The following is a 144,179-nucleotide window of genomic DNA, read 5'->3' as shown; positions in this document are numbered from 1 at the left end:
TCACACTGATGGATAAATTGAGGAATTTAATAAGCAAGCTTGATTGAGAGAGCGCTGACATTGAGGGGTTTGCTTTTGAAATGTGTCAGATTAAGTTTGGCACTCTGGCTCCAGGCAGACACAAAAGGCCTGCAGCTCAGTACAGGTCCTGCAACTGAAATGTGCTGCTCACAGGATATCTTTCTCCACTGTCCCTGTCCCCAACGGCCTGAAACCAGTGATCCTCTGCTCACAAACACACTTGACCGTCCTTGGCAACGTACCAACTGTTTGAGCTACACAAAAGGAAACTGAATAGCTCCATCGTCAACATTTCAAGCTAGCTGTGGAGTGAGTTTACAGCACGTTCTTAACGCTGTTGCACTCACCCCTTCTAAAGTCGCTACACAGCGAGCTACCCTGGCTGTTGAGCTGAGCCCAACTGCCGATACGGATCCAACGGCACCAGGGAAACCGACATCAGTGTGCGGCTAACAGTATAGCTTCCTTTTTTGTTGTTTCTTGTAGGGTTCTCTTGGATTTTATTCAGAAGTGTAAGGTTTTGATGCCAGATATCATACAGGCACAATAATAGGCTAACCATTAGCCACAAAGGACAACTGCACTGAGACAGCGACAAGCCAGGGAAAGCAGTAAGAAAAACTATTTCTTAAGTAAATAACTAATCTCCTTCCTCAACAGGGAACAGGGTCCACATGGGAAGGGCAACTGGCTACATCTGAGGCCATCTGTGTTAAAACAAGAGCAAGAAAAAAAAATTGAGACAGACACCACAAGAAGCAGCTGGGCCTGATGCGTGGTCGATGGCTCTTCTTCTTCTCTGGTATAATGGTGAACCCGCAAATGTTATGTGCATGCCGCCATCTACTGTACGGGTAGTGAACTGGAGAAAAATTAAAAGTCCATTGCAGAAAAGAGAAACAGCATTACACAAACAAAATACATTTGACTACACGGTCTCAGAGACTTGTGAGGGTGGAAATTCGTAGAAAGGATTACTTGCAAGGCTTCGGCTGTGAAATCACGGGTACCAAAAAAGCATTCAGCTGCACTCTGCACTCACAATGATGCCAATGTTCTCCAATGTATTCTCTGCTTGTGCTGTAGAGTTTATAACCTTTGCAATAAGTATATAAAGTCCACTTTTTCACATGCAATAAATCAGGATCCTTTCACTGCTTGCCATTGTTAATTCAATTCAAATCAAATGTATTTATATAGCCCTTCTTACATCAGCTGATATCTCAAAGTGCTGTACAAAAACCCACCCTAAAAACCCAAAACAGCAAGCAATGCAGGTGTAGAAGCACGGTGGCTAGGAAAGAATTCCACACTCATCTCTCCTTCAACTCTTCTCATCACCTTTGGATAGGAGACAGGGTGAAGGAGACAGAATTAGCAATAAGGGCTGTAGAGCCTAAGGGCACTCCAGGAATTTGGGCCAGTGTGCGAATGAGACATTTTTCCATTTCTTTCTAGAATCATTATATAGCACGACTATATTCTTCTTTTAGCTCCTTTGTTAGCAGTAAGCTACTGTTTGTAGCTCATGCCCAGTTCTTTAGGCAAATGTTTGTATGGAAAGTATTTTCGAATAGTCAGTTCCACACATAAATGCAGTTAATTAGGCTACCTGTTTCCTGCCTACAACAGTGAAATGTTGTTTTGGTGCACAGAATCATTGTAAACACTCACGAGTTAGAGAATATGTTTGTTTAATTCTATTAATACTTTCCTTTGTTCATACTTCCCACGATGTGTCAAAGTTCCGTTTGTCATGTCTTGTCTGTGTCATTTGAGTTATGAGGTAATTATGTGGTTATTATGAGGAAGCCAGTTACATTGGCTATTAGTTATGTGTTATTCTACCCTGCCTTTCTAAGGTCTTCGAAAGCCAAGTTAACAAACAGATTACCGACTATTTCGAATCCCACTGTACCTTCTCCGCTATGCAATCTGGTTTCAGAGCTGGTCATGGGTGCACCTCAGGCACACTCAAGGTCCTTAACGATATCATAACCGCCATCGATAAGAGACATGCAGCTCTATTGTGCAGCTCTATTCATCGACCTGGCCAAGGATTTCGACTCTGTCAATAACATTCTTATCGGCAGACTCAACAGCCTTGGTTTCTCAAATGATTTCCTGGCCTGGTTCACCAACTACTTCTCTGATAGAGTTCAGTGTGTCAAATCGGAGAGCCTGTTATCCTGACCTCTGGCAGTCTCTATGGGGGTGCCACAGGGTTAAATTCTCGGGTCGACTCTCTTCTCTGTATACATCAATGATGTCGCTCTTACTGCTGGTGATTCTTTGATCCACCTCTACGCAGACGACACCATTCTGCATACCTCTGGCCCTTCTTTGGACACTGTGTTAACTAACCTCCAGACAAGCTTCAATGCCATACAATTCTCCTTCCGTGGCCTCCAACTGCTCTTAAATGCAAGTAAAACTAAATGCATGCTCCTCAACCGATCGCTGCCCACACCTGCCTGCCCGTCCAGCATACCTACTCTGGACGGTTCTGACTACGAATATGTGGACAACTACAAATACCTAGGTGCCTGGTTAGACTGTAAACTCTCCATCCAGACTCATATTAAACATCTCCAATCCAAAAATAAATCTGGAATCGGCTTCCTATTTCGCAAACAAAGCATCCTTCACTCATGCTGCCAAACATACCCTCGTAAAACTTACCATCCTACCAATCCTCGACTTCGGCGATGTCATTTAAAATAGTGATGTCATTAAATCACTATTTTACACTCTACTCTACTCAACAAATTGGATGCAGTCTATCACAGTGCCATCCATTTTGCCACCAAAGCCCCATATACTACCCACCACTGCAACCTGCACGCTCTCGTTGGCTGGCCCTCGCCTCATACTCATCACCAAACCCACTGGCTCCAGGTCATCTACATGTCTCTGCTAGGTAAAGCCCCACCTTATCTCAGCTCACTGGTCACCATAGCAGCACCCACCCGTAGCACTCGCTCAAGCAGGTAAATCTCATTGGTCACCCCCAAAGCCATTTCTTCCTTTGGCCGCCTCTCCTTCCAGTTCTCTGCTGCCAATGACTGGAACAAACTACAAAAATCACTAAAGCTGGAGACTCTTACCTCCGTCACTAGCTTTAAACACCAGCTGTCAGAGCAGCTCACAGATCACTGCACCTGTACATAGCCCATATGTAAATAGCCCATCCAATCTACCTCATCCCCATACTGTATTTATTTATTTATCTTGCTCCTTTGCACCCAGTATCTCTTCTTGCACATTCATCGTCTGCACATTCTACCATTCCAGTGTTTAATTGCTATATTGTAATAATACCATGGCCTATTTATTACCTTATACCTCTCTTATACTACCTCATTTGCACATGCTGTATATTGACTTTTCTACTGTATTATTGATTGTCTGTTTGTTTATTCCATGTGTAACTCTGTGTTGTTGTATGTGTCGAACTGCTTTGCTTTATCTTGGCCAGGTCGCAGTTGCAAATGAGAATGTTGTCACGTAGAGTAGGCCAGAAGGCTAAACTGGAAAACCTAACCTCTATCAAAATAAAAAGATGGCGGAGCCGCAAAAGTTCTGTGCAAGGGTGTTTATTTACATAGTGATTCCAGAACAAAAACAACACTACTGCCATCAATCATTTACCTTTATGGGACAGCTAAAAACAATGCTGCCCCATCCACAGCACAATCCAAAATGTCTCTCCATGAACTGAGAGAGGCTCCTTTTATAGGACTAGCCCCTCCCCTTAGAATAATTAACACTAATTAATTAAGCAATTACCTATTCAAACCTACATTTTCCATTCACTAAACATACTAAAGTATATACATTGCAACACGTTTTTTATGAAACAATATCCCAATATAACATTTACAAAATTACATCACTACTGACAAAGTGTCTTTCAATATGCCCATTTACATTAATGAGCCATTCGGGGCAGGCACTACAAAGTCAGCCCATTCCCTTAGCTCAGGTCCTTAATCAGCATACCCGGAAGCTACATAGATGGAGAGAGAGAGGAACAGAACAAACAAACAAACAAACGCGCTCATCCATAGCATCGACAAGTGTAATAAATATTGCTTATATTAAATATGACCACTTGTCTGTTTATTTCTCTATCCCATAACTGGTTACTGAAGTAAGTGTGAAATGTATGTACTAAGATAGAGAAGTGAACCTGTGTGTCGACCCACATTGTTATCTGATAACGGAGCAGGGAGGAGTGATGAATGTGTGCGTGCGTTAAAGTACCAAATGCTGCCCGCGGACATCTACGTCACACTTGTTCTCAACTCATCTACCTGGTTAAATAAAGGTTAAATAAATTGGAAATAAAAATTGGACATGTGTCTGTTCAATGGAGGGGTTTAGAGGATATAAATGCCTGTTTTGGGTTTCTGCGTAGATTTGGTTCGACGATAGAGTAGGTTGCTGGAGCCAGATACACCCCTAACATCTTAAAATGTTGTAATTAGCAAAGTCAATGCCCTTATCCATGATCGAATCATTTAACACGGTCTCTGATAACACGAGGATGTCTGTGTGCGTGTCATGCGTCCAGATATCGATCAAGTCCATCTTTGACATCATACTTCGCATATTTTAATTGCAACGAACCCAGAACTTTGCGAGACTTAAAAACAGCAGCGGTATCCACATTTACCCTAACCAGGTCATTAAAACTTGATCATTAAGTGAGTCCGGAGATTTCATTAGGAATAGAAATAAGGTTAATAAAGCCTGCCCTGATGGACCTGCTGCTTAAACCCTATTGAAATTAAAACCTCTACGGGATCGGTGTCCCTAAACCGGGACAGTTGTTGCTCAATATGCGATAACGTTACTAGAATGACGCTGTTAACAATAGACAATTTTCCAGGTCATAGACATGAAAGCTTAAATTCTTGTTCATCTAACTGCAGTGTCCAATTTACAGTAGCTACTACAGCAACAACAAAAAATACCATTGCTATTGTTTGAGGATAGTGCACAACAACAAAACACTTTTATCACGTCAACTGGTTTGATACATTCGCCTCTGAAGGTACATAATGTACTTACATTCAGTAATCTTGCTCTGATTTATCATCCTGAGGGTCCCAGAGATAAAACATAGCAAAGTTTTGTTTGATAAAATCATTTTTTTAATTAAAATGTAGGAACTGGGGTCTACAGTTTGACCCCACTGCTGTCTTTGGCTCCACCCCCACCCCCTCGCGGCCATCTAGATGTCTGAAGGTTAGTGTATTTTCTGTAGGGAAGCTAATGATCCATCATGTATGATATTCCTGGGTGTGTGTAAACTTTAAAATGTTTATTACCATAGCCTTTTTGTATGTTCTCTATAGCTATGTACTTGCAAATGTATAAATTGACTAATTTGGCACATTTGAGCAAACTCCTGGCAGACTTGATACAACATATTGTGTAGTGATGTAATTCTTCACTGGATCAGTCTGAAACTTTGCACACACACGGCTGTCATCTTGTAAAATACACCTAGAATCCTATCTCAATGTAGAGCCCTTCTCTTGCAAATCGAAGATGGGGAAAAACATAAGAAAACATTTATATTTTGTATTTATCTTTTACCAGATCTAATGTGTTATATTCTACATTACTTTCACATTTCCACAAACTTCAAAGTGTTTCCTTTCAAATGGTATCAAGAATATGCATATCCTTGCTTCAGGTCCTGAGCAACAGGCAGTTAGATTTGGGTATGTCATTTTAGGAGGAAATTGAAAACAAGGGCCCGATCCTAATCATGTTGTTAATGTAGATTTCCTTGACTGGAGTGGAGTATTTAACATCAGAAACAGTTTGATGTGTGATGATGGTTGGGATAACCTGGGTAGAATGTGGGTTATATTACAGTCAGTCTCTTGGAGCAGCCTTAAAATGGCCTTGCAATGTATAACCCCGAGACAGTTTGGGTGAATTCCATCTTCTTTGTAGAATATTTTCTCTTTCCAAAAAGTGTAAAAGTTATCAAGAAAGACAACATTGACAGCGTTACAAGAACTCTTTAGCCAGACCTGAAGTGATAGCAACCTACTGAATCTACCCTATCCACGTCTTATCGTGGGTATGAGACCGTTTATAATGGGACGCTTGTTTAGGTATCTCCATTTTTGCAATTAGTTCCATGGAGTCACTTTTGAGCAGTTCAGAGCTGGCCAACTTAGTGTCATTAAATCCTACATGTACTATAACAGTATCCATCTGTGTATTTTTGGCTTATGCTTCAGGAAGTAGCGTAGTGAAATACTTAACTTTTGCACCCGGATAGCATAGGGTTCGAATCCCTGGCAAGGAGATGTTCCTTACCATTGAGCTTCCAATGATGAGCGCCGGTCAGAACCCCCTGCTACCGTATCTCCGATCAGCGACAGGAGCCACAGAAATTGGCTGGGGAGAAGGCCTCGTAGATCCCAATTGTCGGGTGGAGACGCTAGCCGCCCTACACCCTGAACACGACAGCGCATAGTGCAGCGGTGGTCGTCAGTGTAGAAGCTACAGCGTCTGCGTACCCGGTGTCCGTACACCCTGAGGAACACAGCGGGGACAGTAGCTCCAAACGAATTGAGCGTTTAATATCATGATGCTGCGAGAGAAAAAACTGAATGCTGGGGTGCAGGTCTCTTATTTGACACAGGTGAAGTTTCCAGAAAAGTCCTTCACTGGGATGACTGTGAACGTGTCACATTATTAAAAACATTTAATGGCCTTATGCTTACTTGCAGGTTCCTTTTCGTCAATACAACAACTATAAGAAATAATCAAATATAAGAATATGAACATAAAGTAAATGGCTCAGTAGAATAGAATCACATTTTAATATAAGTACAGTATATTACAGGAAGGCACAATTTATTTACACGTGTTTTGGGGAAGGGGATTGAGGGTGTGTGTGTGTGTGTGTGTGTGTGTGTGAGAGAGAGAGATGCATGTGTTCTAAGATACGGAGAGTCAGTGTAGGTGGTCAGTCCAGTTCAAGTGTTCAGTAGTCTGTTTAGCTTGAAGATAGAAACTGTCTCTGAGACCTCATGCCCTGATACTGTCTGCCGGATGGTAAGAGAGTGAACAGCTCGTGTGTGGGGTCCTTGATGATGCTGCGGTCCTTCCTCAGGCACCGTTTTGAGTAGATGTCCTGGATGGATGGATGGATGGATGGGAGCACGGTCCCAGTGATGTACTGGGTCGTTTTCACTAGTTGGAGAGCCTTGCGGTAGTGGACAGAGTAATACTGTAACGGTTTTCTTTATGAGAAGGAGAGTCGGACCAAAATGCAGCGTGTCGATTGCGATTCATGTTTAATGAAAAAACGTAAAACACGAATCAGTACAAAAACAATAAACGTAACGAAAACCTAAACAGCCTATCTGGTGAAAACACATAGACAGGAACAATCACCCACAAACACACAGTGAACCCCAGGCTACCTAAATATGGTTCCCAATCAGAGACAATGACGAACACCTGCCTCTGACTGAGAACCATATCAGGCTGAACATAGAAATAGACAAACAAGACATGAAACATAGAATGCCCACTCAGATCACACCCTGACCAATCAAAACATAGAAAATACAAAGTAAACTATGGTCAGGGCGTGACAGTACCCCCCCCCCCAAGGTGCGGACTCCGGCCGCAAAACCTGAACCTATAGGGGAGGGTCTGGGTGGGCATCTGTCCGCGGTGGCGGCTCTGGCGCTGGACGTGGACCCCACTCCATAACAGTTTTAATCCCCCTCCTAAACGTCCCTAAATAGGTTACCCACCACAATGATAACATGGGACAGAGGGACAGCTCGGGACAGAGGTAACTCGGGACAGATGGGTAGCTCAGCACTGAGAGGAAGCTCAGCACTGAGAAGAAGCTCAGCACTGAGAAGAAGCTCAGCACTGAGAGGAAGCCCAGGCAGGTAGTAGAAACTACCAGAACCTGGCTGGCTGGCGGTTTCAGCAGATCCTGGTCGACTAGCAGATCTGGAAGAATCTGGTCGACTGGCGGATCTGGGAGAATCTGGTCGACTGGCAGATCTGGGAGAATCTGGTCGACTGGCAGATCTGGGAGAATCTGGTCGACTGGCAGATCTGGGAGAGTCTGGTCGACTGGCAGATCTGGAAGAGTCTGGACGACTGGCAGATCTGGAAGAGTCTGGACGACTGGCAGATCTGGAAGAGTCTGGACGACTGGCAGATCTGGAAGAGTCTGGACGACTGGCAGATCTGGAAGAGTCTGGACGACTGGCAGATCTGGAAGAGTCTGGACGACTGGCAGATCTGGAAGAGTCTGGACGACTGGCAGATCTGGAAGAGTCTGGACGACTGGCAGATCTGGAAGAGTCTGATCGACTGGCAGATCTGGAAGCGTCTGGTCGACTGGCAGATCTGGAAGAGTCTGGTCGACTGGCAGATCTGGAAGAGTCTGGTCGACTGGCAGATCTGGAAGAGTCTGGTCGACTGGCAGATCTGGAAGAGTCTGGACGACTGGCAGATCTGGAAGAGTCTGGACGACTGGCAGATCTGGAAACTCTGGCTGCTCCATGCTGACTGACAGCTCTGGCTGCTCCATGCTGGCAGACTGCTCTGGCTGCTCCATGATGACTGGCTGCTCCATGCTGACTGGCAGCTCTGGCTGCTCCATGCTGACTGACTGCTCCATGCTGACTGGCAGCTCTGGCTGCTCCATGCTGACTGGCTGCTCTGGCTGCTCCATGCTGACTGGCTGCTCCATGCTGACTGGCTGCTCCATGCTGACTGGCGGCCCTGGCTGCTCCATGCTGACTGGCGGCCCTGGCTGCTCCATGCTGACTGGCGGCCCTGGCTGCTCCATGCTGACTGGCGGCCCTGGCTGCTCCATACTAACTGGCAGCTCTGGCGGCTCCTTGCAGACTGGCAGCTCTGGAGGCTCCTTGCAGACTGGCAGCTTTGGCGGCATCCTGCAGACAGGCAGCTCTGGCGGCTCCTTGCAGACTGGCAGCTCCATGCAGACTGGCAGCTCTATGCAGACTGGCAGCTCCTTGCAGACTGGCAGCTCCTTGCAGACTGGCAGCTCCTTGCTAACTGGCAGCTCTATGCTAACTGGCAGCTCTATGCTAACTGGCAGCTCTATGCTAACTGGCAGCTCTATGCTAACTGGCAGTTCTGAACAGGCGGGAGACTCCGACAGCGCTGGAGAGGAGGGCTCCGACAGCGCTGGACAGGCGAGGCGCACTGTAGGCCTGATGCGTGGTGCTGGCACTGGTGGTACTGGGCCGAGGACACGCACAGGAGGCCTGGTGCGGGGAGCTGCTACCGGAGGGCTGGGGTGTGGAGGTGGTACTGGAAAAACCGGACCGTGCAGGTGCACTGGAGCTCTTGAGCACCGAGCCTGCCCAACCTTACCTGGTTGAATGCTCACGGTCGCCCTGCCAGTGCGGCGAGGTGGAATAGCCCGCACTGGACTATGCAGGCGAACCGGAGACACCGAGCGCAAGGCTGGTGCCATGTAAGCCGGCCCAAGGAGACGCACTGGGGACCAGCTGCGTAGAGCCGGCTTCATGGCATTAGGCTCGACGCTCAATCTAGCCCGGCCGACACGCGGAGCTGGAATATACCGCACCGGGCTATGCACCCGCACTGGAGACACCGTGCGCACCACTGCATAACACGGTGCCTGTCCGGTCTCTCTAGCCCCCCGGTAAGGACAGGGAGTCTGCCCAGGTCTCCTACCTGGCGTAGCCATACTCCCTGTTAGCCCCCCCCCAAGAAATGTTTGGGGCTGCCTCTCGGGCTTCCTTGCCAGCCGTGTTCCCTCATATCGCCGGCTCCTCTCTCCGGCTGCCTCTGCTCTCCTAAGTGCCTCCACCTGTTCCCATGGGAGGCGATCTCTTCCAGCCAGTATCTCCTCCCAAGTGTAACAGCCCTTGCCATCCAAAACGTCCTCCCATGTCCATTCCTCTTTACGCTGCTGCTGCTGCCTGTTGACACGCTGCTTGGTCCGTTGGTGGTGGGTGATTCTGTAACGGTTTTCTTTATGAGAAGGAGAGTTGGACCAAAATGCAGCGTGTCGATTGCGATTCATGTTTAATGAAAAAACGTAAAACACGAATCAGTACAAAAACAATAAACGTAACGAAAACCTAAACAGCCTATCTGGTGAAAACACATAGACAGGAACAATCACCCACAAACACACAGTGAACCCCAGGCTACCTAAATATGGTTCCCAATCAGAGACAATGACGAACACCTGCCTCTGACTGAGAACCATATCAGGCTGAACATAGAAATAGACAAACAAGACATGAAACATAGAATGCCCACTCAGATCACACCCTGACCAATCAAAACATAGAAAATACAAAGTAAACTATGGTCAGGGCGTGACAAATACCGGTACCAGGCTGTGATGCAAACGGTCAGGACGCTCTCAATGGTGCAGCGGTAGTATTTGGAGAGGACCCGGGTGGCATGCCAAATTTCTTCAGCTGCCTTAGGAAGTAGAGACACTGTTGCGCCCTCTTTACAAGAGTGATGACGTTGTTAGACCATGTCAATCCCTCTGTGATGTGGATACTGATTAACTTAAAACTGCTGACTATCTCTACTGTAGTTCCATTGATCAAATCCAATTTTATGTGTCACATGCGCCGAATACAACAGGTGTAGTAGACCTTACAGTGAAATACTAATTTACAAGCCCTTAACCAACAGTGCAGTTTCAAGAAAATACCTTAAAAAAAAGTAAGAGATAAGAATAACAAATAATTAAAGAGTGGCAGTAAATAACAATAGCGGGACTATATACAGGGGTACAGAGTCAATGTGCAGGGACACTGATGTTGAGGTAATTGAGGTAACCGCACTGGGCGTGCGGTAGCAGAGAGAACAGTCTACGACTAGGGTGGCTGGAGTCTTTGACAATTTCTAGGACCTTCCTCTGACACTGCCTGGTATAGATGAAAGGAAGCTTGGCCCTGGTGATGTACTGGGCCGTATGCATTACCCTCTGTAGTGCCTTACGGTTGGAGACTGAACAGTTGCCATACCAGGCAGTGATGCAACCGGTCAGGATGCTCTTGATGGTGCAGCTGTAAAACCTTTTAAGGATCTGAGGACCCATGCCAAATCTTTTCAGTCTCCTGAGGGGGAATAGGTTATGTCGGGCCCTCTTCACAACTGTCTTGGTGTGCTTGTACCATGATAGTATGTTGGTGATGTGGATTCCAAGGAACTTGAAGCTCTCATCCTATTCCTGTAGTCCACAATCATCTCCTTTGTCTTCATCGCGTTGAGGGAGAGGTTGTTGTCCTTGCACCACACGATCAGGTCTCTGACCTCCTCCCTATAGGCTGTCTCATCATTGTTGGTGATCAGGCCTACTACTGTTGTGTCATCAGCAAACTTAATGATGGTGTTGGAGTTGTGCCTGGCCTTGCAGTCATGAATGAACAGGGAGTACAGGAGGGGACTGAGCACGCACCCCTGAGGGGCCCCCCTGTTGAGGATCAGCATGGCGGATGTGTGGTTACCTACCCTTACCACCTGGGGGTGGCCCGTTAGGAAGTCCAGGATCCATTTGCAGGGGGAGGTGCTTAGTCCCAGAGTCCTTAGCTTAGTGATGAGCTTTGAGGGCACTATGGTGTTGAACACTGAGGTGTAGTCAATGAATAGCATTCTCACATAGGTGTTATTTTTGTCCAGGTGTGAAAAGGCAGTGTGGAGTACAATAAAGATTGCATCATCTGTGGATCTGTTGGGGCCGGTATTCAAAGTGAGTGTGTCTAGGGTTTCTGGGATAATGGTGTTGATGTGAGCCATGGCCAGCCTTTCAAGGCATTTCATGGCTACAGACGTGAGTGCCACAGGTCGGTAGTCATTTAGGCAGGTTACTTTAGTGTTCTTGGGCACAGGGACTATGGTGGTCTGCTTGAAACATGTTGGTATTACAGACTCAGACAGGGAGAGGATGAAAATGTCAGTGAAGACACTTGCCAGTTGGTCAGCGCATGCTCGGAGTACACGTCCTGAGAATCTATCTGGCCTTGCGGCTTTGTGAATGTTGACCTGTTTAAAGTTCTTACTCACATTGGCTACGGAGAGCATGATCATGCAGTCATCCAGAACAGCTGATGCTGTTTCAGTGTTACTTGCCTCGAAGCAAGCATAGAAGTTATTTAGCTTGTCTGGTAGTTTCACAGTTGTGCTTCCCTTTCTACACTGTAATCGTTTTCAAGCCCTGCCACATCCGACGAGCATCGGAGCCGGTGTGGTACGATTAGATCTTAGTCCTGTACTGACGCTTTGCCTGTTTGATGGTTCATCGGCGGGAATAGCGGGACTTCTTATAAGCTCCCGGGTTAGAGTCTCGCTCCTTGAAAGCGGCAGCTCTACCTTTTAGCTCAGTGCCGTAATCCATGGCTTTATGTTCCCTCCTCTGCTTCCTGAAGTCAATAATCGACTCCTTTGTTGACATTACCAAGGGAAATCGATCCCTCTGAAGAAATTCAGATTAAGTTTTCACTTTGAATATGCTTTAGACATAATCAATAATGGTTAGTGTACACATTTAACATTCTGTTTTCCACAGAAATATTATGTTAAAACTGAAATACATTGACAGGTTGTTAAATCAAATTAATTCAACATAATAATCAGAACCATGAAAATGTGACAGAAATAGAAATTGAATAGAAATGATGTAGAATTTTAAATTTGATTCGACATACTGTATGTTATTTGACATTGTTTCAATGTAGATATAATAAAATGGTATGTTTGAACCAACGTCATAGTTTCAACGTCATGCCATCAACCTAAATAAAGAGATTGAAGTAAAATGTGAAGCCACAGTCCAATGATTTCTGCTCTAACAGTGACTCCTACTGGATATGAGGGGTAATGCACTTCATTGAGAATAAGTCTACCATCCAGAGTCGTATAGCTACAGTATGTACTCTGTTCAGTTCAGCTGAGCTATTATGTCAACCCATTTAGACATTGATCAGCTTCCATACCTATTTGAGTAGACTACCTAAATAACATTGAATAGTAGAAAGTAACTCCTCTAACTTTTCTTAAATCAAATAACATTTTATTGAATGCAACGGGTGTAGACTTTACAGTGAAATGCTTACTTACAAGCCCATTCCCCATTCCAAGAGTAAGAAAATTTGACAAACATTTACTAAATAAAAAAGGAAATAGTAACACAATAAAAACAATAATGTGGCTTTATACAAGGAGTACCTGTACCAAGTCAATGTGCAGGGGTACGAGGTTGTTGGGGTAATTGAGGTCATGCAGTATGTACATGTGAGTAGGGTTAAAAGGGACTAGGCGATCAGGATATACAGTATAATAAACAGAGTAGCAGCAGTGCATGTGAAGTGTGAAAGTGTGCGTTAGAGTGCCAGTGTAGTATATGTGAGTAGAGTCTAGATAACAATTATGTAATTTGATCTTTATTTAACTAGGCAAACCAGATAAGAACAAATTCTTATTTACAATGACGGCCTAAGAAGAGTGGGTTAACTGCCTTGTTCATGGGCAGAACAACATATTTTTACCTTGTCAGGTCAGTGATTCAATCTAGCAACCTTTCGGTTACTGGCACAAAGCTCTTGTAAAGCGGTGCGTAACTGGTGGCAGGGAAGCCAGACGCAGGAGAGCAGAACTAGGTAGTAGCCAGAGCAGTTTAATCCAAAACCCAACGGCATAAAAATACATCAGAATATGGGGTACAAAAAACCCGACGTGCATCATTAAACATGTGCACAAGCACTTACAACTCCACACAAAGACATGGGGGGAACAGAGGGTTAAATACACAACAAATAATGAGGGAAATGGAAACCAGGTGTGTAGGAAAACAGGACAAAACAAATGGAAAATGAAAAGTGGATCGACGATGGCTAGAAGACTGGTGACGCCGACCGCCGCCCGAACAAGGAGTAGAACCGACTTCAGTGGAAGTCGTGACAGTACACCCTCCGACACCCGCCTCGGGGACAACCCGGAGGGCAAGGTGCAGGGTGATCCGGATGGAGACGGTGGAACTCCCGCAGCATTGAAGGGTCCAACACGTCCTCCAATGGAACCCAGCATCTCTCCTCCCCTCTCTCTCTCCTCCACGAGGTACTGAAGGCCCCTCGCTCGACGTCTCAAATCCAGTATGGATCGAACGGAGTACGATGTCCAGAGGGGGCGGAGGAACCTCCCGCACCTCAGACACCTGGAGCGGGTCAGCCACCACCGGCCTGAGGAGAGACACATGGAACGAGAGGTTAATACCGTAATCGGGGTGAAGCTGTAACCTGTAACTCACCTCATTCAGTCTCCTCAGGATTTAAATGGCTCCACAAACCGCGGACCCAGCTTCCGGCAGGGCAGGCAGAGGGGCAGGTTTCGGGTCGAGAGCCAGACCCGGTCTCCCGGTGCGAACACCAGGGCCTCACTGCGGTGACAGTCTGCGCTGGTTTTCTGGCACAGCACGGCGCACTAAAGGTTAATATGAGTGGCATCCCATGTCTCATGCCGAAACCAGTCGTCCACCGCAGAGCCTCTGACTCTGATGCCAAGGAGCCAGAACCGGCTGATACCCCAGTACGTACTGAAAGGGGGAGAGGTTAGTGGAGGAGTGGCAGAGCGAGATCTGGGCCATCTCTGCCCAGGGCATGAACAACGCTCACTCCCCCGGCCGGTCCTGGCAGTAAGACCTCAGAAACCTACCCACATCCTGGTTAACTCTCTTCACCTGCCCGTTACTCTCGGGGTGAAAACCCGAGGTAAGGCTGATCGAGACCCCCAGACGTTCCATGAACGCCCTCCAGACCCTCAAAGTGAACTGGGTCAGACACTATGTCCTCAGGCACCCCGTAGTGCCGGAAGACGTGTGTAAACAAGGCTTCCACAGTCTGTAGGGCCGTAGGGAGACCGGGCAGAGGGAGGAGACGGCAGGACTTAGAAAAACAGTCCACAACGACCAGGATTGTGGTGTTCCCTTGTGAGGGAGGAAGATCAGTAAGGAAATCCACCGACAGGTGCGACCACGGCCATTGTGGAACGGGTAAGGATGTCCGCGTCCAGCTCCCACACTACCGGCGCCACCAGGCAGGAGGCCGGGAGTATGGGAGTGGGATCCATGGGCCACTCCTCTGTGTCATACAGCCGGGAGAGTGCGTCTGCCTTGGCGTTCTGGGAACCTGGTCTGTAAGAGAGGGTGAAAACAAAACGGGTGAAAAACATGGCCCACCTTGCCTGGCGAGAGTTCAGTCTCCTCGCCGCCCAGATGTACTCCAGATTGCGGTGGTCAGTCCAGATGAGAAAGGGGTGTTTCGCCCCCTCAAGCCAATATCTCCACGCCTTCAGAGCCTTGACGACAGCCAACAGCTCCCTTGTCCTCACGTCATACTTTCGCTCCGCATGCGTGCTGCTTCTTTGAGAAGAAGCAGTAAACATGTGCACAAGCACTTACAACAAACAATTCCACAGAAAGACATCGGGGGAACAGAGGGTTAAATACACAACAAATAATGAGGGAAATGGAAACCAGGTGTGTAGAAAAACAATACAAAACGATTGCTAGAAGACCGGCGACGCCGACCGCCGCCCGAACAAGGAGAGGAAACGACTTTGGTGGAAGTCGTGACAGCTCTAACCACTAGGCTACCTGCCACTCCAATTAAGGTCAATAAATAAATAATAAACGTGGTCAATGTAAATTGTCAGGGTAGCCATTTGATGAAATTTTCATCAGTCTTATGGCTTGGGGGTAAAAGCTGTTCAGGTGCTTTTTGGTTCCAGACTTGGTGCTCCGGTACCACGTGCCGTGCCGTAGCAGAGAGAACAGTCTATGGCTTGGGTGGCTGAAGTCTTTGACAATTGTTTGGGCCTTCCTCTGACACCTCCTGGTATAGAGATCATGGATGGCAGGTGGCTCGGCCCCACTGTTGTACTGGGCCGTACGCACTACTCTCTGTAGTGCATTGCAGTCAGGATGCCGAGCAAATGGCATACCAAGCAGTGATGCAGCCATTCAAGATGCTCTCAATGGTGCAGCAGTAGGAGCTGAGAATCTGAGGGCCCAACACCGAGGGCCCAACGCTGTTTGAAATGAAATGAAAACAGTACTTGTTGATTACTTTTTTTCAAATCCAATGTATTTTTCACATGGATTCCATGTCACAATATGTAGAAAAATGACATTGAAACAACGTTGATTCAACCAGTGGGTTGTACATCTTCTGACATAGTTATGGTGTTTGTATTGCTTGCTGCATCAACAGGGCAATTCAGGAAAAGCCGTGGGCGTCCACTAATGACGAATGTTTGGTCAGTGTGTTCAGATGCAAAGGTCTTCTCAATTACCTGACCACATATTTATGTATCCATGGAAATGTGTCTTTGTTATGGTGGGTACACCGTGCAACAACACACTTCACTGTTGAACAGAGTCCCAATATAACAGGCTTACTGCTAACCAATCAATGTGTTCAGCTACAAGCAAGCTCCGTTGACAGTCCCTTTGTCAGAACGCTTGATGAGAACATGAAAAGGACATAAGAAGGCCCTTATGACCGTATGTTTACTAGTTAAATGAGGATAATTTGGCCCACAAAGGGGACACATTATGTAACTAGAGATGGGGTTAAACTTGCTTCCCTTTAGCTGTCAAAAGAGGACATAGACTCCTATCTGTCCTATCATGCTCCCATTGATTGCATTTCACAGATAAAGTAGCAAACCATTACACCAAAGACAGTACAGTATGAAGATACGCTAAAACTGCTTCTCCAATAGAAATCCCAGATCACACTTGTATGGGATGTCATGGCGATGTTGGCATGCATAGAAACACATCATCGGGTTTAACGGTTTTCTCTCGCCGAACTGCGCATGCGCAGGCCATCAAATCAAAGTCACTCCTTCGATATAAAGTTGTTTTGATTCAAAAAATTAAAACAGTGTCACGACTTCTGCCGAAGTCGTTGCCTCTCCTTGTTCGGGCGGTGCTCGGCGTTCTACGTCACCGGTCTTCTAGCCATCATTGATCCTTTTTTCATTTTCCATTGGTTTTGTCTTGTCTTCCCACACACCTGTTTTCAATCCCATTCATTACCTGTTGTGTATTTAACCCTCTGTTTCCCCTCATGTCTTTGTCAGAGATTGTTTTATTGTCAGTGTAGTGTGATTGTTGTATAGGTGCGCGTCGGGGTCGTCGTACCCATGTTTGTGTGTTTATGTACATTTAGTGTTATGGAGCATACTCCGTGGACTTTATTAAAAGACTCAATTTTATACTCCATTTGACTCTCCTGCGCCTGACTTCCCTGCCACCTATTACACCTACGCCTTGACAAACAGGTCAGTTTGTCACGCTTTGCTTTGCCCAGTGTCGTTCACAGGGGAAATGAGAGCAAAGCTAACAACACTCACTGACATCTCTGGCCATTCGGGTAGTAGTCTGACACAGGGTGTAGTCTGACAAGACCCTGTGGCTTCCCCAACTAGGCTACTTACTTCTCTTCTTCCTTCACGTCCTCCCTTGCTTTACGTAATGGATAGAATCTCTATTCAATTGGATGGATTTACTTATTTTCTTTTACCCCTTTTGTTTCTCTAGTCCTCAAAATAATGTCATGGCTATTCACAGGCGACTATTATTTCCTCTCTTAATGTTTAAAAAAGCAGAAAACTCTCAGAGTGTAACAGAGACCCAGTCACATCAAATGCCATCTGAGTGGACATCACATTATCCACACTCATTTAGCCATTCATCATCAAACAGGAAGTGATTAACTGAAAGGAAACAATGGATGTAAGCCCTCAGCTCCTGTACCCAGGGTCCTGGGACACGCTACTCACACTAATCTCTGTACAGCTGAATATGTGCTTCCCATAATGTCCTTGGATATGACTAGGCAATAAGAATAATGACTGGCAGTGAGGATATGATAAGGATAAGCTGCTTACTGAATCAAAAACTGATTTTAAAGTACCAAGCATAAAGATTCAATCAAAGATCAAGCATGAGCTTGAAGATGGCTTAGAAGATTGATTGTGTTATCTGGTCACAATAATGAGTGTCGTAATGATAACTGCCTCCTTTTCTCTGATTGTCATGTGCGTCTTCTTTTCAGCTTGATACAAGTGTCTCTTGCAATTGCAGCCACGACAGATCATTCTACTCTCTGCACGCTCGCTGGTATGGGGCTTGTTGACTGGGGTAACTGCAGTTAAAACATAATCAAAAATGTACCACAACAGGAGTACATGAAAATTACAACGCACAATATACTAATAATATTACAGATGTACCTGATATTAAAAAAACACGTTTCCCTTTGTTCATTTCAGAGACAAATAATCCTGTTTAAAAAAAATGCTATACAGTATCCGCCTCACTCTCAAAGAAATAAGTAGTACTACTAGATTTGACAAATTTTGAATATTGAAATGTACAAATGATCCATTTTGTGATATCAATATAATTATTTTGTATTTGTATTGTAATATGAGATCTGTATGTAAAACATGACATTTCAGTCATTTAGAAGATGATCTTATCCATTGCAACTTACACTGAGTGCATTCATCTTAAGATACACTACATGACCATAAGTATGTGGACACCTGCTTGTTGAACGTCTCATTCCAAAATCGTGGGCATTAATATGATGTTGATCCCCCCCTTTGCTGCAATAACAGCCTCCACTCTAGTAGAAATTTGATTATGATGATACACAGAATATCTCACTGACATACTGTAAATACGTGATCTGTGAGTCTTTCTCGAGTAAGTCTGTAAGAACTCTGCACACCTGGATTGTACAATATTTGCACATTATTCTTTTAAAAATTCTCAGAGCTCAGACTAGTTGGTTGTTGATTATTGCTATTTCAAGTCTTGCCATAGATTTTAGGTCAAAACTGTAACTAGGCCACTCAGGAACATTCAATGTCATCTAGGTAAGCAACCAGTGTATATTTGTCCTTGTGATTTAGGTTATTGTCATGCTGAAAGGTGAATTTGTCTCCCAGTGTCTCTAGGAAAGCAGACTGAACCAGGTTTTCCTCTAGGATTTTGCCTGTGCTTACCTCTGTTCCTTTTCTTTTTTATCCTAAATAACTCCCTAGTCCTTGCTGATCACAAGCATACCCCTAACATGATGCAGCCACAACCATGCTTGAGAATATGAAGAGTGGGGTGTGAATACTTTCTGAAGGCACTGTATATCGTCTGCAAATATCAGTGTCTAATCATGTAATCCATTAACTGATTGGGCTTTCTGGACTTGTCTCTGAAATATTGTGAGTTATCCTTTGAAGGCAGGGTGCCAGGCTGTGGAGTTTTTACAACTTTTGTCCGTTTTACATCAACTTCCACAATGATTACTTGGTATTCTTCAATGGGTTTCAGCTGACATACAAACATCTTGAGAAATGTTTGTTTTAAGCCCAGTGTTTGACACATTTCTATGATGAAAAGTTCTGCAATCCAGGTTTTTCTTTCAATAAATGGCAGACATGCAGGAGACCTTCTCGATCACCAATGTTTGCCTCAGGACACCAACACAAGAGGGCGCCATATAACAAGTTCAGAATCCATTCCATGTATTGGTCTACTTTCTGTGGTAATGGAGGGTTTTCCTCAGTCAGTAATGAGTTATTGTTTAAATTGGGTGGAGGCATTGTCTCTGCAGCTAAAGGAATGCCAGCCGCACCCACAGCATGAGCAGACAACATTATGATTTATTATTTTCAAATTAATGTTTTCATGCCTGATGGATATGGCACTCAATTACAGTGCACGTTCACTCTTTCATTGCTTAGACTGTAATAAGCAATGCAAGGGAAGACCTTGGGAACATATTTCTGTTGTCCGCTGTTCATTCTGTATGTTGCACCTCTAAGGAGTGTAAATGTAGGTCACTTCAAGGAATTTGACATTATCCTGTCAGTTGTGTCAATTTTGGAGTGTTACCCACATTCCAACGTTTACATGGAATCTCCAAGTGAATTCAACAGTCTCTTGTCTTTAGTTGCTATGGCAAATAATCAGGTGAACTTGGCTCAGAGAAGGTTGGAAAACTTTGAGCCAACATTCCAGGATTTTCCTGGAGTTGTTGTAGATTATTCTAAATATTCTGATTTTCCAGCCTCTGGCTGCTCTTTTGTAATTATGTTGCAACAACATCTGCCTCATCAGTATTTTCTCACATACATACTCACATACTGCTCTTTGTAAGGGACATATCTACGTTTATGGGAAGGGGGTTGTGTGTGTTTTTTTATGGGGCACAAGGGAGGGTAGTACATTTTTTCCCTGGTTTACATTCACCATTTTGCAGGTTTTACTATGTAATGTCTTCCATCGTAGCCAAATATACTCATCTGCTTGCATGCACCTCCCCCTGTCAAGGTGTTTTGGTACTCCCCATATGCACTAAGCCTTTCCACATGTTTACTATACTGTCTATCCTCTATACACCAATCATAGTGACAATAGTGGTAGGTGAATAGTTTGTCCAGATCTGCAATAGGCTAACTAGCAATCAGACCAAAGGTAAAATCATTCAAAGCTGCACCAATTTTTTATATAAATCCACAAGAACACAGAGGAATAGCTGATAGGCAGCGAAGAGGCCAGCTGCGTCGTTTGCGCATGAAAGAACAGTGAAGACATGAGACACGCAGATCATAAAGCTCCCCTATTGATCTTGTTCCGGGACAATACATAGACTAGCCTACAACACCACAATGTAATGAATAATTGTATTTTAGTTTTCAAGTGAGTACAAAACTCTACTCTAGGCTGTAAACTGCAGTGAAAATGTCATTTGAATAATGGCACAAAAGCCCTGTTTCACTCCATTTGGATCAGTTGTATGGGTCTACTCTTAACAGTTTATAAGATCTAGAAAGGTACACCCGCTAAGCATTTACCAACGGTGACGTCTTTTGGACGCCATTTTTGGTGCTGCCCGGACCGGACATCTTTTTTTTGGTGCAGTCCGGACCGGCCTTGATTTCCACACCAAAAGACATAGATGTCTATGTTTGGTTCAGATTTGGTCCGGTCAGACAGACCTTGATTTCAGCATCCACAGACATCAAGTCCGGGCAGGCCTATATTTGGCCCAAACATAGACGTCTAAAGTTGGCAACGATTTGGTCCGATCTGGACCAAATCTAAACCAATCATAGACAAGTTTGGACAGCACAGCACAGTACAGTACAGAAGAGCACAGAAAAGTTAAGTATAGTGTACCCTACTTTACTCTAATCTACTCTACTAAACTAAACTGTACTGTACTTCTACTTTATGGAATTAAACTCTACAGCACTGTACTCTACTAAATTAAACTATACTGTACTGTACTTTACTGAATAAACTCTAATGTACTGTACTGTACCACACTGTACTGAAAAAGCTGTACTCCACCGTACCATACCGTACTGTAGTCAGGAGTGGGTAGGTTACTTTCTAAATGTAATCCAATACAATTACTAGTTACTTGTCCAAAATTGTAATCAGTAATGTAACTCTCCGATTACATTCAGTTACTTTTAGATTACTTTCCCCTTAAGAGGAATTAGAAGAAGACAAAAATATATGTTTTCAACTGAACAACATCTATTGCAGGATAAATCAATGTTAAAGTTTACATAGCTGGCCATATATGGATGTTAAATTTTCCTTTATGGGTTGGTTATGTAGGCTTCTTTTAATGCATCGCTTTCTACTACATATAATAATACAATTAAATTATATTGTTACATTAAAAGCCAAGTATATCAGAATTCCACTCATTCCAATAAATGTTACACCCCTTGATCTTCAAGAATAGGACTTGGAAATATGGAAGTATAGATTATCCAAATTGTTTTACCTGAGCATGACCCCAAAACGAAATACTTATTAGCCGGGCTACTCCGTTGTTTATGATTTTGTTGTCATGGAGGACTGATTGGGATCATTGATTCAAGTTTAAAAATAAATGCTGTGCTCATGGAATGGCATGCTTTGAGCACTACTGAAAATAGCTATTTACATGTGAACAATGAATGCCATATGCTGCATTTGCTATTGGCCTATTGTTTAACTTTTTGTTGGTGACCCTTTATATCTTGACAATATGCAGCTGTTTAAAGGGCAAACCCACAGGTGCAACAATAACAAAATGGTCTCTGTTTTGGTAAAATGCTGAGGGATGGGCATGGAGAAACGTAACCACTCTCAGATTAATAGGCAGAGCAATGGATACAATGACTGACCATCCATGATATCAAAATGGTTGTTTTAACCATGTTATGAGTCTATACAGTGTTTGTTTACATTTACAATGTTTACAAACATTGGATAAATACATGCTTATATTTTGGGTTCTCATGGAGAGTGACAGTTGAACTAAGCTCATGAGGCATTTAAAAGTTATATTCTTCAAGAATCAATGGATATATATATATATATATATATATATATATATATATATATTAATATATAGTATATATAATTTATAAGTCCAAAAATGGATGTAGCAACTACAGATTGTGTCTTTAAGTGTATCAAAAATGTGCGAGTTTGAGCATGTGTCCATTAGACCTGTGGATTTTTTTGTGTTAATCTGCATGAATTAGATTAAAAGCCCCATTTATATTCCATCGGCTGGGATCCCCGCTATGTAGCTGTTGAAAGAGTGCATTTTTCAGTGGCTGTCCACTGGTTTAAAAAACAATGATTGACAGGCAGTTTAAACTTCTTGAATTGAACCATTATTGGGTTCAAATACACATTTAGATGTGTGAACAGCCTACGAAAACCTATTCCCGCTCTTTTCCATCAAACCCATTTGGTGTGTCATCATAGTGGTCTCTGATATGTGGTCAGACTTGCTCAGGTGGATCAAATTTACATCTGTCTTGTTTCAATGCTGATTTGAATGTCAATGAGAAAACAGAGAAGTGTCAAAGATTTTTTTCCGCAAACATCCTTTCTGAATTTAAAAGTAATCCTCAAAATAATTATCTGGTTCTTCAAAAGTATCTGTAATCTGATTACAATATTTTTGCTGGTGACGTAACGGATTACAGTTACCGTTTTTTTGTAACCCATTACATGTAATCCGTTACTCCCCAACCCTGACTGTACTCTATACTGTGCTCTACCTTACTAAACTAAAATATGTATCTTTGCATATTGGGCGGGAGTAGGACAGTCTGGTTGTATTTTTACTTCTGATACTGAGATGCGCTGTCAATTGTGTACCATCATTCTCTCAAATCGTTTTATAATAATGTGCCCCCCATATTCCTATGTTACCAGCAGGCCCAGTCATTCAGGATGCGCAATCTGCGTCCTCTCTGACCGGAGCGGCTATTTCTCGCGCACCTAGAGCCATAACGCCTCAATATAGTCCAACTATTTTTCCTTTAACCTTTAAAATGTACAATTCTAGCATCCAAACTGTGCACCTGTCATTTGAGAAAAGGAAAGAGACATTAAGATCAAGATCACTTTATTGGTCGATTGCATGCAAGGTCCAACGGAAATGTGTACTTTCTGTTTGTTGAGATTGATACACTCTAGGCCTATTTGATTGTGGTGTTGAAAACTCAAACCATGATGTTGAAGTGCCCGAAGTCGGTAATCGGTATGGAGTTATGTATTGCTTATTGATTGTGTGTGGTGCATTGGCACAGAAACCTGTTAAAATAATAATTAGAAATATAGCATCAAAATGTTGAAAATCTGATTCACCCCTAGCTGATAATTATTTGCAGTCATCTCTGATTGTATTGTAATGAGACAGACAGGAAGAGTCTTGTTCATGGTGGTCGGCGAACCTTCACCCTTCTGGCCCATAGCCTTGCGTAGCATCGACAGTGCCACAAAAGCTAGTTTACGTGGAAAAGTCGATATCCACACCAGTGTCGCTACAGTCAGGGGCGTCATGTACTCATTGTTTTAGAGGGGGCACAATGTACATGAGGATGCATTTTTAAAACACCTGGAACTGCTTTTTCTTGCAATCTGGGGCCATAATCATTATGGCTAAACTGAAATTGAGAAAACAGTGTAGAATTTTAGCAACCAGGAAATTATAGAATGATTTCCACTAGATAACACAGCCACGAAGTCAGAACAGCTTTCCGATTTTGACTACAGATGCTGCTCTGGCAGGAGAAATCAATAGGCGATTATCACAACCAATCACAACACTGGCGGGTAAGTAATACTGTTTAACACTATCATAATGCCAAATATATTATGGACATTTTCTGAAATTACAATGCAAAAATGTAAATAGGCACCTTTAATTCAATGGGCTCCCATGTGGTGCAGGGGTCTAAGGCACAGTGCAAGAGGGAGGCATCACTACAGTCCCTGGCTGAATCACATCTGGCAGTGATTGGGAGTCCCATAGGACGGTACACAATTGTTTGGCTGGGGTAGGCTGTCATTGTAAATAAGAATGTGTTCTTAATTGACTTGCCTATTTAAATTTAACAAAGGGGGGAGGGGGAGCAATTTTTATTTTTTTTACAGTAGAAAGGGAGTTTCATGTGTAAATATGTTTTAAGGTGGGGAGGTGTTTTTTTAAATTTTTATGACACCTGGAGTTGGACCTTATAGATAACCTGTTCCCATCTCAGTTACACTATGCTGAGTGGTTTCCCAGAGTCTTCTCCCTTTGTCCTCCCCTCTCACCCGCCCATTCCTTACTTATGTTTCTCCCTTTCTCAGTCCCCCTCTTTTCTTCGTGAGAAGCAGTCACCTTGTGATGTGTGCTCACTCCGCCTCTTCCCAGCGGATGCTCGCTCTCTGTCAATTTATTTTCTGAGATGAAGAGTTGAGGAAGGGGGAAAAGAAAATAAGAGGGTCTGCGGGGGTAGCGCAGTTAAAACATCCATGGGTGGTTGTGTGGGCAGTCACCATGATTCTTCAGGCAGTCTAAACGAAAACTCTGACGGAACTGGAGGTAGGAAATAAGTTACATAACGTCGGGGTGGTATTTGGTCTGTAGTCGGTGCTTTTTGGTACATGCCAATTTCATGCGTCTTGCCTCCGGGTGTCTTCCTTTATTACAGCCGCCTAGAACATCGTGGCGGCCACGACTTTTCAGCTCGATAGCCCATCTGGCCCCGTGCTAATAGCTTCATAGCTAGGCAACATTTTATGATCTTGAAGATGCCTACTGTTCGGTGTTTAATGACTGCCTTTGTCTGCTTTGAATGAAGGCGTTTGATGTTGTAGTTAGCCAGCCGGTTAGCATGCTAGCTAGCTATCTTGCTACATAATACGTCAAATGTGGGTCACCGTTTGGCTCAAGAATGTATAAAATCATAATGGTCAACACAAACAACAATAGTGCTTTGTTGTGTTCTCAGATGCATTTTTTTTGCAATCCTGTAGCCCAATTCTGTTTCATTTTCATGTGTCTTTTCTTGGGGGTCGACATTCTAAAGTGGGGGAGCGTACAATTTTTATTCTCAACTAACTGCAGGACTCAAGAGGATGGGGGTTGCACCAAAAACACCGGTGGTGGTGGGTCTAGATTTCGAGAGAACGCCACCGCTTGGCCCGTTCACGTCTCCATTAACTGTACTTTATCTCTGTATTCAACATTAACCAATATCTGCATATCTCAATGACGCATAGTTAATGTTTTTTTTGTTGCCACCGTGTTCATTCGTGTAGCACACTGTATCCAAGGCTTTGTGAATGAGAGGCTGGTATTAATCTGCTGGTTGGTCTCCTATGACCCTCGGGTCCCTACTTCACGTTGTTGTTTCCTCACCAGTCGGGATTTCCGGTGTCTAATGCTGCATATGTTGTTATTGTTATGATTGTAACGTGGTTTGATTGAGCTTGTGGTTGCGGGGATGAGGCTTGTACCGGCACACAAAGAAGAAGTGTAAATGTTGTCTCCTTGCATAGATAACCGGTATCTTCTTCATGTTTGCATGGCACACCGAGGCAATGCACTTGTCCCTGAGGTGGGCCTCCCGATGCAACAGTGTCTTGGTATCACTGTGTTATCACATGTTATTAGGCCCACACTGTTATATTGCTATAACCAGGAAGCAAAGTTTTAGCCTGGGTACCTGTTAGTTTAGCTAACATTTCACTCCTTGCCATGAGGAGTTGGCAAGAGCGCAGAAACAGACTGGCATGCACCCAGGCTAGTGATGTTTGTGTTGTAACCAAATGTACACTGCTGAACGTTTGTGGAGCTAATGTAACTTGCAACTGTCAAGATTCTACATAATAATGTAGAGCGAGATGAGGAGAGCAAGATAGGGATTCATCCAGGAAAAGGCTTAACCCAGGGGGGTTGTTCTATATGAATTCAATCCCATTCTGACTGCACCCCTTTTGATTTGACAGAACCTTCCAAACATGTTTGTCCATGGTAGAAGTGGTCAGAAAGTGACTTTTTGGACCTGAACGCCAAAAAAAAAAAAAAAAAAAAGGTGCTCAAAGTTGACCTATTTTCCATATCCCACCCTACCATGAGACATCTGTCTTAGTCACTGAAAAATATAAACAGTTGAGTTTTATATAAATTGAAAGTTTACAGACAGGGTTGTCAAAATATTCTATGATTTTTTTAAACCAAGTTTTTAAATAAATGTATTTTTTATTTTATTTAAAGGGCCAATCCAAAGTTCAAACAACAACAAAGCCATCACTCCACCCCTAGTTTTGGTAAATAGCTGAGGGAGGGACTTGAGAAATAAAACCACTCTCAAATTCATAGACAGGGCAATGGATGTAAGGACTGACCATCCATGAGATCAAAATGATTTAGTTTTAACCATGTATCAGAACGAGCTCTCTTTTAGTGGTACATTCTAATGCCTTGATTCCATCCGAAATACACAGCTAAATTATTGAATACTACTTTAACGACTATCTCCCAGATTGGTAAAAAATGAGTTGCAGTATTGAGTAGGAAGATGTGACTTTTATAATTTAAAATGACTGAATTCAATGTGGTGTTTTGGATATCTTCCAGGCCTATTTGATAATATCATCTTTTAACATTAAATCTGTCTTCTCTTGAGATTAAAGCCATATTTAGAGTTTTACTGCAAGATATGAATTGTCACAATGATGTTTGTTCATCAAATGATGTATTTTATTGACGCTGTGGACACTTAGGGTAAGGCAACCAATTTGTAATTTGGGTGAACTATCCCTTTTAACACTTTGGCCTTTCAATCAATCACTGTGGGTGGGATTGTCAGTGAGGGGGCATGATGTTTGAGTCAAAGTGGCAGGTCTGAAACCCTACCAAATCAATCACTTAATCAAGCTAGAAAAACTAGTCCAATCTATGCTTTGAATTTAATTTATTGTGGCAAAAACCTAAGAAAAAAGGTTGTGTTCTGTCAAGTACACATGGATTCCCTGTTGAGAACAATATAGAATTGCAGGAAAATGGTTTTAAAATTGCTAAAACAAGTCACTTTAGCAATCGCTAGCAAGTCTCGACGTGGGCTTAGAATCCTAGGACAATACAAACAAGATATTTGGTTTACTTGTCCCTATGCGATACAGTAACGGAGAAGGGTGACATCTTACGAGTTCCAACTTTGCTATATATTTACTTTTGTGTTTATCTTTACTTTTTTTGTACAGTTCATACTATTATCACACTTGACCGCCAAGCACTTCTCGACATCAGATCGACAGTTAGTTACTAACCTCAATTTCTACTTCCACTACAACTCGGCCTCAGCTGTTCCACTGTTCGTACCGGACCCTATTCCTTTGTTCCATGGGCTACCAAAACGCTACAGGCGTAGACAAGGTGGAGTCCTGGTGAAATTGAGGCGAAGAGAGAATCAAATGGCATTCCCCTCAGTTATATTGGCAAATGTCCAGTCACTCGAGAATAAGATGGGAGACTCTCGACCGAAGCTTGTCCATCAGCAAGACTTGAAAAGTTGCAATATTATGTCTTACTCAGACGTGGCTGGTTGATAACGCTATGCACGTGGTACTCAATGGATTCTTCATGCAGCGACAGAATCGAACGGCGGCTTCAGGGAAGTTAAAAGGAGGTAGTGTTTTTTTTTTTTTTTTTTTTCCCTCATAAATAACAACTGGTGTTCTGCTTCAATTGTGAAGGAAATCTTGAGCTTTTGCTCACCTGATATAGAATACCTCATGGTAAGCTGCAGACCTTTTTTATCTACCAAGAGAGTTCTCATCTGTAATTATCACTGTTGTCTACATCCCTCCACAAGCCAACACCACTCTGGCACTCAACAAACTGTATGGAGCCATAAACAAACTGTATGGAGCCATAAACAAACTGTATGGAGCCATAAACAAACTGTATGGAGCCATAAACAAACTGTATGGAGCCATAAACAAACTGTATGGAGCCATAAACAAACAAGAAACTGCTCACCCGGAGGCAATGTTTTGGTGGGCGGAGACTTTAACACGGGGAAACTTAAAACCGCCCTACTTCGCTTCTACCAACAAGTCTCCTGCGCCACTAGGGGCGCTAAATACCACTTTTATTCTACCGACAGAAGCGCATACAAGGTCTCTCTCCTTGTTCTCTCTTTGGAACATTTGACCATGACTCCATTTTCCTGCTTCCTGTTTACAAACAAAAGCTCAAACAGGAAGTACCAGTGATATGCTCAATACGGAAGTGGTCGGATGAAGCAGACGCGTGGCTTCAAGACTGTTTTGCTAGTACAGACTGGGATATGTTCCGGGATTCATCCGATTGCATTGAGGAGTTTACCACAATACTCGCAGGCTTCATCAAAAAGTGCATAGACAACGTCATCCCCGCAGTGACTATAAGAACGTATCCAATCCAAAAACCATGGATTACAGGCAATATCCACATGGGGCTAAAGGCTAGAGCTACCGCTTACAAGGAATGGGACAAGGACGTATTCAAGACCTCTGACCTCCGAGACATCAAACGTGCAAAAGGACAATACAGGAGGAAGGTCAAATCCTATTACACCGGCTCCAACGTTCGTTGTATGTGGCTGGGCTTGCATTCGATAACTGATTACAAAGGGAAACCCAGCCACAAGTTCTGCGTCACTGGGCAACTCCTATATTCCTTTTATGCTCGCTTCGAGGAATATAATAGTCTGCCTTGCGTGGAATGCCCCTGTTTTTCCCGGATGACTATGAGCTCTCTCTCTGTGGCCGATTTGTGAGCAAACCGTTTACACAGGTTAACACACAAGGCTGAGACTGAATACCACAGGGCTGAGACTGAATACCACAGGGCTGAGACTGAATACCAAGGCCCTTTCTCAAAGCATGCGCAGTCCAGCTGTCAGGCGTCTTCATAGACATTTTCAATCTCTCCTGGTCTCAGTCTGTAATCCCAACGTTTCAAGCTGACCACCCTGTTCCCAAGAGGTCTAACTTAACCTGCTAAAATGACTATCGCCCTGTTGCACTCACATATGTAATGATGAAGTGCTTTGAAAGGCTGGTCAGGACACACATCAACACTATCATCCCAGACACCCTGGACCCACTCCAATTAGCATACCGTCCCACCAGATCCACAGATGACGCAATCTCAATTGCACTTCACACCACCCTCTCCCACCTGGACAAGAGAGGAAATAACAATGTGAGAATACTGTTCATAGACTACAGCTCAGCGTTCAACACCATACTCCCCTCAAGCTCATCACCAAGCTAGGGACCCTGGGACTGAACTAACAGGCTCCGAGACAGCTTTTACCCTCAACCCATAAGACTACTAAATAGCCAGACTACTAAATAGTCTATTAATGGTACCCAAACTATCTTGCACTGACCCTACACACACTCTCACTAGACCATATACATATACTGTACACACACTACATTGACACTGCCACACAACCCACACACATTCACTACATACGCAAGCACACACAATCACACACACACGCATACCAACACAAACACACATGCATACACCATTATTTTTTTTTAACCAGGCAAGTCAGTGAAGAACAAATTCTTATTTACAATGACGGCCTACCAAAAGGCAGAAGACCTCCTACGGGGGCTGGGATTTCAAAAATGATAAAAAGACAACACACATCACGACAAGAGACAACACAACACTACATAAAGAGAGACCTAAGACAACAACACACCAAGGCTGCATCACATGTCAACGCGGTAGTAGCACAAAACATTGTACAAACATTATTGGGCACAGACAACAGCACAAAGGGCAAGAAGGTATAGACAACAATGCATCACACAAAGCAGCCACAACTGTCAGTAAGAGTGTCCATGATTGTGTCTTTTGAATGAAGAGAGTGAGATAAAACTGTCCAGTTTGAGTGTTTGTTGCAGCTCGTTCCAGTCGCTAGCTGCAGCGAAATGAAAAGACGAGCGACCCAGGGATGTGTGTGCTTTGGGGACCTTTAACAGAATGTGACTGGCAGAACGGGTGTCTCTGTAATCTAGCATGGGTAGGATGGTCATTTGGGAGAGGCGAAGGTGGAGTCATGCAACCTCCGAAACATGACCAGCTAACTGCGCTCCTTAAAACCTGCCAGCTTAACCCGGAAGCCACCCGCACCAATGTGTCGGAGGAAACACCGTTCAACTGGCGCCCTGGTCAGCCTGCAGGCACCTGGCCCACCACAAGGAGCACACCTGTATATGGAGAGTTTCTCCCATTCTCTGCAGATCTTCTCAAGCTCTGTCAAGGTGGATGGGGAGCACCGCTATTTTCAGGTCTCTCCAGAGATGTTTGATTGGGCTCAAGTCCAGACTCTGGCTGGGCCACTCAATGACATTCAGAATCTTGTTCCGAAGCCACTCCTGTGTTGTCTTGGCTGTGTGCTTAGGGTCGTTGTCCTGTTGGAAGGTGAACCTTCACCCCAGTCTGAGGTCCTGAGCACTCTGTAGCAGGTTTTCATCAAGGATCTCTCTGTACTTTGCTCCGTTCATTTTTCTCTCTCCCAGTCGATGCCTCTGAAAAACATCCCCACTGGCTCATTATCCACCCTCCATCCCAGAAGCCCGGAAGGGATGACAGAGCCAAGCCAATGGGTTCGTTCGTAGCTGCTGAACTCCGCAGCACACACACTGCTGAATGTATATATGTTTTTCTCTTGCTTTGTTTTCTCTTTTCCATATTATCCGTCTATCTCTGATAAGCTACCCAGGAAAGGGCTTGAAATAGCCCATATGTAGCCTTAGAAATAAGGTTCATGAAATCAATAACTTTCTAACATCAGATACATTAATATATTAGCCATTTCTGAGACTTGGTTAGATAATTCATTTGATGCTACAGCAGTAGAAATATAACATCTATATAAGAGACATAAATGCTTATGGGGGAGGTGTTGCTGTATATATTCAGAGCCACATCCCTGTAATGCTTAGATAAGATCATGTGTTATTAAAGTGTTGTGGTTGCAGGTTCACTTGGCACATCTAAAGCCTTTTCTTTTGGAGTGTTGCTATAGGCCACCAAGTGATAACAGTCAGTATCTAAGTAATGTGTGAAATGCTTGATAGTATGTGATGTAAACCAAGGGGTCTACTTTCTTGGGGGCCTGAATATTGACTGGTGTTCATCAAGCTGTCTGCTCAAGAGGAAGCTTCTCACTGTAACCAGTGCTTGTAATCTGGTTCAGTTTATTAATAAAACTACCAGGGTGTTTACAAACACTACAGGAACAAGATCATCCACATGTATCGATCACATTTGTAGAACTTTGTTCTAAAGCTGTACCCGTACCCATTAGATGCAGTTATCACAATGTAGTGACTATATCCAGGAAAGCCAAAAATAATACAAAATATTTTTGCCGTGACTTTTATGTGGATGATGTTAAAAATATTTGTTGCTCTGATGTGATTAATCAGGAGAATCCAGATGCTGCACTTGAGGAATTTTTGAAATTATTCTTCCAATTATTGAGAAACATGCACCTGTTAGGAAACTGACTGTTAGAACTGGGTTGATGAGAAATTGAAAAACTGTTTGGTTGAAAGAGATGGGGCAAAAGGAGTGGCTGAGTCTGGCTGGCACTCTGACTGGCTGACTTACTGCAAATTGAGAAATGATGTGACTAAACTGTATTATGAATCCAATATGAGTGATAGAAAAACAACTTTGGAGTACTTTAAATGATTTGAAAATTCAAATTGAACTCCATCGTTCATCGAATCAGATGGCTTATTCATCACCAAACCATTTGTTGTTGCCAATTATTGTAATGATTGCGTCATTGGCAAAGTGGGCAAACATTGAGCTTTCGTATTCATGCATAAAAAAGAAAAGCATTGCAAGTTTTAAAGTTAGTGTGGGAGAAGTGGAAAAAGCGTCAATCAATAATGACAAACCTCCTGGCATTGACAACTTAGATGGAAAGCTACTGAGGATGGTAGGAATGGCTATAGTCTTATTCCTCAGGCCTGGAGGGAAGCCAAAGTAATTCCGCTACCCAATGGTGGTAAAGAGGCCTTTATTGGTTCTAACATCAGACCTATGAGCTTGATGCCAGCTCTTGAAAAAGTTGTTTGTCCAAATACAATGCTATTTCTCTGTAAACAAATTAACAGACTTTCAGCATGCTTCTAGAGAAGGGCATTCAACATGTACTGCACTGACACAAATGACTGATGATTGGTTGAAATGCATTTTTAAAAAGAAGATTGTGGGAGCTGTATTGTTAGATTTCAGTGCAGCCTTTGATATTATTGACTGTAACCTGTTGTTGAAAAAACATGTGTAATGGCTTTTCAACTTCTGCCATATCTTGGATTCAGAGCTATCCATCTAATAGAACTGAGGGTTTTCTTTAATGGATGCTTCTCTAATATCAAACATGTAAAGTGTGGTGTACTGCAGGGTAGCTCTCTAGGCCTTCCTTCCTCTCTTTTTTTCTATTTTTACCAATGACCTGCCGCTGGCATTAAACAAAGCATGTGTGTCTATGTATGCTGATGATTCAAGCATATACCCATCAGCAACCACAGCTAATGAAGTCACTGAAACCCGTAACAAAGAGTTGCAGTCTGCTTTGGAATGGGTGGCCAGTAATATACTGCGCCTGACCATCTCTAAAACTAAGAGCATTGTATTTGGTACAATCATTCCTTAAGTTCTAGGCCTCCGCTGAATCTGGTAATGAATGTTGTGGCTGTTGAACAAGTTGAGGAGACTAAATGACTTGGCGTTACCTTTTAGATTGTAAACTGTCATGGTCAAAACATATAGATTCAACGGTTGTAAAGATGTGGAGAGGTCTGTCCGTAATAAAGAGATGCTCTGCCTTTTTGACACCACACACCAAAAAGCAAGTCCTGCAGGCTCTAGGTTTGTCTTATCTTGATTAATGTCCAGTCATGTGGTCGAGTGCTGCAAGGAAAGACCTAGTTAAACTGCAGCTGGCCCAGAACAGAGCGGCACGTCTTGCTCTTCATTGTAATCAGAGGGCTGACTATAAATACTATGCATGCCAATCTCTCTTCTTTAAGAGTTGAGGAGAGACTGAATGCATCACTTCTTTTCATAAGAAACATTGTTGAAAATCCCAAATTGTTTGCATAGTCAACTTACACACAGCTCTGACACACACACACACTTACCCCACCAGACATGCCACCAGATGTCTTTTCACAGTCCCCAAATCTAGAACAAATTCAAGGAAGCATACAGTATTAGATATTAATGCATGGAACTCCGTTCCATCTCATATTGGTCAAGTAAACCGCAAACTTGGTTTAAAAAAACATAAAGCAACACCTCGTGGCACAACGCCTCACGGTAGACTGTGTGCCTTTTTGGAAGAAAAAAATGTAGTTCTGTCCTTGAGCTGTTGTTTAGTAATGTTTTGTGTGGACCCCAGGAAGAGTAGCTGCTGCTTTTCCAACAGCTAATGGGGATTCTAATAAAATACCAAAATACCGCATAATGTTGCCACCACCGTGCTTCACCGTAGGGATGGTGCCAGGTGTCCTCCAGACGTGATGCTTGGCATTCAGGCCAAAGAGCTCATTCTGGTTTCATCAGACCAGAGAATCTTGTTTCTCATGGTCTGCGAGTCCTTTAGGTGCCTTTTGGCAAACTCCAAGTGGGCTGTCATGTGCCTTTTACTGAGGTGAGTGTCGTCTGTGACGATCATTAAATGTGTAGACTGTTATTTATATCATATCAGTTCTTTAGGTCTTATTCTACCAACTATTTATGTCCTGTCATAAAACTGTGGAGAGAGAGCCTCCCCCCATGATCCTCCCTGCCAGGGCACGTCATGACATGAGGCTTCCGTCTGGCCACTCTACCATAAAGGCCTGATTGGTGGAGTGCTGCAGAGATGGGTGACCCTTCCAGAAGGACAACCATCTCCACAGAGGAACTCTGGAGCTAGGTCAGTGGGACCATCGGGTTCCAGGTCACCTCCCCGACCAAGGCCCTTCTCCCCTGATTCCTCAGTTTGGCTAGGCGGCCAGCTCTAGGAAGAAAGAGTCTTGGTGGTTCCAAACTTCTTCCATTTAAGAATGATGGAAGCCACAGTGTTCTTGGACCTTCAATGCTGTAAACATTTGTTGGTACCCTTCCACAGATCTGTGCCTCGACACAATCCTGTCTCTGAGCTCTACGGACAATTCCTTTTACCTCATGGCTTGGTTTTTGCTCTGACTTGCACTGTTAACAGTGGCACCTTTTTATAGACAAGTGTGTGTGCCTTTCCAAATCATATCTAATCAATTGAATTTACCACAGGTGTAAACCAAGTTGTAGAACCATCTCAAAGATGATCAATCAAAACAGGATGCACCTCTGCTCAATTTAGAGTGTCATAGCAAAGGGTCTTGAATACTTGTGTAAATAAGGCATTCATTATTATTTTTTTTTATCAATGTACAAAAATGTCTAAACCTGGTTTCGCTTTGTCATTAGGGGGTATTGTGTGTAGCTTGATGATTGACAAAAATACTTTTATGTAAGAAAATTTTGAAAAAGTTAAGGGGTCTGAACACTTTCCGAATGCGCTTGGGCGGTATACCATATGGGCTTGTACAGTAAACAGGGATGTTTGACGGTACCGTCGGTCTGGTTTTTCAATACCGTTAGAACCGTTTGTAATCTATTACATTTTTATTTATGTGCGCTGTTTGCTAAATCACATCACAACAATATGAGTAAGGGTCATTACACTTCTCTTGACATGAGGGGGGGGGGGGGGGGGGGGGTCATACAGCTGACTAACTTTTTGGGTGATAAAAGGAGTGAACTCTTCTACCTTTGTAGTTAGATAAGAGAGATGGGGAATAAAAGGTGGGAAAATGGCTCAAAAAATGCCACTGCCCCAATTTTGGATACTTTTTGGCTTTAGACCCAACGAGAAAGGGGAACCCAAGGATTTAACGGAGGTGATTTTCCTCAAGGCAATAACAGCAAAAGAATACATCAAATAAGCGCTCCCACCTCAGGGACCACCCTCTGACCTATGCACAGTTAGGGACCACCCTCTGACCTATGCACAGTTAGGGACCACCCTCTGACCTATGCACAGTTAGGGACCACCCTCTGACCTATGCACAGTTAGGGACCACCCTCTGACCTATGCACAGTTAGGGACCACCCTCTGACCTATGCACAGTTAGGGACCACCCTCTGACCTATGCACAGTTAGGGACCACCCTCTGACCTATGCACAGTTAGGGACCACCCTCTGACCTATGCACAGTTAGGGACCACCCTCTGACCTATGCACAGTTAGGGACCACCCTCTGACCTATGCACAGTTAGGGACCACGAGTACATTTTCACCCCAAATTATCATTTACAAAATGCGTCCGGATTAAATTCTCGGTTCATTTTATAAAAACAAGGTGGTGGGTGATGCGCTAATAGCCTGCCTACAGTTGACCCTTGACGGTTTGGTTGCTTAAGTATGGGGCAAAATTTACTGGGATGGCTTAGATTGTTGACAACATGTTAACTACGTCATCTCCAATGTTTATAGAAAACAACATAAGCTTGCACAATGAGCACTTGTCTCTCAAATACGTCATTACAGTTCTTGGTTAGCTAAGTAGCAGTTTTTGTTTTGTTTGCAGCTGATGAAACTGAGAAGTATTTCTGTCTGTAAGAACTCCCCTTTGTGGGGAAAAAAATATTATGATTGGCTGGGTCTGGCTCCCCAGTGGGTGGACCTATGGCTTTCCATGCCCACCCATGCCTACACCCCTGCCCAGTCATGTGAAATCCATAGATTACGGCCTAATTTCCTTATATGAACCGTAACTCAGTAAAATCAATTAAATTGTTGCATGTTTTATTTTGTTTAGTATAGATTGTGATTATCCTCACCCACACAGGAGCTGGGATTTAATTAGATCTTATTCCAGATGCTTCTCAATTGGAATTTTGGTCAAAATTCAATTCGCATGTTCTAATCCTGCAAAAACATGTCTAATTCAGTGGGTCATGGCACAGTAACTGCACAGCATATTCTTTAGTACTTTGTGTGTTTCAGTAATGAGACATCCATTGCATATGTTCAGAAGCTGTTCTGTTGTTCAGGGTTTAGATGTCTGTGGTAGTGTCGGCATTTCTACTATTGAGCTGGCCATCTTGCGTCCTCTAGGAGAGTGTTCATTCTGTCCATGCTAGGGGGCACAGATGTTGGCCGGGTCTATTTTTAAGTGGAACACAATGTATTTTGTCTAAACCACATGCTTTTATCTCCATGACACACACTGGTGTCTAACAGTAATTGCTCTTTACTCCTGCCAGGCCCAATGTGAATGGTGATTTACCCCATCTCTCTGATCTCTACAGGTCCCTAGGCCCTAGTACCTCCTTCACTACACCACCGCCAATCAGTCAGTCTTACATCCCGTGGCCTCAGATACTCTTTACAGGCATGTTACGTCAGGGCCCTCTTAAGGTCACAGACTGTTCCCATATGGGCCCCTGCTGTGTATTAGAGGTGTTGTCCAACCTGTGTTTATTGAGTCCAGCCCATGTCCCATGCAGCTGTATCTCTGTCCATACTGTTGAGATGGTTCTGTTGTGATCGGTACTCTATGTTCCAGCTTGGTGATCCGGGGAGGAGGGCTATGCCTGTTCTGCCCAGGGTGACTAACAGCTAGGGTTGCACATTTTGGGGAATATTCAGAGGTGGAAACTTTCCGTGGGAATTAACGGGAACACATGGGAATTAATGTAAATATATGCAAATTAATAATAATACCATTTAAATGTAGATGATTTTTGAATTGGATATATTTACCATATCATATGGAGACGATCATAAACCTTTTACCTTATCATAAGTAGACATAATTGCAAATGATTAAATCCTTCCAATAGAAATTTTTAAAACGAATTAAATGAGTTGACTCTTCACATGGGATGATTTCACTGAACAACAAAAAGAGAATATTGAATGATCCCCAATGATCCATCGCATCTCCCCCAAAAAATGTTTTCAACATACATCTGTGAAATGATAGTCTAGAAACTAACATGCTGACCAGACCGGACACGTCGCGTGCGCGAGCGTCGCAAATTAAATTTAGAAATCTATGTTATTCAATTATTGCACCCACACTGCTCGCGAGCGCCAACGAGCGTCTGTGACACCAAGGGCTAAAATAGAACTCATTCCTATTTCTGACGCAGATCGCGCTGGAAGTCCTGACTCTCCCATCTCCTCATTGGTTTATAGAAGCAGGTGCCATCTCCTCATTGGAAGCAGGTACCCACGTGGGTGACTGAAAGACAAACTGTTTTGCCAGTAGTTGTGGTAATACAATGAAAGTTTAGATGCAATCACCATATAAGTTAAACGATGAAAAAGCCTGGAAAGAGGAGAGATGACTAGAAACCGTACTTAAGTATAAACACCATAGGACCATGCAGCTGTTATACCGCTCAGGAAGGAGACACGTTCTGCCTCCTAGAGATGAACGTACTTTGGTGAGGAAAGCGCAAATCAATCCCAGAACATCAGCAAAAGACCTTTTGAAGATGCTGGAGGAAACGGGTGCAAAGTATCTATATCCACAGTAAAACAAGTCCTACATTGACATAACCTGAAAGGTCGCTCAGCAAGGAAGAAGCCACTGCTCCAAAACCGCCACATAAAAGCCAGACTACGGTTTGCAACTGCACATGGGGACAAAGATCGTACTTTTTGGATGAAACAAAAATATAACTGTTTGGCATAATGACCATCGTTATGTTTGGAAGAAAAAGGGGTAGGCTTGCAAGCCGAAGAACACCATCCCAACCGTGAAGCACGGGGGTGGCAGCATCATGTTGCGGCGGTGCTTTGCTGCACTTCACAAAATAGAGGGAGGGAAATTATGTGGATATATTGGAGCAACATCTCAAGACATCAGTCAAGAAGTTAAAGCTTGGTCACAAATGGGTCTTCCAAATGGACAATGACCCCAAGCATACTTCCAAGGTTGTGGCAAAATGGCTTAAGGACAACAAAGTCAAGGTATTGGAGTGATCATCACAATGCCGTGACCTCAATCCTATAGAAAATGTGTGGGCAGAATGGAAAAAGTGTGTGCGAGCAAGGAGGACTACAAACCTGACTCCGTTACATCAGCTCTGTCAGGAGGAATGGGCCAAAATTGTGAAACGGAGTTAAAATGTATTTGGCTAAGGTGTATGTAAACTTCTTACTTCAACTGTAGTCCTTGGCTTGGACAGTGTAGTAGTGTGGGCTCAATAGCATCTCATTAGTGTTCAAGATCTTGAGAATCAGCTGTACATGTGATGGAAGAATGCACATGGGCATGCAGAGGGTAGCAATTCCATTGACTTGGGGATAGTTTAACCAAAATATGCTACAAGACCTGAAATTGCCTTGTGTATCCCACAAAAAAAGGGTTCACTGTTATAAGCGACCTTTTTTTGATGTATTCATGCAAAATTCCACAAATTCCCGGCTTAACTACCCATGGAATTTACCAGAAAGTTTCACTACCCTTTGCAACCCTACTAACAGCACTTGTAAATGCAACGGTGGCTCTGATAAATTAGATTAATGTGCCCGCCCATCTTATTTCAGTTCCAGTACATTAGTCACTGAACAGGAAATACGCCTGTGATGCTAATCAGAGCATGGATTTTGTGTCTGCAGCTGGAGTGTAAACCTGGCCTCTCTTTCGAATGAGGAATCACTTATCTACTGTTTTCATCTTAAAGCCCCGGTAGGCAGGGAACACAGCAGGCAGGCGCTCTCACACAACAAAGGAACTAATATTGAATGTGGAACTGGAGCAAAAGGTAGTGGTCGTAGGAGTCATGGTTGTAGTAGTTATTGTAGTGGTGGTGGTATTAGTTGTTATGATCGTGGTGAAAGTATTACTAGTATCAATAGTAGTAGTAGCTGTGGTGGTGGTAGTAGGGTCATTCCATGAAATGAGTCCCTTTTGCACCCATTTAATATATATAGTTTTGTTTTTTTCTCCCCAATTTTAATCTTGTCTCATCGTTGCATCTCCCCAACGGGCTCGGGAGAGGCGAAGGTGGAGTCATGTGTCCTCTGAAACATGACCCGCCTAGTCGCGCTCCTTATTAAAACCAGCCAACTTAACCCGGAAGCCAGCCGCACCAATGTGTCGGAGGAAACAATGTGTCAGCCGCAGCCACCCAGCCCGCCACAAGGAGTCGCTAGAGCGCGATGAGCCAAGTAAAGGGCTAAAGTGACCTAATAATTTAAGTGAACTAAGAAAATATATATACATATAAGAAATGTCACTTTTTCAGGACCATGTCTTTCAAAGTTAATTCGTAAAAATCCAACTTCACAGATCTTCATTGTAAACGGTTTAGACACTGTTTCCCATAAACAATTAATGAACATGCACTTGTGGAACGGTTATTAAGACCCTAACAGTTTACAGACGGTAGGCAATTAAGGTATCAGGTATGAACATTTAGGACACTAAAGAGGCCTTTCTACTGACTGAAAAACACCAACAGAAAGATGCCCATGGTCCCTGCTCATCTGTGTGAACATGCCTTGGGCATGCTGCAAGGAGGCATGAGGACTGCAGATGTGGCCAGGGCAATAATTTGCAATGTCCGTACTGTGAGGTGCCTAAGACAGCGCTACAGGGAGACATGACGGACAGCTGATCGTCAGCTGATCGTACCCTTCCTGCAGGCTCATCCTGACATGACCCTCCAGCATGACAATGCCACCAGCCATACTGTTCATTCTGTGCGTGATTTCCTGCAAGACATGAATGTCAGTGTTATACCATGGCCAGCGAAGAGCCTGGATCTCAATCCCATTGAGCACGTCTGGGACCTGTTGGATCAGAGGGTGAGTGCTAGGGCCATTCCCTCCCCAAGAATGTCCGGGAACTTACAGGTGCCTTGGTGGAAGAGTGGGGTAACATCTCGCAGCAAGAACTGGCAAATCTGGTGAAGTCCATGAGGTGGAGATGCACTGCAGTACTTAATGCAGCTAGTGGCCACCTCAGATACTGACTGTTACTTTTGATTTTGACCTTTGTTCAGGGACACATTATTCCATGTCTATTAGTCAAATGTCTGTGGAAATTGTTCAGTGTATGTCTCAGTTGTTGAATCTTGTTATGTTCATGCCAATATTTACACATGTTAAGTTTTCTGAAGTTTGGGTAATGTGAACGAGCACAAAACACCACATCTGTAAATTTTAGTCCCGTCCAAATCTGCCATGTCAGTCATGTTTACATGGCAAGGAGATTAACAAGTCCAGACAGAATAACCTACTGTTTCTTTTGGCTTTACTCCAAGGTCTTCTGATAATACTTGTCCCGTGTGATTCGACATCTGTGTTTTTTGAGAAAAATCTCTGTTTGACAGGTGTTACTCGTGGTTTTATTAAGAAACAATACCTGATTCGATAAATTGAATGAAGTGCTGCGCATAGCATACAGTGCATTCGAAAGGTATTTGGACCCCTTGACTTTTTCCACATTTTGTTATATTACTGCCTTGTTCTAAAATGGATTGTTTTTATTTCCCCCTCATCAATCTACACACAACACCTCATAATGACAAAGCAAAAACAAGTTTTTAGAAATGTTTGCACATTTTATAAAAAAAAATATACTGAAATATCACATTTACATAAGTATTCAGACCCTTCACTCAGTACTTTGTTGAAGCACCTTTGGCAGCGATTACAGCCTTGCGTCTCTGGGTATGACGCTACAGGCTTGGCACACCTGTATAAGGGGAGTTTCTTCCATTATTCTCTGCAGATCCTCTCAAGCTCTGTCAGGTTGGATGGGGAGCGTCGCTGTACAGCTATTTTCAGGTCAGGGCTCTGGCTGGGCCACTCAAGGACGTTCAGAGACTTGTCCCAAAGCCACTCCTGCATTTTCTTGGCTGTATGCTTAGGGTCATTGTCCTGTTGGAAGGTGAACCTTCTCCCCAGTCTGAGGTCATGAGTGCTCTGGAGCAAGTTTTCATCAAGGATCTCTCTGTACTCAGTTCAACGGACAAAATTTGGAGATAGTGAAAGGTTCTGAATACTTCCCCGAATGCCTACATGCATTAACTTTCACAATGAATGATTTTGTTTATGTTTTGTGCGAATTAATTGAACAAAAGGCATCACCAAAAAATAGGCCAAAGGCATCACCAAAAAATATTTAATGCAACCTTTGCTGTTAGTAGATCGCAAAGCAGTTTACAACTGAGGAAATTACATACACTTCCTCATCTATAGTCTAAAAACCCATATAAAGTGCAAGTGAGCGGGTCGAGCATAACTGAGCGGGTCGAGCATAACACGTCAACCCTGTTACCCATAGATAGACAAAACGGGCTCAAAGTACTTTAACCACGTCAATTTTTCAATGTCAATAACCAGGTTTCCATCCAACCTTGAAGTACATGTCGGTTAAAAAATGTCATAACAGGCCTGTTGGAAACACAATTTTTCCAAATGTCAACAAAACTAAATACGCTATTCAATGTGGGATCTTTTTTTGTCTGTAAAATTAATTATGCGAGATGTCGGTGGAAATGCTTTTATGTGCAAATATTGACATAATAACCATCATATCGAAGTATACTTGGAGTCACGCTGTGTGTGTGGTCCTCCAACTACTACTTGTCGGGAAAGCATGCAGTTTAGGACTATTAGGCTACACATGAAATAAGTGATGATGAACTTCACAGGGTGGTGAATGTGCAAGGTGATGAGCTTGGTTTCCAATAAATATTGAGTGTCTTATTCTGGTGAAATGATGATTGATTCTTTGCTGCCATTTGACCAATAAAAATAATCTCGCTCTTTTGTCCATAATAATAATCTTATCATGTAATAGTGCTGTTAGCTACAGTCACGTGCCAATACCAGAGTGGGAGGACTCGCTATGTAACCCAAAATGTATTGTGAATGTAGAGTTGAAAATGCAATGAAAGTATAACTTTTTATTTTGTTAGGTACATAGAATTGAACCTCAAGGTATTTTTATGTGCACTACGTTATCACGCAGTACACCATATACAGCTCATTCGGAAAGTATTCAGACCCCTCAACTTTTCCCACATTTTGTTAGGTTACAGCCTTATTCTAAAATTGATAAAATAGTTTTTTTTTCGTCGTCAATCTATTTTTGCAAATGTATTTATTAAAAACAAACTGAAATCGCATATGATCCAGACCCTTTACTTAGTACTTGGCAGACCTGTATTTGGAGAGTTTCTCCCATTCTTCTCTGCAGATCTACTCAAGCTCTCTCAGGTTGGAAGGGGAGCGTCGCTGCACAGCTATTTTCAGGTCTCTCCAGAAATGTTTGTCCGGGGTCTGTCAGGATCATTCAAGGACATTTGTCACAAAGCCACTTCTGCATTGTCTGTGTTCAGGATCATTGTCCTGTTGGAGGGTGAATCTTCACCCCGGTCTGAGGTTTTCATCGAGGATCTCTCAGCACTTTGCTCTGGTTATCTTTCCCTTAATCCTGACTATTCTCCCAGTCCCTGCCATTGAAAAACGTCCCCACAGCATGACGCTGCCACCACCATGCTTCACAGTAGGGATTCTTCACACCAGGTTTCTTCCAGATGTGATGGTTGGCAAAATCCAAAAAGAGTTAAATCTTGTTTCTCATGGTCTGAGAGTGTTTAGGTGCCTTTTTGGCAAACTCCAAGTGGGATTTCACGTGCCTTTTTATTGATCAGTGGCTTCCGACTGGCCAATCTACCATAAAGGCCTGATTTGGTGGAGTAGAGATGGTTGTCCTTCTGGAAGTTTCTTCCATCTCTACAGAGGAACTCTAGAGCTCTGTCAGACCATCGGGTTCCTATTAGCACAGCAAAATGTGTGTGTGCAGTGCACACACACACACACTGTGCGTGCAGACGACTGTCTCCCAGCTCTAACCTCAGAGGCTGTGTGTTTTGAGACCCTAAACCTATGGAGGCTGCTCTCTGATAATACCATAAGCTAAGTCCCCGTTAAACAACTCACATCAGCCTGCCTCTGTCTGTGGCTGGGTGCCCATGGCAACGGTTATGGAACACATGTCTGCTGTGCTGTGAGGGAGACTATGTGAGACGATGTGCTGTTGGTACATGTGGCTGGAAGCAGCAGCAGCACCCAAGGAGAGCAGGTCTCTGTGTCAGGGCAGGGCTCTAGCTATTGTTCGTCAGTCCCAGAGCCGAGGTGTTGAATAATAGCAGACAGATGGTTTCCCCAGTATACCTTCCTCTCCCGACCTTCCCTCTATTTTCCACAGGCTCTGGGGCGGGTCGGGCGCAGCAGCCCGCTGATGTAAGGCTGCCTAAGATCTTGGCTTGGATGGCAACCCTGTCTGTCCGTGGAACAGGCCTAAAACCAGCCGTTTTTAAGATGAAGTTCAATTTATTTGTCAGTTGTACACAAGGTCCAACCAAAATGTTACTTCTGCTTTATCCCAACCCCTCTAAAAGACACACATACAGGTAGGAGAGGTTGGAGCAGGGGGCTGCCACAACCCTCCGGTTGCCAGCTCACTTCCCGTCATATTTTTCCGGTCAGACCCAAGATTGAACTGGCAACCCTCCGGTTTCTGGCTGGTCTCTATAACCGGTAGGCTACCTGCCACCTTATTCACCCCCAGGGCTCTCACGGGTTCCATGTTTGACGAGGGCTCAGGCTCAGCCAGTGTGTGGGTCTGCTGATAGCACAGTGCTTAAGGGTGATCATGACTGTTGGGATGGAGCTCTGTGTTTACAGTGTGCCTCCATGCATGAACATGTTGCAGGGGCTGAGCTGTGGGCTCTGACTGTTGACACACTGGCAGGTGAGCGCGCGTGTGTGACCACGTGTGTGTGTGTGTGCGTCTCCCAGCTCTAACTTCAGACAAACTGGCAGAGCAGACTGAGGGGGGGGGGATGGAATTATTTAAGTTCAGTCAGTCTCCAAAACAGGAGGTGGGGAGGGAGTGTCTCTGTCTGTCTCTACCCTCTTTGTTCTCTCTCACACAGCTTTACATGAATGCAAACAGCCAGGCAGGAGTTGTGCAACACAGTAGCCCACTCACTTTATGTGCACCAGATGCCTACTTCAGCAACATGATTGTAAAGTTATTATGGATATAAATAGTCGTTTTTATAAACCATTTAAATCGTGCTTTAGCTGACCTTAGTGGAATTTAAGCAAAATTGTAGAACAGGCAAAGTTGTAAATAGGCTGCAATTGCTATACTGAATGTTTCCAGAATGTTAATGATGTCCAATTGTTACAATTTTCTTGTTACTACCATTTGTCTTTCTTGATTTCTCTCGCTCTCTTTTTCTCTTTTTTTTTTTTCTTTCTCTCCCTTTCTCAAATTCGTGTTAAAATTCATATTGCTTTATTGCCAAAGCAGTATAGTGGTACAGCATTTCAGTTCCTTTCAGTAGTAGTAATAATAGTACATATATAATCATGTATACAGGTACAACACTACTGCTGTTGTACTGTGTAGTCTTCTATTGACACATTCAATGAAGTAAAAAATAAGATTTAAAAAAAAGAATGGCTAACAAATAAATAAACTGTACATGGATGATGGTTACACTATGTATTACTTGTAAGTTATATAAAATGTAAATACTTCAGTGAATTAATGGTCAAGGGATGTCCCTCAGGCTATGGCAATCATATACAGTCGGTCAAAAAACTATTTAGTCAGCCACCAATTGTGCAAGTTCTCCCACTTAAAAAGATGAGGCCTGTAATTTCCATCATAGGTACACTTCAACTATGACAGACAAAATGAGAAAAAAAATCCAGAAAATCACATTGTAGGATTTTTTAATGAATTTATTTGCAAATTATGGTGGAAAATAAGTATTTGGTCACCTACAAACAAGCAAGATTTCTGGCTCTCACAGACCTGTAACTTCTTCTTTAAGAGGCTCCTCTGTCCTCCAGTCGTTACCTGTATTAATGGCACCTGTTTGAACTTGTTATCAGTATAAAAGACACCTGTCCACAACCTCAAACAGTCACACTCCAAACTCCACTATGGCCAAGACCAAAGAGCTGTCAAAGGACACCAGAAACAAAATTGTAGACCTGCACCAGGCTGGGAAGACTGAATCTGCAATAGGTAAGCAGCTTGGTTTGAAGAAATCAACTGTGGGAGCAATTATTAGGAAATGGAAGACATACAAGACCACTGATAATCTCCCTCGATCTGGGGCTCCACGCAAGATTTCACAAGAATGGTGAGCAAAAATCCCAGAACCACACGGGGGGACCTAGTGAATGACCTGCAGAGAGCTGGGACCAAAGTAACAAAGCCTACCATCAGTAACACACTACGCCACCAGGGACTCAAATCCTGCAGTGCCAGACGTGTCCCCCTGCTTAAGCCAGTACATGTCCAGGCCCGTCTGAAGTGTGCTAGAGAGCATTTGGATGAGCCAGAAGAAGATTGGGAGAATGTCATATGGTCAGATGAGTTTTGGTAAAAACTCAACTCGTCGTGTTTGGAGGACAAAGAATGCTCAGTTGCATCCAAAGAACACCATACCTACTGTGAAGCATGGTGGTGGAAACATCATGCTTTGGGGCTGTTTTTCTGCAAAGGGACGACTGATCCGTGTAAAGGAAAGAATGAATGGGGCCATGTATCATGAGATGTTGAGTGAAAACCTCCTTCCATCAGCAAGGGCATTGAAGATGAAACGTGGCTGGGTCTTTCAGCATGACAATGATCCCAAACACACCGCCCGGGCAACGAAGGAGTGGCTTCGTAAGAAGCATTTCAAGGTCCTGGAGTGGCCTAGCCAGTCTCCAGATCTCAACCCCATAGAAAATCTTTGGAGGGAGTTGAAAGTCCGTGTTGCCCAGCAAATACTTATTTTCCACCACAATTTGCAAATTCATTAAAATTCCTACAATGTGATTTTCTGGATTTTTTTTTCTCTCATTTTGTCTGTCATAGTTGAAGTGTACCTATGAAGAGAAAAAAACAGGCCTCATCTTTTTAAGTGGGAGAACTTGCACAATTGGTGGCTGACTAATTACTTTTTTGCCCCACTGTATTTCAGTGAAATATGGAACCGTTCGGTATTTTTTCTAACGGGTGGCAACCCTAAGTCTAAATATTCTTGTTACATTGCACAACCTTCAATGTTATGTCATACTTACGTAAAATTCTGGCGAATTAGTTCGCAATGAGCCAGCCAGCCCAAACTTTTTTTTCTTTCTTTTTTTTTGTTGCATATACCCTGACTCTGCATGCAATGAGCGCAAGAGAAGTGACACAATTTCACCTGGTTAATATTGCCTGCTAAGCTGGATTAGTAGTTATAACTATTGATTATGATTGTTTTTTATAAGATAAGTTTAATGCTAGCTAGCAATTTAGCTTGGCTTCTACTGCATTCGCGTAACAGGTAGGCTACTCGTGGAGTGCAATGGTTAGAGCGTTGGACTAGTTAACTGTACGGTTGCAAGATTGGAACCCCTGAGCTGACAAGGTGAAAATCTGTCGTTCTGCCCCTGAACAAGGCAGTTAACCCACCGTTCCTAGGCCGTCATTGAAAATAAGAATGTGTTCTTAACTGACTTGCCTAGTTAAATAAAGGTATACAAATAAATAATAATAATAATAATCTGATATCGGCGCCCAAAAATACAGATTTCCGATTGTTATGAAAACTTGAAATCTGTCCTAATTAATCGGCCATTCCAATTAATAGGTCGACCTCTAGTATGTTTAGCAGCATGAGTGAAGGAGGCTTTGTTGCGAAATAGGAAGCCGATTCGAGATTTAATTTTGGATTGGAGATGCTTAATGTGAGTCTGGAAGGAGAGTTTACAGTCTAACCAGACACCTAGGTATTTGTAGTTGTCCACATATTCTGTGGGCAGGGATCGGTCGAAGAGCATGCATTTAGTTTTACTAGCATTTAAGAGCAGTTGGAGGCCAGGGAAGGAGTGTTGTATGGTATTGAAGCTCGTCTGGAGGTTTGATAACACAGTGTCCAAAGAAGGGCCATAAGTATACAGAATGGTGTTGTCTGCGTAGAGGTGGTTCAGATTATCACCAGCAGCAAGAGCAACATCATTGATGTATACAGAGAAGAGAGTCGGCCCGAGAATTTAACCATGTGGCTCCCCCCATAGACTGCCAGAGGTCCTGACAACAGGCCCTCCGATTTGACACCCTGAACTCTATCTGAGAAGTAGTTGGTGAACCAAGCGAGGCAGTCATTTGAGAAACCAAGGCCATTGAGTCTGCCGATTTTTAAGAATGTGGTGATTGACAGAGTCGAAATCCTTGGCCAGGTCGATGAAGACGGCTGCGCAGTACTGTCTTTTATCGATGGTGGTTATGACATCATTTAGGACCTTGAGCGTGGCTGACGTGCACCCATGACCAGCTCGGAAACCAGACTGCAAAGCGGAGAAGGTACGGTGGGATTCGAGTTGCTGCGGAGGGTGCAGAGCTGTTGGCCGGGGTAGGGGTTTTTGAAGGCCAAATAGCAATTGAGTTTATTCTGTGTTTTTGTGTAATTTTCCCAATTTGTCAAATAGGTTTTTATGTAACAATGTGATTTGATTTCCCTGTGTATGAAAAATAGGTTTGTTTAGTGTTTTTTCAGGGTTCAGGTCTTGGGTTTCTAGTGCTTTGAATTGTAAGGATGTTTTGGGGCTTCATTTCAAATGGTGCCAAAATGTTAGTCCTTTTCTTTATATTTACAATTCTAAAGGGAATCTTCCAAATTCCGCTCTGCATGCATTATCTGGTATTTTCTTTTTGATATTTAAGATTATTCTGCAGATGTCTGTATGTAGATTTTCTTTGGGTTTTTTCTCCCAATGCTTATAATCGTAATTAGCGGTTGAACCCCAAACCTCGCTTCCATTATAGTGCAAAAGTTAAAATTACACTTGAATATTTTGCACCAAATTTGGATAGGATTATTGAGAATTGTTTTTTTTATGGAGTACAATGCTTTGCGGGCTGTTTCTTTTAGTGCATTCACTGCCAGACCAAATCCACCAGAGGCACAGATTTTTAGTCCAAGGTAGTTGGGCATGTTCAACCATGGTATTTCGTTATTTGAAGGAGTGTCTGCTGCTCTGAATCCTGGCCTTTTACTGGAAAATCACGACTTTGGTTTCCTGAAAGTTGATATGTTGATTGCCCAGTTGATGCTGTATTCCCAAAGAGTGTTAAGTTGTTCCTGTAGACATTGTCCTACTGTCACCAATAGAGTGAGGTCATCTGCGTAGAGGGTGAGTCCAGGGGCTACAGATCGTTCCAACAAGACTGCTAGTTCATTGATGTAGACGTTGAACAAGGTCGGACTTAAACTGCACTCTTGTTTCACCCTTTGCCCTTGTGCAACAAAAACAATGTTATTTTATTGTTCAATACTACATGTGTTTGTTTAATACTATATGTGTTTGAGTAAATACATTTTGATGTTGTATACTTTTCCCTATTTGGAGGGTTTTGTAGTATAATCCAGAATGCCATATGGAATCAAAAGCATTCTTAAAATCAACAAAACATGCTAATTATTTTCCTCTTCTCTTCTGATAAACATGCTTTGTGTGTGTGTGTGTGTGTGTGTGTGTGTGTGTGTGTGTGTGTGTGTGGTCTGTTCTGTGTTTGGGTAGAAAGACTATTTTTTTTGCTGAGAGCATTGTGGTGTAAGGAAGGTCTGTATTTGGTTATTGAGAATACAGCAGAACAGTTTCCCCATGTTACTAGTGACACATAGCATCCTATAGTTATTAGGGTCTAGTTTGTTACCTTTTTTTTTTATATACATGTGGGTTACGAGCCCCTGGTTCCAAATATCAGGGAAGCAGCCACTCTCCAAAACCATGTTGAATAGTTTTAATAAGGCATCCTGCAGCTCAGTAGTACTGTGTTGAAGCATTCCATTCCTGATGTTGTCAGGACCACATGCCTTTCCAGCCTTTGTATTTTCTTTGACAGTTTAGCCTGTGTAATTTGGTGTTCAATTTGGGTTCTTGATTTTTTTTAAATTGTGTGTTCAAAGGAGCTGAGATTTCCTCTCATATTTTTGGGGTCGTCTGATGGTATTATTCCATAGAGACTTTCAAAAATAAATCTTCCAAATGTTGCCATTTTGAATGGCTAGGTCATTCCTCTGTTTTCAATTTAGACCATTTAATTCAGAACTGGTTTCCATCAATGGGGTCTTCAATCTCTTTCAGAGTTCTCAAAATACTCCGAACGTCTCTATCCTGTGGTTGGTGACGTATTCTATTTGATCAAGGTCTTTTTTTTTCCTTTATGAGATTACAGTGCCTTGCGAAAGTATTCGGCCCCCTTGAACTTTGCGACCTTTTGCCACATTTCAGGCTTCAAACATAAAGATATAAAACTGTATTTTTTTGTGAAGAATCAACAACAAGTGGGACACAATCATGAAGTGGAACGACATTTATTGGATATTTCAAACTTTTTTAACAAATCAAAAACTGAAAAATTGGGCGTGCAAAATTATTCAGCCCCTTTACTTTCAGTGCAGCAAACTCTCTCCAGAAGTTCAGTGAGGATCTCTGAATGATCCAATGTTGACCTAAATGACTAATGATGATAAATACAATCCACCTGTGTGTAATCAAGTCTCCGTATAAATGCACCTGCACTGTGATAGTCTCAGAGGTCCGTTAAAAGCGCAGAGAGCATCATGAAGAACAAGGAACACACCAGGCAGGTCCGAGATACTGTTGTGAAGAAGTTTAAAGCCGGATTTGGATACAAAAAGATTTCCCAAGCTTTAAACATCCCAAGGAGCACTGTGCAAGCGATAATATTGAAATGGAAGGAGTATCAGACCACTGCAAATCTACCAAGACCTGCCCGTCCCTCTAAACGTTCAGCTCATACAAGGAGAAGACTGATCAGAGATGCAGCCAAGAGGCCCATGATCACTCTGGATGAACTGCAGAGATCTACAGCTGAGGTGGGAGACTCTGTCCATAGGACAACAATCAGTCGTATATTGCACAAATCTGGCCTTTATGGAAGAGTGGCAAGAAGAAAGCCATTTCTTAAAGATATCCATAAAAAGTGTTGTTTAAAGTTTGCCACAAGCCACCTGGGAGACACACCAAACATGTGGAAGAAGGTGCTCTGGTCAGATGAAACCAAAATTGAACTTTTTGGCAACAATGCAAAACGTTATGTTTGGTGTAAAAGCAACACAGCTGAACACACCATCCCCACTGTCAAACATGGTGGTGGCAGCATCATGGTTTGGGCCTGCTTTTCTTCAGCAGGGACAGGGAAGATGGTTAAAATTGATGGGAAGATGGATGGAGCCAAATACAGGACCATTCTGGAAGAAAACCTGATGGAGTCTGCAAAAGACCTGAGACTGGGACGGAGATTTGTCTTCCAACAAGACAATGATCCAAAACATAAAGCAAAATCTACAATGGAATGGTTCAAAAATAAACATATCCAGGTGTTAGAATGGCCAAGTCAAAGTCCAGACCTGAATCCAATCGGGAATCTGTGGAAAGAACTGAAAACTGCTGTTCACAAATGCTCTCCATCCAACCTCACTGAGCTCGAGCTGTTTTGCAAGGAGGAATGAGAAAAAATGTCAGTCTCTCGATGTGCAAAACTAATAGAGACATACCCCAAGCGACTTACAGCTGTAATCGCAGCAAAAGGTGGCGCTACAAAGTATTAACTTAAGGGGGCTGAATAATTTTGCACGCCCAATTTTTCAGTTTTTGATTTGTTAAAGTTTGAAATATCCAATAAATGTCGTTCCACTTCATGATTGTGTCCCACTTGTTGTTGATTCTTCACAAAAAAATACAGTTTTATATCTTTATGTTTGAAGCCTGAAATGTGGCAAAGGTCGCAAAGTTCAAGGGGGCCGAATACTTTCGCAAGGCACTGTACATTCAGCATCAAATAATTTTTCTTTTTTGAGGTTTCCAATTAGAACAGTTAAAAAAAAAATTGGGCATAAATGTGGTTTTGTGGCTGCTTTATTATAATCTAATTACATTTATTTACAGCCAAAGTTATGTTGGAGGTTTAGGCTGAATATAGTTGAATGGAAATCATTGATACAGGTTGTAATTTCTAGGCAGCGCAATGCTGTGTTTTAAGTGTGTTGAACTGTCAGGGGCCCATATGTATGTTTTATTTACATGAATCAGTGTACCCCTCTGTTAGTGTGGTCTTTGGGTGGAGAAGTATTTTCAAAACAATAGTGTCGGTGGTCTGACAGTGGATGCCCTAACAGAGGAGGGGTCCAAGTCTGATATTGCTTAGTCAACAACACTGGTCTGAAGAGCTGAGCAGTAGCTGAACCTTCCCAAACAATCCCCTCTAATCATGCCATTAATAAAATACAGGACTAAGGCTCGACATACTGTAGATGCACCAACTCCTTTCCATTTTCGGTCACTACCTGGTCTGGGCTATTTCTATTACTAGGGATGGGTATGTGGAGGGATGTCCAAATATATGTCTATAACCCTCAGGGTCTACACATTCAAGTTCAGAACCGGTTTTAGTATTCAAATATCTACACAAAAGCACATTTCGCTCAGCTTGAAAGGGGTTGTTCTCTCTTTGGACATGATCAGAGAAGCATACACTGCACCTATATAGAAATCATTGTCACTAAGGAATGTGCATTTTGAGTTTTAACCAATTTTTTTTTTCCTTTTTTAATTTGGCTCAGTGAAAGGACCTGTTAATACCATATGATCATTCCTCCCGAGACCCTGTTCGGTTTTATATTTTACTGGTGGAAGTAGAATGTCCCTATAGCCTGAAGGACATTGAGTATCTATACTGAACAAAAATATAAACTCAACATGCAACAATTTCAAAGGTTTCACGGTGTTACAGTTTATATTTGGTCAATTGAGAAATTCATTAGACCCTAATCTATGGATTTCACAGATTCCAAAAAAAAGGTAGGGGCGTGGTTCAGAAAACCAGTGAGTAACTGGTGAGCCCACCATTTTGCTCATGCAGCGCGACACATCTCATTCGCTTAGAGTTCATCAGGCTGTTGATTGTGGCCAGTGGAATGTTGTCCCACTCCTCGTCAATGGCTGTGCGAAGATGCTGGATATTGGCTAAAACTAGAACACGCTGTCGCACACTTCGATCCAGAGCATCGCAAACATGCTCAATGGGTGACATGCAGTCCGGGTGAGTATGCAGGCCATGGATGATCTGGGACATTTTAAGCTTCCAGGAATACTGTACAGATCATTGTGACATGGGGCTGTGTATTATCATGCTGAAACATGAGGTGTTTTTTAATTATTTATTTTTTTAACCTTTATTAACTAAGCAAGTCCAGTTAAGAACAAATTCTTATTTACATTGACGGCATTTGGAGAACAGTGGGTTAACTGCCTTGTTCAGGGGCAGAACGACAGATACCGTGTCAGCTCGGGGATTTGATCCAGCAAACTTTCGGTTTACTGGCCCAACGCTCTAACCACTAGGCTACCTGCTGCCCCAATGGCGGTGGATGAATGGCACGACAGTGGGCCTCATGATGGCCTCATGGTATCTCAGTGCGTTCAAATTGCTATCGATATAATGCAGTTGTGTTCTGTAGTTTATGCCTGCCCATACCATAACCCCAGCACCACCATGGGGCACTCTGACGTGACGCCATACACGTGGTCTGCGATTGTGAGGCCGGTTGGACGTACAGCCAAATTCTCTAAAATGACATTGGAGGCGGCTTATGGTAGAGAGTAACATTAAATTCACTGGTAACAGCGCTGGTAGACTTTATTGCAGTCAGCATGCCAATTGCACGCCCCCTCAACTTGAGATCTGTGGCATTGTGTTGTGACAAAACTGCACATTTTAGAGTGGCCTTTAATTGACCCCGGCACAAGGTGCACCTGTGTAATGATCATGCTGTTAAATCAACTTCTTGATATACCACAACTGTCAGGTGGATGGAGAAATACTAACGGGGATGTGAACAAATTTGTGCAAAAACATTTGAGAGAAATAAGCTTTTTGTGCAAATGGAACGTTTCTGGGATCTTTTATTTTATCTCATGAAAAATGGGACCAACACTTTACATGTTGCGTTTAAATTTTTGTTCAGTGTATGACACCATGTTTCTAGAAGTGTTATTATGTCTTAACCTTTGGTGTTAAGAAACTGGAATTGTGGTCGTAGGTCTTAAGGTCAAGAAGTACAAGCCCAGGATATTCCAATAGTTAATGATCTCATTTCATATCAGTGTATGTATAGCCATATATCACATGGTTAGAATTAAAGTACAGATGAAGTTGGAAGTTTACATACACTTAGTCATTAGAGTCATTAAAACTTGTTTTTCAACCACTCCACAAATGTTTTGTTAACAAACTATAGTTTTGGCAAACGGAAAGGACATCTACTTTGTGCATGACACAATACATTTTCCCAACAATTGTGTACAGACATATCCTTTTATAATTCATTGTATCACAACTCCATTGGGTCAGAAGTTTACATACACCAAGTTGACTGAGAATTAAACAGCTTGGAAAATTCCAGAAAATGATGTCATTGCTTTAGAAGCTTCTGATAGGCTAATTGACATCATTGGAGTCAATTGGAGATGTACCTGTGGAGGTATTTTGCCTCTTTGCTTGACATCATGGGAAAATCAAAAGAAATCAGCCAAGACCTCAGGAAACAATTATAGACAAGTCTGGTTCATCCTTGGGAGCAATTTTCAAACGCCTGAAGGTACCAAGTTCATCTGTATAAACAATAGTACGCAAGTCTAAACACCATGGGTCCACACAGCTGTCATACCACTCAGGAAGGAGACGCGTTCTTTCTCTTAGAGATGAACGTACTTTGATGCGAAAAGTGCAAATCAATCCCAGAACAGCAAAAGGACCTTGTGAAGATGCTGGAGGAAACGGGTACAAGTATCTATATCCACAGTAAAACGAGTCCTATATCAACATAACCTGAAAGGCCGCTCAGCAAGGAAGAGGAAGAGGCCAAAATGTACCTAACTTATTGTGGGATGCTTGTGGAAGGCTACCCGAAACATTTGACCCAAGTTAAACCATTTAAGACAAACTGAATTGGTCCACTCACACAGACAGCATCGTGAAGAAGGCGCAGCAGCGCCTCTTCAACCTCAGGAGGCTGAAGAAATTCGGCTTGTCACCAAAAGCACTCACAAACTTCTACAGATGCACAATCGAGAGCATCCTGGCGGGCTGTATCACCGCCTGGTATGGCAACTGCACCGCCCTCAACCGTAAGGCTCTCCAGAGGGTAGTGAGGTCTGCACAACGCATCACCGGGGGCAAACTACCTGCCCTCCAGGACACCTACACCACCCGATGTCACAGGAAGGCCATAAAGATCATCAAGGACATCAACCACCCGAGCCACTGCCTGTTCACCCCGCTATCATCCAGAAGGCGAGGTCAGTACAGGTGCATCAAAGCTGGGACCGAGAGACTGAAAAACAGCTTCTATCTCAAGGCCATCAGACTGTTAAACAGCCACCACTAACACTGAGTGGCTGCTGCCAACACACTGACACTGACTCAACTCCAGCCACTTTAATAATGGGAATTGATGGGAAATGATGTAAATATATCACTAGCCACTTTAAACAATGCTACCTTATATAATGTTACTTACCCTACATTATTCATCTCATATGCATACGTATATACTGTACTCTATATCATTGACTGTATCCTTATGTAATACATCTATCACTAGCCACTTTAAACTATGCCACTATGCCTACTCATCTCATTTGTACATACTGTACTCGATACCATCTACTGTATCTTGCCTATGCTGCTCTGTACCATCACTCATTCATATATCCTTATGTACATATTCTTTATCCCCTTACACTGTGTACAAGACAGTAGTTTTGGAATTGTTAGTTAGATTACTTGTTATTACTGCATTGTTGGAACTAGAAGCACAAGCATTTCGCTACACTCGCATTAACATCTGCTAACCATGTGTATGTGACAAATAAAATTTGATTTGATTTAAAGGCAATACACTCAATTAGTATTTGATAGCATGTAAACTTCTGACCCACTGGGAATGGGATGAAAGAAGGGTTTAAATAAATCATTTAACATTCTTAAAATAAAGTGGTGATCCTAAATGACCTAAGACAGGGAATTTTTACTAGGATTAAATGTCAGAAATTGTGAAACTGAGTTTAAATGTATTTGGCTAAGGTGTATGTAAACTTCCGACTTCAACTGTACATAAATGAATACACAAACAAATTTAGAACTCTCTTTCTTTCTCAGTGGCTCTTGGGCGTAACCAGGCCTTGAAGAGAGAGAAGCCCAAATGGAAGAGTGACTATCCAATGACGGACGGCCAGCTGCGCAGTAAGCGGGATGAGTTCTGGGACACTGCGCCTGCCTTCGAGGGCCGCAAGGAGATCTGGGACGCGCTCAGGGCCGCCGCCCAGGCCTTCGAGAGCAACGACCATGAACTGGCCCAGGCCATCATCGACGGGGCCAGCATAACATTGCCACACGGTACGACACACACCAAACATATCTACTCCTTTATCAGCTCTGTCTATCTGCCCCCTCTCTTTGTTAGCCTGTAACATAACACTGCCACACGATACGTCACACATTCCATAGACCCCTGCCCTCTTTCAACTGTCCCCTCACTGTTATAGCATAACACTGCCTCACGTTATGAAACACACACACCATCTCTCTACAGCAGACATGACACATCTATCAGCTCTCGCCCTCTATCTGTTCTACGTCTGTCACAATGATTCAACACACACACACACACACAGCCTTCTTTTTCTGCACACCATCCGTGTCATACTTTTCTGACTATTTTGAGGAAGTGTATACTGGCTACGGCTTCTCAAAATGGACAAATGGTACTATTGCTCCTTTTTTCTCTCGTTTTTCAATTGAAGGTCCTTTCAGAGAATATGTAAGCACACTTGTTCGGCTAGCTGAAGCATGCTGACGGCTTAACACACCTGGCTGTTTCGTGGTGTCCATTTTGGAGAGAGAAATGCCGTGGGATCTTTTGTGACCACAGGACCTCGGTTTAACATCTCATCCTAAGGACTCTGCAGGGCAGGGTCCCTGTCACTCCCCTGGGGCATTGGACTCTCCTTAGAGCAGAGGAAAGAGTGTCTGTCCCCTACTGGTTCTCCAACCTTACTGTGTCTTCACGGGTGGTCTCTCGACCAGACCCAATCCTGTTTAACTTCAGAGGAAAGCTGGCTGGGTGGTATGCCGGTTGGCTTTCCTGAGTCCTTTCTCTTATCTCGTCACACCATTACGTTGTCTCCGTCTCTGTTTTGCTTCAGTCAGTTCTGTCATCCAATTTCTCTGCATGCGAGGCAGCAGGCCCCTGCTTCCATATACTTCCCTACCAGCTGAAGCTGTCAGTCCGTGGTCTGTGGAGAGGAATATTACATAATCTCTTTAATCCCTCCTCCCAGACACACACACACACACAGACAGGCAGACCAACACATCCATCCGTCCCCATGCAGCCTTGCTGATTGTGAGGCCGGCTGTTGAACAGAACCAATTAGCTCTATGAAGATAGTCCAACTGTCCTGCTCTGAAGTTACACTGCCGCAAAGAGCCAGATGCCAGCCGGCAGGCTGAGATACTGTAGAATAGATGGAATGAGCCATCAAGGTTAAGGTCAGCCTTGTGTTTGTCCATATTAACCTGCCCTCTGCTCTCCTTCTCTTTTGACTTCTGCTTTGAAGTCAGGTTCCCCACCCTCTACTCATCTTTTTTGGTCTCTCACCAAAAACACTGCTAAAAGGTTTGTGTGGTGCCTGCCTTGGCGCTGCTCTGGGAGTGGTTTGAATCTGAGCCATAGAGACAGCAGGGGAGAGTGGTTTGATCTGTACAGTGGCAGACAGGGTGAGCTCACCTTTAAAAGTCCATGCACCAACACAGAGCCCAGAGAGAAAGAGAAGGAGAGCGAGAAAGAGTGCCTGTATCTCAAGAATAACGTTTTTTATTTTTATTGTCTGTTTGTGGGAACAGCATATGTGGGAACTCCTTCAAGACTATTGGAAAAGCATTCCAGTTGAAGTTGATTGAGCAAATGCCAAGAGTGTGCAAAGCTGTCAAGGCCAAGGGTGGCTTCTTTGAAGAATCCCAAATATAAAATATGGTTTGATTTGTTTAACACATTTGGTTACTACTTACTGTACATGATCCCATATGTGTTATTTCATAGTTTTGATGTCTTCACTATTATTTTACAATGTAGAAAATAGTAAAAATAAAGAAAAACCCTGGAATGAGTAGGTGTGTCAACTTTTGACTGGCACTGTAAGTATTCAGACTCTTTGCTATGTGAATTGAAAATGAGCTCAGGTCCATCCTGTTTCCATTGATCATCCTTGTCATGTTTCTACAACTTGATTGGAGTCCACCTGTGGTAAATCAAATTGATTGGACATGATTTGGAGGCACACACCTGTCTATATAAGGTCCCACAGTTGACAGTGCATGTTAGAGCAAAAACCAAGACAGGATTGTGTCGAGGCACAGATCTGGGGAAGGGTACAACAACAATTCTGCAGTAGTGAAGGTCCCCAAGAAAACAGTGGCCATCATTATTAAATGGAAGAAGTTTGGAACCACAAAGACTCTTCTTAGAGCTGGCCACCTGTCCAAACTGAGCAATCAGGGGAGAAGGGCTTTGGTCAGGGAGATGACCAAGAACCTGAAGGTCACACTGACATCTGTGGAGGTGGGAGAACCTTCCAGAAGGACAACCATCTCTGCAGCACTCCACCAATCAGGCCTTTATGGTAGAGTGGCCAGACAGAAGCCACTCCTCAGTAAAAGGCACATGACCGCCTGCTTGGAGTTTGCCAAAAGGCACCTAAAAACTCTGACTATGAGAAACAAGATTCTCTGGTCTGATGAAACCAAGATTGAACTCTTTGGCCTGAATGCCAAGCGTCACGTCTGGAGGAAACCTGACACCATCCCTACGGTGAAACAGGGTGGTGGCAGTATCATCCTGTTGGTATGTTTTTCAGCGTCAGGCACTGGGTGACTAGTCAGGATCGAGGCAAAGTACAGAGAGAGCCTTGATTTTAAAAACCTGCTCAAGACTTCAGACTGGGGCGAAGGTTCACCTTCCAACAGGACAACAACCCTAATCACACAGTCAATACAGTGCAGGAGTGGCTTCAGGACAAGTCTCTGAATGTCCTTGAGTGGCCCAGCCAGAGCCCGAACTTGAACCCAGTTGAACATCTCTGGAGAGACCTGAAAATAGCTATGCAGCGATGCTCCCCATCCATCCTGACAGAGCTTGAGAGGATCTGCAGAGAAGAATGGGAGAACTCCCAAAATACAGGTTTGCCAAGCATACCCAAGAAGACTCGAGGCTGTAATATTTGCCAAAGGTCATTCAACAAAGTACTGAGTATAGGGTCTGAATATTTATGTAAATGTGATATTCCTCTTTATGTTTTAATACATTTGCAAACATTTCTGAAAAACCTATTTTTGCTTTGTCATAATGGGGTATTGTGTGTAGATTAGGGATTTTTTGGGGTGGGGAATAAGTCTAACGTAACAAAATGTGTAAAAAGTTAAGTGGTCTGAACACTTTCCGAATGCACAGTATTGTGAATTGCTCATAAATTAGAAAACTTAGATTTTTAGGCCATATCGCCCAGCCCTAATAAACACACACGCCCCTTCATGAGGTGGAAAAACACTGCCCCCGCTTTGCCTGTTCTATATGTCTGGTTATATGACCAGTGACATGACATGGTTGAAGCTGTTAGATGGTGTCTGGGAAGCTCTCAGCAAGGTTACCAACAGTACAAAGTACAAGAGTGCTGCCTCATCAGAACATGGATTTGGCCTGCGTTATTGTAAGACCTCTCCTGAGCCCATTCTCTCTCACGGCCCCCGGTCGCTCCATAATACACTGAGACATCCTTATCTCCCCCGCCAATCGTCTGCCATTTTGTCTCAGACCGGGTGTCACTGGGTTGGTGTAAATTAGCCTTGTGTATCCCCCCCCCCCACCCCTGTCCAGATTAGAGGTAGATTAGCTGGGCTGGCTGGCTGCTTTAATGCGGTGCTGTGGAGCTGCAGCTGTGGATTCCTGAGGCCTGCGGTCAATGTCTCCTGAGAGAGCAGGGGAAAACACACCCCTCTAGTACATTGCAATCACTGGCAGACAGGCAGGGAGGGAGGAATCTCACAAACAGGCCTCTCTCGCTCTCCTCTCTCTCGGTCTCTCACACACAAAGGAAAATCAATCACCAGGGTTCAGTCAATATAGAATCTCTCCATATCAGCACTCCACTGGCATTGCTGTCCGACTGCCAGGTTCATAGATTCAGGCCTCCTTTGTCTTGTCAACATACTTCTATTACTACAGTAGCTATCAACATTTCTGACTGCCAGTTCATGAACATAATACGGGTGATGTGATCAGTTTGAGATATGGGTTACATGTTTGGTTATGAGAGGGTAGTTGACAGTGTTCCAGTGTCAGTTTTCCGCTACTGTGCATTCCTTTTAGACACGCCAGTCTTGGGCCTGTATCCACAAAGCGTCTCAGAGTAGGAGTGCAAGTTTTTAAAGTATAGATCATAAAGAATTAGAGCTATTGACAGGTGGGGACCTGATCCTAGATCAGCACTCCTACTCTGAGAGGCTTTATTGATACGGGCTCTGATCTACAATGAGTGGATGGATCTCAGCTGGAACTACAAAGTCTTGTGATATTATATGCCGGCCATGATTCTGAGTTACATCTGAGCAAAAGGGGGAGGCTTGTATGGCGAAGAACACCATCCCAACCGTGAAGCACGGGGGTGGCAGCATCATGTTGTTGGGGTGCTTTGCTGCAGGAGGGACTGGTGCACTTCACAAAATAGATGGCATCATGAGAAGGAACATGATGTGGATATATTGAAGCAACATCTCAAGACATCAGTCAGGAAGTTAAAGCTTGGTCGCAAATGGGTCTTCCAAATGGACAATGACCCCAAGCATACTTCCAAAGTTGTGGCAAAATGGCTTAAGGACAACAAAGTCAAGGTACTGGAGTGTCCATCACAAAGTTCTGACCTCAATCCTATAGAACATTTGTGGGCAGAACTGAAAAAGCGTGTGCAAGCAAGGAGGCCTATAAACCAGTTGCACCAGTTCTGTCAGGAGGAATGGGCCAAAATTCACCCAACTTATTGTGGGAAGCTTGTGGAATGCTACCCAAAATGTTTGACCCAAGTTAAACAATTGAAAGGCAATGCTACAAAATACTAATTGACTGTATGTAAACTTCTGACCCACTGGGAATGTGATGTGATGAAAGAAATAAAAGCTGAAATAAATAATTATCTGTACTATTATTCTGACATTTCACATTCTTAAAATAAAGTGGTGATCCTAACAGACCTAAGACAGGGAATTTTTACCAGGATTAAATGTCAGGAATTGTGAAAAACTGAGTTTAAATGTATTTGGCTAAAGTGTATGTAAACAACACAGGAAACTTTTCCCACACTGCAGCAGTCCTCCCTTTCTGTGGAGTCTTATCGCATTGTGATATAATAAACATACCAGCACTGCAGTGCAGGGAGCATATCACACTGCATCACAAGACATATTCTACCTCCAGGATAAGACAAATAACAAGCTGGCACTTAATGGACTGTACAAGGCTATAAACAAGCAAGGAAATCTACATCCAGAGGCTGCTGTTCTGGTTGCCTGGCGATTTTAATTCTGCGTCACTAAGACACATGATGCCCAACTTACTATGCCTGTACTCAGCCAATCTGTAAATAGCACACTCAACTACCTCATTCCCATATTGTTATTTATCTTCTTGCTCTTTTGCACCCCAGTATCTCTACTTGCACATCATCATCTGCACATCTATCACTCCAGTGTTAATGCTAAATTGTCATTATTTCGCCTCTGGCCTATTTATTGCCTTACCTCCCTAATCTTCTACATTTGCACACACTGTACATATATTTTTCTATTGTGTTATTGTTTATGTGTAACTTGTTTTTGTCGCACTGCTTTGCTTTTTATCTTGGCAGGTCGCAGTTGTAAATGAGAACGTGTTCTCAACTGGCCTACCTGGTTAAATAAAAGTTAAAATGGCTTAAGGACAGCAAAGTCAAAGTACTGGAGTGGCCATCACAAAGCCCTGACCTCAATCCTATAGAACATTTGTGGGCAGAATTGAAAAAGCGTGTGCGAGTAAGGAGGCCTATAAACCTGACTCAGTTACATCAGCTCTGTCAGGAGGAATGTACCAAAACTTATTGTGGGAAGCTTGTGGAAAGCTACCCAAAATGTTTGACCCAAGTTAAACAATTTAAAGGCAATGCTACCAAATACTAATTGAGTGTATGTAAACTTCTGACCCACTGGGAATGTGATGAAAGAAATTAAAGCTGAAATAAATAATTCTCTCATTTCACATTCTTAAAATAAAGTGGTGATCCTAAATGACCTAAGACAGGGAATTTTTACTAGGATTAAATGTCAGGAATTGTGAAAAACTGATTTGGCTAAGGTGTATGTAAACTTCTGACTTCAACTGTACATAAATACAAATGAGTCTTAAGAAGACAGTGATAGTAATTGCAATGAGGCCAAATATTGACATAAGTACAGTCGTGTCTATGGTGTTTCTCCTGTTGGAACACTTTTACAACCAAGTTGACGTCTGCAGGATTTTAAATGAACAAAATATGTTGGGTGGGTTACTAAACTCCATAACGTGTTATCATGTGCAATGGGTGAATAGAGTCTGCAGACTAGAGGTCGACCGATAATGATTTTTCAACGCTCATACCGATACCGATTTATTGGAGGACCAAAAAAAGCCCATACCGATAATAAAAATACAAAATACAAAAAATATTTGTAATAATGACAATTACAACAATACTGAATGAACAATACTGAATGAAATATAATACATCAATAAAATCAATTTAGCCTCCAGTAAATAATGAAACATGTTCAATTTGGTTTAAATAATGCAAAAACAAAGTGTTGGAGAAGAAAGTAAAAGTGCAATATGTGCCATGTAAGAAAGCTAACGTTTATGTTCCTTGCTCAGAACATGAGAACATATGAAAGCTGGTGGTTCCTTTTAACATGAGTCTTCAATATTCCCAGGTAAGAAGTTTTAGGTTGTAGTTATTATAGGAATTATAGGACTATTTCTCTCTATACCATTTGTATTTCATATACCTTTGACTATTGGATGTTCTTATAGCCACTTTAGTATTGCCAGTATAACAGTATAGCTTCCGTCCCTCTCCTCGCCACTACCTGGGCTCGAACCAGGAACACATCGACAACAGCCACCCTCGAAGCAGCGTTACCCATGCAGAGCAAGGGGAACAACTACTCCAAGTCTCAGAGAGAGTGACGTTTGAAATGCTATTAGCGCGTACCCCGCTAACTAGCTAGCCATTTCACATCGGTTACACCAGCCTAATCTCGGGAGTTGATAGGCTTGAAATCATAAACCGCTCAATGCTTGAAGCATTGTGAAGAGCTGCTGGCAAAACGCACGAAAGTGCTGTTTGAATGAATGCTTACGAACCTGCTGGTGCCTACCATCGCTCAGTCAGACTGCTCTATCAAATCATAGACTTAATTATAACATAACACACAGAAATACGAGCCCTAGGTCATTATTATGGTCGAATCTAGAAACTCACTTCGAAAACAAAACATTTATTCTTTCAGTGAAATACAGAACCGTTTCGTATTTTATCTAACGGGTGGTATTCATAAGTCTAAATATTCGTGTAACATTGCATAACCTTCAATGTTATGTCATAATTACGTAAAATTCTGGCAAATTAGTTCGCAATGAGCCAGGAGGCCCAAACTGTTGCATATACCCTGACTCTGCGTGCAATGAACGCAAGAGAAGTGAGACAATTTCACCTGGTTAATATTGCCTGCTAACCTGGATTTCTTTTAGCTAAATATGCAGGTTTAAAAATATATACTTCTGTATATTGATTTTAAGAAAGGCATTGATGATTATGGTTAGGTACAGTCGTGCAACGACTGTTTTTTTTTCGCGAATGTGCTTTTGTTAAATCATCCCCCGTTTGGCGAAGTTGGCTGTCTTTGTTAGGAAGAAATAGTCTTCACACAGTTTGCAATGAGCTAGGCGGCCCAAACTGCTGCATATACCCTGACTCTGTTGCAAGAGAAGTGACACCATTTTTCCTAGTTAAAAAGAAATTGATGTTAGCAGGCAATATTAACTAAATATGCAGGTTTAAAAATATATACTTGTGTATTGATTTTAAGAAAGGCATTGATGTTTATGGTTAGGTACACGTTGGAGCAACGACAGTCCTTTTTCGCGTAACAGGCAGGCTCCTCGTGGAGTGCAATGTAATCAGGTGGTTAGAGCGTTGGACTAGTTAACCGTAAGGTTGCAAGATTCAATCCCCGAGCTGAAAAATCTGTTGTTCTGCCCCTGAACAAGGTAGTTAACCCACCGTTCCTAGGCTGTCAAAAAATAAGAATGTGTTCTTAACTGACTTGCCTAGTTAAATAAAGGTGTAAAAAAAAAAAAAAAAACGGCTAAATCGGCCAAATCGGTGTCCAAAATTACCGATTTTCGATTGTTATGAAAAACTTGATTTCGGCCCTAATTAATCGGCCATTCCGATTAATCGGTCGACCTCTACTGCAGACACACAATGCATACAGCAGCAGAACGTGTAGTGTTTTTACAAGAGTAGGGAACACTGAAAGGTTCAGTTTACATATTTGACAAGCTATTAGCAAGTTAGACAGACAAACCATGACATTTCCCCCCATTCTGAAGTCCCCACATCATGCATTGTGCTAAAAGTTAACTTACCTTACATTCGCTATAAAGTAGTGGGTGGTGGTCACGAAGATGACTCGAGATTTGAAGTGTTGCCCCCTTTTGCAGTGACTTTTTTTTTGGGGGGGGGGCATATTCTGCAGACAGTGGGACCATCTTCAGTTAAGTTTCCCTCAGCACTCTTGAAAAAAACCAAAATACGACCACACATTAGATTTGGTCCTTTTGGAAGGCTGAAAAATCTCCCAATCGCTGTCACTGCCTTCCGCCATGTTTTTACACAAAACAAAACCCACGTTGCATTCTGCGCCTGCGTCAGACTGTCGCTTACTTTTGTTGATGCTGGACAGTATTTACCGTGAGTTTTTCAAACCGTGATAATCAAACACGGTTTTAATGATAATTTCAAATTTGAAACTGTAATATTAACCGTTGGGAATTTTACCGTGGTTTATCGTGAATCTGGTAACCGTGTCTTCCCTACGCACTACCCTCTAGTAAACTTGCAGTTGGAGGCTGAGCAGTTGCCATACCAGGCAGTGATGCAACCCGTCAGGATGCTCTCTGGGTGCAGCTGTAAAACCTTTTGAGGATCTGAGGACCCATGCCAAATCTTTTCAGTCTCCTGAGGGGGAATATGTTTTGTCGTACCCTCTTCACGGCTGTCTTGGTGTGCTTGGACCATGTTAGTTTGCTGGTGATGTGGACGCCTAGGAACTTAAAGCTCTCAACCTGCTCCACTACAGCCCTGTCGATGAGAATGGGGGCGTGCTCGGTCCTCTTCCTGTAGTCCACAATCATCTCCTTTGTCTTGATCACGTTGAGGGATAGGTTGTTGTCCTGGCACCACATGGTCAGGTCTCTGACCTCCTCCCTATAGGCTGCTTCATTGTTGTGATCAGGCCTACCACTGTTGTGTCATCAGCAAACTTAATGATGGTGTTGGAGCCGTGCAGTAATGAGTGAACAGGGAGTACATGAGGGGACTGAACACGCAACCCTGAGGGCCCCCCCCCCCCCCCCCGTGTTGAGGATCAGCGTGGCGGATGTGTGGTTACCTACCCTTACCACCCAGCAGTGGCCCATCATGAAGTCCAGGATCCAGTTGCAGAGGGTGGTGCTTAGTCCCGGGGTCCTTAGCTAAGTGATGAGCTTTGAGGGCACTATGGTGTTGAACGCTGAGCTGTAATCAATGAACAGCGTTCTCACATAGGTGTTCCTTTTGTCCAGGTGTGAAAGAGCAGTGTGGAGTGCAATAGAGAGTTGCATCATCTGTGGATCTGTTGGTGCGTTATGCAAATTGGAGTGGGTCTAGGGTTTCTGGGATAATGGTGTTGATGTGAGCCATGACCAGCCTTTTAAAATTATTTCATGGCTACAGACGTGAGTACTACAGGTCGGTAGTCATTTAGGCAAGTTACCTTATAGTGTTATTGGGCACAGGGACTATTGTGGTCTGCTTGAAACATGTTGGTATTACAGACTCAGACAGGGAGAGGTTGAAAATGTCAGTGAAGACATTTTCCAGGTGGTCAGTGCATGCTCGGAGTACATCTCCTGATAATCCGTATGGTCTTGCAGCCTTGTGAATGTTGATCTGTTTAAATGTCTTACTCACATCGACTGTGGAGAGCTTGATCACACAGTCATCCGAAACAGCTGATTCTCTCGTATGTTTCAGTGTTACTTGCCTCGAAGCAAGTTATTTAGCTCGTCTGGTAGGCTTGTGTCACTGTGCAGCTCTCGGTTTTGATTCCCTTTGTAGTCTGTAATAGTTTGCATGCCCTGCCACCTCCAACGAGCGTCGGAGCCGGTGTAGTACAATTCTATCTTAGTCCTGTATTGACACTTTGCCTGTTTGATGGTTCGTCAGAGGGCATAGCGGGATTTCTTATAAGCTTCTGGGTTAGAGTCCAGCTCTTTGAAAGTGGCAGCTCTACCTTTTTAGCTCAGTGTGAATGTTGCCTGTTATCCATGTCTTCTGGTTGGGGTATGTACGTGCAGTCACTGTGGGGACGACATCATCAATGGACTTATTGATGAAGCCAGTGACTGATGTGGTGTACTCCTCAATGCCATCGGGAGAATCCCAGAACATATTCCAGTCTGTGCTAGCAAAACAGTCCTGTAACAGTCCTGTAGTTTTAGTATATGCTTCATCTGACCACTTTTTTTCATAGACCGAGTCACTGGTCCTTCCTGCTTTAATTTTTGCTTGTTAGCAGGAATCAGGAGGATAGAGTTATGGTCAGATTTGCCAAATGGAGGGAGAGCTTTGTACGCGTCTCTGTGTGTGGAGTAAAGGTGGTCTAGAATTTCTTTCCCTCTGGATGCACATTTAACATGCTGATAGAAATGAGGTGAAACTGATTTAAGTTTCCCTGCATTAAATTCCCCAGCCATTAGGAGTGCTGCCTCTGGATGAGCGTTTTCCTGTTTGCTTATGGTGCTATACAGCGTATTGAGTGCGGTTTCAGTGCCAGCATCGGTCTGTGGTGGTATGTAGACAGCTACAAAAAAAAATACAGATGAAAACTCTAGGTAGGTAGTGTGGTCTACAGCTTATCATGAGATACTCTACCTCAGATGAGCAAAACCTTGAGACTTCCTTAGATATCTTGCACCAGCTGTTGTTTACATGTATGCATAGGCCCCCGCCCCGTGTCTTACCAGAGGCTGCGGTTCACAGTTCTGATGTCCAGATGCTCTTTTTGGTCATGAAACGGTAGCAGCAACATTATGTACAAAACAAGTTACGAACCATGTGGAAAAACAAACAAAATAGCATGGTTGGTTAAGAGCCGATAAGACGGCAGCCATTCCCTCCGGCACCATCTTCATGTCCAAGGGCGCGTTCTGAGAGCAGGCGCAGAACAGCTGGCTGGCATATTCACAGTAATTTTCAACCTCTCCTGGTCCCAGTCTGTAATCCCCACATGTTTTAAGATGACCACAATCATTCTTGTCCCCAAGAACTCTTAAGGCTTCGTGACACAATGACTGCTGTCCTGTAGCTCTCACTTCTGTAATCATGAAGTGCTTTGAGAGGCTGGTTATGGCACACATTAACTCCACAATCCCAGACACCCTAGACCCACTCCAATTTGCATACCGCACCATCATATCCATAGACGACGCAATCTCAATTGCTCTCCACACTGTCCTCACCCACCTAGATAAGAGTGAATAAAAAAGTAAATAAATAAATAATTACCGCACAAAACATTTTCTGATAGGGATTTATTGATACAAGTGATGCGTGCCGGCAGTCAGTCACGTAACCCCTCTCTCCCACTCTGAGCCATTCGGTATTGTTGTTTATGTATGTAGCTAGTGAGCTAAGCTGTAGCATTAGCAATGTCTTTCAAGGGGAGACGACTCACAAATGTGGAAATTCTGGAGATTTTTATAAATGAGTATGAAAGTCAGGAATCAGATTCTGACAGTGACAGTGAGGAGCTGCCCCACCAACCTTGTAGCCATTGAGAACCCTGAATCTGAGGACCCCTTGTCTACTGACGAAGTCCCAGGTCCCTTCTGAAGATGATGGTGGAGGCAGACCGACAGTGGATGAAGTACAGGAGGTCTGTGGTAGCTGGAAGGCCGTCGGCTATTTCACCCCTCCTGGTCCTGCAGTTTTTGAGTCCCAGTCTGGAGTGCAAAGCCCCTTCCCATTTCCCTCTGAGGCAGAGGGCTTCAAGCTATTTCGGACAGAGGAGCTGGTGGGAGACATAGTAGAGGAGACCAATCGCTATGCCTTGCAGCTACATGAGAAGAGGGATCCAGGAGTGAGGGAGAAACTCCCTAAATGGGTGACAACCACAATTAGTGAAATGTATACCTTCCTGGTGACAGAAAGAAGAACTCCCTAAGAGAATACTGGAGCACAGAACCTATGTTTGCAGCTCCCTTCTTTGCCACCCTCTTTTCCTAGTTCTGCTGCGATGCCTGTATTTCGTCAACAATGCTACTGCCGACCTAAATGACCCGTTATACAAAATAAGAAATGTTCTTACCAGCCTGACATCAGCATTTGGTTTGGTCTTTGTGCCATACAAGGACCTATGGGTTGATGAGTCCCTGATGTTATGGAAGGGTAGACTGGCGTTCCATCAATATATTCCCTCCAAAAGGCACAGGTTTGGGGTCAAGTTCTTTGTCATGTGTGACGTGAAGACAGGATTAGTCCAGGACATTATAGTTTACACAGGGTCCACCACTGACATCCAACATTATGAGGGGCTTGGGGTGTCCAGGTCTGTGATGCCCACGCCGGCTCCTCATCTCGGCAAGGGACACACTTTGTATGTGAACAATTGGTACAGCAGTCCCACACTCTTCCAGAATCTGCTCTCCAACAGCACAGGGGCCTGTCAACAGGAAGGGGATGCATTCGGATTCGGATGCAGGAAGATGCAGAGAGGGGAGGTGGAGTTCAAGGAGAACGGTCAACAGCGGGCAGTAAAGTGTGCATGACAAACGAGACGTCCATGTCCTCTCCACTGTCCATACAGCAACCATGTTGGCCACAGGGATGGTGGACCACCTGACAGGCGAGAGAGATTAAACCAGACTGACTGTGTGCTTGACTATAACCTCAAAATGGGGACAGTGGATAAGGCGGACGTGATAAACAGCTTTGTGAAATGCGCTCGGAAAACTACCAAGTGGTATAAGAAGATATTTTTCCATCTGATCGACACTGCTGCCCTCAATGGCCACACAGTTCAGCGCCAACTAACAGGTGAGATGATTACTGAACAAGGTATTTTTTGTAATTGGACGTACAGTTCACATAGTTTCATTATGCAACTATAGTGACAATATCTCACACACCTACCCACTGCCTCATCATCCTCTCCCTTCCCTCATCCTCCCCACTCCCTCATAGGTAAAGTAATTACCTACCAAAAGCCTCATGAGAGAGCTGCTGGAGGAGCACCACACCCCTCGGTGCCCATCCAATGGGGGTAGTCCTGCTGCAGACAATCCCCTATGCCTCACTGCACGGAATGTCCCCTGCAAAGTCCCTGCAAACTGCTGCTCAAGGTAGTCGCACACGGAGACACTGCCTAGTCTGCCGGTCTGGCACCGGAAGAAGGAAGCAGAGGTTGACAAAGCACCCGCGTTTAGCTTATGACACACCTCTGGGTTTCACCATGCTTTGGGGACTACCATATGCTCAGGTACTATTGAGCACATCTGTAGCGATTACTGACTGACTGACCTGACAGGTGACTTGACCGGTGATCTGCCATGATACTATGATACTGTGCCTTTAGAGGTGGAAATGCAGTTGTTGTTCAGTCACTGCATGAATATGAAATATGGGTTATGCATATTCATAAGTTGCCAGTCTTTTCTAGCTGTTTTTTTCCCCTCTAGTAAAACAAGTTTTTGTTGTTCAACCACCACCCAATACTTCAATAAAATGGATGACAATTCCATATAGTCCTGTGTGTTTTCTTGCTGTGTTTTCACCCAGTAAAACTGTTAAGGAGTGTACACTACAAACGCTGGCCTCAATCTTCAGCTCCAAAGATGTCCAGCTCCAGTTGTGATACTGGCAAATAATGTTCAATACTGTTGTCTGGTTTCTGAAAGTACAGAATAAAGAGGAATTATTAGAATACGATATAGCAAGTAACATAACACTGCTATAAAAATAACAAATTGCATTGACAAAATCACAAATATAAGTTATATAACAGTAAGAAACAGTAACTGTTAAACTCCACAAGGGGGCAGGGCAGAGCTATGCTAAACAGGCCAAATGAAAACATAAGGCCAGGGTAGCTTCAAAAGACAACACAAGCTAATACCTCTCTAACGCAATTAGCATAGTTTTACAGCGCTAATAGAAGAATGTAGCTAGCTACATAAGCACGATTGAGTATAACATAAAGGCTATGAAATGAGTGACCTTACCTTGCGCGTCTGCGGTTATCAATCAAATTTATTTATATAGCCCTACTTACATCAGCTGATGTCACAAAGTGCTGTACAGAAACCCACCCTAAAACCCCAAACAGCAAGCAATACAGGTGTAGAAGCACGGTGGCTAGGAAAAACTCCCTAGAAAGGCCATGAGTTTTTGAGGCTATGAGGGGTGGCCAGTCCTCTTCTGGCTGTGCCGCGTGGAGATTATAACAGAACATGGCCAAGATGTTCAAATGCTCAAAGATAACGAGCAAGGTCAAATAATAATCACAGTGGTTGTCGAGGGTGCAACAGGTCAGCACCGCAGGAGTAGATGTCAGTTGGCTTTTCATAGCCAATCATCTCTACCGCTCCTGCTGTCTCTAGAGAGTTGAAAACAGCAGGTCTGGGACAGGTAGCACGTCCGGTGAACAGGTCAGGGTTCCATAGCCGCAGGCAGAACAGTTGAAACTGGAGCAGCAGCACGGCCAGGTGGACTGTGGACAGCAAGGAGTCAGGTCAGGTAGTCCTGAGGCATGGTCCTAGGGTTCAGGTTCTCCAAAAGAAAGAAAGAGAGCGAGAATTAGAGAGCGCATACTTAAATTCACACAGGACACCAGATAAGACAGGAGAAATACTCCAGATACAACAGACTGACCCTAGCCCACCGACACAAACTACTGCAGCACAAATATTGGAGGCTGAGACAGGAGGGTTCGGGAGACATTGTGGCCCCATCCGACAATACCCCCGGACAGGGCCAACCAGGCAGGATATAACCCCACCCACTTTGGGAATACAAACACATATTATGCTCCATACATACAGTGAGCACTTACTTTGAAAGAAACTCACCCATGTCCACAGTTATTATCATGTAGTAATGAAAACAACAATGAAGGCGACGCGAGCATCAGCCAGAAAATGTGAACAAGTTTATGCAGGTCCTTTTCTAACTGTTTGGGGTCTTGCTGTCAAGTTGCAGTCTATAATTACTTGTAATTATCTTCCGGCACCCCGCCCATCCACTCAAGATAAAACTGTCCCGTGGCTGAATCTAGTTGATGATCCCTGCTCTGATGGGCCCTAGTGCACTAAATAGGGAATAGGTTGTCATTTGAGACATGGAGCTGGGTGGGAATGAGAAGGGTCAGTGCTGCTATAGCTATAGCATAACCAGTCCATGGAGACTTCATTGCTTTACAGTACTGTAGCAACATGTAGCCATTAGGCCTGTACAAGCTGAACACTCCATTCAATAGCTCTGAAATATCACACATTACACTTGGCAAGGGACAGTTTTCCTGCGTCATTTCATAAGCAGCACCCATGTGTCTCTAAAGGGGGTTAATGTAACTCTCCTGTTCTGTCAGCGCTGATCTTGTTAAGTCAGTGGGCCTGTGCGAGAGAGAGAACACACTTTACCGTGGGCATCGTGTGCCCCTGAACGCTGCTCCTTTACACTCAGGTGAACATTAAAGGGGCATCTCAAAGACATGCCAGCACTGCCTCTACGTCTGATGCATGGTGGTAATTGAGTGGGCCTGTCGTCTGGCCTTGGCTGGCGTTTTGATGGTCCAATTGTTCCCAGCCATCTGGTGTCATTGAGGAGCTGTTGTAGCGCTGAGTGTAATGGCTCTGGTGGGAGGCCAGACCCATCGCTCTTTAGGACGCTTTCCCGGGGGGGTGTATTAAAGAGAGAAGTGTGCGTTTGTTTACCAACTCGTAGAAGAAGAAAAAATTACATGGAGATGTCCTCAATGGCGCTGGCCATGCTCTCACAGATGCCATAATGGGACAGAGACAATGTTGCATCCTCTAACTAGATATTGACTACTATTCTCTCTCTGCCTTTTCATCTCCATCTATCTATTCTCCATCTTTCTATACTGAACTAAAAATACAAAACACAACATGTAAATTGTCAGTCCCCTGTTACATGAGCTGAAATAATAAATCACAGTGTTCCATACACACTAAAAGCTTATTTCTCGCAATTTGTGTACAATTTTTTTTTTTTTTGCCAAGATCATCCATCCACCTGACAAGTGTGGCATAACAAGAAGCTGATTAAACAACATGCTCATTACACAAGTGCACCTTGTGCAGTTTTGTCACACAACACAATGCCACAGAAGTCTCCACTTTTGAGGGAGCGTGGAATTAGCATGCTGACTACAGGAATGTCCACCAGAGCATGCTGACTACAGGAATGTCCACCAGAGCATGCTGACTACAAGAATGTCCACCAGAGCATGCTGACTACAGGAATGTCCACCAGAGCATGCTGACTACAGGAATGTCCACCAGAGCTGTTGCCAGATAATGTAATGTTCATTTCTCTACCATAAGCCACCTCCAATGTCATTTTAGAGAATTTGGCAGTACGTCCAACCGACCTCAAACCGTAGACCACGTGTAACCATGCAAGCCTCGGACCTCCACATTCGGCTTCTTCACTTGCGGGATTGTCTGAGACCAGCCACCCGGACAGCTGATGAAATTTAGTATTTCTTTCTATAATAAAGCCCTTTTGTGGGGAAAAACAAATTATGATTGACTGGGCCTGGCTCCCCAGTGGGTGTGCCTATGCCCACCCATGGCTGCGCCCCTGCCTTGTCATGTGAAATCAATAGATTAGGCCTAATTTATTTATTTCAATTGACTGATTTCATGATTACTGTCCTCCCATTACTTCTGCTTTTCTTTAGAAAGATAAATTGTTTCTCTTCACTGGCCACTGTACAGTACCACCTCTTCTTCTCCTCCCATCATCACTAATTTTCTCTAAATGGGAAAGAGAAAGAGAGCGAGAGAGAGCTACCAAACATTGGAAAGAGACCACTTTAGCTGAATAGTTAACCAGTGTAAAATACCCCCAAACAAATAAAAACCTTAACCAAATACAGAATTAGTGATCATAGCCTGGCAATTGAAACCGGACACCATCAAAATACATGGTTTGCCAGAGAGGAGAGACTCATCACTGTGGGTCAGGAGAGATAGAAAGTGGAGAACATCACCTGGCTCAAATATATATGAATTAAAGTTTCCTTTAATTCCGCAAATTAAAAATTAGAAGTTCTACATTCATAAAACAATCAAACAATGATAAACGTTGTATACTTTTGGGGAAAATTCCACAAGGAAGGAAACAAAGTGTACTATTTTCTCCATATATTATAAGTAAGGCAATAGAAGTACCAACAGTCATTTGACATTTTATTTGTTGAATTACATTCTAAACGTTGACCATTATTATATTTCTGTATTGGATACTTATTGATACGATATATATGCAAGTACCAGTCAAAAGTTAACACACCTACTCATTCCAGGGTATTTCTTTATTTTTACTATTTTCTACATTGTAGAATAATAGTGAAGACAAAACTATGAAATAACACATATGGAATGATGTACTAACCAAAAAAAGAGATTATTCAAAGTAGCCACCCATTGCCTTGATGACAATCTATATGCGACTGCTCTCAGCTGAACAACAGCCTATCGACTAAATAATCCACCAGTCAAATAAAATGGGGTCAGTGCTAATATAATACACACATATATAGTATACACTCAAGGACATTCAGAGACTTGTCCCGAAGCCACTCCTGCGTTGTCTTGCCTGTGTGCTTAGGGTCGTTGTCCTGTAGGAAGGTGAACCTTCACCCCCAGTCTGAGGTACTTAGCGCTCTGGAGCAGATTTTCATCAAGGATCTTTTCTCCAATCATCTTTCCCTCGATCCTGACTAGTCTCCCAGTCCCTGCCGCTGAAAAACATCTCCACAGCATGATGCTGCCACCACTATGCCTCACTGTAGCGATGGTGCCCAGTTTCCTCCAGACATGACGCTTGGCATTCAGGCCAAAGGGTTCAATCTTGGTTTCATCAGACCAGAGGTCAGAGTCTTTAGGTGCCTTTTGGCAAATTCCAAGCAGGCTGTCATGTACCTTTTACTGAGGAGTGGCTTCTGTCTGGCCACTCTACCATAAAGGCCTGATTGGTGGAGTGCTGAAGAAATGGTTGTCTTTCTGGAAGGCTCTCCCATCTCCACAGAGGAACTCTGGAGTTCTGACTGAGTGACCACAGGGTTCCTGGTCAACTCCCTGACCAAGGCCCTTCTCCCCTGATTGCTCAGTTTGGCTGGGTGGACAGCTCTTGGTGGTCCCAAACTTCTTCCATTTAAGAATGATGGAGGTTAATGTGCTCTTGGAGACCTTCAATGCTGAAGACATTTTTTGGTTCCTGCCGGATCTGTGCCTCAACACAATCCTGTCTCGGAGCTCTGACATGCACTGTCAACTGTGGGACCTTGTATAGACAGGTGTGTGCCTTTCCAAATCATGTCCAATCAATGTAATTTACCGCAGGTGGACTCCAATCAAGTTGTAGAGACATCAAGGATGATGGAAACAGGATGCACCTGAGCGCAGTTTTGAGTCTCATAGCAAAGGGTCTGAATACTTATGTAAAAACAACATTTTTTGAAAATATTTTTCTCTTTGTCATTATGGGGTATTGTGTGTAGGTTGAATAATAATTTAATCCATTTTAGAATAAGGCTGTAACGTAACGAAATGTGGAAAAAGTCAAAGGGTCCGAATACTTTCCGAATACACTGTATATACAATTTTTTTAAAATGCAACAATTAACAATTTTACTGAGTTACAGTTCATAGGAGGAGATGAATGGAGAGCATTAGTCTCCAGTCCCGCCTAGTCTCAGCACGCACCGCACCGCCGTGTCCTTCACAATCACTTACCTCATTCTCCCTGAGAACGCATTACATTCATATATAGGAAAGAAAAACGGTCTATTACCACATCCTGTTATGCTGCGCACATAGAACATGTCCAGGAGTAAAACAGAGAAAGATGTTTGGCTGGCTATACACTACCGTTCAAAAGTTTGGGGTCACTTAGAAATGTCCTTGTTTTTGAAAGAAAGCAACTTTTTTGTCCATTTAAAATAACATCAAATTGATCCGTGTGGACATTGTTAATGTTGTCAATGACTATTGTAGCTGGAAATGGCAGATTTTTTAATGGAATATCTACATAGGCGTACAGAGGCCCATTATCAGCAACTATCACTCCTGTGTTCCAATGGCACATTGTGTTAGCTAATCCAAGTTTATAATTTTAAAAGGCTAATTGATCACTAGAAAACCTTTTTGCAATTATGTTAGCACAGCTGAAAACTGTTGTTCTGATTGAAGAAGCAATAAAACTGGCCGCCTTTAGACTTGTTTAGTATCTGGAGTATCAGCATTTGTGGGTTCGATTACAGGCTCAAAATGGCCAGAAACTAAGATCTTTCTTCTGAAACTCGTCAGTCTGTTCTTGTTCTGAGAAATTAAGGTTATTCCATGCAAGAAACTAAAGATCTCATACAACGCTGTGTACTACTCCCTTCACAGAACAGCGCAAACTGGCTCTAATAGAAAGAGGAGTGGGAGGCACATTTGAGCAAGAGGGCAAGTACATTAGAGTGTCTAGTTTGAGAAACAAATGCCTCAGAATTCCTCAACTGGCAGCTTCATTAAATATTACCCACAAAACACCAGTCTCAACGTCAACAGTGAAGAGGCGACCCCGGGATGCTGGCCTTGCAAAGAAAAAGCCATATCTCTGTCCAGTGTTTGTGTTCTTTTGCACATCTTAATCTTTTGTTTTTATTGGCCAATCTGAGATATGGCTTTTTGGCCTTTCTGTGACATCAGGTTCTGTAGCGACAGGTAGCCTAGTGGTTAAAGCGTTGGACTCTAACCACTTGGACTTGCAAGTTCGAATCCCTGAGCTGACAAGGTAAATATCTGTAGTTCTGCTCCTGAACAAGGCAGTTAACCCACTGTTCCTAGACCGTCATTGAAAATAAGAATTTGTTCTTAACTTGCCTAGTCAAATAAATGGAAAAAAAAATGTAAAAAAAATATATAACATTGTCATGTAGGGCAGGTAGTTTGCATCCTGTGATGTGTTGTGCAGACCCCACCACCCTGTTGTGTCATCTGCAAACTTGATGATTGAGATGGAGGTGTGCATGGCCATGCAGTCATGGATGAACAGGGAGTACAGGAGGGGGCTGAGCATGCACCCTTGTGGGGCCCCAGTGTTGAGGATCAGCGATGTGGAGGTGTTGTTTCCTTCCTTCACCACCTGGGGGTGGCCTGTTAGGAAGTCCAGGACCCAATTGCACAGGGCAGGGTTCAGTCCCAGGGCCTCGGGCTTAATGATAGCTTGGAGGGTACTATGGTGTTAACTGCTGAGCTATAGTCAACGAAGAGCATTCTTACATAGGTATTCATCTTGTCCCGATGGTTGTGGCCTTCAAGCTAAACTGATGTGATTTGATTGATGCCTGACAGTGAAGAGGCTGTAGTTAATCTCCATAACTGAACAGTAGCATACTACACACTCTGCATAGTGAATAGTATCGACTTTTTTTACCCAATAAATTATTTGAAAAAAATTCTATATAGGTCTCTCCCCACTACCTGCTGGCTGTGTGGGACTGACTGACTGCACTGCAGTGACTGGTCTGGTCTAGAGAGGCTGACTGGGGCCAGATGGACTGTTTGCTGAGCCTCGGTAAAGACAGGGAGACTGAGTAATAATGATGGTAGTGTCTCCAGAGGCCAGACATCGCTCACTCTCTTTTTATACCATTACTACCATGTTGACATAGATCAAATAAGTCTTATATCTATGAGGTGGATGGGCTTTATAGTTTTCAACAGAGAGAAACTAAATGATACTCAAGGGGAGGGGGGGTTGTACGAAAAAAAGTATTCAGCGGTTGAATCGTCTTTAACCAATTAGAGTATCAAAGCCAATGACACATTTTCATTTTCACATTTTACCCACGTGCGTTCTGGCTCGGTTTCTGGACTAAGGGTCGGAAAGATACTCCGATCCAGACTCACTGCTGAGAAGGAACTAATGTCCGTAGCCGTGGCTTAGCGTTTGGCCGGAGCAAGGAGTCTGGGTAGCATGTAGGTAAACGGATAGTATTTTTCTAACCTGTCTGTATCTCCATTTCAACCCCCTGAAGACTGTACAGTATATCAGTGACACCATTTGACTACCGTATGTTTTCTCTTCACACAGTGATGCTGCAGCCCTACAACATAGGCTACAGTCCAGTCATCATCTGTTCCACAGCCCAGGCTTTCTATAATGTAAGATCCTTGAAGGTCGTGTCTACAATTGACACTTACGTACGTACCACTTCTGCTATCAGAATAACAAGATCGCATTGAAAAGACAGGTCTGTACTGCAGCGCCAGCTGTGCCACCAGAGACTCTGGGTTCACGCCCAGGCTCTGTCGTAACCGGCCGCGACCGGGAGGTCCGTGGGGCGACGCACAATTGGCCTAGGTTAGGGAGGGTTTGGCCGGTAGGTATATACTTGTCTCATCCCGCACCAGCGACTCCTGTGGCGGGCTGGGCGCAGTGCGCACTAACCAAGGTTGCCAGGTGCATGGTGTTTCCTCCGACACATTGGTGCGGCTGGCTTCCGGGTTGGATGCGCGCTGTGTTAAGAATCTGTGCGGCTTGGTTGGGTTGTGTATCGGAGGACGCATGACTTTCAACCTTCGTCTCTCCCGAGCCCGTACGGGAGTTGTAGCGATGAGACAAGATAGTAGCTTCTAAAAACAATTGGATACCACGAAATTGGAGAGAAAAGGGGGTAAAACATTTTTTTTAAAGACTGGTCTGGACTAGAGGTCGACCGATTATGATTTTTCAACGGCGATACCGATTATTGGAGAACCAAAAAAGCCGATTAATCGGACGATTTTTATTTGTAATAATGAAAATTACAACAATACTGAATTAACACTTATTTTAACTTAATATAAAACATCAATAAAAATCCATTTAGCCTCAAATAAATAATGAAACGTGTTCAATTTGGTTTAAATAATGCAAAAACAAAGTGTTGGAGAAAGTAATGTGTGCCATGTAAAATATGTTCCATGTAAAAAAGCTAACATTTAAGTTCCTTGCTCAGAACATGAGAACATATGAAAGTTCATTTTAACATGAGACTTCAATATTCCAAGGTAAGAGGTTTTAGGTTGTAGTTAATATAGTATTTATAGGACTATTTATCTCTATACCATTTGTATTTCATATACCTTTGACTATTGGATGTTCTTATAGGCACTATAGCATTGCCAGTGTTACAGTATAGCTTCCGTCCCCCTCCTTGCCCCTACCTGGGCTCGAACCAGGAACACATAGACAACAGCCACACTCTAAGCATCGTTACCCATCGCTCCACAAAAGCCGCGGCCCTTGCAGCGCAAGGGGAATAACTACTCCAAATCTAAAAGCTAGTGACGTTTGAAACAGTATTAGCGCACACCCAGCTAACTAGCTAGCCATTTTTTTTTAAATTTTTTTTTTTTAAAATTTTTATTTCACCTTTATTTAACCAGGTAGGCTAGTTGAGAACAAGTTCTCATTTGCAACTGCGACCTGGCCAAGATAAGGCATAGCAGTGTGAACAGACAACACAGAGTTACACATGGAGTAAACAATTAACAAGTCAATAACACAGTAGAAAAAAGGGGAGTCTATATATACATTGTGTGCAAAAGGCATGAGAAGGTAGGCAAATAATTACAATTATGCAGATTAACACTGGAGTGATAAATGATCAGATGGTTATGTACAGGTAGAGATATTGGTGTGCAAAAGAGCAGAAAAATAAAAATAAATAAATAAAAACAGTATGGGGATGAGGTAGGTGAAAATGGGTGGGCTATTTACCAATAGACTATGTACAGCTGCAGCGATCGGTTAGCTGCTCAGATAGCAGATGTTTGAAGTTGGTGAGGGAGATAAAAGTCTCCAACTTCAGCAATTTTTGCAATTCGTTCCAGTCACAGGCAGCAGAGAACTGGAACGAAAGGCGGCCAAATGAGGTGTTGGCTTTAGGGATGATCAGTGAGATACACCTGCTGGAGCGCGTGCTACGGATGGGTGTTGCCATCGTAACCAGTGAACTGAGATAAGGCGGAGCTTTACCTAGCATGGACTTGTAGATGACCTGGAGCCAGTGGGTCTGGCGACGAATATGTAGCGAGGGCCAGCCGACTAGAGCATACAAGTCGCAGTGGTGGGTGGTATAAGGTGCTTTAGTGACAAAACGGATGGCACTGTGATAAACTGCATCCAGTTTGCTGAGTAGAGTGTTGGAAGCAATTTTGTAGATGACGTCGCCGAAGTCGAGGATCGGTAGGATAGTCATTTCACATTTCACATTTGCAATGCTAGGGTTGTGCGTTTCAGGATAGTCATTTCACATTGGTTACACCAGCCATTAGGCTGATAGGCTTGAAGTCATAAACAGCGCTGTGCTTGCGAAGAGCTGCTGGCAAAACGCACGAAAGTGCTTTTTGAATTCAAGATTATGGGCCTGCTGCTGCTCAAGCAGACTGCTCTATCAAATCAGACTTAATTATAACATAATAACACACATAATAACAAAACGTTTATTAGTTCAGTGAAATACGGAACCGTTCGGTATTTTATCTAAGGGGTGACATCCCTAAGTCTAAATATTCTTGGTACATTGCACAACCTTCAATGTATGTCATAATTACGTAAAATTCTGGCAAATTAGTTCGCAATGAGCCAGGCAGCCCAAACTGTTGCATATACCCTGACTCTGCGTGCAATGAACGCAAGAGAAATGACACAATTTCACCTGGTTAATATTGCCTTTTAAACTGGATCAGTAGTTATAACTAGTGATTTATGATTGATTGTTTTTTATAAGATAAGTTTAATGCTAGCTAGCAATTTACCTTGGCTTCTACTACATTCGCGTAACAGGAAGGCTACTCGTGGAGTGCAATGGTTAGAGCATTGGACTAGTTAACTGTGCGGTTGCAAGATTGGAACCCCTGAGCTGACAAGGTGAAAATCTGTCGTTATGCCCCTGAACAAGGCAGTTAACCCACAGTTCCTAGGCAGTCATTGAAAATAAGAATGTGTTCTTAACTGACTTGCCTAGTTAAATAAAGGTATTAAAAAAAATGTTTAAAAAAATAATTTAAAAAATCTGAAATTGGTGTCCAAAAATACAGATTTCCGATTGTTATGAAAACTTGAAATCGGCCCTAATAAATCGGCCATTCCGATTAATCGGTCGACCTCTAGTCTGGACGCACAAAAGTCGCCTTGTGGTCTGATTGTGTTCAGGTCTGGCTGACCACTTCAGGAGGTGGTCAGGAATGCATTGTGTTTGGTTTTCTCCTCAGTCTGGTCGCAATCAGGCTACCGAAGGCGCATACAGTTGGTGACGTCATCAGCACTCCCCCCACAAGTTTCCAGAGAACTTCTGATTTGGGACCAAGAGGCACCTTTTCATTATAATGTTGGAGGAACGCAGTTGCTGGCCTCATAAATGCTAGCCAGCTAACTAATATTTAGAAAAATAATGTTTTGTTTGGCTAGAGTTATGCTAACCTGTTTGCAATCCCTTTTGCGTTGCTTTCTAGCTTGCAGGCTAGATACAGATGTTAGCCTGCTAGTTAGCTACAGTAGTTAGATACTGCCATCAGTTGTTGTGTTATTATATTCTGCCTATTCCACCGTTTGTAGAATGCGAACTCAAAAACAAATTGGGGATGCATACCAACAAAGCCACTACACAACACTAAACAATACATTAATTGCACTTTAACTGTGACAAGCGGTGTCCACAAACTGTTAGGGCCTACACAAAGCTTTCCCAACAGCAGAGCTTTCTTTCCAACACCATGGAGTGAATCCTTACCACCGCTACACCTGGCTGTCAGCTGAGCCTTGTCTGGCAGCGAAACAGTTCATTCAGCCTCATTTACTGCCTTTTTGAAAAACATAGCTGATTTGCTTAAACAAATGTGGTTTCTACTGACAATTGAGATGCACAAACTATGCTCCCATGTAGCTCAGTTGGTAGAGCATGGTGCTTGCAATGCTAGGGTTGTGCGTTTGATTTCAGTAATAGTCTGCTAAATTACTCAAATGTAAAAAATACATAAGAGAACAATGAGTGGATAAAAGGCAAACTGTAATTTTGATTACGACATTAATGAGCGAGCAAAGACGGACGTAGTCAATATAACTATTTATTTAGCACTTTTGAAATGTACAGGGACAGAATTCAGAACATGGGCCATTCTTACATTATTCTCCCCGTAGGATGAATAAATGCGGCATATAAGCATACAATGAAAGCTCTTACAATATTTGATGATGACATTTCTCTAAAACAGGCTATAGGCTACATAGTAGGCTAAGTTATGGGGGAGAAAGTGACCAAATTATTACAGTGAGGCACATGGGTTACTAACAGCTAACTCCACAACATACACTTAGTATTACTTTCTTAGCTACAATATTACTTTCTTAGCTACAATATGCACATCTCCCTGTCACTCCCTGGCCTTAGTTATCCGTGTTTTCTTTATTATTTTGGTTAGGCCAGGGTGTGACATGGGTGATTTGTTGTGTTTCGTCTTGTCTAGGGGTTTATTAGATTTATGGGGTTGTGTTCAGTGTAGTTGTCTAGGTAAGTCTATGGTTGCCTAGAGTGGTTCTCAATCAGAGGCAGGTGTTTATCGTTGTCTCTGATTGGGAACCATATTTAGGCATCCATATTCTTTGGGTATTTTATGGGTGGTTGTTTTCTGTTTTCTTCTTTTGTATTTGTATAGTGTTTACGTTTTAGTCTTTATTAAAGATGCTTAACAATAACCACGCTGCGTTTTGGTCCAGCTCTCCTTCCCAGGAAGAAAACCGTTACACTCCCTGGCATATTACATAATTTATGCAGCAGCATACAATACATTTTTGGACTCAGCATTATGCTAGATTTTGAAAGTATGATGTTGACATGATCAGTCCAATCAAAGCCACGGTAGATATAACGTGATTTGACGTCATTTTATCTGTGGCCAATGACCTTGAGCCTTCAAATATAAATCTATGGCAGCACCCAAGGGGGCTTGAACTTTCTAGCTTTCCCTGTAGATTTTGCGGCGACGTCGTGTCCCCATGAGTGACAGAACACTGAGCCAATCACGGCGCAACTAGAGAAAATTGCCAACCCCATACTCTCTGTATTTTCCACTGTCTGCTCCTCCACCACAGAAAGCACTGAGCTAGGCTGAAAGACCTGCGTTTTGGAGCTGCCTTACACAAAGAAAGCAAAAAAGGGACCATGTTTATATGCAGCTTTATTAACTCTGTTTATTTATTTTTACATTGTTTGCAAACTGATATGTGACAAAATGCCAAAATAACATGCAAAACAGGCAACAACACTTTTTTTTTAAAGCTAAACAGGTGGGGTTCAAAACAGGTGGCGCTCTGCCACTGCACAGCACAGAGACAGAGGCAGGCTGTTTGAAAGTGATTTGCATCTAGAGTGGATAGTGTTGTCAAAAAATCAGACGGCGTGATAAAGAAACTGCTGAAAGCTGTATTGTTGTGCTTCTGCCTGTCATTGACTGCTCGCTGAGGAGAAAGCCATGCGTCACTCAATGCCCCCTCACTCAGCCCCTCGCACAATCTTGAGTGACAGAACTGGGGTGCTAACTGTAACACACCCCCTCCAATCACTGCGAACACAACTCCTTACAGACACTCTTCACCCTCCTCAAGATTGCTCTTTCCTCATCAATCCTTTTTCCTTTCATTCGTTCTCTCTCTCTCTCTCTCTCTCTCTCTCTCCCCTCTCTGTCTCTCCCTCTCTCTCACTCATATGAAGTGATAAGAGCCGTTGAGAGTAGAAAGCCAGTACTTAATGATCCTCGTCAAATCAACATGCTTGCAGAGAGTCTCGTGGTGCTTCTGAAGTGCTGTTACCATTGTTTATTCTGGTGACATTATTGAGTGTGTCGTATTGTCAAGTAGCCTCTGTATGACGAGTGGTGACTGGAGTATTGACATGGCCTGTCCCAACATAAAACAATGATCAACTGAGACCCTGCTTGACACCGTTGAGTCTTTGTTATTCATTGGTATTTCCTTTCTAGTCCTGTGTGCTGATTTGACAGAAAAGTGCGTGACATAAAGAGAGACCTCCAGAGAATCCCAGCTTTGATCGAGGGGATTGGGAAATAGGGTGAATCGTATAATATTATGCCATTTAGTAGACACCTTTTATCCAAACAGGACTGGCTTTTATCTCTAAATTTACACTGTCTGCGAGACATCTGTGAATCACCTCACCTCCTCCACACATTTGATCATTTTATCACGACAGTGCTGTTTCTCAGCCTTTGCGCTGTGTGTGCCTGTGTGTGCTATTCAAAGGGGTGTGTGGAGGGTTGGGCTGTTTGTAGGGCTGGGCAATATGGCCCAAATATCATCGTATCTTTCCAATTTTGACGGTATTTTATGTTTTGTTTTTATAATACAAGTTCTAAATTTGCTTTGAGTAGCTTTTGGAATCGTTAGCTAGCGCATCTCTGACGGCACACTCATTTTCGATTTACCTGATATCGTCGGATGGCTAACATTCGGTGTCTGCGGATGTCTTCTAGCCAAGATATTAAATGCGATCATAATTGACTGTAGTGCATATAAAGCACACAATAGCTACCGGTGGTTCCATGATGACTGAAAACACAACCGTGGGACGAACGAGTGACACATTTCTGGGCAAGGGCTATCCATTTTAAAATGAATTCATTCATTCTTCCCTTGCGCTGCAAGTGTCAACTCATCATACGTCATCAGAAGTGTCCACCTTATTTGAGGGCTGAGGCGGGAGGATGTCTTTTTATATGTTTGGAATGCAGCCAGTGTTGTTTGACTTGAAAAATAATGAAAATGCCAGGGAGGAGTTATTGTGACAGGGGTAGGAACCAAAAGTGTTGGTCAGTGTTTCCTACGGGAACCTGCAATCTTGAGCTACATTAAACGTTTTCTTTTAATGTATTAAAACATTTAAATGTTTTCTTTTTTAGAACGAATGTCAAAAAATGTATGCTAGGCTGTTTTCTGGCAATTGTGCCCGCTGTTAAGACTACAAACCGTTATAAATGGCCCATTTGCGAGATTGACTTTTCAATAGGCATAGGCTACAGACTAAAATCTGGGTTTATGATTGCAACTATGCCATGGTTTGCTAATATAAAGCTAGGTAGCCTATAGCCCCCGATAGGCCTAAATCTCATTTCAGATCGTCTACAGTAGCCTAGGCAATATGTAGGCAATATTTAAACGAAACAATTTAGCAGCTTGCTTAGTTCCAATTAACAGACTAAGTTATTCAACATGAATAGTGAGTCAATTTCGAGATAAGAAGTGCTTGTGTTTCCCAATAGCCTGCTGGATTAGGCTACTGAGGAGTGGGTGATAATTGCAATCACTGAATTAAATATTAAGCATATTCAATTCATATAAATATTATTGTCAACAACGGCCAGTGTTTAATAAAAAACATTTGTTTTACCTGTAGCCTAATCTGACTAGTTACCGTCGATTGAATGAACTAAACATGCCCATTAATAATTTCATAATAACACAAGGCTGCAACAATAAACTGTTAAAGTTATGGGCTATTTATTTAATCCGTTTGCCATCTCCCGGTAGGCTACACAAGTGGCACAAATTCATTTGCAATGACTCCAGTGATATCTTCATTTCAACATATGTATTGTATCAGTAGCCTACAATGGCATATAAATGAATAGGCTACATTACGCCCAAATAGAAACAAATGTATCATTCTGGACATTTAATGTCAGTTTCATTGAAGACTTTGAAGACCCACCCACCTATTAAAAAGAACCACGCGGGGGAATTCATTCACTTCCCTTTCAAACTTCCCTTTCAAACTTCATATGTCTTAAAAATACAAAACCGATACCTTATTTACATAAGTATTCAGATCCTTTGCTATGTGAATAGAAATTGAGCTCAGGTGCATCCTGTTTCCATTGATCATCCTTGAGATGTTTCTACAAATTCAATTGATTGGACATGATTTGGAAAGACACACCTGTCTATATAAGGTCTCACAGTTGACAGTGCATGTCAGAGCAAAAACCAAGCCATGCAGTCAAATGAACTGTCCATAGAGCTCCAAGACAGGATAGTGTTGAGGCACAGATCTGGGAAGGGTACCAAAACATGTATGCAGCATTGAAGGTCCCCAAGAACACAGTGTGGCCTTCATCATTCTTAAAAGGAAGAAGTTTGGAACAACCAAGACTCTTCCTAGATGTGGCTGCCCGGCCAAACTGAGCAATCAGGGGACAAGGGCCTTGGTCAAGGAGGTGACCAAGTTTCTCTGTGGAGATGGGAGAACCTTCCAGAAAGACAACCATCTCTGCAGCACTCCACCAATCAGGCCTTTAAGGTAGAGTGGCCAGACGGAAGCCACTCCTCAGTAAAAGACAGCCCACTTGGAGTTTGCCAAAAGGCACCTAAAAACTCTATGAGAAACAAGATTCTCAGGTCTGATGAAACCAAGATTGAACTCTTTGGCCTGAATGCCAAGCATCACATCTGGAGAAAACCTGGCACCATCCCTATGATGAAGCATGGTGGTGGCAGCATCATCCTGTGGGTATGTTTTTCAGCGGCAGGCACTCGGAGACTAGTCAGGCTGGAGGGAAAGATGAACGGAGAAAAGTACAGAGAGATCCTTGATGAAAACATGCTCCAGAGCGCTCAAGACCTCAGACTGGGGCGAAGGTTCACCTAAGCACACAGCCAAGACAATGCAGGACTGACTTTGGGACAAGTCTCTGAATGTCCTTGAGCGGCCCAGGCAGAGCCTGGACTTGTACCCAATCGAACATCTCTGGAAAGACCTGAAAATAACTGAGCGACACTCCCCATCCAACCTGACAGAGCTTGAGAGGATCTGCAGAGAAGAATGGGAGAAACTCTCCAAATACAGGTGTGCCAAGCTTGTAGTGTCATACCCAAGAAGACTCGGGGCTGTAATCGGTGCCAAAGGTGTTCAACAAAGTACTTAGTAAAGGTTCTGAATACTTATGTAAATGTGATATTTCAGTTTTTTTATATATACATTAGCAAAAATCTCATCTGTTTCTGCACTGTAATATAAGAATATGAATATGTACTGTATTTATGAATAGTGTGTAAATAGTATTTTTGTTGTCTTTCCATTATGTAACTCTAGAATTTATTTAGAATTTTATGTATGTCATGTTTTTCTTGTCTATCTATAACTGTTCTGTACTTTGTTGGGTATTTGTACGTTTTGCGTGGTCACCAGGAAGAGTAGCTACTGCATCTGCATTAACTAATGGGGATCCTAAACTAAACTCTAATTTCTCTCCATTCTCCCTCTCTCCAACTCTCACTCGCCACTCTCACTTCCCATGACAGGCCATTCACAAGGAGGAGCAGCCACAGTGTCACTACTACAGTTGACAGAGGGATACTTGTCTGTCTGTTTAGGCTGTATAGTCTTCCACTGGTTCACTCGGTCACATTCATCTATTTTGTCAAACTCAACATTCCATCATGATCATCATGACATAAAAAAAAACACCCATACGGCATAATTGATCAAAACGAGCAGAGGGGTGAGAGATTGAGAGTACGGGAAACATCATTTCACTAGAAATGCAATAGCTAGAACGTTATCGAGCAAAACGGATGAAAAGACAATATTCACAGTCCTCTGAATATGAGGGAAGGATTTTGAACTGACTAAGTCAGACTGAGTGAATAATCAGAAGTCAATGGTCTGTTCTGTTTCGTGAGTGAGTGACTTTGTTCCTCTGTCCTTCTGTGTCCCCCTGCAGGCGCGCTGACTGAGTGCTATGACGAGCTGGGGAACCGCTACCAGCTGCCAGTCTACTGCCTGTCTCCACCTGTCAACATGATCGAGGAGAAGAGTGACCTGGAGAGTCTGGAGGTCAGCGAGCCGCCACCCAGCGAGGGCCAGGAGTGCCAGCTGCGCCTGCGCTTGTCTACGGGCCGGGACCTGCGTCTGGCGGTGAGGACCACGGACACGGTGCAGCACATGAAGCGCCGGCTGCAGACGGTGGAGGGCGTGGCGGCGGCCACCCAGCGTTGGTTCTTCTCGGGCCGGCCACTCACGGACAAGATGAAGCTGGAGGAGTTGAAGATCTCCAGGGACTACGTGGTGCAGGTGATCGTCAGCCAGCCGCCCGCCCCCCTGCCCACCCAGGCACCGCCCACCCCCATACCAGCCACGCCCGCCACACTACCCCAGGACCCCACACCCGTGGAAAACTAGTGCCTGGCACCCGGAGAGGGCATGCAGGAGGAGAGAGGACCACAATGGGAGGACCAGCTTGTGTCTAAGAGAGCGAGCGAGAGAGGGGTGGAAGTGTGTGTGTGTGTGTGTGTGAAGGAGCTAAGCAGGTAGAAGATTAAACATGTGTCTGCAAATGGGCTGAAACAGGACTAGAGAACCATTGAAAGGGTTTATTTACAGTTGAGTGTTTGTTAAGCTGTGTTACCTCCCTCCCTCTTCTCCCTCCTCGACGGGACGGCGAGGTTATTCTGCAAGGCATGCTAGGATAGCAGCAGGGGCGTGTCTGTGTCTCAGTCGGAACAGGAAGACTCCGCCTCCTCGATTGAAGACAACCAACCAGGAGCAGGAAGAGACTCAACCACAAGACACGACCACCTGCCAACCTGACTTTTAACAAATCAACCTTTTATAAAAACTATTTTTTAAAACTTGTCTTGCTTTTAGTGGAAACTGAACAACCAAAAAAATTAAGATCTGGGGAAACTATAAGGAACGGGGAAGAATATACAGTAACAACTTTTTCATTTTGCATTGTTTTTACTCTTGTTTTGATTTCACTGCTGTTGCATTTTAGTCCTTGTCTTTGTCAAGGATGATTCTGTATTGATTTGAAGGACTGGGTCAATGTTCCAGAACCTCTTACCTGCCTGCCTGCTCTCCATCTCCTCTATAGCTTCTAGTCAGTCAGCTGTCTGTCCTTCTATTGCTCTCTTTGTTATGCATCCTACCTGTAACAGTCTTGACCTGTAGCTTCTTTCTGCAGACATTACATGTAGCTCTGCCAGTCAACTCTTAAGCAGACGAATCACATGCTCTGGACTATACCTTTTGAATTCCTGTCTTGGTTTGTGAAGTTAGTAGGCCGTCACTGCGTCAGATTAGTTCCCTTCTCATTCTCCAGTGTACATCCCATCGTGTAAACTTGACACTCTCACTCTACAGTTGTCTGTGTGCACCTGATATTTGCTTGAGATGGAAATACAGTAGGTTTCCAGTTATTACAGGTGCAGAACTTTTTAAAAAAAAAGGAAAACATGCAAACTGAATGTGCTGGGATGAGGTGTCAGTCATCGCAAAGTGTTACTAGCACTGTGTATAGAAATTCTGCTTCACTATACTTTAAGATACTTATGAGCGCAGTGTGTATTCAATGTGTGTGTGTGTGTGATAGAGAGAGCGAGAGTAAATGCATGTTTGAGAGGTTGTCGAGAGAAAGTGTTGGATGTACAGCTATGTTCACGTGCACAATATCTTCTGGTGACAAGAAGCCAGACCTCAGAACATACCAAGAAGAGGTTACGACCTTAGCAGGTCTCTAGGGGGTTGTTCTGTGGAGTGTGGACATACAGTGCCTTGCGAAAGTATTCGGCCCCCTTGAACTTTGCGACCTTTTGCCACATTTCAGGCTTCAAACATAAAGATATAAAACTGTATTTTTTTGTGAAGAATCAACAACAAGTGGGACACAATCATGAAGTGGAACGACATTTATTGGATATTTCAAACTTTTTTAACAAATCAAAAACTGAAAAATTGGGCGTGCAAAATTATTCAGCCCCTTTACTTTCAGTGCAGCAAACTCTCTCCAGAAGTTCAGTGAGGATCTCTGAATGATCCAATGTTGACCTAAATGACTAATGATGATAAATATAATCCACCTGTGTGTAATCAAGTCTCCGTATAAATGCACCTGCACTGTGATAGTCTCAGAGGTCCGCTAAAAGCGCAGAGAGCATCATGAAGAACAAGGAACACACCAGGCAGGTCCGAGATACTGTTGTGAAGAAGTTTAAAGCCGGATTTGGATACAAAAAGATTTCCCAAGCTTTAAACATCCCAAGGAGCACTGTGCAAGCGATAATATTGAAATGGAAGGAGTATCAGACCACTGCAAATCTACCAAGACCTGGCCGTCCCTCTAAACTTTCAGCTCATACAAGGAGAAGACTGATCAGAGATGCAGCCAAGAGGCCCATGATCACTCTGCATGAACTGCAGAGATCTACAGCTGAGGTGGGAGACTCTGTCCATAGGACAACATTCAGTCGTATATTGCACAAATCTGGCCTTTATGGAAGAGTGGCAAGAAGAAAGCCATTTCTTAAAGATATCCATAAAAAGTGTCTTTTAAAGTTTGCCACAAGCCACCTGGGAGACACACCAAACATGTGGAAGAAGGTGCTCTGGTCAGATGAAACCAAAATTGAACTTTTTGGCAACAATGCAAAACGTTATGTTTGGTGTAAAAGCAACACAGCTCATCACCCTGAACACACCATCCCCACTGTCAAACATGGTGGTGGCAGCATCATGGTTTGGGCCTGCTTTTCTTCAGCAGGGACAGGGAAGATGGTTAAAATTGATGGGAAGATGGATGGAGCCAAATACAGGACCATTCTGGAAGAAAACCTGATGGAGTCTGCAAAAGACCTGAGACTGGGACGGAGATTTGTCTTCCAACAAGACAATGATCCAAAACATAAAGCAAAATCTACAATGGAATGGTTCAAAAATAAACATATCCAGGTGTTAGAATGGCCAAGTCAAAGTCCAGACCTGAATCCAATCGAGAATCTGTGGAAAGAACTGAAAACTGCTGTTCACAAATGCTCTCCATCCAACCTCACTGAGCTTGAGCTGTTTTGCAAGGAGGAATGGGAAAAAATGTCAGTCTCTCGATGTGCAAAACTGATAGAGACATACCCCAAGCGACTTACAGCTGTAATCGCAGCAAAAGGTGGTGCTACAAAGTATTAACTTAAGGGGGCTGAATAATTTTGCACGCCCAATTTTTCAGTTTTTGATTTGTTAAAAAAGTTTGAAATATCCAATAAATGTCGTTCCACTTCATGATTGTGTCCCACTTGTTGTTGATTCTTCACAAAAAAATACAGTTTTATATCTTTGTTTGAAGCCTGAAATGTGGCAAAAGGTCGCAAAGTTCAAGGGGGCCGAATACTTTCGCAAGGCACTGTAAGTCACACCAGAGGTCTTGTCCTGTACACCTGTAGCTGTTAAGACTTTGAGTAACATTTTTCTGCTTCTGTCTTTGTGTGTATGAGTGTTTTAAGGCACATCAAGAAATGCATTTCAGAAACCTAGTTGCATATTTTGAAATAGAATGTTTTTAATTAAATTGACCAACATTTGTACTCCACAATCTCTCTCTCATTTCATTGGACCAGTTGTTGGAAATAGAAGAGCCTCTGGGGGTTTCAGTTAGAAAGCAGAACTAAATGGAATTAGAGTCATGTTTGAAGAACAGAACCAGCCTATTTGGAATATGACCTATTCTGTATGGAAGACTAGCTGTGGGTTCTACTTCACACAGGTGTGAAGAATAGGGTTGCAAAGGGAGGGTATATTACTGGAAACCGTCTTAGGTTTATCAGTAAACTACCAGAATCCTGGTATCTTTCAAGGATTTGATGTAATCTATCACAAGACATCTAGTGGCTCTTTAGGGTACTTCAGATTATCACGTGTCCGTAATAATCCTGGCCCTCAGTGGGGCCTTATCACCAAAAAATATATGAATTATTAACATGATTTTAAAATAGAAAATAGAATGAGCTGTAAAATGTAGGTTTCTCCCATTTCGTGCCTAATGACCACGACCCCGATAGAGGTTCAGAGTTTGAGTACACTGACGTTTTGTTGTGGGTTTAGAGGATGTTGACCTACGTCTGCAGCTGTGGAGGAAGAAATGTCCTCCACTTCCTCTGTGGGATTCCACCTATTGGAAAGACAATGAAAAACAGGGAAGCAGCTTTGTGATTGTGGTTCCATATTTCCTTTCATCTGCTGACAGAGAGTAAATCACTTGGTTTTATCACAGTGGAGAGAGAGAGAGAGATGGGACCTTATGGCCATATTAGGAAGACTAGATATTCTGTGCATATACTCATTTGCCTGGCCACCCATGGCACGCAAACCACCATCCACTCCTGTCCATGAGGCAGCCCATGGACCTAATCCTGTTTTTTCCTGCTAGAGGAAAGTCTGCTGTCAGCCATCAATTATGAGTTGTTTAGCTTGTGGACCTTTGCCCTTGTAATATTTTCATACATTTACTACAAATTCTTTGTCAGATAAACAGCATGGGGATTTCCCCTGCCCATGTGAAAGCCTGGTATGATGTATTAGGGGAGGGAAACCCAGAGCTGATGTAGGACGTTTGTAGGAACATCACAGATTTGTCTTTGCTTTTCACGTTATACAGCTAGCTACTTATATTCAGGGGTGTGGGGCTCACAATAAGGCATTTGTCTATTTCTCAGTAGACCCAAAACAGCACGTGCCATGACACATTCACCCTACGATATGCTACAATCCTCTGCGACAATAATGTCCCTGAATCCAACTACAGGAAGCCAAACAATGTAACCCGTTATTATGAATGCATCAAATGTGACATTAATTGTAGTGTATGACATTGAGAGAGGCCCTGACAGCTACAGCGCCACCCAAGAGGAAGTCATTGGGAAAGACTCTAATGCTCACAGCTCGCCTCTCCTTTGCAATTAGTCTGATGGTGTAATCCATTCCTCTGTAAACGGATGCCATATCTAATCAACATTCCAACGCTAGGCTAATTAGTAGGCCATCTTATCTGGGGGAGGATGCTGCTGCTGCTAATGAACTCTACCATGCATCCCAACGGTACGGACATAAGAAGCCCACATGGCCGAGTCAAAGGAGCACACAGATTGAGATTCTGTCCCCCTAGTTTCATAAGGCAATCACAGTTTCATTTACCATAAAAACATACATTCTGATTAGGTTCATTTGCCTCTGAATTGGTTTGCACAGTATCGGGGGGATAAGCTATTCAAAAACAAATTACACAATGATATGAAGTGTATAAATGAAGAAAACCTTTCATTAGCTTATTTGAGATAAACTCAGCAAAAACAGAAACGTCCCTTTTTTAGGACCCTGTCTTTCAAAGATAATTTGTAAAAAATCCCAATAATTTCACAGATCTTCATTGTAAAAGGGCTTAAACACTGTTTCCCATGCTTGAACCATAATTAATGAACATGCACCTGTGGAACGGTCGTTAAAACACTAACAGCTTACAGACGGTAGGCAATTAAGGTCACAATTATGAAAACTTAGGACACTAAAGAGGACTTTCTACTGACTCTGAAAAACACTAAAAGAAAGATGCCCAGGGTCCCTGCTCATCTGCGTGAGCGTGCCTTAGGCATGCTGCAAGGAGGCATGAGGTCTGCAGATGTGGCCAGGGCAATAAATTGCAATGTCCATACTGTGAGACGCCTAAGACAGCGCTACAGGGAGACAGGACAGACAGCTGATCGTCCTCGCAGTGGCAGACCTGGGGGGAATGATCGGTACATCCGAACATCACACCTGCGGGACAAGTATAAGATGGCAACAACAACTGCCCAAGTTACACCAAGAAAGCACAATCCCTCCAAAAAGTGCTCTTCACTGACAAGTTGCAGTTTTGTCTCACCAGGGGTGATGGTCAGATTCACGTTTATCGTCGAAGGAATGAGCGTTACACTGAGGCCTGTACTCTGGAGCGGGATCAATTTGGAGGTGGAGGGTCCGTCATGGTCTGGGGCGGTGTGTCACAGCATCATCGGACTGAGCTTGTTGTCATTGCAGTCAATCTCAATGCTGTGCATTACAGAGAAAATATCCTCCTCCCTCATGTGATACCCTTCCTGACATGACCCTCCAGCATGACAATGCCACCAGCCATACTGCTCGTTCTGTGCATGATTTTCTGCAAGACAGGAATGTCAGTGTTCTGCCACGGCTAGCGAAGAGTCCGGATCTCAATCCCATTGAGCATGTCTGGGACCTGTTGGATCAGAGGGTGAGGTCTAGGGTCATTCCCCCCAGAAATGTCCGGGAACCTGCAGGTGCCTTGGTGGAAGAGTGGGGTAACATCTCACAGCAAGAACTGTCAAATCTGGTGCTGTCCATGAGGAGGAGATGCACTGCAGTACATAATACAGCTGGTGGCCACACCAGATACTGACTGTTACTTTTGATTTGGACCCCCCCCCTTTGTTCAGGGACACATTATTAAATTTCTGTTGTTCAGTTTATGTCTCAGTTGTTGAATCTTGTTATGTTCATACAAATATTTACATATGTTAAGTTTGCTGAAAATAAATGCAGTTGACAGTGAGAGGATGTTTCTTTTTTGATTCAGTACATAGCTATTAGGTACACATTCAGGAACCCTCAGAAACTTTCATATGTTTTACATCACAATGAACTTGAGGCGCTATGCTTGAACCTCAGACACAGTTCCCTGTTCCAGTTCCTTGATGACACGTCTCGAGCGTAGTTAGATACTAGGTAGGCAGTGTTACGTGATTCCCACCTCAGCCCAACTATTTCCAGTTCCCCTTCATCGCTGTGTCATCTTTAGTCTCAGCCTCCTACTGCACGTCCAGGATTCCTGTCCTCACGTCACTTCACACAAATGTCGTCTAAAGTCGGGGTGCAAACCTGACTTGTCATATGATAGCACAGCCAGGATGGAGCCCACACAAAGTTAGAACAAAGTCATGCCCCTGCAAAAAAGAGAAACCAGTATGGGATCTTGAGATGCCTGGTCATTCGCTCTCGTGGCAGATGAATGGATTGCATCACTGCTACATCCCTCTCAGGTAGTGACGTCAGTCACCATAGCACAGAAGTTGCAAAAATAGAGCCCCCATCCATTCAGTAGTCGAGTTCTTAATTAAAGGCCCAGTGCAGTCAAAAACATGAACGTGTTTTATATATATTTCCACAATATGAGTTTGTAAAATGTGAAAATTCGAGTGGATAGCTTGTCTAACTATCTTAGCTGGCATGCTTTCTGGCAAGATTGGTAGACTTTAGAAAAGCAAGAGATTACTAAATAAGACACAGAGAAGCATATTTAGTTTCATTAAAAGATAACCACCAGTCAGGAGGACAGACAACTCAAGACGTATGCTTAGATATGCAGAAAAATAAACTTTTTTTTTTTTTTACATAGAATTAATCATAATGATTATGGCTCTAGATTGCAGGAAAAAAAGTTGTTCCAGGTGTTTGAGAAATGCAAAATTCTCCAACTTCCGGACGGAGGGGCCTACCCCCTACGGACCACCCTCCAGCCATCCTCATGCATTTTGTGCCCCCTCAGATTTTGCGGGTGCATGACGCCCCTGCTCCCAGACAGTCCTTTCAAAATGATTGCTTGAGAAAAAGCTCTTTGCCGGGATGCTATTTTTGTTTCTTTTTGACCATTTTAATTGAAAACGATCACAGTAAGGTACTTAATTATTGCCCAGAAGTGATTTGATATAGAGATATAAACAGCTCCATTGGACCTTTCAACTGACCACATTCTCAAATCCCATTTAAATAAATACCAATAGGTCAGTTCCTCTAACCTGACAGGCTGGACTTTTTTATTTTGAGCGTGTCTGTCTTTACTCCTTGTTCCACTGATATATAAATACTGGCTGGGTCCACATGTCAGCACGACACTCCAGCCAGGCTCACACTCTGCTTGTATCTCATTATCAAGGTAAGATATGCACATACTACTACAGTATAGCTTATTGATTGGAGTATACTGACTTTTTTTCTGGTTCAGGAGAACGTCCTTAGCATTTCGATCCAATAGATATCAATAGACAATAGAGAACTTGAAATATCAATAGAGAACTTGAAAGTGCTCTTGATTTTCTTTCTGCCAGATGAACGTGTTACTACTCAACATCCTGTATCTCATCCTACATATGGCATCGAGCAGCCAACATGAGACCATTGTGACCCTCATGCCAAATGGTGACTGTTTATCTGTTTATCTCTACCTATGTCTACTTCTCTTTACAGATACACTATCTACTTCTGATTATATAACTTCCGCTGTCATAATATTCATATTTCGGAGACACCTTGTATAAAAGGTGTTTTAACATGGAGGCTATACTAAAACAGTGGTGGTCATGTGGTTCCCAGTACTTGTCGTCATGGTGGATCGAAAGGTCTTCACTGAGACGCAGGTCCCTCTGCGATGTGGGGACTACCAGGACACAGAGGTGATCTGGAGGAATGGCAAGGAGCGTCTAGAAAACAAAGGGAACCAGATAAATGTGGAAGTGGTGGAGATGATGGGAGGGAACTACAGCTGCCACAACGCTGCCGGAGACTACCTCAACCACACGCTGGTGTTGGTGCAGGACATACCATCACCCAACAGAACGAGACGCGTCCTGGAGAAGTCACATGACACAGATGGTGTGTGTGTGTGTGTGTGTGTGTGTGTGAGAGAGAGAGAGAGAGAGAAAGACAGAATCAGATAATCATTTTTGTTATTGGGTTAACCTTTTTACACAGAGTACATCAGATGTTTGGCGAAAAATTATAGTGGAATATTTCATTGCTCTTGGAAGAAGACCGAATATCGGATGTCAGCAGCTGTTGTTTTTGTCCAAGTAGGACGGTAAGTCTTCAAACACACGCAGTGGATAGTAAATAGAAACAATAGTCGGCTTTCATGTACTTGTGTTCACATCGTTTGATCTTGTCGCATGAAGTTGAAACGCAGCACAGATGCTCTCTTCATTGACTCCCTGTGAAGAGCTTATGATTTGTTGTTATGTTTGGACCTGAGGCTTCTCTCAGAGAGAGGGCTCCAAGTTTAACCAGGAGATTTGTGTTCCTCATCTAGCACCATCTCTTGCTCCGAAGACAGTGATGGTGAAGGCCTGACCTGTCAGGACCGGGATAGTTGCCCCTTTGCTGAGGAGTTGTCCCGCATCAAACTCACTGTATACTTCAGGACTAACTACCTCCTAGAGGACTACACCATCACACCCTTCTACATCCGAGAAATAGGTACAGTAAGGCCAGGATTCACGTGCTCCACACTCATTCACTGGAAACAGCAACGTCACATCATATATAAGTTAATATACAGTACATCTCATTTCATCCTTGCTGTATGTTGCTCAGTACATCATAGGATTCACACGGCCCCCCACTTCATCCAATTCAACCCTTCAGAAATATTGATTCTGTCTGGTCCTCCCTCCTCAGTGAAACCAGACAAGATCGACATCACCAAGGTGGAGGGGAACACATTTCAGTGGGGGTACCCAGCGACATGGAGCCGCCCCTGCCCTTACTTCCCCCTCACATTCCGAGTCAAAGTGGTCCAACACGAGGCAAGCTGTGACTCGAAGGAAAAGGTACACGCACATTTTATCCATGGAATCCCCAATGTCTTGATTTACACTCTAGTCTGTGATACATGGCCGGTCTGTCTAAGGTAGGGCGGCAGGTAGCCTAGCGGTTATGAGCGTTGAGCCAGTAACTGAAAGGTCGCTGACTAGGTGAAATGTGTGATGTTCCCTTGAGCAAGGCACTTAAAGTTAAGTCGCTCTAAGTCGCTCTGGATAAGAGCATCTGCTAAATGATGTAAATATAAGGTGATGGTACCATCTCTCCTCTTTGATAGGTGTTTATAAGTGAAACCAACATAAATGCAACAGAATTCACTGTTCGTTCCAGCTACAAAAAATATTGCTTCTGCCTCGGGGCAAAGGATGACCTGGTTGACTCCCAATGGAGCCAGTGGACACGTTATGAGTGAGTCTAGACTATTTCACTGTGTCCTGCCCTCTAATACACAACTTCATTAGTAGTTAAGAGTGTAAAAAAAATCAACAGCACTAAACTGTGCAAAGATGAAAGATTTGTGACTGGTGTGTCTTTGTACAACAGGGTGAAGAATAAACCTAACAAACACTGACAGGTTTGATGGCTCCTTATCACCCATAAATCAAAAACATTCCAATACTTACATATATTTTTTAATTCAATTGTCATTTGTAGAAAAATGTCTAATTTCTGTCTCTATTGTAAAAAGGTAAGGAAACCCAGATGAAGACCGACAACATACCATCACTCAGCTTCAACCAAAACATCCAAATATGGAATAGGCTGGTCATTGTACAGAAACAAATATTTGACATTATACTGAAGACATGTTATGAAATGTAGCTAGTATACAATGTGTTGGGATTTTTATTTATTTATTTGTAAAAAATTCTGAAATGTAATTACACCATTTATTTATGTTACTCATCTCTTTTCCAAGACGGTTTTCATTGCTGTAGCACGAAGATGTTTGCTTAAATGATTAAATAGACGCAAAAATAAAAAGCTACTGCACACTGATTCACGCTCATGTTCATTTGTTTTCATCGGAATCAACAAAGCAAATCATTTTTAGATGACTTTAAGAAACTTGGAACAGGTGAGTGTTTACAATGGGTACACTAATTAAAAACTGACGAGACGACTGGGTGTAAAAATCTGACTACAAAAGTTTATTTTCTAAAAAGTGTCATCTTTTATTTACAGTCGGGATATGTTCACAACAGGAATCCGGTGTCCGCTTGTTAAAAAACATGTTCACGTTGTCTGACACTCCCCTACGTACTTGGACAGTGAAAGTTAAACTTCTAATTTGGCACTATACTCAAGCATTTTGTATTTCAGATCAAATGTTTTACATGAGGTGACAGCATAGAATGTCACCTTTTATTTTAAGGTGTTTTCTGTTTTACCGTTTAGGAATGAATGCCCTTTATGCATCTAGTCCCCCAATTGGAAGTATTTGGACAAATTCACTTAGTGTATTAAATAGTCAAATGTATTTGGTCTACATTCCTAACGTGCCATGACTACATCAAGCTTGACTGTACAGACGTTTTGGATGAATTTGATTCATTTCTATTGTGCACAACATAACCAAAACAACCAAAAGCATCCAACAGGTTTGTAGAGTCACAAGCTTGATGTAGTCATCGCGTGCTAGGAATATGGGACCAAAATACTACACAAGTGAATTTGTCCTTACTTATGACACCTTCAAATGGGTGGGTGGGGGGCGGGGTAGAGGGCTAGATACATAAAGTGCTTTCATTTCTAAAAAGTAAAAACAGATGTATAAAAATACCACAAAATAAAAAAGGTGACATTACGGACTGTTGCATCATATAAAACATGATCTTAAATCCAAAATTCTGGAGTATAGAGCCAAATGAAACATTTTAGTTTCACTGTCCAAATATATACATAGGGGAGTGTACAACAGTCTGCAAATGACATCTCACAGTTTCCTCATCTTTTACAAACCATGTGACTGGGAAGCAAACTTAACTGGAGGTAACAAATATGACAAGCTGAGAACTAAACAAATAATAGTTTGACAAGTGCTGCTTCAGCAACAGACATGAGTTACCATACATACTGAATGTTGGTTATCCAAGTGTGTATTCAGCAACAGACATGAGTTACCATACATACTGAATGTCGGTTATCCAAGTGTGTATTCAGCAACAGACATGAGTTACCATACATACTGAATGTCGGTTATCCAAGTGTGTATTCAGTGCCTAAGATGCATGTAGACAGAGTGCACACAGCTTGGTAAATGATAGTACCAAAGACAGTCCAGTATGAAGACAGGCTAAAACAGCTTCTCCAACAGAAATCCCCAATCACATCCGTAGAAGATGTCACGGCGACGTTGACTAGCTAAGCTCGTTTAGAAACACGTCATCGGGTCTAAAGGCCATCAAATCAAAGGCACTCCTTCGATATAAAGTTTTGGACGAAAATTGAAAATGTGTCAGTTTGTCACAAGGTTGGAGTAATAGCATGTTCAACTACCTAAGACATTGGCTCGAATCTAGGTTGTGCCTTTAGATTGAGAAAACATGTACCGCTAAGGAAGAATTATTTCACTTCTCCCATTGACGTCTCAAACACCTAGTCTGTTTGGTCTGTTTCGCAAGCGTTTTCCGGAAGCTCGCGATGTTGCGCCTCTGGGTTTAGAAACTCTGTGAGAGTACTTTAATTTAACAACTGAAATGCTTATTTAAATTGACCTTTGCCACCTGACATGAAGGCGGCAAAACATGTCCTTTACAAGAAAACAAAGAAGTTGGTCTGTAAAATAAATATTTGACAATCCAAAACAGAAAAATAACAGAGTAAACAGACGTGTTCATATCCTCTGATAGCAGTTGATCTTTAGATTATTGCATAACTTTGCGGGATGACGTGAGAGCATTGATGCTCTAGCGTTAGAGCCAATAAAGCAAAAATGTTGGCAAATATTGAATTAACCTAAATACTGTCAAAGACTGTTCAATTGCCTCTTAAAGAGAATACTAGTAACAGATACAAATGGGTTTGATTCCATGTTCAGAACCATATCCATTCTTCCAACTATCCAACTGAAAACAATACAATTCTATTTCCAAATAAACCTCATACAAAATCTGAGAAGTTTAGTCTGAGAAGTTTAGTGTCTAGTGCTTGTGCTGAGTCTAACACAATGCCTTTCAAATTTTCCCACCCACCTTCAAAAACATCATAAGTGCCTTTTTCCAACTTATTTTCAATCATTCTACAGCAAGTATAGTTTGGTTCATTAACTTCAGTGGCCTTAACATTTGCCTGAGTATATGACAAAAGTGTTCAGCTCAAATCAAAATTCGGTCAAATGCATAATAATAATAAAAAATACTGTTTAGCCACACGCAAAGATACAGTGCCTTCAGAAAGTATTCACACCCGTAGACTTCCTCCACATTTTGTTGTTACAAAATTGGATGAAAAATGTCATTTATTTTGTCATTTATTTTGTCAATGATCGACACAAGATACTCTGTAATGTCAAAGTGGAAGACAAATTGTAACATTTGAAGAAAAAAAAAATACATATATATATATATTTTTTTTAAATTATTATTCTACATTATATATATATATATATATATATATATATATATATATATATATATATGATTACATAAGTATTCAACCCATTGAGTCAATACATCCACACCTGGATTGTTCTTTTTAAAATTCTTCAATCTCTGCCAAGTTGGTTGTTGACAGTCATTTTCAAGTCTTGCCATAGATTTTGAAGCAGATTTAAAGTCAAAACTGTAACTAGGCCACTCAGGAACATGCAATGTCATCTTGGTAAGCAACTCCAGTGTATATTTGGCCTTGTGTTTGAGGTATTTGTCCTAATTTGTCTCCATATGTCAGTTGAAAAGCAGACAGTCAGGGTTTCCTCTAGGATTTTGCTTGTGCTTTGCCTGTGCTTAGCTCTATTCAGTTTCTTTTTATCCTAAAAAAACTCCATAATCATGGCTGATGACAAGCATACCCATAACATGATGAAGCCACCACCATGCTTGGATTTTCCCCAAATATAACACTTTGTATGCAGGACAGAGTTCATTTCTTTGCCACATTTTGTGCAGTTTTATTTTTGCAATGCCTTACTGCAAACAGGACACGTTTTTGAATATTTTTATTTTGTACAGGCTTCTTTCTTTTGACTGTCATTTAGGTTAGTATTGTAGATAACTACAATGTTGATCCATCCACAGTTATATCACAGCCACTGTTTTAAAGTCACCTTTGGCCTCATGGTGAAATCCCTGAGCGGTTTCCTTCCTCTCTGGCAACTAAGTTATAAAATACGCCTGTATCTTGGTGACTGGGTGTATTGATACACCATCCAAAGTGAAATTAATAACTTCGCCATGCTCAAAGGGAAATTCAATGTCTGCTCTTTTTTTTTACCCATCTACCAATCTTTGTGAGGCATTGGAAAACCTCCCTGGTCTTTGTGGTTGAATCTGTGTTTGAAATTCACTGCTCGACTGAGGGACCTTTTAGATAATTGTATGTGTGGGCTACAGCGATGAGGTAGTCATTCAAAAAATAATGTTAAACACTATTATTGCACACAGAGTGAGTCCATGCAACTTGTTAAGCACATTTTTACTCCTGAACTTTAGGCTTGCCATAAAAAGGGTTGAATACTTACTAATTCAAGACATTTCAGATTTTCATTTTTAATTTGTTTAAAAAATTAAAAAATAAGATTTCCACTCTGACATTATCAGGTAATGTGTGTAAGCCAGTGACAAAATCTTTACGGAAATCCATTTTAAATTCAGACTGTAACAACAAAATGTGGAGGGTGTGAAGACTTTCTGAAGGCACTGTAGATGTTATTTCCAGGCAGGCATAGCTGATGTCAGTACACAATGACATAAACTAAACTGCCTGTTGGACAACATCTTCCCTCTCCTTCTGAAACGACCTCTGTGACAAGCAGCAGCATATGGACATCATCCAAATAGAGGCCTAATCCACCTCACTGGTTAGTTAAGTCTGATCAACTCTACCTCAGTGTCAGGTGCACTCAGTAAAAGTCAGTTCCTGTGCTAGCTTCACCATCTCTACTTGGTATGGTGCCATAAGGGAGAGAGCCGGGGGGGAGAGAAAGAGAATATGCAACGGTATCAGTATAGAACATGTTCATATAGCTACAGATGATAAGAGTCACTACTCTGAAAGAGCGATTGGATGAAACCTAACAAAAACCATTGAATGTAAACTGTGTACCGGTATGTGTACAGTACTTACCGTGTGTCTCCCGGTTTATGGATAGGTGACAGAACTGTTATACTGAAGGTAACAAAGGATTTCAGAGATGAGGGGGAAGAACAGAAATCAAAGAACAAGCCATACAATGGGAAACAGCTCCCAGTCAGAAACAGGCAGTAGTAGTTTGGTGAGGGCTTCAGTGTCCAGCACTGTTCCTGGTTGAGGAATGACCATCCCTTCACATATCCACAGCAATGCTCTCACTGGCTCTGTTTCTTTGACAGATACCTGCAGACATACACCACGACAATGGTCACAAAGCTATCTTCATCTACCGACGACTCACTCAGATAACATTTTAAAAAGTCAGTATTGCAGCAGCAAAAAAAAAAACAGGAAACTGAATTAGTTACAGAACAATATTTCAGTAACGTTACCTCTCCCAATGCTTGTGGTTGAGAAAAGAGAAGTCCTCCAGTTTGGCAATCTCTTTAAGATACTGAGACAGTTTGAAGAGCTCTTTGTCTTTCTCGCGGTTTAAGTGCGCTTTCATGAATGGACGAATCTAAAGGGGGAGAAAAAAGAAAACAAACATTGAAAATGGCTTCTATAAGAATTAACGCCATAATAACTGTCAACTCAAAAGCCTCAAGTAGGCTTCGGTTGGGTAACTTACCGTAATACTGAGTCTCAAACAAACGCTGGTCTCTTATAAATGGGCCGGCCATCACATTTTTAGCAAATAAACGCCAGTCTCTAATAAGCGTTGGGTCCCAATGAAGTGTAATTACGCTTGCAATGCATTTTGTTTGAAATTCTACCGGAACAGTCCAAGCATCAAATCCAATTTCATTGGTCGCATACACGTTTAGCAGATGTTATTTCGGGTGTAGGGAAATGCTTGTATCTCTACCATGTGCCGAATGATTGAGCCCTGCATGTCAAAACGCAATTCTGTGTATGTAAACAGCGAGGAGAACTGATTAGTTCACCCCTTTCGTAACATTTACAATGCACTCGAAAGCCAAAACAGTGTTATTCAGTTGTGATGTAATAGATATTTTTTTTAATTTTTTTTACAAAATCGATAGATAAATATCAGGATATATTTGTTTTGACAATATTGCAACATTATTTTTGCACTAGTTGACTGTTCCTGCACCAGAAATGTTTGCTAATTTATAAATTGAAATATTACATTTACATAAGTATTCAGACCCTTTACTCAGTACTTTGTTGAAGCACCTTTAGCAGCGATTACAGCATCGATTCTGGCACACGTGTATTTGGGGAGTTTCTCCAATTCTTCTCTGCAGATCCTCTTAAGCTCTGTAAGGTTAGATGGGTAGCGTTGCTGTCCGTTCGGTTCAAGTCCGCGCTCTGGCTGGGGTAGTCAAGGACATTCAGAGACTGCATCGTCTTGGCTGTGTGTTTGGGGTCGTTGTCCTGTTGGAAGGTGAACCTTTGCTCCAGTCTGAGGAACTGAGCGCTCTGGAGGTTTTCATCAAGGGTCTCTGTACTTTTCTCCATTCAGCATTCCATTTAGCTTCGACTCGTCTGCCAATCCCTGCCGCTGAAAAACATCCCCACAGCATGATGCCGCCACCACCATGCTTCACTGTAGGGATGGTGCCAGGTTTCATCCAGATGCGACGCTTGGCATTCAGGCCAAAGAGTTCAATCTTGGTTTCATCAGACTAGAGAATCTTGTTTTTCGCTGCCTTTTGGCAAACTCCAAGCGAGCTGCCATGTGCCTTTTACTGAGGAGTGGCTTCCGTCTGGCAATTCTACCATAAAGGTCTGATTTGTGGAGTGCTGCAGAGATGGTTGTCTTTCTGGAAGGTTCTCCCATCTCTACAGAGGAACTCCAGAGCTCTGTCAGAGTGACCATCGGGTTCTTGGTTATGTCCCTGACCAAGGCCCTTCTCCCCCGATTGATCCGTTTGGCCGGGCAGCCAACTTTAGGAAGAGTCTTGATAGTTCCAAACTTTTTCCATTTAAGAATGATGGAGACCACGGTGTTCATTGGGACCTTCAAAGCTGCAGACATGTTTTGGTACCCTTCCCCAGATCTGTGCCTCGACACAATGCTGTCTCTGAGCTCTATGGACAATTCCTTCGACCTCATGGCTTGGTTTTTGCTCTGACATGCACTGTCAACTGTCAACTTGTGTGTTGTAGACAAGTGTTTGCCTTTCCAAATCCTGTCCAATCAATTTAATTGACCACAAGTGGACTCCAATCAAGTTGTAGAAACATATCAAGGATGATCAATGGAAACAGGATGCCCTCAATTTCGAATCTCATAATAAAGGGTCTGAATACTTATGTAAATAAGGTATATAATTGTATTATTATTAATACATTTGCACAAATTTCTAAAAGCCGTTTATTGGTTTCTCATTATGGGGTATTGTGTGTAGATTTTTTTGTTTTATTCAATCCATTTTATAATAAGGCTGTAACATAACAAAATGTGGAGAAAGTCAAGGGGTCTGAATTCTTTATGAAGGCACTGTAGAATCGTAAGAATCCCAACACGTTCTATCTAGAGGTCGACCGATTATGATTTTTCAACGCCGATACCGATAATAGGAGGACCAAAAAAGACGATACCGATATTTTAAAAAAATGTATTTGTAATAATGACAATTACAACAATACTGAATGGCCACTTACTTAATATAATACATCAATAAAATCAATTTAGGCTCAAATAAATAATGAAACATGTTCAATTTGGTTTAAATAATGCAAAAACAAAGTGTTAGAGAAGAAAGTAAAAGTGCAATATGTGCCATGTAAAAAGGCTAACGTTTAAGTTCCTTGCTCAGAACATGAGAACATATGAAAGCTGGTGGTTCCTTTTAACATGAGTCTTCAATATTCCCAGGTAAGAAGTTTTAGGTTGTAGTTATTATAGGAATTATAGGACTATTTCTCTCTATACCATTTGTATTTCATATACCTTTGACTATTGGATGTTCTTATAGGCACTTTAGTATTGCCAGTGTAACAGTATAGTCCCTCTCCTCGCCCCTTCCTGGGCTCGAACCAGGAACACATCAACAACAGCCACACTCAAAGTAGCGTTACCCATGCGGAGCAAGGGGAACAACTACTCCAAGTCTCAGAACGAGTGACGTTTGAAACGCTATTAGCGCACACCCCGCTAACTAGCTAGCCATTTCACATCGGTTACACCAGCCTAATCTCGGGAGTTGATAGGCTTGAAGTCATAAACAGAGCAATGCTTGAAGCATGGCGAAGAGCTGCTGGCAAAACGTACAAAAGTGCTGTTTGAATGAATGCTTACGAGCCTGCTGGTGCCTACCACTGCGAAGTCAGAATGCTCTATCAAATCATAGACTTAATTATAACATAATAGCACACAGAAATACGAACCATAGGTCATTAATATGGTCGAATCCGGAAACTATCATCTCGAAAACAAGATGTTTATTCTTTCAGTGAAATACGGAACCGTTACATATTTTATCTAACAGGTGGCATCCATAAGTCTAAATATTCGTGTAACATTGCACAACCTTCAATGTTATGTCATAATTACGTACAATTCTGGCAAATTAGGCGGCCAAAACTGTTGAGTATACACTGACTCAGCGTGCAATGAACGCAAGAGAAGTGACACAATTATACCTGGTTAATATTGCCTGCTAACCTGGATTTCTTTTCGCTAAATATGCAGGTTTAAAAATATATACTTGTGTATTGATTTTAAGACATTTGCGTAACAGGTAGTCTCCTCATGGAGTGCAATGTAATCAAGTGGTTAGAGCGTTGGACTAGTTAACTGTAAGGTTGCAAGATTGAATCCCTGAGCTGACAAGGTAAAAATCTGTCATTCTGCCCCTGAACAAGGCAGTTAACCCACCGTTCCTAGGCCATCATTGAAAATAAGAATGTGTTCTTAACTGACTTGCCTAGTTAAATAAAGGTATATAAAAAAATTGGTCAAATCAGTGTCCAAAAATACAGATTTCCGATTGTTATGAAAACTTGAAATCGGCCCTAATTAATCGGCCATTCCGATTAATCGGTCGATCTCTAATTCTATCGGCACCTAAGTATTGTGATAATATTGTATCATGAGGTCCCTGGCAAGTCCCAGCCGTATTATTCAGTATTTTTGGACATTTTTGTAACAGAGGGGTGCAGAACCCCCTTCCACCCTCCCGCTCGGGGGATCCGGGGGTAATTTTATTGTAGAACGACTGAAACAGTCAGCTCTGGTGACTTTCAGATAGCATATTAAACACATAAGCCATGCCAAAATGTTAAATGTTTAGAATTACTGTAGATTTGCTTTAAAACTGCAACGTTTTCTCTCAGCCTCATGGGGGGGAAAAAATATAGAATACCATGAGCTTAGATATAAAACTTCCCTCTCTGCCCCATGGCAAAATATGTAGAAACATTAGAAGTTAACAGTTTTGTCTGACCTTTCGGAGGGGGGGACTTTACTAGTGCAGTACTGAGACTTGACTAGGTGAGGTCTGAGGAGGAATGATGAAGTTCCTAATATGTATTCCGTACCAGTGACTGGTGTTGTCTTGAGAACGGGTGCATTGTGTTTTGTGCGCAGGCATGTTTGGCTGCTGCAGTGGCACATTTATTTATTCGTAATTTTACCAGGTAAGTTGACTGAGAGCACGTTCTCATTTACAGCAACGACCTGGGGAATAGTTACAGGGGAGAGGAGGAGGATGAATGAGCCAATTGGAAACTGGGGATTATTAGGTGACCGTGATGGTTTGAGGGCCGGATGGGGAATTTAGCCAGGACACCGGGGTTAACACCCCTACTCTTACAATAAGTGCCATGGAATCTTTAATGACCCCAGAGAATCAGGACACCCGTTTAACGTCCCATCTGAAAGAGGGCACCCTACACAGGGCAGTGTCCCCAATCACTGCCCTGGGGCATTGTAATATTTTTTAGACCAGAAAGAGTGCCTCCTACCAACACCACCTGGTTTCCCATCCAGGAACTGACCAGGAACAACCCTGCTTAGCTTCAGAAGCAAGCCAGCAGTATTATTGCAGTGTGGTATGCTGCTGGCATACAGCTAAATAACCTTTAGAACGGTGTTCAAAGTAGTGAGCAATGATTTTGCCATGGCGCACCGCCACAGCTAAATGAATGCAGCGGATACACTCATTTTAAACTGGCTATAGAACTGATTGATGACAAATAGCTGGTTCTTAGCAACATGTAGAGCTAGAAGAGCAAATCATAATGCAGTGGGCTGGACTTTCCATATTTCGAATGGTAATAAATGCCAGTCTTCAATACGTGTCTGTCTCCAACAACCGCGGTTGAAGAAAATAAACACCCGGTCTATTAAATGAATGGACGTTTTACCATAACTTACCTTCAGTCCGTTCTGTGGGTTCATGAGGAAATTTCTGCCAATGTCGTCGAACATGATGGTGTTCCTCTTGCTGTAGAACTCACTGTACTTGCCCCATATCACCCCGAGAGGCTTCACCTGAAACACACCCAACATGACAGACTAACTGGAGACACAGTTACATCAGGCGAATGGGACATGAATCAGTGGGATTTATGAGGTTGCATGCTCCAATGTAGGACGACTCACCTCCACTACACCCCTCTTAGGTGTGTGCACTGTGATCATGGCTGCACTGTCCAGCATGAAGGTGATCTTGTAGTTAGGGTTGTCTGTCACTCCTAGCTCCTGAGAAACCAGAGGGTACAGTGAGACAGTCACATACACAACAGGAAGGCAACATCTGATCTGATGCTCTACACTACAGGTCAACACAGGCACTGATCCTCAATTTGTATAGTCTTGCTGTGAAAACATGCTGTGAAAACTATTTTGGAGAAACATTGCCCTCTTCTGGCCAAGAAAAGTGTCAACAAGCTAAAGGGAATTTTCAAAAATGTTCTGCTTCATTTTCATCATCTTCAGCACCACGTGAAAATTACACGTTTCTATGTTTTGTAGTAAAAAATGTTAACATTTATCTTCCTCAATTTTTTTTTGCTACAAAACATAGAAACGTGACATTTTCACATATGGTGATGTTGGGGTGATGCTGGAGCTGAACATGAAGTTGAACATTTTGGAAAATTCCCTTTCACTGAGATAGATACAAAAATCTAAATTTCAGAAGGGAATACATACTTTCATTTTAGCATCAATCCACTTCATACTCGTGGCAGCTAGAACAAGAAAACTAATTAGGGCGAGTTAACTTGAACTTTCCATTTACTTTTCCAAAATCAAAAAACAAGGAGTTTGGTACTTACACCAAATTACAATGTCATAGTCTTCGAACGCAGAGGTCAAGAACTCATGGAGAAAAGGCCTCATGAGCTCTTGACCTGTCTCTGCACATGACTTGTGATCTGGAATGAAACAAATCAGAGGAAAACAGTCAAAAGTTTGAAGAATCTTATCTTTCAATAATAATCAGAATTCTTAAACAAAATCAACAACAAAAAAAAATCACATTTTGAAATTGTGTAATTATGCATTTAACCAGGAAAAAAACTGATTTTCTCAGGGCAGTTTTGATATCTTCCTACACACCAAACAATGTGTAGTCCACATCTAGTACTAGCAGCCTCTTTCCTTCCCTGGGTGGGTTCATCTCCTCCACTTTGTAGTCTTTGACACGGCGGGCTATCTTGGCCAAGTTCTCCTCTCTAAAGGAGCAAAGTGCATGGCATACAGTTAAAATAAGACATTGAACCAACTATGAGACGTCTTAGAAAACTTACCATAGTGTCAAGCAACGTTTGAGCCAAATCAATTACTTGTATTACTGGAGCTACAGTATAAATTAGTTGTCTCTGCAAAGTCCTACTATACCTGTTCTCTACTTCAATCACCTCTTCTTCAATGTCAAAGTCATTGACAACGTCATCATTCTCTGGGGGAGGTGCTAAAACGTCTTCCTTCGCAAAACAAAACACAAAGTGATTGAGTGTTAAGAGGTCTTTGACATGCTAAATATAGGACGACATTGCTTCTGGTATACTTCTGTCTGGAGTAGATGGAAGAGGAACCCACCAGACTCTCCTCTCTGCTGCCCATCATCATGATCTTGGTCTTGGGTTTGAGCTTCAGTGAGCCCAGCTTCATGTCATCCTCTGCTGGTTTACCTGGGATAGAGAGAGAAATATTAAAACACAATGACTCAAGACAACGCAGAGGTCCACAATGGTGACATTTTCTATTTAAAAAAAAAATCACACGTTCCACTTGCAGCTAGCGATGGGAGTTTAGGCGACACGGGTGTCTTCCAAGTCGAGAATGAATAAGGTATTGCCGTGCTTACGGCGAAATAGCAGCCTGTTATCGACGGCTATCACAGCGAATGACGAGTCGTTTGAGTCCATCAGCTAGGTCTTACCTTTGACTTTTAATCCTAGGAGTTTCTGTCTCTCTGGAAGAACCCCAGTCAGGGACTTGATAGACTGCTTGAGGTCCAGCACAGTGTCCTCTTCAGAGAGTGTACTGATGGAGTACTCCTGTCCACCCCATTTAATGATCACAGACACAGACATGCTGGCGCAAACCTCAGACACCTGCACGAGAGCAGAATGAAATCCATCAGCTAGCTAGCTACCTACCTACATCTAGACACCATGACAGGATAGCAATCTAATGGAAATTGAATGCTTCGTTTACTTTGCAATGAAAATAAGTGATAAATGAAGTTTAATAAAGCTCCCATGTGTTAGCTAGCTATATTTGGCCATCCCTAACCTAAATAGCGAACTAGGTTATCTAGCAGAAATGAATCAGTGCAGTACCTTTGTAGCTGCAACATTCAGCCCATTCCATGCAGTAAAGTAGGCTAGACGTTAGCTAGGTAGCTTGCAATTATCCGCAACTAATCAATCACTCAGACAAAATCGGATTAAATTATTATTGTATAAACGCACATACTGTCTGGCATGACTAACAAGCAGGCAGTAGTAACAAAACACAGCATTCGTGTCTCTCATTCATCCAACTCCAGCTAGCCACTCAAGCTAGCTAGCAAGCTAATTCAAGGGCCTGCCATACATGGACTGTTGTTAGCTAGGCTATTTGTAGAATAGCAAAGACAATCCGATGCGTATTCATACCTAAACAATTGCGCTGTGTCACAAAACCCTTCGTTTATGTGGTGTACAGGAACACGTACTAGCTACGATGGGGAATAAATTAATAAAGTAGGTGATTTCTGAAAACTCATTCAGCGTTGATTAATCAGCAATTCTTCCTTTCTCCCAATGATGCCCGGCCCGGTTTGTGACCAAGCACGCTTGGTTTGCGCCTTCCTGTGAGTGTTGTCCTACTAAAATACCGACAGATGGAGACAACTAGCAAGGAATATTCTTCTGCTTCGGTGGGGTTTAACAGCGGGTGGAATCCAGTATAATGTTGCATTACCGCCACCAACTGGACTGGAGTATAAATCACTATACTTTGAAATACAAATTAAATAAAAAAATTACGCTGCCAACTAACCCTACACTCAAAACACATTCTACTATTTTAACCCTATCTGATCCTACATCAGGCCAACGGCCTGGGAGGATAGGACACTACCATTCAACGTTCACCATTCTCGTAATCCCAAGTACTTGCAGCTACCACCACGACACCTATTTTCTGTGATTTATGTTTCATTCCTGTTGTACTGTTGATAACCTTACTGAAGCACATTTCATTTGTAGGCCTATCACTCTGTACTGGGAAAAAGTCTACTACTCACATGAGCATTTTAGGATCCCTCATCCTTCATCCATCTTCCTCTACTTTCTTCACTGCCTCAGCACATGACACCTTCTTTGCAACTCTGACCCTGTCAACCTCAACCTGCCTCTCTGGCACCGGATTCTTCCGATCCCCAGCAAGATGGGCACCCCTACAGCTAACACAAATACCACTTCTTTCACTGATTCTACACATCCCTTTGTCCCATGCCCTCCTGCACACTACTCACATTTTGGAATCTCCCTCCTACACACTGCTACATTGTGATCATAAACTTGGCATCTGAAACATCGTAGTGGATTCGGCACAAAAGCTTGTACGGGATAACTGATATATCCTATCATTACTTTGTCGGGTAACGACTCTGCATCAAAACTCAAAAGAACAGACGATGACTCTTCTGTTTCACCCCTCTCGCCACCGGGTATGCTGTGCACCAAACAGCGGGCGTCACAGACACCGGGAGGTAACAGGAGTTTCACCCCATTGTCATGATCAGTGGTTCCAAGTTTGTATCATAAACTCTTTGACAAGCTGATCATAGCGAAAAAGAAAATACATTGCAAATAGGCTTGCGATAACTCCTGATAAAGTTGGGTAGCTACTAGCTGATATTCAGAGCTTAAATAGCCAAATTAATAAGTCACAGGAATCAAGTCTAATAAAGCCAATGCTATGGCCCTTTTTTTTTATTTTTATTTTTTTAATACAGGCCCATCCATGTGGGCCTACCACATGGATGGGCATTCAAAAAATTCCACAACGGCCGACATGGTAGGCTACACCCCAGTAAGCCGGAGCCGACGTCTTTCTGACATCTTTTTTTTGGTCCTTTCCTGACATCGTTTTTTGGTGTTTTACAAACGGTATGCTTACCACATAGATGAGCATTCATAAAATAACATTTCAGGCACCACTGTAGGCTACACCTCAGTAAGCACGGATCGACGCAGACTCCTTTTGTATGTCTTTTTTTGATGCAGTTCCGTACCGGCCTTGATTTCCACATCCACGGATATTGGTTTTTGGTCCGGTCCCGACCAAATCTGAACCAATCATAGACGTCTATGTTTAGTTCAGATTTTGTCCAGTCTGGACCGGCCTTGATTTTGCACAAACATAGATGACATAAGTGACTTATTTTCAACTTTTATTCAGAACCCAAAATGTGCCTGATTTCAAAATCTGTAAAATACATATTTCAAACGTCTCTAAAATACGTATTTTAAACAGCAGGAAAATACCTTTTTTTCAACTTTCATTCAGAACCGAAAACAAACCTGATTTCAACATCTGGGAAATCCTTATTTTAAACGTATGGTAAATATATTTTTCACGTTTCATTCAGAACCTGTCATGCCGACTCCCACTCCCCCCGCTCTACTAACCACCGGCCCTGGCAACCATCATTACGCACACCTGGACATCATTATTTCCGTATTACTCTCCCTTTATTTAGCCCTCAGTAGCCATCAGTCACTCGGTAGTATTGTTTTAATTCACATTCTGTACACTTCTCATGTTTTGTTTATCTGTATTTCTCATTATTAAACTCATCTTCTGCACTTGCTTTCTGACTCCCGGTGTATACATAACTGAACCTAAACAGAACCTAACTTCTACGTCTGGAAAAAATATATATTTTCAACATCTTTTCTACGTAAGTTTTGTGCGGGGGTGTGTCATTTTTTGGTCTCGCCAATAGCGGCAGAACGGCAAGGACTTGTATTAACTAGATCACTAACTCTAAATATAATACCCACTGCTAGTAGCCATGTATTCATCAAACAGTAAATATAATGTGAAAAAAAACTGTTGCAGTTGTAGGCTAATACCTATGAGACCTATGGGCCTATTCCCTCACTCAACTCCATATCTCAAAGCCATACCAAATATCTTGGTTGTATAGTTGCTATTGAGCTGAATATTGAGAGTTGAGAAATGTAAATTATACCTACAGAAAGCTGAGACCCTCGCCTCTTTGACAGGGATGAGGGGACTAAGCTTCCAACGCTGTGTTCTTCCCACAATTGCATTTTGAAATGTTATACGATCAGAATGCATTTTTCACTCAAGTGACGCACCAGTGACTCAGACCCCGTAATAGGGTAAGAGGCAGAAAATCCCAGTGGAGAGAGGGGAACCGGCCAGGCAGAGACAGCAATGATGGTTCGTTGCTCCAGTGCCTTTCCGTTCACCTTGACATCCCTGGGCCAGACTACACTCAATCATAGGACCTGAGAGATGAGTCTTCAATAAAGACTTAAAGGTCAAGACCGAGTCTGCGTCTCTCACATGGATAGGCAGACCATTCCATAAAAATGTATCTCTATAGGAGAAAGCCCTGCATCCAGCTGTTTTCTTAGAAATTCTAGGGACAATAAGGAGGCCTGCGTCTTGTGACCATAGCGTACTTGTAAGCATGTACGGCAGGACCAAATTGGATGTAATGCTAATGCTTTTTGTAATGCTAATGCCATGTAATGCTTTGTAGGTTAGCAGTAAAACCTTGAAATCAGCCCTAGCCTTAGCAGGAAACCAGCGTAGAGAGACTAGCACTGGAGTAATATGATCAAATGTTATGGTTCTAGTCAAGATTCTAGCAGCCGTGTTTAGCACTAACTGAATTTGATTTAGTGCTTTATCTGGGAAGCCGGAAAGTAGAGCATTGCAATAGTCTAATCTAGAAGTGACCAAAGACAAAATTGATACATTTTTCCACATCATTTTTGGACATAAAGTTTCAGATTTTTGTAACATTATGTAGATGGCAAAAATCTGTCCTTGAAACAGTCTTGATATGTTCGTCAAAAGAGAGATCAGGGTCCAGAGTAACGCCGAGGTCGTTCACAGTTTTATTTGAGATGACTGTACAACCATCAAGATTAATTGTCAGATCCAACAGAAGATCTCTTTGTTTCTTCGGACCTAGCACAAACATCTCTGTTTTGTCCGAGTTTAAAAGTAAAGAATTTGCCGCCATCCAATTCCTTATGTCTGAAACAGAGGCTTCCAGCGAGGGCAATTTTGGGGCTTCACCATGTTTCATCAAAATGTACAGCATAGCAGTGAAAGTTAACATTATGTTTCCGAATGACATCACCAAGACGTAAAATATATAGTGAAAACAATAGTAGTCCTAAAACGGAACCTTGAGGAACACCGAAATGTATTCCTCTGTGGACAAACCATCCACAGAGACAAACTGATATCTTTCCGACAGATAAGATCTAAACCAGAACTTGTCCGTGTAGACCAATTTGGGTTTCCAATCTCTCCAAAAGAATGTGGTGATCTATGGTATCAAAAGCAGCACTAAGGTTTAAGAGCACGAGGACAGATGCAGAGCCTTGGTCTGACGCCATTAAAAGGTAATTTACCACCTTCACCTTCAAGTGCAGTCTCAGTGTTATGATGGGGTCTAAAACCAGACTGAAGCGCTTCGTATACATTGTTTGTCTTCAGGAAGGCAGTGAGTTGCTGGGCAATAGCTTTTTCAAAAATTTTGAGAGGAATGGGAGATTCGATATAGGCCAATAGTTTTCAATATTTTCTGGGTCAAGGTTTGGCTTTTTCAAGAGAGGCTTTATTACTGCCACTTTTAGTCAGTTCGGTACACATCCGGTGGATAGGGAGCCTTTTATTATGTTCAACATAGGAGGGCCAAGCACAGGAAGCAGCTCTTCCAGTAGTTTAGTTGGAATAGTGTCCAGTATGCAGCGTGAAGGTTTTGAGGCCATGACTATTTTCATCATTGTGTCAAGAGATATACTGTAGTATTAAAAAACGTGAGTGTCTCCCTTTATCCTGGGTCCTGGCAGGGTTGTGCAGACTCAGGACAACTGAGCTTTGGAGAAATACGCAGATTCAAAGAGGAGTACATAATTTGCTTTCTAATGATCATGATCTTTCGTTAAAGAAGTTCATGAATGTATCACTGCTTAAGTTAAAGTCATCCTCTCTTGGGGAATGCAGCTTTTTAGTTAGCTTGCAACAGTATCAAAAATACCTTTTCGATTGTTCTTATTCTCCTCAATTAAGTTTGAAAAATAGGATGATCGATACTGCACGGAAGACTTCCAGTTTGGTGTAGCACCATTTCTGTTCCAATTTTCTGGAAGATTGCTTCAGGGCTCGGGTATTTTCTGTATACCAGGGAGCTAGTTTCTTATGACAAATGTTTTTTGTTTTTAGCGGTGCGACTGCATCTAGGGTATTACGCAAGGTTAAATTTAGTTCCACAGTTAGGTGGTTAACCGATTGTTGTACTCTGGTAGTCCTTTGGTAGGTGGAGGAAGTCTGGAATGGCATCTAGGAATCTTTGGGTTGTCTGAGAATTTATAGCACGGCTTTTGATGATCGTTGGTTAGGGTCTGAGCAGATCATTTTTTGCGATTGCAAATGTAATAAAATGGTGGTCCGATAGTCCAGGATTATGAGGAAAAACAGTAAGATCCACAACATTTATTCCATGGGACAAAACTAGGTCCAGAGTATGACTGTGGCAGTGAGCAGGTCCGGAGACATGTTGGACAAAACCCACTGAGTCGATGATGGCTTTGAAAGCCTTTTGGAGTGGGTCTGTGGACTTTTCCATGTGAATATTAAAATCACCAAAAATGTGAATATTATCTGGCATGACTACAAGGTCCGATAGGAATTCAGGGAACTCAGTAAGGAACGCTGTATATGGCCTAGGAGGCCTGTAAACAGTAGCTATAAAAAGTGATTGAGTAGGCTGCATAGATTTCATGACTAGTATCTCAAAATATGAAAACTCAAGTCTTTTGGTGGTGGGGGGGGGGGGGGGGGGGGGGGTAAATTGAAATTTGGTATGGTAAATGTTAGCAACACTTCCGCCTTTATGTGATGCTCACGGTATATGGTCACTAGTGTAACCAGGAGGAGAGGCCTCATTGAGCACAGTAAATTAATCTGGTTTAAGCCATGTTTCAGTCAGGCCAATCACATCAAGATTATGATCAGTGATTAGTTCATTAACTATAACTGCCTGGAAGTGAGGGATCTAACATTAAGTAGCCCTATTTTGAGATGTGAGATATCCCAATCTCTTTCAATAATGACAGGAATGGAGAAGGTCTTTATTCCAGTGAGATTGCTAAAGCAAACACTGCCATGTTTAGTTTTGCCCAACCTAGATCGAGGCACAAACACGGTCTCAATGGAGACAGCTGAGCTGACTACACTGACTGTGCTAGTGGCAGACCCCACTAAGCTGGCAGGCTGGCTAACAGCCTGCTGCCTGGCCTGCACCCTATCTCATTGTGGAGCTAGAGGATTTAGAGTCCTGTCTATGTTCAAAGATAAAATGAGAGCACCCCTCCAGCTAGGATGGAGTCCGTCACTTCTCAGCAGGCCAGGCTTGGTCCTGTTTGTGGGTGAGTCCCAGAAGGATGGCTAATTATCTACAAATTCTATATTTTGGGAGGGGCAGAAAACAGTTTTCAACCAGCGATTGAGTTGTGAGACTGCTGTAGAGCTCATCACTCCCCCTAACTGGGAGGGGGCCAGAGACAATTACTCGATGCCGACACATCTTTCTAGCTGATTTACAGCTGAAGCTGTGTTTCGTTTGGTGACCTCTGACTGTTTCATCTAACATCATTGGTGCCCACGTGGATAACAATATCCCTATACTCGCTACAGTTGACAGTTTTAGCCTTAGCCTGAGCTAAAACTGGTAAACAGTGTATGATCGCTGGATGATTCTTTTTAAGTCTAATACTGCTGGTAATGGAATAGCCACTGACTAGGGTTTTCAATTTGTCAGAGCTAATGGTGGGAGGCTTCGGGTGTCTCAGACCCCGTAACGGGTGGAGAAACCTGAGAAGGCTCGGCCTCAGACTCATTACTTAATGGGGAGAACCGGTTGGAAGTTTATGTCAGCCGAATGAGCGACACCGGTTGAGCATTCCTACAGCATTTCCTTCCAGAAGCCATGAGAAAATTGTCCAGCTGAGGGTACTGTGCGAGGGTATTTATAATACTATCTGTACTTATTGGTGACACAGACGCGGTTTCATCCTTTCCAACACTTAAATTACCCTTGCCTAACGATTGCGTCTGAAGCTGGGCTTGCAGCAAGGTTATCCTCACCATAAGGCGATCGTTTTCCTGTCTATTATGAGTACAGCTACTACAATTAGAAGGCATAATGTTTGGGCATGAAGGCACTTACAGGGTATTTCACAAATCCCAAATACATTTGAGAAGGGGGAGACTCTTCTTTAAAAAACGATAGAATGGAAGGAGGGGGATTCTTCACTCCGTCGACCATGCGGGTCAGTCGGTGTGCACAAACCACTTGATCAATTTCATCACCAGTCAAAAGTTTGGACACCCCTACTCACTCAAGGGTTTTGCAGCCAGTCAACGGTGTGTTAAAATGTGGATTTTGGGGTTTTCATTGCCACAGATATAAATGGTATGGTTCAAGTGTAATAGAAACTACATTATTGTGGTTGCGGCAGAAATGCTTTTGGGACTCCAGGAGTTTACATCGGAAGACTTGCAAAGGGTACGGCACCATAAGAATGCTAGCCCTCCCAGGCTCTCCAGATCTGTTTAACTTTTTTTTTAAACAGAAAAGTAGTTTGATTTAGCTTATTATTTACACACACACACACACACACACACACACACAGGCTCCGTTTTCATCCTGTTTTCATCCCTCACAGTAGGTGGCGGCATGCACACTAAATTGTGCGAACGCCAATATACCATAGAATAAGGAAAAGAAGCGGCGGCAGCAGAAGACTCGATCCATGGTGGAAATCCCATCGTTTCAACCGTTAACTCGGGAGAAGCCGAGTTAAAATGGTTGATATTCGACCGGAGAAGCATCCTCAAACTCACTTTAACGTCGTCAACGTCGCTCTTGCAATGTAGGTTCTTTGTTTTTCCGTGGGGCAATGTTGATAACGCGAACTTGGCTACTCAGCTAGCTTGCTAGCTAACCTGGATTGTTTTGACTCTCGAGGGGCTAGCTAGCTAGCACCTAGCATTACCTATTTAGCTGGCTGGTTAGCGACACAATACATGCAGTTCTGCGATAAGGCGTAGTTAGCTAGCAATGTTTCTAGCCAGCTGTTGCTTGATTATTTTAAATCGTGAGCAGCTGTTGATCTCGTGCTTTATTTTTTAGCTAGCTAAACTATGCATGGTGCTCGTTTCCATTATTAAAAACATCAGGTAACGTTACATTGATATAGGCGGGTCATCAATGCAGTTTTTCGCACGTCCCGACTCTGCTCATCTGCGTTTGCTAACATACGTGATGCATAGCTAGTTAGCTAAACCACTGCCTTTTAGCATATTGTCTCGTTTTACGACCCTCTAAATGTACGTAGTTGTAGTTTGGTACATTTTGGAATATGAGATTGAGAGTATGTGACAATTCATCACCCTTCTTGCAGGGCACAACTAATTACGGTTAGCTAGCCGCTGCAAACGTTGGTTTGGCGAGGTTATTAAAGTTCATGTCATGAACGCTCGGAGCCCAACAAACCGTTAATATAGTGTAACTAGCTCGATGTCGGGCTAGATTTGAATAGCTGTGCTAACTTAACCCTCAACATAACGCAATCCGGTGCCTGTATAACCATAGTTCACACAATTTCGGTTATGTAATCATAATGAGAATTGGTCTTGTTAGCTAACGTTACGTTTCCAGTCATCATGGGCATTGCAGATGAATGTGAATTACAAAGTGATGTAACTAGACAATTGTACGCTTGGTACAGTGGACCTGTATGTTTCATAATTGCATGTTCAAAGGGCCATCTGAAAATGCGGGCCAGGGGGATGGGATCTCAGAGCTCGTATGAATCAGTTCTATATGTAATTCAATGGATGGGATATCCACTCCGTCAGTGTCTGCCTGCAAATGGAGGACCGCACAGCCTCTCTCAGACCCATAGCAGGAAATTACTCTAAATCAAAAGTATCCTCGCTGTCAAGAGGGGAGAATACACATTTTTAACTTTGGGCTCGCAAAAGACTAAGACTGGCTCTTACTTCATAAACCACTGGGGCCTGCTTGAGTTCAGATTTCGTGTGTGTCCCACCCTCATCAAAGTTTCCCATCCCTCTTATAGAGTGTCCACCTACTCTGCCCAGAGTGGGTGAAAACACACATTGGTGATAACATTTCACCTTATGTTATAAAATACATTTTACCAAGACATGATTATTCGTGTTCTGAATCGTTCAGTGGGGTCTCTAACATTTCGTTAACATTCCTTCCAAGAAGTTGGATTTCATAACCAAATCCATCCGACAAGCTCCGACGTAGCAGTGCAGGTTTCTCCTAACAACTTTTGAGTATTTTACATTTTGTGGTCATCGTCTTCAAAGCAAAATTACCATGACGAGCTGTATTAAATGTAAAAGGTTTTGGGAAATAAAAAGCTTGGTATACGCCAGTGGAGGCTGCTGATGGGAGGACGGCTGGAACGTAGCGAATGGAATGGCATCAAATCCATAAAACCATGTGTTTGATGTTGAGACCATTCCACTTATTCCTTTTCATCCATTACCAAGTGCCCGTCTTCTCAAATTAAGGTGCTACTAACCTGTTTTATGTGCTCTGTTGACATTTCAGAGATATGCTTGTTTTTGTGAGAAATCTTTAAAAATTACATTTTTATTAATTATTATTTATTAATTATTGCGCAGAATCCAGCCTAGCTGGTGTGATTTATTTAATATTTTCCACTTTTTCTCTGGCCTCTTAATTTAGTCACCCTAATTCTGTCTATCCTACAAGGGTAAAATCACCAATCATTTTTGAACGGATTATGATAGAGACATGAGGTTTTCTTTATAGGATTATCTACACAATTAACATTTTACCCATTGGCGCAAACAGTAGGGAATAGATGGATGCGGTATTTTTATTTGATTTAACTAGGCAAGTCAGTTAAGAACAAATTCTTATTTACAAAGACTGATTGGCTCACATTCAACAAATGTGATCTAACAAAGTGAATATTTGTCAAATCCGTCATGATTGATCTATTGTAATAGGCCCACAATGTGGTTAATGAAGTTCGATTTCTAAATATATTTGGCTGTTTTCAATGCATAACATTTAGAAGTTGTCCATTTTCAGGTTTAGAAGAAGTGACTGCTAAATGCCGTTCGTATAAGCTGGTAGTAGAGTTAGCATACAGAAATCGGTGGTGTGGTAGTCAGTAATTTTTAACTGTAATGCAGTTGATTGATGACGATAACATCAACTTTTATTGTGGTTGACATCCATACAAGCATTATACTTAAAGCACGAGTGGGTGTGGTATATTGGCCATAAACTACAAACCCATGACGTGCCTTATAGCTATTATAAACCGGTTACGTTTATTAAAACAGTAAAAGCAAATGTTTCATCATACCTGTGGTATACAGTCTGGCTGAAAGCTGTGGTATATCAATCAGAATTCAGGGCTCGAACCACCCAGTTTATAATCCTATTTTTTACCTCAACATATACTGAACAAAAATATAAACGCAACAATTTCAACAATTTTACTGAGTTACAGTTCATATAAGGAAGTCAGTCAATTGAAATGAATTTGTTAGGCCCTAATCTATGGATTTCACATGACTGGGCAAGGGGTGCAGCCATGTGTGGGTCTGGGAGGGAATAGGTCCACCCACTGGAGAGCAAGGCCCAGCCAATCGGAATAAGTTTTTCCCCACAAAAGGGCTTTATTACAAACAGAAATACTAATCAGCACCCCCTCAGACGATGCCGCAGATGAAGAAGCCAGATGTGAAGGTCCTGGGATGGCGTGGTTACACGTGATCTGCGGTTGTGAGGCCGGTTGGCTGTACTGCCAAATTCTCTAAAATGATGGTGGTTTATGGTAGAGAGATTAACATAAAATTCTCTGGCAACAGCTCTGGTGGACATTCCTACAGTCAGCATGCCAATTGCACACTCCCTCAACTTGAGACATCTGTGGTGTTGTCAAAACTGCACATTTTAGTGGCCTTTTGTCCCCATCAGAAGGTGCACCTGGGTAATCATGCTGTTTAATCTGCTTCTTGATATGCCACACCTGTCATGTGTATGGATTATCTTGGCAAAGGAGAAATGCTCACTAACAGGGATATAAACAAAATTGTGCTCAAATTTGAGAGAAATAAGCTTTTTGTGTATATCAAACATTTCTGGGATCTTTTATTTCAGCTCATGAAACGCATGGGAGCAATACTTTACATGTTGCATTTTATATTTTTGTTCAGTATAGTTTGAAATACACAAACAATAGCATAGCCAAATTAGGCAAATTTTGTCGGGAGGGCAACGAGGACACTCGTGATCTTTCCCCCACAGAATATTTTTCCCATGTGTTTCCATGGTATTTCCATTGTTTTGGTTGAGTTCCATTGACCTCTTTGCCTAATCTATTGCGCAACAAATAACAATTCTAAATGCAATGTTGTGTTAACTGTTTTTATGGCCACAATTTTAAAAAGTTATCAGTCTTGCCATAGATTTTCCAGTAGATTTAAGTCAAAACTGTAACTTGGCCTCTCAGGAACATTCACTGTCTTCTTGGTAAGCAACTCCAGTGTAGATTTGTCCTTGTGTTTTAGGTTATTGTCCTGCTGAAAGGTAAATTAATTTCCCAGTGTCTGGTGGAAAGCAGACTGAACCAGGTTCTCCTCTAGGATTTTGCCAGTGGTTAGCTCTATTCTGTATCTTTTTTTTATCCTGAAAAAATCCACAGTCCTGAATGATTGCAAGGATACCCATAACATGGTACAGCCACCACTAGCTTGAAAATTATGGAGCGTGGTACTCTGTAATGTGTTCGGAGCTAATCCAATACAACATCACTTTTTTCAGTACAAAAAGTGAATTGCTTTGCCACATTTTTAGCATTTTTACTTTAATGCCTTGTTGCAAACATAATGCATGTTTGGAATATTTTTATTCTGTTTAAGTGTTCTTCTTTTCACTCTGTTATTAAGGTTAGTATTGTGGACTAACTACAATGCTGTTGCTGCGTCCTCAGTTTTCTCCTATCACAGCCATTAAACTCTGTAACTGTTTTAAAGTCACCAATGACCTCATGGGGAAATCCCTGAGCACTTTCCTTCCTCTCCGTCAACTGAGTTAGGAAGGAAGCCTGTATCTTTAGTGACGACTGGGTGTATTGATACACCATCCAAAGTGTAATGAATAACTTCACCATACACAAAGGGATATTCAATGTCTGCTTGGATTGTGAGGCATTGGAAAACCTCCCTGGTCTTTGTGGTTGAATCTGTGTTTGAAATTCACTGCTCAACTGAGGAACCTTACAGATATTTTTATGTGGAGATGTAGTCATTCAAAAATTATGTTAAACACTTATTGCACACAGTGAGTCCATGCAGATATTTGTTTTATTTAACCTTTATTTAAGTAGTTAAGCCAGTTACAAACACATTCTTATTTACAATGACGGCCTACCCCGGACAATGCTGGGCCAATTATAAGCCGCTCTATGGGACTCCCAATCAAAGCCGGTTGTGATACAGCCTGAAATCGAACCAGGGTCTGTAGTGACACCTCTGTGCCTTAGACCGCCGTGCCACTTGGGAGCCCATGTGACCTGGCAAAGTTTTACTCCTGAACTTATTTTATGCTTGCCATAACAAAGGGGTTGAATACTTATTGACTCAAGACATTTCAGCTTTTCATTTTTTTTATTAATTTGTAAAAACAAATCAAAGCATCATTCCACTGTGACATTATGCCGGGGTGGCAGGTAGCCTAGTGGTTAGAGCGTTGGACTAGCAACCGAAAGGTTGCATGATCAAATCCCTGAGCTGACAAGGTAAAAATCTGTCGTTCCACCCCTGAACAAGGCAGGCACTGTTCCTAGGCCGTCATTGAAAATAAGTATTTGTTCTTAACTGACTTGCCTAGTTAAATTGTGTGTTGGCCAGTGATTTCATTTAATCAATTTTAAATTCAGGCTGTAACACAACAAAATGTGGGAGAAGTCAAGTGTGAGAACTTTCTGAAGACACCGTATATTAGTAGGCTATATGTAAAGGCCACATTAAATTGAGAATAGTCTGATGGGTGAGAATATTATCAAGTGCTTGTCAAATTATAAATCAGAGATTGATGTGTGCAGCTTGCGCAAAGAAACAGCAGATCGCATGGATTTCATGCAACTTTTTTTCAAATCCTCATTTCTTGTTCATGCAGCCTTAGCCTAAATGTATTGATTTATAATAGATTCTAAGGTTTGTATCACAACCAAAGTTGCATAAATAACTCTAAATTAACCATATAGGAGGACCTGTTTCAAATGGTCACTTTGTTAAACACAGAATAGCCACATGTATGCACTCCCTTCTAAATCGTTTGTGGGAAATATCAATTGTATTCTTACTAGAAATCTTGTCTGCTAAATGAACTAGTGTAGCCCACAGCTGTATGGCATAGCCAGATCAGGAAGACCCAGAATATGCTATTATGTTCTTCTGAAACAGGCTACATTTTCTTCATATAATGTTTGTGTGCATTTTACATATACTGTACTTTTCACTGCATTTGATACATTCAACAACATGATAAGAAATATTCCTTAAAATGTGAGACAAATAAATGGGTTGAGTGAGAGGACTAACTGGTGTCTCCAAGTGTGCACAGTTCCTACGTAATTTCAATGCACATTTGACTTCAAGACGAGTCTTCAACTATACAGTGCTTTTTTTTTTAGCTCTCCTTAGCTGTGCCGTTAAGGAACTAGAGTAATCACACTTTTAGTTGTTTTGTTTGGAACACAGCCCTGCATCCCCGCCATCAAACAATTACTGTTGTTTACACAATCAAAAAATGTGGCCATTTTAAATCGCTTTCTGAGTCACTTATGCATCATTTGAAAGCTTGTTCTATTGCCAACATGACTAGCTAAGTTATAAAATGCGATCTTACGGTGTTAGACTTTCACAAGTCTATTCAGAGAAACGGGATTGTAATTTGTGCATTCAGGTGTGTGTTCTGTTGTGAATTTTCATCACACTAGACAAACCGGGCTCATTTTGTTCAAAACAACCCAGGGTATGACGCCATGTCATCTTGTAAATGTACATCAAAAACGTGGACACTATATGACATGCGTTTTATGATATGAAAATGTGAAGTACACATTTGGACTCGGGTGTTTGGCTGCTTGTATGACATCAAAGCGATATTTATTATAATCCTCAACTTCTTATCCTTCAAAATACGTAGTCCTCTTAATTTACAGCATTTCCCTAACTCGGGACAACAAAAAGTGACGAAGTTGCCCCATTAGCAGGAACGATGGGGGCAACTTCTTGTCGCGTGCGGTGCTCATATTCAGCACGGCTATCCGTTTTAGCATATTACTGTACAGCCACCGCGTTCCAATTACACAACTGTAACCAGTATCACTTTCATTGATTGGTATGGATATTGACCTTTATATTAGGGCTGGGAATTGCCAGGGACCTCACGGTGCGCCGATACGATATGTATTCCGATTCTCACTATTCTTTATGTATTGCAATTTGATATTACAATTATATTTTGCTCACTATGTCTGCTGCAGTGAGATGAGAGAGCATGAGAAAATTAGTTATGATCAGTCATGGAAATTTAAAAGCACTGAAAACATGTTGACTCACTATTTAAAAAGGAGAACAAGCTATAGGATGAAAAATAGCAGCGTTTTGTCGCAGGTACAGCCCATTTGGCACTAGCTAACGCTATGTAGCAACAACAACAAAAAGTCAAAGTATCTATATAATATAGTCCAAAAATAATATCACTTAATGTATCGATTCCCCCTTCCCATCACTATTGTATATAATCTAGTGTATATTATTGTATTTATTTTATTGTCATGTACTTTTTTATTTCTCGTGTATTTATTTTATGACTGATTTGATTTAACCTATGAAGATCTGAAAAAACAGCTAGTTGCATAAAAAAAATGTATATTTTGCCAGTTTTCTTTGTCTGCATGCTATCATTTTATAGCACCTCAGGCTCACTTTTTGCTCCCTCTCTCTTCTCCCTATCTTTCCGTCCCCCTGTCCAGTCATATTAGTGTGTATCTTGCCGCGTCGGAGCCATGTTGGTGAAAGACAAGCTGGAGGCGGTGCTGAACGTGGGGCTGCGTGTTCCCAGCATCATGCTGCTGGAGGTACTTTACCGCTGGGATGTCAGCTCCTTCTTCCAGAAGATCCAGAGAAGCAGTCTCAACAACAACCCCCTCTTTCAGTACAAGTACCTGGCTCTCTACCTGCACTATGTTGGTCAGTACCACCCCGCTCCAGTGCTGCCCTTTGAGTGGTCATTTATAGCATTTGTACTTTTCAACAGTATATTTTGACAAAAGCACCCATCCACTTCTGAAAAATGTGAAAATTCATTTTTATAAGCTGGCGTTTCTTTCTATATTAGCCCATATAACATTTAAAGTCGCCTCTTCATTGTTGACGTTGAGACTGGTGTTTTGCGGGTACTATTTAATGAAGCTGCCAGTTGAGGACTTGTTTCTCAAACTATACACACTAATGTACTTGTCCTCTTGTCCTCTTGTCCTCTTCCCTTAGTACGGATAAACTGGAAGCAGAAGACTATGTACATTTTACAATAGTTATCTGTTTGTTTGTTTTTAGTCCCATCCGTCAGCTCCACTCAACCACTCCCATCTCTGAACACCATCTATTTGCCATATATTTTTCAACTGTGCTGTGATGTTTCACAAAAGTTCGAAACTTTTGTACATATTTTAACTTAAAGAAATATTTTTGCTAAGAGTATTATTATATTATTAATCGATTTTTAAAATCACTCAGCCATGCTATTTGCAATAAATAGCCCATATAGTCCATCTTTAATAATGTTGTAATCGTCAGATTAGTTCTGTTTGCACTTTCTGTTTTGGAGTGGCCAAGAAAAGGTAGAAATGTTGTCAGCCAATAGGTTGTTTGGGCTGTAGTGCTGCAGTATCACTCGTGTGCCCTGACCAGGAAAAACACTGCAGTCGCAGTCTGTAAAACTGGGACCCAGTGGTTGGGTCTCATGCATATGAATGTAATTTATGGACTATTTAAGTGATAATCGAGGGGACTATGCGTTCTATGGAAAATAATATAACACGTTGTGGAAAGTGTGTAGCACGTCGTGACACTGAACTTTCACGATGTTGCATTGTTTTCCAGAGAACGCGTTGAGCCCCCGAGTTCATTATCCCTCTTATACCATAGCTATAATTTGAAATGTGTTCATTTTTGCCGGTAAAAATGTGTTTGGCATCCACTGAAATAGATAGCTACAGCTGGTAACCAGACAGACTTGCTAGCTTAGCTAACCAAACCATCAGTCCTCGCTTACTATGAAAATCAAATTAAACAATTTAAACATTTAATTTCAAGAGCAGCTCGAACATAGAACACGTGAGAATGAACTACAGCCATTGAATTTTACAGTGCTTTATAGGGAAATAATTAACGCGTTTGAACGCCCATTCAAGCCAATTAAAAACGAGTATTCAACAATGCCATTGTATAAATGCATATCGTTTAAGTTCAGCAAGCATTTTTAAACCTACGACTGTCTTGAATGGCGTTGCATTTGAAATGATTTTAGGTCTGTCGTAGATTTAGCTCAGACAGGATAAAAGCAGTGACACGAGGATAAAGTCTGACAGTTTGTAGTCAGCGTTGACTGTAAGGGTGAACATGCTTCTGCTGCGTTTTGTATTTCTAATGGCACGTCAACATGGGCACAGACAGTACTTCTGATTCAGTATGTCTATGCTCTGCTTGAGAGTGGGCCTGGCCCACTAAGAGCTCAGTGAAGGCAGGGTGTTGGCTGAATGCTTGTTTCCTAATTAAAGCATGGCATGGCCTGACCTTAGACATCTGCTGCTGCAACTGTCTGCCTGCAGTCGAACACTTTTTTTTTTTTAAACGTTGTCATGGTGAAGCTTTGGCTCAGACACATTTTCCTCTCCTTTGTAATTTACCTCTGCTTTTTTCCACCATCCCAGACCCAAGTATTTTAATGGGACTTTCCGTGATGCTCAAGGTGGTATAATTAACCTTGAAATGTGCACAGAAGAGGTAAAGGAAAGATTCACCCATTTTGAATGCATTCACCCATCGCTCCGAGATGCACAAATACGATATAACATTCAAAATGCGTGAATCTTTCCTTTAACCAATACCATGCACGAATTGTATACTGTTTTGCACGGGGGGCTGGCCCGTGCAGGGAGTAGGAGAACGAAGTCATCCCCTCCCCCCTCAAAGAAGACGTTCTCTTTCCAGGGGAAAGGAGTGGACGAGGCAAAGGCCATGATAACCAGCTCACAAGCCTCGACTATAATGCAGTCACTAGATATGCTAATTATCAATGGGAAGGAATTACATATTTTTTTAAATATATATTTTTTTTACTGTAATTTTTTTAATAATTTTGTATGTATACTGTGTGTGTACAAACTTTCCTTGACCTCACCAGTGGTCTTTTTAGTGGCTTTGAATACTTGGCTGAAGTTTGTGGGTATGACAATGAGGCTGGTATTTGCTGATGAACACACTGGGCTGCAGAGAACAGTGGACTGGACTGAACCTCAGTGTGTGTGTGTGTGTGTGCTGCTGATGTCTCTCTTGGAAAGAGATAGAGGGAGAGCAGGATATTCTCAAATCTTTTAACTGTATTTCTAGGTTTCAGCAAATATTTCATATCTCATGAGGCCCTATCTCATTTTATTAGCATTTTTCATCATTTTGGCTCTGCTGTAGCCTATTGCTGTAGACTTGCTGTTGTCTTTCTCTAACTGTGTTGCTTATGGACGATTAGGGGCAGTGTGTTTATACTGCCAGCACTGACGATTCTTTCACATCGGTCCACTCTTTGTCCTGTCTGCATGACTTTGCGTAGCAAATGGCTCTGGATCCATGGCTGTGGATTAACGGCTCTGTTTTATTGCTGTCTCTGCTGTTAAACAAGTCCTTCTCATCTGTGTTGTGTTGGCTTACCTAATGCAGGCCAAGGAACAGGATGTGCTCTTGTTAATACACATTGCTGCACCTGACCATGGCTGGAAGGCTTTTCTATGAGCACTATACAGATACTGTCAGGCCCATCCCTCCCCTATGGACTCATGAGTCAGTAAGCCTAGCTAGGCCAATATCACCAGGACGGCTATATTCGTTTTGTGAAATAGTTTGCCCCAGGCACAGGATACATTTTTTATTTTAATATACCTTTTTATAGTCAGCCTTCATTATTTTCACTATCTGCACACAGGGCTTAATGTTCCCTCAGCAGTGAGCATGTCTGGAGGAGTGGCTGGGGAGCACGTGACTTGAGTTTGTCAGGTGGGCATAGGAACCTGTGAGTTGGGTCTGTTGGGAAACTGGGCCTCTACTTTTTCTATTCAGGCCCTGTTAAGATTTTTGGCCTGTACCAACGCAGCACACGTAAGGTGACAAGGACTGAGTGGTCTAAGGCTGTGTTCCTGACTGGCCGTAGCCTCCCTCCCTCGGGGGCGTGGGTTCTGAGAGTGCAACTGCGAGCAGGAGCCTCTCCAACCAAAGCACCCACACATTGTTAAACACACAGACTCATATTCACCACTGCAGGAAGGTGCTAGGCTACTAACCAAACACCAGGCTCTGTAAAGTAAGAGCTTGAACTCTTAAGATTACAGTATGGACTTCTTCTTTCAGTCAAGGTTTTATCTGGTTCTGATTGTGTTCAAGGCATGTCGTCAGCAGAGCTTCCTCTCCCGTCCTACCGCCACACTTCTCTGTTTTCTGCTTTGTGATGGTTGTGACTGAGCATCCAGACCAGAACAGAGGCTCATAGATAAGCCTATTGACAGCAGTGACGTGACGGCCTGGCCGGCTTGCAGAATATAGCTCCATCTCCTCCTCTCAGGATTACGTAAGCAGCATCCGGTGGTGGCCACAGGCCGAGGAGGGAGAGAGGGAGGGTAAAACTGCCCACACAAAGCTCTAATCTCCCGTCCCCGTCACCCTGGCTGCCTGTCACAGTGAGGCTGGCTCACCCTGACTTGGCCACACACACACCACTGGCTCGGAACACTGACTCCAGTCAGGGCCCGTGGCACTTAGACTGAGAGGATCATAATCGTTTTGGTTTTCATGGGAGGTAGAATCATATCAGTATCTGTCTGTGTAGTTGTTGTCATGCCAGAATGATTCAGTCCACTGACCACACTTTCAAGCCTCAATGGCTAACTAGCCTCCTATCCCCCACTGTTGTTGTCATGCTCCCTGCCCTTTATTGATTGTTTGACCAGGTTAAGTTGCATGTTTGACACGCACACACACACACACACTGTCTGAGCGCAGGATGGTGGAGAGAGCTTTAGAGGAGTGGGCATTTTAGCTGTCTGCTAATGGAATCCCCAGGATGGAATGGCTGGGTGGATCTGTTGCACGCTGGTTCCAGGTCGGCCAATCGAGTCCCTGGCGTTTTGGTGCCTGTTGATTTGTCTGGAGGAGAATCTCAATGACATACTCCTTGTATCCTCTCCCATCGCTGCCGCCTCAAAAGGAGGGACCTTTGACTTTTTTCCCCCCATATAATGCATTTTGAGAAGTAGGTGAAGAGAGCGAGGACGCAAGGAGTATGCAATTGAGATTTTCCCTATGACTGTTTGTTTTCTGCTGACTCCACTAAACCAGGCAAGCCACGCTCAACCAAGATGGCGGAGGGCAGGCGGGGTTATTGGTTTCACTGTCCTCGTGATAATAGAACTCATCTGAGATGGATGGAATAACAGTTAAGGATTATTCAACAAGTGAATGCCAGTTAGACAGTAGTGGACGTCCGTGTTAATAAACTATTGCTTAATATGTGTGAGACCAACAGCAGCTGAAGCAGGCACATATATTTTTGTCCCTTTAAAAAAAGCTGTGTTTGTGCATTGTTCCACTTCATGGCTGTACTGTACAGACCCCTCCTTCCTTCTGTGATTCACTGTCCTGACTGTCTCTGCTCTGCTGTGTGTCAGGTTACATCCTCAGCCTGGTGCTCCTGACTCTGCCTCGTCAGCACCTGGTGAAGCTCTACCTGTACGTGCTCACTGCCCTGCTGCTCTTCGCCGGACACCAAGTCTCCAGGTGAGAGAGAGAGACACACTACAGGAACTATAGCTAAAATAATCCTTGACACGTCAACTTGTTAGCTAGGAGATACGTGTATTCAGAAAGATCATTTAAAAGCCGTTAAGTGTTGCGATTTGAAGTTCTGTTTTGTAGTTGTTCCATAAAACTAGAGGTCGACCGATTAATCGGAATGGCCGATTTTAATTTGGGCCGATTTCAAGTTTTCATAACTTTCGGAAATCTGTATTTTTGGGCGCCGATTATACCTTTATTTAACTAGGCAAGTCAGTTAAGAACACATTCTTATTTTCAATGACTGCCTAGGAACGGTGGGTTAATTGCCTCGTTCAGGGGCAGAACGACAGATTTTCACCATGTCAGCCCGAGGATTCAATCTTGCAACCTTATAGTTAACGTTCCAACGCAATAACGACCTGCCTCTCTCTCGTTGCACTCCACAAGGAGACTGCCTGTTAAGCGAATGCAGTAAGCCAAGGTAAGTTGCTAGCTAGCATTGTTTTTTATAAGATAAGTTTAATCAATCACAATCACTAGTTAACTACACATGGTTGATGATATTGCTAGATAATATCTAGCGTGTCCTGCGTTGCATATAATCTGACTGAGCATACAAGTATCTAAGTATCTGACTGAGCGGTGGTAGGCAGAAGCAGGCGCGTAAACATTCGTTCAAACAGCACTTTCGTGTGTTTCGCCAGCAGCTCTTCGTTATGCGTCAAGCATTGCACTGTTTATGAATTTAAGCCTATCAACTCCCGAGATGAGGCTGGTGTAACCGAAGTGAAATGGCTAGCTAGTTAGCGCGCGCTAATAGCGTTTCAAACGTCACTCACTCTGAGCTTTCTAGTAGTTGTTCCCCTTGCTCTGCATGGGTAACGCTGCTTCGAGTGTGGCTGTTGTCGTTGTGTTCCTGGTTCGAGCCCAGGGAGGAGAGGGACGGAAGCTATACTGTTACACTGGCAATACTAAAGTGCATATAAGAACATCTAATAGTCAAAGGTTAATGAAATACAAATGGTTTAGAGGGAAATAGTCCTATAATTCCTATAATAACTACAACCTAAACCTTCTTACCTGGGAATATTGAAGACTCATGTTAAAAGGAACTACCAGCTTTCATATGTTCTCATGTTCTGAGCAAGGAACTTAAACGTTAGCTTTCTTACATGGCACATATTGGACTTTTACTTTCTTCTCCAACACTTTGTTTTTGCATTATTTAAACCAAATTGAACATGTTTCATTATTTACTTGAGGCTAAATTGATTTTATTGATGTATTATATTAAGTTAAAATAAGTGTTCATTCAGTATTGTTGTAATTGTCATGATTACAAATACATTTTTTTAAAATCGTCCGATTAATTGGTATAGTTTTTTTTGGTCCTCCAATAATCGGTATCGGCGTTGAAAAATCATAATCGGTCGACTTCTACATAAAACAGTTACCGGTATTACAGTAGTGACTTTCTGACCATATTATGATTCTGGCTCCGGACTATTGGTGGCTTCTACTGGCCTTGATTGTGCTTTAACTCTTGTTGAATTCTCTGAGGCGTGGTTCTGTGTTTTAACCAGTGAGGACAGAAGACAGCAGGTGGGACTGCAAGAGCTGAGCTCTGACTGTGTTGTCTTCGTGTTTCAGGGATTATGTCCGCAGTGAGCTGGACTCCGGGTACGAGGGACCGCTCTACCTGGAGGCGCTGTCCCTGAACCGTTTCTCCACCGCCCTCATAGGTAACTAACTAAACACAGTCCCACCTTCACCACCACCCTCACAGGCAGATACAGTGCCTTCAGAAAGTATTCACACCCGTTCACTTTTTCCAGATTTTGTTGTGTTACAGAATGGATTTAAGATTGATTAAATTGAGATTGTTTGTTTTTTGTCACTGGCCTAGACACACTATATCCCATAATGTCAAAGTGGAATTATGTTTTTAGAAATGTTTACAAATGCATATGAAAAGCTGAAATGTCTTGAGTATGAGTATTCAACTCCTTTATGGCAAGGAGTTCAGAAGCCAAGTTCAGAAGTAGTTCAGAAGTAAATATTTCCTTAACAAGTCACATAGTAAGTTGCATAGACTCACTCGTGTGCAATAAGTGTTTAACATGATTTTTGAATGACTACCTCATCTCTACCCCACACATACAATTATCTGCAAGGTCCCTTACTACAAAGATACAGGCGTCCTTCCTAACTCAGTTGCCATAGAAGGAGGAAACCGCTCAGGGAATTCTAAACAACAAATTGACAGTGAAAAGGAAGGAAGGCTGTATAGAATAGAAATATTCCAAAACATGCATCCTGTTAGCAGCAAGGCATTAAAGTAATACTGCAAAAAAATGTGGCAAAGCAATTCACTTTTTGTCCTGAATACAAAGTATTATGTTTGTGGTAAATCCAATACAACACATTACTGAGTACCACTCTCCATATTTTCAAGCATAGTGGTGGCTGCATTATGTTATGGGTATGCTTGTAATCGTTAAGGACTGGGGAGTTTTTCAGGATAAAAAATAAATGGAATAGAGTGAAGCACAGGCAAAATCCTAGAGGAGAATCTGGTTCTTCTTTCAACCAGACACTGGGAGATTAATTCAGATTTCAGCAGGACAACAACTTAAACCACAATGCCAAATCTAAACTTAAGTTGCTTAGCCAGAAGGCAGTGAATGTACCTGAGGGGTTGAGTTACAGTTTTGACTTAAATCTACTTGAAAATATATGACAAGACCTGAAAATGGATGTCTAGCAATGATCAAACACCAATTTGACAGCGCTTGAAGAATTGTGAAAAATAATGGGCAAATGTTGCACAATCCAGGTGTGGAAAGCTCTTATACAATTACCCAGAAAGAATCAGCTGTAATCGCTGCCACAGGTGCTTCTACTTAGTATTAAATCAAGGGTGTGAATACTTCTGTAAATGAGATTTCTGTATTTCATATTCAATAAATTAGCTACAATTACTAAAAACATGTTTTTCACTTTGTCATTATGGGTTATTGTGTGTAGATAGGTGAGAAAATAATACATTTTATCCATTTTGAATTCAAGCTGTAAGACAACAACATGTGGAATACTTCAATGGGTATGAGTACTTTATGAAGGCACTGTAATTAAACAGTCCCACCTTCACTACCAACCTCATAGTTAACTCACTAAACAGTCCCACTGGGCCACAGTCTCACAGGTCCCATACCAGCCTCTTACGCCCCCACACTTCTCTTACCCCACTTTCTGAGAATCTATGAGTCACTTTATAGTCGCCCTAAAGTCTGCTTTTACTCGATAACATGGTGATTGTACACTTCATCACTCACAGTATTTTATATATATTTTCTTCCACATCCTATTTTCTTCTACATCCTTTTATCAATCCAACGCCTATCTTTGTCTCCGAGTCTGCTCTGTTTTTCTTCTCCCTGTCTGGCCATTGTTCAATTCTAACGGTCTTCTGAGTGCTCAAGCTAGTTTTATTCGCCCTAGAACCTTTTCAGACAAAGGAAAAGGCCGTGTTCCTTTGCTTCATCCTGTCAGGCAGAAGGTAGGCGGCTGAGGAGCGAGGGGAGGAGAGTTCAGGAGGTTGGCAGTGGGTGCTGTATAATCTGACGATCTGAGGTGCCGTTTGCCGCAGAGCTCCTCGCTCTCTCTCGCTGCCAAAGGTGCTTCTACAGAGTGAGAGACCACAGTCTCCCGTACAATGGGAGCGCACACAACTCAGACAGGCCTCTGTCTTTCCCCGCGCTCTTGCTTGCTCTTTCTTGCTCACTCATTGACGTATTTCTTGTTGTGCTGCTTGTCGTAAGAGTGTCAGGTGTTCTGTAGTGCGACTAGTGTCTGTCAGGTTTTATGTTACCGAGGTGTGGGTTCTGCCTCTTCTGAAAATACAGCCGGCCCACAATAGTGTTAGCTTGAGAGCTCAGTGAAAACCTGAAAGCCCAAAAGGGGAAGAAGCGAGAAGTGAGTGTCATCATGAATAGGAAGCCTTCCTGTGAAATGACTGGCAGTTACGCAATGATCTGTTTCTGATGCTGAGAAGATTCATCCTTCTCTGTTACTAAACACTGCTACTTTGACCATTTGAAAACAGGAGCACCCTTAGACGTCTTCCAGTGATTTTTTTAAAAATGTACTTTTACTGTTGAAAAGTAATATCCCAAGTATAAATACAGTAAAGTACAGTACAATGCTTGTGCTTCTAGTTCCGACAGTGCAGCAATATCTAACAAGTAATCTAACAGTTCCCCAACACCTACCAAATGCACACAAGTCTAAAGGGGTGAATGAGAATATGTACATGTAAGTATATGGCTGAGCGATGGCCGAGCGGCATAGGCAAGGTGCAATAGATGGTATAAAATACAGTATATACATATGATATGAGTAATGTAAGATATGTAAACGTTATTAAAGTGGCATTATATTGAGTGTATTGTATAAAGTGACTAGTGATCCATTTATTTATAAGTGGCCAGTGATTGGGTCTCAATGCAGGCAGCAGCCTCTCGGAGTTGGTGATTGCTGTTCAGTAGTCTGATGACCTTGAGATAGAAGCTGTTTTTCAGTCTCTTGGTCCCAGCTTTGATGCACCTGTACTGTCCACGCCTTCTGGATGGTAGCGTTGTGAACAGGCAGTGGCTCAGGTGGTTAATGTCCTTGATGATCTTTTTGGCCTTCCTGTGACATTGGGTGCTGTAGATGTCATGGAGGGCAGGTAGTTTACCCCCGGTGATGCGTTGTGCAGACCGCACCACCCTCTGGAGAGCCTTGCGGTTGAGGGTGGTGCAGTTGCCGTACCAGGCGGTGATACAGCCCGACAGGATGCTCTCGATTGTGCATCTGTAAAAGTTTGTCAGGGTTTTGGGTGACAAGACAAATTTTCTTCAGCCTCCATAGGTTGAAGAAGCACCGTTATGCCTTCACCACACTATCTGTGTGAGTGGATCATTTCAGTTTGTCTGTGATGTGTACGCCAAGGAACTTAAAACTTTCCACCTTCTCCACTGCTGGTCCTCCAATGTGGATTGGGGGGTGCTCCCTCTGCTGTTTCCTGAAGTCCACGATCATCTCCTTTGTTTTGTTGACGTTGAGTGAGCGGTTGTTTTCCTGACACCACACTCCCGAGTGCCCTCACCTCTTTGTAGGCTGTCTAGTCGTTGTTGATAATCAAGCCCACTACTGTTGTGTCGTCTGCAAGCTTGATGATTGAGTTGGAGGTGTGCGTGGGTGAACAGGGAGTACAGGAGGGGGCTGAGCACACACCCCATGTGGGGCCCCAGTATTGAGGGTCAGCGAAGTGGAGATGATGTTTCCTACCTTCACCACCTGGGTGTGGGATGTGTGTTTTGTTAAGTAAATCAGGTGTTAAATGGGGTGAAAATTAGACTGGTGTGCCACTTTAAGTAACACTTTCCCTAACATTTTACATAGGGAGGGACTGATCGATGATTCCCTTTGGCACGGTGTGCTGACTTGGCTTGGGACAGTTGTTGAACTTTGGCCTTTTTAGGTTCAATCACATAAGTACTTGTTACTTTTCTCTGATAGCCAAGTGTTTGGGTAAGGCTACTCTCGATGCACATTCAGCCATGAGTCCTGACTGCTGTACTGCACAGTTGCTTTCTAGGGACACTCGAATCTTCACGCATGTTCTGCAGGCGGGTCGCAATGAGGGTTCATGTTTTCCCAGTAACACAGGAGAGCAGTAGGCAGGGACCTCTTGGCCTAGTCCCTAGAGTGTTCGGGAACATGCTGCCTCTGTGCCGTCGTCACCAGCCTCAGGGACGTCACACTCCAGCTCCTGGAGACAGACTGGATCTGACGTTATGACTTCAATGTGTCTCATTCCGTCTCTCATTTCTCTAGCGCGTGATGACGAGTCTCTTAGCTTTCTAGTGCCGTCACATGCTTTAGCACTGTGTCATCAGAGTTAACTTGGGGCACGTAGCGGTCAAGATGCACGTGCTCCGGGCCTCAATGAACTCTTTGAGGTGCCTTTTATTTTTTTTTGCCCTTATTTGTCCTCGAGGGCGTCGCACATTTTGACTCCGCAAGTCAGATCTTGGAACACTCGCCCTTTTAAGATTCAGCTGTTCCATGTTACTACACAGTTCCGATACGGTGTGTGTTCCTATAGACTGGGCGTTCACCTGCAGTGTGTTAACACCGTCCCTCCTGTCCCCCCCGCCTCTCTCTCCAGCTCAGCTAGTGGTGTGCACCCTGTGCTCCTGCGTCATGCAGACCAAGAGGATCTGGTTGTTCTCTGCTCACCTGCTCCCCCTGGTGGCGCGCCTCTGCCTGGTCCCCCTGGAGACCATCGTGTTCATCAACCGCTTCGCCATGATCTTCACGGGCCTCGAGGTCATCTACTTCCTGGCCTCCAACCTGCTGGTGCCCTACAACCTGGCCAAGACAGCCTACAGGGAGCTGGTGCAGGTAAAATAGTCTGCGTGGCACTGAATTATTTCCATGCCAGCTAAGTGTCTGCTGGCTCTAGACTGGAGGAGATTCAATGACTACTCGATCACCCGATGGTCACTTTTCTTTCACACACAAGACTGTAAATCTATCAGTTTGCTGCTGTCTCTGTGTTTTTATTTCTCATAGCTAACAATGTCTGTGGCATCCTCTGTTCCATGTCCTCCTGTGCCCAGGTGGTGGAGGTGTATGGGCTGCTGGCTCTGGGGATGTCCCTGTGGAACCAGCTGGTTCTGCCCGTCCTCTTCATGTGCTTCTGGCTGGTGCTGTTTGCCCTGCAGATCTACACCTACTTCAGTAGCCGCGACAAGCCCACCTCCAGAGAGAGGTTGCTCTTCCTCTTCCTCACCAGGTGGGACAGGGCACTGCTTCCTAGAACATTAGAAACCCTTTTCCCTTCTCTCGTGGAATCCGAGAAGTTGGAAACCCAAGTCGACCTGTTTTTGACGGAACTTTTGCACGACATTATTTCATCTGAAGTTCTACAATTTCAGTCCTTTATTATGTCTGTCTGTCGTAATCGAAGAGAATGTGACGTGCCATCTATTACAAATGCATACATGATCTCTGATTTGGTTTAGTGAGTTTTCTTACGGTCCCCTTCTGTCCCTTCAGTATTGCAGAGTGCTGCAGCACCCCCTACTCCCTGCTGGGCCTGGTCTTCACCGTGTCCTTTGTGGCGCTGGGCGTCCTCACCCTCTGCAAGTTCTACCTGCAGGGCTACCGGGCCTTCATGAATGACAACACCATGCATCGGTCAGTCAGCCGCATTCTCATTCAGCCCATTTTATGTTGTGTGTTTATGCCTGTTACGTGTGTTATTTGACCCATAGCTTGAACAATGAAGAATCTTCTTTTTTTTGACTGACTGACTGACTGACTGAAAGAACCACATTATTTATGAATCTCTCTTTCTCTCTCTCTCTCTTTTCTCCCCTGCTCTGTCTCTCACCATCTCAGGGGAATGACGGAGGGCATCACGCTACTGATCCTGGCTGTGCAGACGGGTCTGATTGAGCTGCAGGTCATCCACCGAGCCTTCCTCCTCAGTATCATCCTCTTCATCGTGGTGGCCTCCATCCTGCAGTCCATGCTGGAGATAGCTGACCCTATCGTACTGGCTCTGGGGGCCTCACGGGACAAGTAAGATACTCGAGGCTGAGTTGGAAATGTCTCCCTACTTTGACCAGGGCCTAGGGTTGTGCGGTATCCAGATTCATAAGGTCCTTTAGTTTCTCTACCATACCGGGGTATACGGTATTACCAAATATGCATTTTTTTTATATATGTATATTTGACAAAAAATAAGAACAAAACAATTTAGGCAATGGGGATCTTGATCCAGGAGGGGATTGAATGTCTCTGCTGTAACCAAGAAGCTTGATCTTGACATCTAGCCACTCAACTAGCAAGTTAGCAAACCAAATGCATAGCTGAAGCCCTGCGCTGGATATAAATAGATTTCTTCTAACTTATAAGCGGTGGCGCAGCATGCAACCCCCGCGAGGCTTTGAAAATCACACGGTATTGAAAATGATATACGGTATATCGCCCAAGCCTACCAGGGCTTGTCATCCACAGCGAGAATGAAAAGATCACTAGCATAATATAAAAAGGCCTCACTTTCACATGGAAGTCCGTCCAAAATGCCACAACTATATGATTCAGTGCAACACAACTTTATTACGCCACTCAGAGGCGTTGTCCTAGTAAAAGCTCTGTCGGTTGTCGCTCTGTTCAGGAGCCTGTGGAAGCACTTCCGGGCCGTGAGCCTGTGCCTCTTCCTGCTGGTCTTCCCAGCCTACATGGCCTACATGATCTGCCAGTTCTTCCACATGGACTTCTGGCTCCTCATCATCATCTCCTCCAGCATCCTCACCTCACTGCAGGTACACACACACACACACACCTCAAGCTCTGTCGCCATGGACACACCCATACACACACACACACACACATACACGCTGTAGTCTGTCCAATTCAAGAGTTCCTTTTAGCCGCTGGTGCACTGGATCCTTTGCCCGTTTGTTTGCAGTAATGACATAAGAACACGTCAACAATGTTTCATATGTAAGGTACGATGGCTTTTCCGTTAGTACTGAGATATATTGCACAGGTCCGTGATGGGGATGTGACGGGCACGGTAAGGACTGTAAGCTCCCGTATCTGTGCCTGCTATTCCCTGGCCACCTGTGAGTATATATTCCCTGTGAAATATAGAAAAACTCTGTGGGGTTTCAGCAACCTAACATCTCAGATTGTTCTGAAATGGTTTCTGTAGTAGAAACCGACAAGATCAGCATTCCAGCAACTTTGTTTTGTTAAAATGGGGTTCTGGTGCGTTGACCTTTTAGAAGATTCCGGTGCGTTGACTATCTGTAATAGAAAAAAGGAAGGCCGCAGACCTTACTACTTTAGTTCTATATATTACCTGTGATTCTAACCCTTGACCCCCAACTGCTTGCCCCAACGTGAGAGTGACCTTTATTGTCGAAACAAGTGAAACGAAGCACCCACACTCAATGTCCTTCTCCCCTAGGTGCTGGGCACCCTGCTAATCTACATCCTGTTCATGGTGGAGGAGGTCCGTAAGGAGCCCGTACAGAACATGGATGACGTCATTTACTACGTGAACGGGACCTACCGGCTGCTGGAGTTCCTGGTGGCGCTCGTGGTGGTGGCCTACGGCGTGTCTGAGACGGTGTTCGGGGAGTGGACGGTGATGGGCTCCACCATCATCTTCATCCACTCCTACTACAACGTGTGGCTGCGCGCCCAGCTGGGCTGGCAGAGCTTCCTGATGCGCCGAGACGCCGTCAACAAGATCAAGAGCCTGCCCACCGCTTCCGACCTGCAGCTGGAGCAGTACAATGACATCTGTGCTATCTGCTATCAGGTGACAGAGTGTGTGTGTGTATCCGGTGTGTGTGTGCATGCTGTTTGGTAGGTCACCAATATTGTCCTGATAAATGTGTTTTATAGCCCTCTTCTGGTATGAAGGGGTTCAATGCGACCTAAGGGGATGTGAAATTCTGGTAACTTCCTCAAAATTCCCAGGTTTTCCAGAAATCCTGGTGGAGGTATTCCAGATGTTTTTCTTATTCCCTGCTGATTCTGGCAATCCTCCAACTGGAATTTTAAGAAAGTTACCTAAACATAAAAATAAAAAAAAAGATAGGTTAGTTTTAATGAGGATGTGTACTGTGATATATTTCCACAAAGCATCACCAGGCATTGTAGTGGACTCTTCTGTGGTTGTCCATAGCCCTTCAGTAGTTAACCAGTATTCTGTCTCCCTTTCCAGGACATGAAGTCTGCCGTCATCACCCCCTGCAGTCATTTCTTCCACGCTGGCTGCCTCAAGAAGTGGCTCTACGTACAGGAGACCTGCCCCCTCTGCCACAAACAGCTGAAGAGCCAATCACAGCCCGCCAATGCCACCGCTGCCCCCGCCCAGGACATTCTTCCAGCCAATCCCAACCCAGCAGAGGCTGGACAAGGAGAGCCAGTGGCCGAAGAGAACAAAACAGTGACTCAGAACGGTGTTCCGGTTGAAGAGAGCCAAGCCAGATCCTCTTCCTCCCATGCTAACCCTGACCCAGAGCCTGAGGGCCAGGCAGAGGAGGCAGGTCCGTCACAGGGCTCAGGAGAGTCATGTCTCAGGCATCGCCAGCCCCAGCAGTCTGCCACCTGCCCTGAAGCAGCATCATCCACAGCATGTGCAGCTGACCTGCAGTTAGAACTACAACGGTCTGCCAGCCCCTGCTGCCTCTGAGCCTCGCTCATGCACGCCTCCTCACACACAGCTAAAGACTATTCATCCTCAAGTGGCTAATACGTACGACTTCGCCATGACAGGTTAACTGTTGGACTTTCCCTATTGCCACTATCCAACACCTTCCCCTTAACAAACTCTTATCTATTTGTTGCCTGTTACTTAAAGTATGGTCTTAAATGTCATTCATTAACATTTCATGGTTAATTCATTTCATTCAAGTACATTTCATGGTTATTAATCCTATAGGATTTCATGTATGAAATCTGACGCAGACTTGAGTGATGCCATACTGAACCTCCATATAATTTCACTGAGAAATCTGCATCGATTTCTCTCACTTAGCATAAAAATAAGTCAGTAGCCGTGCATGAGCCTTGGCTTGTGTTAGGCTCCTGCTCCTATGAGCCGTTCCGGCTATCTCCTGTTTCTGAAGCGTGAGGCAGGTCGATGTACAAGTACACCCCCTGGACAGGACGCTAGTCTATCGCAGGGCTTTACCCTCAATCGATCTCTTAAACTCTTGAGTGCCAAGCAGAGACTAATTGGTGTTCCCATTTTTTAATCGTTATCGTATGACTCGGCCGGGGATCAAACTCACAACCTTCCACTCTCAGGGTGGGCAATAACAACACGGCCACTGAGTTTAGATGAACAACAAAATGCAGCTATTTGACAGTTGACAGTCATTATACTGTACATCCTATCTAGTGTAAGACAAACAGTCAAAATATAACATTTGCGATTCCATTAACTCTCGTTCAACATATTTCACACACCTTTTCCCCTCTTTAGGTCACTTAATGTTAGCTCACTATTTTGCCACTCCCAAGTGTTTTCCCTCCTTCCGACCCTGGTTGGGCCTCGCCAACCCTCTCCTGGCCTTGTGGCCCACCCTCCCTCACCTTGATGATCTGTTGCCCAACAACCTTACCGAGTAAGGGCACAGGGTGGGAAAGGCGCTGTGCAGGTCGGAGACACAAACACACACCAGATGTGTGGTTGACATTCATATACTGAAGAGAACAGACATAGCACTTGACGTAGAAGCTTTATACGCACGCTTAGGCTTGCACGCTGTCACCGTCTGGTAGCTGTAGGAACTTTTATTTTCATGATATGTAGCCCACCTGTTATGACATTTGCACTAATGTCATTTATAGCGACGTCCCAAAGTTTTTTTTTGTTGTCAGGTACTAAATATGTTTGGTTTGTACGAGGAAAGACCTATAAATGTGTGTGTGTGTATATAACCGTTCATATATTATATGAAAAGGACTTTTGATATGCCTGCCATAAAGTGTTAAAGCTGCACCGCCCAAATATGAAGTGATCTGAGGCTTGTGTGAACACTTCAGTGTCCTCTATAGGTGTAAGTGTGAAGGGTTGAAGGTCACAGATTGAGAGAGGTTGTCAGCACTGAATTTACCTTCAACAGTATTTTGTTGGGCATTTGTTACAGCTTTGAGAATGAATACATGCTATGTATGATCAAACTTGCAAATGCTCCATTTAAATTAAGTTGTAGCGAGTTGGTGGCTTTAGCACATTTTCTTGAAGGTAAATTGTGAGAAGCGGCTAAGAGTGTGAATAGTATTTTACATACATCATGATATTGGCATTTGAAGAGGACTTCTTTTAGCATTTGAAATGCTTTCCTGTTTGGGATTTTGTTTCTTTGTGTTGAAGACCTACAATTGAATTCTGTTTCGATTTTTGTTTTGTTTTGTTTTTATACAAAAAGAACGACATGCTCTGTGAATGCTGAATTCCAGTCAAGTTTCTGTATTGTTTGGTGAGAAATTTGCCTGGTGTCGCCTTTATTGTACAAAATTGAATGTCAAATAAATTCCACCATCCAATTTTAACCTGCAGTCTGAACTAGCTCTTAATGTTGTTCATTTGATTATTCAACATGGGGATGAATAAGCCACAACCTTAAGCATCACCAGGCAAGCACTATCGTGGCTGGAACCTAATCTTCCATAGCTAGACCTCAATGATTGCGGAAGTAAGCAGTCTGCCTCGAGACTAGCTGGAACCAATAATTTATATATACACTAGATGACTGATAGGGGGTGCTATGTTGAAGCCGCTGCGCCTCCATCATATATATATATATAAAAACTCAGCAAAAAAAGAAACATCTCTTTTTCAGGACCCTGTCTTTCAAAGATGATTCGTAATAATCCAAATAACTTCACAGATCTTCATTGTAAAGGGTTAAACACTGTTTCCCATGCTTGTTCAATGAACCATAAACAATGAATGAACATGCACCTGTGGAACGGTCGTTAAGACACTTAACAGCTTACAGACGGTAGGCAATCAAGGTATCAGTTATGAAAATTTAGGACACTAAAGAGGCCTTTCTGCTGACTGAAAAGCACCAAAAGAAAGATGCTCAGGGTCCCTGCTCATCTGTGTGAACGTGCCTTAGGCATACTGTAAAGGAAGCATGAGAACTGCAGATGTGGCCAGGGCAATAAATTGCAATGTCCGTACTGCGAGGCGCCTAAGACGGCGCTACAGGGAGACAGGATGTACAGCTGATCGTTCTCGCAGTGGCAGACCACGTGTAACATCACCTGCACAGGATCGGTACATCGGAGCATCACATCTGCGGGACAGGTACAGGATGGCAACAACTGCCCGAGTTACACCAGGAACACAATCCCTCCATCAGTGCTCAGACTGTCCGCAATAGGCTGAGAGAGGCTGGACTAAGGGCTTGTCGGCCTGTTGTAAGGCAGGTCCTCACCAGACATCACTGGCAACAATGTCGGCTATGGGCACAAACCCACCGTCGCTGGACCCGACCAGTACTTGCAAAAAGTGCTCTTCACTGACCAGTCGCAATTCTGTCTCACCACGGGTGATGGTCGGATTCACATATATTGTCGAAGGATTGAGCGTTATACCGAATGCAAATTAATTACTTACTTTTCTGGATTTTTGTTTTAGATTCCGTCTCTCAAAGTTGAAGTGTACCTATGATAAAAAGTACAGACCTCTACATGCTTTGTAAGTTGGAAAACCTGCAAAATCGGGAGTATCAAATACTTGTTCTCCCCACTGTATATATATATATATATATATATATATATATATATACATACACACTTCCGTTCAAAAGTTTGGGGTCACTTAGACATTTTGGGCCTATTAAAATAACATCAAATTGATCAGTAATACAGTGTAGACATTGTTAATGTTGTTAATGACTATCGTAGCTGGATGGAATATTTATGGAATTTCTACATAGGCGTACAGAGGCCCATTATCAGCAACCATCACTCCTGTGTTCCAATGGCACGTTGTGTTAGCTAATCCAAGTTTATCATTTTAAATGGCAAATTGATCATTAGAAAACACTTTTGCAATTATGTTAGCACAGCTGAACACTGTTGTTCTGATTAAAGAAGCAATAAAACTGGCCTTCTTTAGACTAGTTGAGTATCTGGAGCATCAGCATTTGTGGGTTCGATTACAGGTTCAAAATGGCCAGAAACAAAGAACTTAATTCTGAAACTTGTCAGTCTATTCTTGTTCTGAGAAATGAAGGCTATTCCATGTGAGAAATTGCCAAGAAACTGAAGATCTCGTACAACGCTGCAAATCCATTTCTAACATTTTTGACATGTGTTTTTCTGGATTTTTGTTGTTGTTATTCTGTCTCTCACTGTTCAAATAAACCTACCATTAAAATTATAGACGGATCATTTCTTTGTCAGTGGGCAAACGTACAAAATCAGCAGGGGATCAAGTACTTTTTTCCCTCACTGCATAATGTCACACAGCTGACAGTTCATGTCAGAGCAAAAAACCAAGCCATGAGGTCTAATGAATTGACCGTAGAGCTTCGAGACAGGATTGTGTCGAGGCACAGATCTGGGGAAAGGTACCAAAAAATATCTGCAACATTGAAGGTCCCCAAGAACACA

General features: G+C 42.8%; 4 protein-coding genes across 9 annotated transcripts; 3 read left to right on the top strand and 1 right to left on the bottom strand.

The window, feature by feature from the left end:
* Positions 1 to 24,774: 24,774 nt before the first annotated feature.
* ubtd2 (ubiquitin domain containing 2) lies at positions 24,775 to 89,048 on the top strand. The gene is made up of 3 exons (XM_021624181.2): positions 24,775 to 25,010; positions 55,808 to 56,044; positions 87,105 to 89,048. Exons 1-3 carry the CDS (start codon positions 24,941 to 24,943, stop codon positions 87,560 to 87,562), a joined length of 765 nt encoding a protein of 254 aa, XP_021479856.1. The 5' UTR covers positions 24,775 to 24,940; the 3' UTR covers positions 87,563 to 89,048.
* Positions 89,049 to 95,020: 5,972 nt separating this feature from the next.
* Positions 95,021 to 100,374, top strand: il12bb (interleukin 12B, b). Of its 2 annotated transcripts, none has more exons than XM_036937824.1 (9): positions 95,021 to 95,132; positions 95,305 to 95,395; positions 95,570 to 95,848; positions 95,948 to 96,053; positions 96,282 to 96,448; positions 96,650 to 96,801; positions 97,071 to 97,201; positions 97,337 to 97,367; positions 97,482 to 97,790. In XM_036937824.1, the coding sequence occupies exons 2-8, from the start codon at positions 95,305 to 95,307 to the stop codon at positions 97,362 to 97,364; spliced, it is 954 nt and encodes a 317-aa protein (XP_036793719.1). In that variant the 5' UTR covers positions 95,021 to 95,132; the 3' UTR covers positions 97,365 to 97,367; positions 97,482 to 97,790. The 2 variants fall into 2 exon arrangements, 1 of the variants encoding a protein (XP_036793719.1); XR_005035009.1 differs by having other exon boundaries at positions 95,075 to 95,132; positions 97,124 to 97,201; positions 97,482 to 100,374.
* A 1,035-nt stretch (positions 100,375 to 101,409) lies between these two features.
* On the bottom strand, positions 101,410 to 110,371 carry LOC110537791 (ubiquitin-like domain-containing CTD phosphatase 1). 4 transcript variants are annotated; one of them, XR_005035008.1, is made up of 12 exons: positions 110,171 to 110,371; positions 109,450 to 109,624; positions 109,107 to 109,198; positions 108,906 to 108,991; positions 108,624 to 108,739; positions 108,341 to 108,439; positions 108,216 to 108,253; positions 107,664 to 107,762; positions 107,436 to 107,552; positions 102,478 to 102,605; positions 102,080 to 102,328; positions 101,410 to 101,892 (listed from the first exon to the last, which is right to left on the bottom strand). XR_005035008.1 is itself a non-coding variant. In XM_021624177.2 (11 exons), exons 2-11 carry the CDS (start codon positions 109,601 to 109,603, stop codon positions 102,301 to 102,303), a joined length of 957 nt encoding a protein of 318 aa, XP_021479852.1. In that variant the 5' UTR covers positions 109,604 to 109,624; positions 110,171 to 110,371; the 3' UTR covers positions 101,410 to 102,300. The 4 variants fall into 4 exon arrangements, 3 of the variants coding, with proteins under 3 accessions (XP_021479852.1, XP_036793717.1, XP_021479853.1); XM_021624177.2 differs by having other exon boundaries at positions 101,410 to 102,328; XM_036937822.1 differs by having other exon boundaries at positions 101,410 to 102,328; positions 110,230 to 110,370.
* A 6,409-nt stretch (positions 110,372 to 116,780) lies between these two features.
* Positions 116,781 to 142,103, top strand: LOC110537789 (RING finger protein 145). 2 transcript variants are annotated; one of them, XM_036937821.1, is made up of 11 exons: positions 116,781 to 116,799; positions 124,901 to 125,117; positions 129,860 to 129,968; positions 131,619 to 131,710; positions 136,183 to 136,418; positions 136,637 to 136,812; positions 137,076 to 137,216; positions 137,421 to 137,603; positions 138,202 to 138,349; positions 139,000 to 139,356; positions 139,765 to 142,103. In XM_036937821.1, the coding sequence occupies exons 2-11, from the start codon at positions 124,934 to 124,936 to the stop codon at positions 140,233 to 140,235; spliced, it is 2,097 nt and encodes a 698-aa protein (XP_036793716.1). In that variant the 5' UTR covers positions 116,781 to 116,799; positions 124,901 to 124,933; the 3' UTR covers positions 140,236 to 142,103. The 2 variants fall into 2 exon arrangements, with proteins under 2 accessions (XP_036793716.1, XP_021479851.2); XM_021624176.2 differs by lacking the exon at positions 116,781 to 116,799 and adding an exon at positions 117,535 to 117,709.
* Positions 142,104 to 144,179: the final 2,076 nt, after the last annotated feature.

The sequence above is a fragment of the Oncorhynchus mykiss genome, chromosome 12 (genome assembly GCF_013265735.2).
Source record: "Oncorhynchus mykiss isolate Arlee chromosome 12, USDA_OmykA_1.1, whole genome shotgun sequence".
Lineage (NCBI taxonomy): Eukaryota > Metazoa > Chordata > Actinopteri > Salmoniformes > Salmonidae > Oncorhynchus > Oncorhynchus mykiss.
Note: the sequence above shows the minus strand (reverse complement) of the source record. Positions and strands in the feature narration are given on the sequence as shown.

What these genes read in the sequence shown, in the direction of transcription:
- ubtd2 (XM_021624181.2), top strand. Translation starts at nt 24,941, where the DNA reads ATGGGTGGTTGTGTGGGCAGTCACCATGATTCTTCAGGCAGTCTAAAC. An exon ending in AAACTCTGACGGAACTGGAG is followed by an intron (nt 25,011 to 55,807) that starts GTAGGAAATAAG and finishes TTTCTTTCTCAG; the next exon opens with TGGCTCTTGGGCGTAACCAG. An exon ending in CAGCATAACATTGCCACACG is followed by an intron (nt 56,045 to 87,104) that starts GTACGACACACA and finishes GTCCCCCTGCAG; the next exon opens with GCGCGCTGACTGAGTGCTAT.
- il12bb (XM_036937824.1), top strand. Translation starts at nt 95,305, where the DNA reads ATGAACGTGTTACTACTCAACATCCTGTATCTCATCCTACATATGGCA. An exon ending in GAAGTCACATGACACAGATG is followed by an intron (nt 95,849 to 95,947) that starts GTGTGTGTGTGT and finishes CTTTTTACACAG; the next exon opens with AGTACATCAGATGTTTGGCG. An exon ending in GTTTTTGTCCAAGTAGGACG is followed by an intron (nt 96,054 to 96,281) that starts GTAAGTCTTCAA and finishes TTCCTCATCTAG; the next exon opens with CACCATCTCTTGCTCCGAAG.
- LOC110537791 (XM_021624177.2), bottom strand. Translation starts at nt 109,603, where the DNA reads ATGTCTGTGTCTGTGATCATTAAATGGGGTGGACAGGAGTACTCCATC. An exon ending in GCAGCAGAGAGGAGAGTCTG is followed by an intron (nt 108,992 to 109,106) that starts GTGGGTTCCTCT and finishes TGTTTTGCGAAG; the next exon opens with GAAGACGTTTTAGCACCTCC. An exon ending in ACCCACAGAACGGACTGAAG is followed by an intron (nt 102,606 to 107,435) that starts GTAAGTTATGGT and finishes CTCCCCCTTTAG; the next exon opens with ATTCGTCCATTCATGAAAGC.
- LOC110537789 (XM_036937821.1), top strand. Translation starts at nt 124,934, where the DNA reads ATGTTGGTGAAAGACAAGCTGGAGGCGGTGCTGAACGTGGGGCTGCGT. An exon ending in TCTCTACCTGCACTATGTTG is followed by an intron (nt 125,118 to 129,859) that starts GTCAGTACCACC and finishes GCTGTGTGTCAG; the next exon opens with GTTACATCCTCAGCCTGGTG. An exon ending in CTCTTCCTCTTCCTCACCAG is followed by an intron (nt 136,813 to 137,075) that starts GTGGGACAGGGC and finishes CTGTCCCTTCAG; the next exon opens with TATTGCAGAGTGCTGCAGCA.